The 144,179-nt window shown below is 42.9% G+C and overlaps 1 protein-coding gene across 1 annotated transcript; it reads left to right on the forward strand.

Annotated features, from left to right (window-relative positions):
• The first annotated feature begins 16,038 nt into the window (after positions 1–16,038).
• On the forward strand, positions 16,039–102,529 carry WNT10B (Wnt family member 10B). The gene is made up of 5 exons (XM_077483330.1): positions 16,039–16,329; positions 57,097–57,257; positions 77,944–78,206; positions 92,078–92,454; positions 101,499–102,529. The coding sequence occupies exons 2-5, from the start codon at positions 57,175–57,177 to the stop codon at positions 101,955–101,957; spliced, it is 1,182 nt and encodes a 393-aa protein (XP_077339456.1). The 5' UTR covers positions 16,039–16,329; positions 57,097–57,174; the 3' UTR covers positions 101,958–102,529.
• The last annotated feature ends 41,650 nt before the right edge of the window (positions 102,530–144,179 follow it).

A 144,179-nucleotide genomic window follows, 5' to 3' on the forward strand; every position in this document is an offset into this window, starting at 1 on the left:
GATGGTTTGGTGACTGGTATTTGGGTACTCTGAAGGGCGGTGACAGGTACTCATATGGACTGTGACAGGTACTCGGGTACTCAGATGAACTGTGACAGGTACTCGGGTACTCAGATGGACTGTGACAGGTACTCTGGTACACAGATGGACTGTGACAGGTACTCGGGTACCCTGATGGACTGTGACAGCTACTCGGTACTCTAATGGACTGTGACAGGTACTCGGTACTCTAATGGACTGTGACAGGTACTCGGGTACCCTGATGGACTGTGACAGGTACTCGGGTACCCTGATGGACTGTGACAGGTACTCGGGTACTCAGATGGGCTGTGACAGGTACCCGGTACTCTAATGGACTGTGACAGGTACTCGGTACGCTAATGGACTGTGACAGGTACTCGGTACTCTAATGGACTGTGACAGGTACTCGGGTACTCAGATGGGCTGTGACAGATACTCGGGTACCCTGATGGACTGTGACAGGTACTCGGTACTCTAATGGACTGTGACAGGTACTCGGGTACCCTGATGGGCCGTGACAGGTACTCGGGTACCCTGATGGGCCGTGACAGGTACTCGGGTACCCTGATGGGCCGTGACAGGTACTCGGGTACCCTGATGGGCCGTGACAGGTACTCGGGTACCCTGATGGGCCGTGACAGGTACTCGGGTACCCTGATGGGCCGTGACAGGTACTCGGGCACTCTGATGTGCCGTGACAGGTACTCGGGTACTCTGATGGGCCGTGACAGGTACTCGGGTACTCTGATGGGCCGTGACAGGTACTCGGGTACTCTGATGGCCCGGGACAGGTACTCGGGTACTCTGATGGGCCGGGACAGGTACTCGGGTACTCTGATGGGCTGTGACAGGTACTCGGGTACTCTGATGGACTGTGACAGGTACTCTGATGGACTGTGATTGACAGGTACTATGAGGGGTGGTGACAGGTCCTCTTTATTGGGCGGGCAATCAGTATGATTGGTGTACACTGTATGCAGTAACGAGATTTTACCGCAATCTCCTCCTCACACACCGATCGTGTGTGAGGAGGAGATTGCGGTAACATCCGGTACTCGGGTACTCTGATGGGCCGGGACAGGTACTCGGGTACTCTGATGGGCCGGGACAGGTACTCGGGTACTCTGATGGGCTGTGACAGGTACTCGGGTATTCTGATGGACTGTGACAGGTACTCTGATGGACTGTGATTGACAGGTACTATGAGGGGTGGTGACAGGTCCTCTTTATTGGGCGGGCAATCAGTATGATTGGTGTACACTGTATGCAGTAACGAGATGTTACCGCAATCTCCTCCTCACACACGATCGGTGTGTGAGGAGGAGAACCCAGTAACATCCCGTTACCGCGGTTTGTTTACATTTTAGTGATCGGCTGTGAAAGGATCACAGCCGATCACGTGGGTAAACAGCCGACCAATGGCTGTTTACCAGCGTCGGTGACGAGCAGTGTTCCCGGGGAACACGCCGCCACCGACGTGCACGCGCAGCGCGCTCGCGCGCATGCGCCGTGCACGTTCGGGGTGTGACCATCTGTGATCGGCCGTGATGAAGATCACGTAGTAAACAGCTATAAAGAATGGCTGTTCACCCCCTTCGGTGGCGAGCGGTGTCTCCGTGACACGCCGCCACCGAAGAAACAGGGATGCGCGCCCACGATCGCGCGCATTCCCTGTTTAACAGGAGGCCGTCATATGACGGCCTCCCACCACAATAGGTGCGCCGCCTGGCCGTCATTTGACAGCCGGCGGTCGGCATCTAGTTAATGAGATCCTCCAGTTCCTCTATAAATGGGAAGGATAACGGATCTCTTTTTAGGTTTGGAAAATATTTCCGTATTTTCTGAGGTTCCGCCGCATCATCTTGCCAGCTGAATGCTTCTTTAACGCCCTTTGCAAAGGGTCCCACCAGGGAAAAATCAAAGCCCACTGACATCTCCTGACCCTCATCTTCAGAGGAAGATTGTGATGCCTGAGTGAGATGGGGGTCTGCTGAAGACGTACTGGGAGCAGCTCTATCTAATGCTGGTGTTGTTGTTTCCAGTATGGACTCCCACACTGATTCTCTTATGAGGTCTGTAGCAATTCTTGCGTCTGCGACAGGCAAGTTATCTGGCAGTGCCGGAGCGCCGCATACCCAGCAAGCGTTTGCTGCAGGTTGGGTGTGGCGGCTTTGACATTGTGAGGAAGGAGATCTCCTGCGACTTGATCGACTGTGGCGTGAGTAGCTATGTTGTGAGTGGCTGTGTCTTCAGTGCCATGAAGGAGATCTTGAGCGGCTCCTGCGGGACATCCTGCTAGACGTATGGCTAGACCTTCTCCCATGGCTGGAACTTGCGCCTCTTGATCTAGACGGGCTGCCAAAAAAATGCAGCATTTAACGTCTGGCACTCTTTTTTTCTCCCCTTCAATACTTAACTTGCCCGGTAAAGCCTCTTACCTAACTTGCTGATGGTGGTCTGCGTGGGCAGTGGACTCCATAGAAAAAATGGGGTGAAGGACAGTCTGAGATATAGAGAGAAATAATGTGTACATATATATATATATATATATATATATATACACACATATACACATACAATTCACTTATAAATATAAATATATATATTATTTATTAACAAAGTTTATCTGCAAGAAACAATATAATATATATAGGAGTCCCACAGGGACTTACCTGGAGACTGCAGAGTGATCTACATGCAGAGGCAGCAACCTTCCTTAAGTTTTGCAGATTGCACAGCAGAATCACAGAGAAATACAGCTCTGTATTTGAAAATAGCGCCATTGCGGCGGCTAATTGACGCTCTGCGCATGCACAGAAGCGTCCCGAGTGTTCCGGCGCCATTTTGGATAAGGGAACACACATTAAAAACATAGGGGGAAAAAAACACTAGCACTGCACGTGCTCAGAGTGGCCGAACGGCGCCATCTAGGCTGGAATTACAGCATAGAGAAAACACCACTGAAGGAGAAGCAAACGGCGGCCATGACAGGAGACTACAAGAGACAGCAATCCCAAAGGTAGAGAAAAAAAGGGAATATAAACCACCACTTACTATAGGAATAAAAGATGGATATTATTTAAATAAGAGGAATTAATAGGCAAAAGAAGAAGGGGAGTCCACTGCAAAGGTAAAAAAAGCTTCTTTAAAGCTTTGGTAATGCCAGAAATCCAGTAGCCCCTTGAGACCACCAGAGCGGGGGTTCCCTCCATAGAAGCTCCTTTAGAGACTGTACAGGAGGGACTTCCAAACAGGAGAGGCTTAAACCTGCTGGGGTGAATGCGGTAGAGGCTTATTCATCTGTAACAGGAAAACTCCATCCGTCCAACCTGTCAGGTGAGGATAAAAAAGAGAATGCAGCAGGGTGTCTCCCCTTCAAATTTATAGTTAATCCAATCCTGTCAGGTTGTGGGGGCGGAGTCACAACCCAGTGTGTGCTGCCATGAAGGCGTCAGGAAAAACAAAATACTGTGATTATGGCTGATAGCTTCAGTCATAACCCTGGTAAACCACTTGAAAGCCACAACGTATATCTACATATTGTGGTCAGCAAGTGGCTATCCTAATATGTACTACAAAAGTCAGCAAAAGATATCACTAGATTGCATATTTAATTGAACATAAAAGACTAAATATATATATAGTGCATCACAAAAGTGAGTACACCCCTCATATTTTTGAAAATATTTTATTTTATCTTTTCATGTGACAACACTGAAGCAATGACACATTGCTACAATGTAAAGTAGTGAGTGTATAGCTTGTATAATAGTGTAAATTTGCTGCCCCCTTAAAATAACTCAACACACAACCATTAATGTCAAAAACGCTGGCAACAAAACAGAGTACACCCCTAAGTGAAAATGTCCAAATTGGGCCCTATTAGCCATTTTCCCTTCCTGGTTCCATGTGACTCGTTAGTGTTACAAGGTCTCAGGTGTGAATGGGGAGCAGGTGTGTTAAATTTGGTGTTATCACTCTCAATCTCTCATACTGGTCACTGGAAGTTCAACATGGCACCTCATGGCAAATAACTCTCTGAGGATCTGAAAAAAAAGAATGGTTGCTCTACATGAAGATGGCCTAGGCTATAAGGAGATTGACAAGACCCTGAAACTGAGCTGCAGCACGGTGGCCAAGACCATACGGCGGTTTAACAGGACGGGTTCCACTCAGAACAGGCCTCGCCATGGTCAATCAAAGAAGTTGAGTGCACATGTTCAGCTTCATATACAGAGGTTGTCTTTAAGAAATAAATGTTTAAGTGCTGCCAGCATTGCTGCAGAAGTTAAAGGGGTTGGTGTCAGCCTGTCAGTGCTCATCAGACCATAAGCTGAACACTGCATCAAATTGGTCTGCATGGCTGTCATCCCAGAAGGAAGCCTCTTCTAAAGATGATGCACAAGAAAGCCCACAGTTTGCTGAAGACAAGCAGACTAAGGACACGGATTACTGGAACCATGTCCTGTGGTCTGATGAGACAAAGATAAACTTATTTGGTTCAGATGGTGTCAAGTGTATGTGTGGCGGCAAACAGGTAAGAAGTATAAAGACAAGTATGTATTGCCTACAGTTAAGCATGGTGGTGGGAGTGTCATGGTCTGGGGCTGCATGAGTGCTGCCAGCACTGGGGAGCTACAGTTCATTGAGGGAACCATGAATGGCAACATGTACTGTCACATACTGAAGCAGAGCATGATCCCTTCCCTTCGGAGACTGGGCCACAGGGCAATATTCCAACATGATAACGACACCAAACACACCTCCAAGACGACCAATGCCTTGCTAAAAAGCTGAGGGTAAAGGCGATGGACTGGCCAAGCATGTCTCCAGACATAAACCCTATTGAGCATCTGTGGGGCAACCTCAAATGGAAGGTGGAGGAGCACAAGGTCTCTAACATCCACCAGCTCCGTGATGTCATCATGAAGGAGTAGAAGAGGACTCCAGTGGCAACCTGTGAAGCTCTGATGAACTCCATGCCCAAGAGGGTTAAGGCTCTGCTGGAAAATAATGGTGGCCACACAAAATATTGACACTTTGAGCCCAATTTGGAAATTTTTACTTAGGAGTGTACTCACTTTTGTTGCCAGCGGTTTAGACATTGAAGGCTGTGTGTTGAGTTATTTTGAGGGGACAGCAAATTTACACTGTTATACAAGCTGTACACTCAGTAATTTCAATGTAGCAAAGTGCAATTTCTTCAGTGTTGTCAGATGAAAAGATATAATAAAATATTTACAAAAATGTGAGGGGTGTACTCACTTTTGTGAGATACTGCATATATATAATTTATAGATAAATATAAATGTATCTTTTGGGTTTGCATTGTTGTCATTTTAAAGCTCTATTTTTAGTTGCCATTTCATTTATCTGTCCTTTTTCAGACTGGAAAAGTAGACAGAAATAAGTAGAGATAAGGTACAGTGGAAAAACATATTTATATAAATTTCCACACTGATTATGTTTGCATCTGGAATGCCTGGTGATTGGCATAGGTTCAAATCTCTTTATAGTGCAAATTTGATCATAGATGTGTTTGGGCAAAATGTTAGTATATGTTTAACATAGCCAGTGCTGGGTCATCCAGTGCCAAGGGTGGAGATGGTAACCTGGGCCCCCCAAACCCAAGCCCCCCCCCCCCACCTAAGGACACAGCAAAATGTATGTAATGTTTGTGGCACAAACTGAAATAGTGCCAATAGTTGTGGTGTACTGCAGGGGACTGAAGAGTTTAAAATAGGTGCAGCTAACAGATGTGAAACAAAAAATGTCCCTGCGTCAGTGGTGTCACTAAAGGGAAAAAAGTCCCAGCATTGGTGATGTCAGTAGAAGGAAAAAATGTTGCTGTGTTGGTGGTATCACTGAAAGAAAAGAATTTCCCTGTCTCGTGGTATCACTGGAAGAAAAAAATGCCCCTGTGTTGGTGGTATCAGTGGAAGAGAAAATGCCCCTGTGTTGGTGGTATCACTGGAAGAGAAAATGCCCCTGTGTTGGTGGTATCACTGGAAGAGAAAATGCCCCTGTGTTGGTGGTATCACTGGAAGAGAAAATGCCCCTGTGTTGGTAGTATCACTGGAAGAAAAAATGCCCATGTGTCGGTGGTGTCACCGGAAGGAAAAAATGTTTCTGCATCACCATAGCTATTGGAGCAAGGAGAGATCAGCTATAAATGTCAAAACTTTTTTCTGAAAGGAGTAATGCTGCAGTCACTCCTGTCAGTGAGGCGCAAGAGAATTAAGTGGCTGAAGTTCCGAGTGCCCACCCTCATCCACATATCAACACTTTGCCCAGAGCACATATTCCTCCTGCTCACCCTTTGTCCTGTCCCTGAACATATCAGTAACATAATTTTTTTTAATTACTTATTTATTTTTCTAAAATAATGTTTCATGTTGCTAGATGAAGCGTAAAAGCCTGCAGATAACAAAAGGTTTTTAGTATGTAATTCAACTTAAAGCGGAACTAAACCCTCCTATCCTTTTCAGCCAAGAAAGCTACCATCTCAGCTTCAGTTTGACCTACAACTGCCATGGTGCTTGCACATGTGATCAGTTAGGCCGCAAGCTATTTAATGGTTTGACAGTTTGGTTGCGGAAACTTTGCCATTTCTTCATCAATTTTTAATATGATAGCTCTAGCCTCTAAATTGCTTCAAAATAATCAGTGCAAGCTAGGATTCCTTTAAAAAATGTAATTACATTTTTTAAAAGTGTAAGTAAACCGGAGCAGAAAGTTTCTGAACTTTGAAACCATTAAAGACATTTTGTTATATCTCTCTGATAAGTGCAAAAAAATTGTGTTGATCATGTCAGAAATTCATAATTGTACTGTACAAATTACTTTGTTATCACAAGTACGGGGGTCACAGGAGTCACCATGTGGGCCCTGTATGCTAGAGGTGAGGATTTTTGTAATGCAGGTAAATTTAGGCAGGCCTAGCTGGAAGCTAGGCCTGTTTGTTTTGATCTGTGTAGGCTGGGATTGGTTTAGAGCAGCAGCTGTGACTCACAGACAGCATCACTCCACGGTTACCTCCCTCTTGCTTCTAGAGGATTCTAGAAGAAGAGGAGGGGAAGAGAAGTGGAACTGTCTGGGGTTTCTCGGGGAGCCCTTACAAATCCCCAACTAGTATTTGCAGGGAACAGGCCTCCTTGAAATAACCAGAGTCAGCCCACCTGTTTGTTCATAGTACTATCAAAAAAAATTTGTTCTTCTGAAAAGTGATCCATGCTCAGATCACTTTTCAGAGGCATCTGACAGCCTGTAAAGACTGCCTGTTTTAACCCTCTAAATGCATCATCACTATGCTGCAACTACATGCAATGCACACAGTTGTGGAGTAGCTGCAGTGCAGCCCCATTCACTTAGGGGCATACTTCAAGGGTGTCCTGACTGTAAAAAGATTGAGAAACACTGGCAAAGAGGAACCCATCTCTCCATTTTTCTCCTCCAGCCACTGAATGCCTGTGGGAGAAAGAGAAGGAGAAACACGGGAAATAGACAAATAAGTTCCTTTACATGCAGCCACTCACTTGCGATCAGGCCCTGGCGTTCCTCCACTGGGCTTGGAGGAAAGGGCACTGTTCAGGGGTCAGGGGGGCCCTTTATGGTTTCTTGCATCGGAGCACTGAAGGTTCTAGTTATGTCACTGTCACAAGGCATCTGATTAGCCCTCTTACTTCATATTTTAGAACTACAGAACGATTAGTGATTATTTTGTAAAGATGGAAGAATGGGGGAGGAGTTAAATAGTTTAGCAAACGATAACTAGGTTGTGTTGTCAGCCTATAATAGTAGGACTGAGTGCATTTCTGGCAGATCAACAGATATTTTTCTGTTCTTACAAGGTCTTTAACCACTTCAATACCAGACACTTTCACCCCCTTCTTACCCAGGTAAATTTTCAACTTCCAGAGCTGTCACTTTGAATGACAATTGCGCGGTCATGCAACACTGTACCCATATGACATTTTTATTATTTTTTTGAGACAAATAGAGCATTCTTTTGGTGATATTTAATCACCACTGGGTTTTTTATTTTTTGGTAAACAAACGAAAAGTTTGAAAAAAAAAGTTTTTCTTTGTTTCTGTTATAAACTTTTGTAATTAAGTAATTTTTCTCCTTCACTGATATGCGCTGAAGAGGCTGCACTGATGAACACTGATAGGCTGCATTGATGAGGCGGCAATGATGAGGTGGCACTGATGGGCACTGATGAGGAGGCACTAATATGCAGCACTGATTATCAGTGTAGATGTCCCCACTGAGAAATGTCACTTATCAGCTGTCCTCGCATGCTGTCAGCGTGGGGACTGGGTCAATCGGGTCTCAGGACCCGCTTCCTGATTGGCCAGGAGGAGAATCAAAAAGACAATAGCGAATATTAAATTGCTATAGTCACATAACTGGGTGGGCTCAGGGTGCAGTGCTCTCGTCATGTCTAATCTGTGATGCAAACAGACTTCTAACTACCAGAAGTGGCTGTCATATGCCTCAGCTGGCTCCAGCCTATACTGGTTATTAAGCCCTGAGCTAAAACTAGCTAAAGAATCCCAGACCAGAAGGGGCAGGGTTAAGTAGACTAACAGGAGCTGCATATAAACTCTGTTGCTATAAACAGGTTCACTTACTAACATACAGAAAGGTGACCACTACACATACATACTGTGTTACAGACCGACCAAGCCACCAGTCATTAAATATATAAATATATACACCCAGAATCTAAGGACAACAATAGTAAACTGTTAACATTGTACATCTTGGCTAATGACCTCTGCTTCTGATCTGGAATAGCAGTTCTTGCATGGGGACATGTGGTCTCTTTCACACACATACAGCACTGTGCAAAGTTTTAGGCAGGTGTGAAGAAATGCTGTAAAGTACAAATGCTTTCAAAATTATATATTTTAATTGTTTATTTTTATTAATTTACAAAATGCAAAATTAGAAGAAAAATCTAAATCAAATTATTATTTGGTGTGACTACTCTTTGGTAACCAGCATCAATTCTTCTATGTACATTTGCGCACAGTTTTTGAAGGAACTTGTCAGGTAGGTAGCTCCAAACATCTTGGAGAACTAACCACAGAATCATTTTTGGATGTAGGCTGCCTCAAATCCTTCTGTCTATTCATGTAATTCCAGACGGACATGATGATGTTGAGATCAGGACTCTATGGGGGCCAAACCAACACTTTCAGGACTCCTTATTTACATATTTATTTACACTGAAGATAGTTCTTAATGACAGAACAGAAATGCCTAGGTACAGGAAGTGCAGTGTTATCGCTCAAGAGGAATTCAAGACAAAAAAGAAGATCTTTCAGAGTACTAATAGGCACAATTGTAATTTCTTTGTGTTTCCTTCAAGATAACGCATTTTGCATTTTGAGTTCAGATCCACTTTAAGTTTAACCAGTTCCCAAACCAGCTCACGCAGATACACTGTGGCACAATGGCTCTCCTGGGCGAAACCTCGTATGGATACGTACTTCCCTTTTAGCGCCACCAGAGGGTGCACACCTGCTGCACTGCGGGGGACCCGCTGCACGTGGCAGGCAGGCGCAAATGCTGCCAGCCACGCATGATCGCATGTACGAGCGCCAGCACGTGGGTTTGTGTGTGTAAATACACAAATCCCTGTTCTGTCAGGGGAGAGGACACATACTGTTTGTTCCTACTAAGTAGGAACAACGATATGTCTCCTCCCCCAGTCAGTCCTATCCCCATACAGTTAGAACACATTGAGGGAAAATCTTGATCGCCCCCTAGTGTTAACCCCTTCCCTACCAGTGACATTTACACAGTAATCAGTGTATATTTATAGCACTGATCGCTGTATAAATGTCAATGGTCCCCAAAATGTGTCAAAAGTGTCGGATCTGTCCGTCGCAATGTTGCAGTACCGCTAAAAGTCACAGATCACTGCCATTGCTTGTAAAAAAAAATAATAAAATGCCATAAATCTTTTCCATAGATTGTAGACGCTATAACTTTGGCGCAAACCAATCAATATACGCTTATTGTGATTTTTTTTACCAAAAATATGTAGAAGAATATATTTTGGCCCAATAATGATGAAAAAATGTGTTATTGTTTTTTTTAAATTGGGGGAAATTTATTATAGCAAACAGTAAAAAATATTGTTTTTTTTTCCTCAAAATTGTTGCTCTTTTTTTGTTTATAGCGCAAAAAAATAAAAACCGTAGAGGTAATCAAATACCATCAAAAGAAAGCTCTATTTGTGGGAAAAAAAGGACACAAATTTGGTTTGGCTACAGCATTACATGATCGCGCAATTGTCTTGTTTTTTGGCAACTGACCATCTTGACTATATACAAGGGTTGATTTACTAAAACTGGAATCTGATGCAGCTGTGCATGGTAGCCAATCATCTTCTAATTTCTGCTTGTACAATTAAGCTTTGAAAAAAAATAAAAACTGGAAGCCGATTGGTTACTGTGCACAACTGCACCAGGTTTTGCTCTCTCCAATTTTAGTACATTTTAGTAAATCAACCCAACAGAGTTTCTTTTACATAACTGTCTGTTTGATTATTTGTGCTTAAAAGCATTATTAGCTAATGGATTTGTCTATGAGTTTATGAAATTGGCCTTAGCTACCTCTGAATTCTAGGGGTTGAATCCTTCAGTAAAACTGAATGGAAGTTACAGAGATAGCCAAAGTGAATCATAGATCTTGCTGTAACTCAAGATATATGCAGGTATGTGCTTTGCATCTACAGTCTGATGACTGCGGACTGTACAGTCATCTTTGCATCCAAATTAGATTGTATGCAGTCTGCATAAGTAATTTTTTTATTTTTTTTTAATACTTTTTGTTTTCGAAATCCATGTTAACATACATATTATCATTTTAATGACGCCCTTATCATTAAGCAGTAGGAGCTCAAAAATACAGATCAGCACATTTCTTTTTTACCATGATTAGACCAACAAGTACAACATTTTTTTTTTTTTTCATTTTATATTTCTGTTATATTAATTTTAAACTGCTGTGTGTAGCCGTTTTAATTATTTGATTCTTTTGTATTATTTTTGCAGATTTTTCTGATTTGTATAATTTTACGTGTGTTTTTTTATGTGTGTGTATGTTTTTAGTGTTATGGTTCTAGCCCTGTGTTCTTAAATTTTAAACTCATAGCGCTGAGATGGGAGGAAGTAGGTGAGCGGTGTGCAAAGGTGGTGTCTTCCCCTGAGTATTTAATATTAATATTTCTGTTATATGACTGTAGCACAAACCTGGACATAGACATTAGTCAATGGTCAGATGATGAAAGAAACTACTTTGAGTGTCGTTTATATAAACATGCTGTGTATACCACCACCAGCACTAATCCAAGTTAAGAGCTACAGTAGGAAATCTTTAAACAGCCGAAGACCAGGAATCTGACACTACCAGAAGTGTCAGATTCTGAAGACTTTTTCTTTTTAGCTAAAGGTTTCTCCTAACTACAGCAAAAATCGGCTGCACTGGCAGCACAAGACATGAGTATTCATTTTTTTACTTGCAGAGAACATTTTATTGAATTTATTTTAATTCATGTAAAAAAAAATGTCCCTTTTAAGTTTTAGCTTTGCAAAGTGATCAATGTTTGATTTTTGTTTCCTTACCTGATATATTGTTTATTTATTTTTTCTATGTTATATCGCTCTGTCTGTTTCTTTCAGGTAGATAGGAAGGTGACTTTCCATACACAAGGACAATGAATGTGAATTATGGCTACAGCCAATGTACATACTGTTGGATATAAACAAAGTGATTTCTACTGTTTATACTGATGTCTGTATAAACACATATACTATCATTAGACATATTAGCGTGCCTAGGGTTGTGCAAAGACAGCCCCAAATGACAGTTTTGCTTTTACGGCATAGCACATTTTAAAGAGATGAACCTTTAGAACATAAACCCTGTGATAGCTGACACGTTTACAGCCTATTGATAAAGAGCACAAAAGCTAATGATCGCCAATGGCCTTTTTTTCCTGAGGCAATACATAAGTCAGTTTTTTTTTTTTTAAATGTCTAACAGACTTTTTCACCAAAGTCTGTGTTATGCAAATCCAAAGAAACAAATTACATTTATTATGATGTAAAGAAAAAGGAAATGTGATTTTATAAAAAAAGAAAAGTAATAAAACAAATGTGTTTTTTTTTTTTTACAGCTTTTTTACAAAGGGGGCAATTCTCCAGAAGATAGTGTCAGAAAGATACAGCCAATCATACATCCTGAATGATCACATGGGTGACTAGTATCTATGACTTCCCAAAGTAATAAAACTGCAGTCTATACAAACAGGGCAATTTTGTGTTGAATGTGTGTTCATCTAAGATAAACTGTTCATATCATATGAAATATCTTTTGTGGATTAAATTAGATCCAACGAGATGACATTTTGGGGGCATTTTTAAAAAAATTTTAAGAACTTTTCACATTTTTGATTTTCTATGTTACTTTAAAATATTAAGCGCAATATACATACACATCTTCTTCTACCTGAAAGCATCTTTCTAATTTTGTCAGGCATCTTCTCAAGTGTATAAAATAGATCTTTCATACAAAGATCTGGTGAGCAGTGTTTTTTGTCTATGGCTGGTAAGAACTTCATCATAAGAGATCACAGGTTGAACACACTGGCCTGTTTTTTATACTGATAACACACTTAAACTGTGATGACAGATTGACTAGCATGCACTGAATATGAAATGTCTATTTGTAAAAGGATAAAGTCTGCTTGTGGTGACCAGAAGTGTTTGATCACCTTTAAAACACCTTTTAACCGTTTAAAGTGTATTTATACATTTTTGTATCGTTTTAGGTAGGGTAGAAAAGAGTTAAAACCCCTGGCAGGTTATTTTTTGGCTGTATACTATTGGGGAAATTTTCATTCACTTCCTGCACTGGTGGTGTAAGGGAAAGTAAAGCCTCCTAAAACCACGTTTGGATTTTCAGACGTGAATTGTGTGATGACAGGCCGTTGGCTGAAAATCCAACCGTTTGTATGCTCCATCAGACAATTGTTGGCCAACTTTCCGTGGACAAATGTTGGATGGCAGGTATATAAATTTTCCACGGACAGCAGTCTGTTGTCAGATTTTCCCTGCGTGTTTACACAAGTCCGTCGGAAAAAAGTCCAAAGTACAAACATGCATACTCGGAAGCAAGGACGATCCAGAAGCGGTCGGTCTTGTAAACTAGCGTTCGTAATGGAGAACTAACATTTGTGAATTCTCAAAATTCTCTGAAATCTCGAAATGCAGCGCACATTCTCTTCACCTATAATGGGATAATAATGAAGCTGCTTTGCTGGTGATACTGATGGAGTTCTGCCAAACGTATTTTAAAAGGCTTTTATTTTCTAATGATATCAGGAATAATAATATATATATTTTTTTTTTTTTGGGCAAGTTACCACAACACCATTATCCCATCGTTTTTTAAGATCAAAGATACAGTTATTTTGGTGTCCCTTGTTAATTTTACATTGTATTTTTTTTTAATTTAACTGCCTACTCTCAAACTGTCATTTGAAGTAAAACACATAGCCAAGTATTATTCTACACATTTTTTTTATTGTGCATTAAAAAAAGAAAACAAATAAAATTAGACCTGCTATCTGCCAATAGTACTTAACCAAAAAGTGCATTCTATGCATCCAAAAATATAGAAAATATACCAACTAAAATCATTATTCAACCAAAAAATAAAATAAAAGCCTCACGCATGTGTCCTGCTTCTTAATATAGGGGGTCAACAATGCCAAGAGTTGATGAAAGCAGGAGTCTGTCATCCGGAAATAATTCCGAAAATCATTCGGATTATTCTCCTGGAGCTCCTGCAGAAATAGCATATGACATAATTGGTCACGATTAATAAAGCAACCAATTTTTGGTCCAAGATCTCGTCCTCCTCCTGTTCCTGGACTGGACTTGGGTCAAAGCAATAACTCCAAGGCCAATAATAAATAACACGTTATCTCCTCCGATTCCGCAACATGTCTGGTTGAGGAACGGCCGTTCAGAAACTAACTGAAAAGCATGAAATGAAAAATGTGAAATTAAAAGTGCCAAATCAAAAGCGCAAAATGAAAAGCGTGAATCAACACTCACCAAACTTCTACTAACACAAAATTAGCAGAAGGAGTCCAAAGGGTGGTGAGTGACAAGTGAACTTCCTCTTTATTGGCTCGTAGTACGTCTAGTACGTCACTACGTTTGAGTTTGTTGGCAAGACATGTTTTTGGCCAATGCCCTTCGGACAAAAGTCTAAGGCTTTGTCTGCGGAAAATCCGATCGTGTGTACGAGGCTTTAACGGAAATCTCCAATAGTAAGGGGAGCTCACCCCTTAGATGAGCCTCTCTCATCCAGGCTTCCCCCATGTGGTTACTTTATGTTCCTTGTACAGTAAGCAGCTGTAAGTAAGCATCTCCCCCTCCACTGACCACCAATGCAAAGTTGCAATTTTCAGCTAACCCCCAAAGTAGAGGTTGCTTCTACACTGACCATAAGTGTTAGAGCACACCACAATGTTTACTGTGATCCTTGCTATATGCTATATTTCATTTCATTTTAAAATTATTACTGAAAATACATTTTATTGCATAGAAAAGAGGATGTTAAATGATCTGTCGTGGGTGTCAAATACTCTAGGTATGCCAAATTTTGTTATTTAAACCTACTATGTATTGTTTATGCTAATGTTCCATGGGCTATAATTATAATTATTTTTAGCAGGGCTTCCCCCAAAGGAAAAAGGTTGAGAAAGGATACCTAAAGGTGACTATACATTTTACAATTTTCTTGTTCGATTTCCTTGAGATTTACCTTCAACTATGTAGTGCAATTGCCTGCCTGATGGCATACAAATTGAAAGTGTTTATGTTTATCCTCATATTATATGGTTTTGGTAAATCTACAAAAAATCTGTACAATGTATGGCCAGCCTTATATTGTTGTCCCTGGAATAGCTGTCCCCATTGAAAGATTTCCCTTAACGATTGTTAAAAGTTTGGGTTTCCCCTCACTTCTAGATGACAATGATCACCAGTACAAATAGGGAGGGTGAAACTTCCCAATGGGGACATAGACTGCAATAAAAAAAAACTTGACAGAGGATTCAACCTTTTCCTACTCTTTCCAAAACTAAAAAAAAGGTTTTGTCTAGAGATACACTTTAATGCACTGAGACTGAAAAAATGCTAAATCCAGATGGTTTGAGATGTATAATGCAATTATAGCCCAATGTTCTTTCTATATGTTGTAATGTAAAACATTTTTAGAAAAGCAGCCTTACCTCTAACAAATTGTTCTCTTTTTACTTTTTCAAAATAAGAAAATGTATATATATAAAAAATAAAAAAAAGATGCTGTGTAATAATTGCCTACCATACAAAGACACGGTTCACTGTATTACTGAATTCTACGTTTTGGTTTTTGAGATTGCGTTGTAAAATTGAAGCGCCAGTTATTAAATAGCAACTGTTTATACCAAAAGGCTTAGACACCCCTTAATTAGTAGCATTTAGTAATTCATTATAATAAGGTAATAACTAGGCTGGAAAACATTTTCAGAAATGAAGAAAGAAAAATGTTTAGGATCTGTATAAGTACCTGTATGTTAGTTGATTATATTACAGTATACATTATTATATTAAAGATTTTGTTATATTATTATTATTACTTGATTATATTGACAAAGAAAAATGATTAACTATTTTTAAGTGTGATATTCGGTATACCAATCATGTACTTTACACATATCACGTTTGTACTTTTTTTAAGATAGTAGTTGCCACCTACAGCTTAGCAAATTGATGTTGAACTTTGACCTGTGATCCCTTACTCACTTATCCCCCAAAGCAGCAAGCTTAAGGTAGCATTGTGTTTGAAGCCAGTGCACCTTACACAGGGAAATCCTGAAGAAGACAGAGCGGAATAGATGATAGGAAAGTTGAGTGAAAGAGGTGAATCCTGTGGATGGATAGAGGGGGGAGTGGAAAGTGACTTCAGGGAGTGGCTGTGCATGCACTATCCAGATCAACTACAGACACAGAGGAGAGATTCTGCCAGAGACATCTCTGAACAATCTGCTACAGACTTGTCAGCACATCCTAGACTTGTTGTGACCAGGTGACCAAGGACAGTGTCACAGAGACATGCACTGGCAGAACAGACGAGGATAGCTGGATCTAAAGGATTCCACTCATCATGGGGCACAGTGATGAGCTCAGAGGAAGCATCTATTGCACATAAGCAAGAAACAAACACTGGAGAGAAAGGTAGGACAATAAAGGGCACATCAGGGCATCCCTGAGCAAGCCGAGGTCAAAATTGCAATGTAAAAACCCTAAAGAAAGTACAGACGAATCTTTACAAATTCACTGCTGATTTCTAATAATGCTGTCTAATAATACATTGTTGTAACATTATGTAATATATAGTGTTTTGCCATTACAAAGACATGTCTCAACATTTCATACACATCTGGTCACCATTTTAAAATAATTTCAAGGGACGTTGTTTCTGAGCCAAAAAAAAGCCAAAAAGCTTGTTTGTCTTCATTCTATCCTAATCAAGCTCAGTTATTTGGACAGCTACCATGGTATTGTTAATAATGTAATAACAATGGCACAATGACTGCTTGAATGGGATGCTGGCAACTGCTGAACTGCAGCACTCACAATTATCATCTTTTTTTTATATATAATTTCCTGGGACACTTTTTGCTAAAGCTCAACCTATAGCATCCTAAATACCATGGCAAAGCACAGCGTGAGACTACAGCACCAAGTTTTGTATGTTTAATAAATTGAATTGTATTCTTCCTAAATCCTAATGTTGCTCTTTACTAAACATAAATTGTAAAAAAAAAAAAAAAAAAAAAAACAGACAACGTTAATATGTGATAGTCTAGTACTTTGTTAAAAACAGCATTTGTAGAGGGCAATTGATAATTTTTTTTGTTCAGTTGGTCAGATTTGACATTTCCAGGGGCAATCACATCCAAGCCAAGGCAGGAACTCTTTGTGCAAATCAGAAACAGTTGGGAGATGTGTCTAAAGGAGATCTGAATCAGTATTAGATGTAAATAAATTGAGTTACAATGTATGCAGAGATGATGGAATGTTTAAAAAAAAAGGTATCTAGGTGTGGAGATCAATGTGAAATATAAATGGGATATAAGAATTGATTCATTGATATTGCTCCATAGATTAGGCTTGTGATTTATCGGGATGGTAGTTGTAGTGAAGACAGTTCATGTTCAGTTGAGGTAATGCTGGTGAGAATATCAGCATGTAGTAAAAAGATCCCAGTAGACGTAGCCAATGTATACCCTCTATCATTATAATATAAGCTGCCAATGATGTGTCAATAAAAAGTGTCATGTCACAATAGCAAATATATTATGGAGTTTTATTCAACTTTTAATAGAAATTTCCCTGCTTACATACCATGACAAGAGCTGTGCCATGTGATGGTTAACCCTGTAAGAAAATCACAAAACTGTTTATTTGTTTACCAAGGGCAAATAATTAACCCATCTAATGAATCGGTTGACCTGTTCTTAGTGATCTATCTATCTATCTATCTATCTATCTATCTATCTATCTATCTATCTATCTATCTATCTATCTATATATCTATCTGTCTATCTTCTATCAAGCTATCAGTCTATCTATCAGCAAGCATGCTTTCAAAGTAATTATAAATGATTGCCAAGATCATATTATGAAACTCATATCATAGATATAGACTAGCAATTTAATAAGGAAATACACCCCATGATACAGGCACACCTTAAAGCCTCCCAGTCCCATGGCCCTGGCAAGTTGGCACACACAGGGGCAAATAGGTGTGAGCAGTATAATGGTTTCTGATTCATTAATTATCTCAGAGATTACCGTGACAGATACAGATTTCTTGGCTGTAACACAATGAATCAGCCAAATAAACTTGTTATTAAATCTACTTTGAGATTTTTGTATTTTATTTACTAATTCAGTCTCTAAAAGTCATACATACATCTAAGGTTTAATTAACTTAAAACTATTTACCATTTTGTAATACATGATATCTAGTTATCAGTCAATACGGAATTAGTAGGCATTTCATCATGACATATAACGCACTATATTCTTATGAATTACTCTTCTTCACCATAAATGCTTTACTGTCCCATTGCAACAGATAGATGATTCAGTACAGAGCTACGAGGGACATAACAGAAGTTTCATTGATCCCTTGATTAGGTAAGATATGTAGGTGACATTGTGACATTTAACATTTAGGCTATGGAGCATGTCAAAGCTCAATTTCATATTATAGTACAGTAATTCTGATAGATATGTTTTTCGTCAGCAGAATACTGAAGTATCTGCACGTTTTCAGGATGGAGCATGTACTTCTATACCGCCGCTGTCACCATCTAGTTTCTGGTGACTAATAAGCGTTATTGCAACATATAGCTCCCACAGTCTGTTAGCATGTATCATTATGCTATATTCTACAACTGATTTAGGAGATGTCTGTCTACTGACAACAATATTATTATTATCAGTATAATGGAAACTCTGGTGTTTGTGGGTTAATCATCAATATCAGCCATGTGTATGTTACATATTACACAGGGTGTAACCAAAAGTTAGTTTCAAACTATGCTGTGTAATAGAACTTCAACAAGGCTGGTTATCCTGTGCATCCAAACGCTAAACTTTATAATAGCTCGGGCATATATTTAATTAGGAAACAAAATTCAAATTCAAGAAACTTGAATATGTACATGACAGTATTGCCATTGTGTAGACGAGCATAGGAAGTCTACATACTTGTGTCTAACAAGTGAGCTTGATACTATATGCACACAGTTGTGAGCAATACCCCTTGAAGGACCGTGGCACCATGATATTTGCTTTCTATTGGAACTGTAAGGTATTAACACCCCCAGAACATTAATAAGACAGTAGGCTCAAATCAGAATGATAAAACCCCAGGATAAACATCCAAACCTTCCCAAAAGTGTGTTATTTTTAGCCAGTAAACTTAGATTTTAAAATTACTATCTGTATCCTTGTGTTAAAGCTTTGTGAACTGAGGCATAGGTATGCTCTGGGGTGATAGGACTCCATAAAAATGTACACACACAAGTAAGGCCTGTTTTATTGTTATTCTTTGCACCTGTCATTATCTCGTTTGACCACTGATCAGTCTTTTCCCCTTGAAATGGGCCAACTATGGGTGTCTGCAGAAATTATTATATTAATTCATGGAAAGATATTTCATAAGAAAATTCTTTCAGTGGTCAGAACTTTTGCCGCTATATCGTGGCTATGGTTACCCTTTGCTGGCCACTTAGCAGTTTGATTTTGCATAAGTGTGATCTGTTAGATCAGCAAATTTTACCAGCTACTATGTAGATCAGTGACTTGTCTGGTTGAATATAAATGGAATGGATTGTTTAGTTATTGGTAAATGTTCCTGACCTAACATATCAAATCTAAATACAACCTAAATGGGCAGTTTTAGATCTTCTGATTGCATAATTAGCTCATTATTTTACATTTACATAACTACATTTACACATACTTATTATTTGCATTGATCATGGCACAAGTATTTCAGTCAGTATTCTCTCTTTACTGGTTTGACCACAGTGAAAACATGTGGGCCCATTCCCGCCAGCTAGGTGGCTATATAATTAGTTGCATTTTCAGTGTACAGTAAAAGCTAGGATTGCAAGCATAATTCATTCCAGAAACATGCTTGTAATCCAAAACACTTGTATATCAAAGCAAATTTCCCCATAAGAAATAATGGATTCATCCCACAACCATTTATTCATAGGTCCTTCAGTTTATAGTCCATATAAAAAGATTATAGCAATGTGATCAGGTTGTGTAACCATAAAATGTCCAACCACAAATGGAAGCCTCCACAAGGGGATTAGAAGCAAAATCCAGCAGGAGCTACTGAGTATTTAAGAAAAGAGAGGCGCCTCTAAGTTTAGTAACATGTTGCTAAATGTTGTACCTTCATTAAATATAACCATATTGTTCCACTCATGCCTCGTACACACGACCGGACTTTCCGGCAGAAAAGGTCTGACGGAATCATTTCATCGGATATTCCGATCGTGTGCGGGCTTCAGCTGACTTTCTTTTTCAAAAAGTCTGACAGACCTAGAGATAGAACATGTTTTAAATCTTTCCGACGGAATGAATTCCTATTGGGAAAACCATTTGTCTATATGCTAGTCAAGCGGACCAAATATGATGCAAGGGCAGCTATTGGCTACTGGCTATTGAACTTTCTTTTCTAGTTCCATTGTACATCATCGTGTTTGAAATGAACGGACTTTGGTGTAATCATCTGTAGGCAAGTCCGCTCGGTCGGAACTCCGTTGGAAAGACCGTCAGAGTTTAATCTGATGGAAAGTCCGGTTGTGTGTACGCAGCATTAGAGGCGCCTCTCCTCTCTTTTATACTCAGTTGTCACATGACGCCAGTTGTATATCAAGACATCACTTGTATATCAAGTAAAACTTTATTTAAAAATTTTGCTTGTCTTGCAAAATGCTCTCAAACCAAGTTACTCTCAAACCAAGGTTTTACTGTATTAAAAATGCATTAAAGCCCAACTCCAGTAAAATGAAAACTTCTCCTTTCAGTGTATGTGTGTGTTAGTTACCTGATCCTTTGCTCCCCCCAGCAGAGGGTGCTCCCCCATGCTCCGATGGAGGACTGTTCCTCGTTATCCTCATGTCCAATGCAGGGCTATGGACTCTGTGTCAGTCCTGATGACATCAGAGGACCCTAGACTGCTGGAGTGAAAGGGAGAGACACCAGATCCCATAGACCTAAACAAGCTGTTTACCCTTGTAGTTCTGGTGCAGCTCCAAATGCATAGGAGGAGATTTAGTTGTCCTGGAGTTCAGCTTTAAGAAATCCATTGTCTTCAATAGGGCCTCATGCACTCTGGACATTTTCACAGCTGCTGTTTTTGATTTTAGGTGTTTTTTTCTGCAGCGAGTAAACTTCTCAGCATGTTATCCTATGTGTCCATGCATTCATAGGCTTTTATCAGCGTTTTTTGGCAGGGGCATTTTCTGGCTGGAAAAAACCCCAGAACTAGTGGGTTTTAAGAACAGTTTTTTAGCTGTAAATACGCTCTAACTCTGAAAAATGCTAAAAACGCTGATAAACGCTAAAAAAGTGGCTATTCTGTGTTTAAGAGCCATACGCTTTTGTGTATAGTTCTGCTATAAAAAAAAGCTAAAAAATGCAAACGCTAAGAAAAACACTGAAAAACACTTCTGCAAAAATGCTGCAAAACTCATTCTACAGCTACAGCCTTCTACAGCGTTTTTATAATGTCCAGTGTGCATAAGACATTAATCACAACTGGTTGTTTTGAGGTGTGTTGGAGGAGAGTCTCTTATCTAGTGTTTAAATTGCTTTGACTCCCTTTCATGTTACCAAATAATTCAACAGAATTAGGTCCTCTAACCACTTGCCGACCAGTCGCAGCAGTTATACTTATATATAGATCTTTGGGTGCACGTGCACTCCACTGGGCCAACAGGGGGGCCAATCAGAGGGTTCAGCAGACTCCATGTCCACCGATCACCCGCGATCTTTCCTTGCAGTGGCAGAACAGTAAACAAGGCAAATTTCTGTTCTGACAGGGAAGATCACACAGATCCTGTCTTTCTGATCTGCGTGTTGTACCAGTGAGCCCTTCCCCCACACAGTTAGAACACACAGTGAGGGAACACAGTTAACCTCTTGAGCGCTCCTGATGTTAACCCCTTCCTTGCCAGTGTCATTAGTACAATAACAGTGCGTATTTTTAGCACTGATTAGAGTAGTAATGTCACTGGTTCCCAAAAAAGTGTCAAAAATGTCCGTTAGTTGATTGATCTGTCCACCGCAATGTTGCAGTCCCTCTAAAAATCACAGAACACCGCCATTACAAAAGAAATAAATAATAAAAATGCCATAAATCTACCTATTTTGTTGATGTGGTAACTTTAGCGCAAACCAATCAATATATCCTTATTGGGATTTTTTTTAACAAAAATACGTAGCAGAATACAAATTGGCCTAAATTGATGAATAAATTTGTTTTTTTACATTTTTTTGGGGAAATGTTTTATAGCAGAAAGTAAAATCTTAAAATTGTCGCTCTTTTTTTGTTTATAGTGTAAAAAATAAAAAATATAGAGGTTATCAAATACCACCAAAAGAAAGCTCTATTTGAGGGACAAAAAAAAGACATCAATTTTGTTTGGGTACAGCGTCGCATGACTGCGCAATTGTCAGTTAAAGCAACGCAGTGCAATTTTGCAAAAAATGGCCTGGTCATTAAGGGAGTGAATCCTCCCGGGGCTGAAGTGCTTAAACTTGCCTTTTAAAGCATCTGAAAGTCATGACAACTAGCAGTTAAGTGTATGTAAACCTTACATAAGTGGAAGTCCATGCTTTTCTTAACTATGCTTAAACCTGCTCCCACCCCCATTCTAACTCCTATTCTAACTACCCTGTGAAAGGAAGATGTGTATACATATCTACTCTACTCCGCTCCAGTCCAGTCACATGTTTGACTTCGAGCAATGTCTTTAGGGGAGAGGAGGGACAGCTGACAACAGATGTCCTTTAGTAGGCCTATGGGCGATGTCACCGTCACATTTCAGTCATTGTCAGCGATTTCTCCTCTCCCCTGAAGCAGGCCGATGTGACTGGACCAGAGAGCTGCCAGAATAGATAAAGATAAGCATCTTCCTTATACAGGCTAATTAGAATAGGCTAGAATAGGGCGAGGTTTAAGCTTTGATAGGAAAAACCTAGCCTTCCACTTAAAAATAACTTGGTTAAATTTAATTCCTCAGCTGCAGTTAACATTTATTTTGCAGTCTTTTTTTGTTTATAACTAATAATATAGACAAAACACCTGGTGATCCTGCCAGTGTCTCCTGCATTACCAGGCTTCCTGTGTTGTCCTGACCACACTAAGCCCCTGTACACACGGTCAGAGATTCTGCCAACCAAATCCGTTGGATTTTGTCCGTCGGATTTAGTCCGACGGATTGTGTCCGAAACTGTTGCATGCACACGGTCGGACTAAGTTGTCGAAAAATCCGATCTTTCAGAACATGATGACGTAATTTCGTTACGATGGGACTACATTCAGGCTAGTAGCCAATAGCTTTGATGTAGGAATTTGATCTGAGCATGCGTGGCACTTGGTCTGATCAAAATTCGCTACACATCATCAGAGTATGTCTGATCTAACCAGTTGGTCGGGAAATATTTCCAACATGTTGGAAAATTGGGTCCGACGGATATTCAGACGGAATCAGTCCGATGCATACCACACACAGTCGGATTATCCGACGACACGGTCCGATAGGACACATACCAACGGATTCTCCGACCGTGTGTACAAGGGCTAACCATGGCTGCAAACCCATGGTAGTGTGGTCAATTTACTGCTTAGTTCAACCAACCCTGCACACAGTAGAGAGAAGATCTTATGCAGAAAAGGATCCATGCTTCCCAGGTTGCTGAAGGTAGAGTGTGATAGGTGAAATCACACTGTAACCAATCACAAGGGAGGGTCTCATTCTTCATAAAAGACTAGGCCCTTCCGTCCTTCTCAACAATGATGAGTTTGATGATTGTGGCCATGTGACCGCATGAAAAAAGACTCATGAAAGGTATTTACAGCGTTTATATTGGTTTGCCTTGCATTTGTATGTTTATATTACCCCATGCCCCCAATTCGCTGTACATATGATTTAATATATATATTTTTGAAGTGCAATTATTATTATTTTACCAGATATATTTTAACTAGGCTTAGCTAGGCTCACTTGCAAGTGCTCCCATTTTGAGTTAATTTAAAAAATCTTATATTACCACTCCCTGAGCAGCTCACACTTTTTGGGGACACAAACTTTATCTGAACACCTTGTGAGGATTTAGTCAGTTTTAGAACACAACTGAAATCTCTACACACCCTCCCTTGTGTACACTTGGAAGCTTAATGAGATCAGAAGACCACAGTATGCAGTACGTCTCAAAGAAGAACTATCAAAATGTTTTCATGTCTTGCGTGCCTTTGATATCTGTGATGTAATTATCCAACCCAAAAATTGCTCCACTTTTGCTTTAATTCATAATAGTAAATGAGCATGTCCTATTATAAAGAACACATAACAAGATTAAACCTGCTCTAATGATACCTGCAAAGGATTACCCAAACCTCCAACTAACCAGACAAGCAGAGACACCTACGGAGGGTACTGTTCAGCCCTAGTACATTAGCTGTTCAGTAACCACATGCAGAGTGTCTCTAGAGAAGCATGCAGGGTACAGTTTACTATTAAGTCTTTCATAGGCTTACTCAGTGGTTTAGTATTACTTAACTTTATAGTCATGCTGAGCCCTATTTACTTTAACCAATGGACCCCACAGAGCATTGTTTAATTATATCAGCGTGTAAGTGTTTCTCACATCTAGTCTGCCACCATGGAAATGCAAGTTTACATCCTTGGCTTCACTTTTTTCACACTACTTGTAATAAAAATAGTTGACGCATACACAGAATTTCCCATCAAGAAATCACAAAGGTTGAAGAAAAGACTACCGAACGCCAACAGAATAAGTCACATCATAAACATGAGATCATTTTTCAGTTATAAAGTATATCTGATGCTAAATATCAATACTCTATTGATAATCAGGTCGCTTGATGGAGAAGTTATTTCATAGGATCGTAAACATACCATTGTATACCCCTTACATGTCCCCCTTCCAGTCTTCACAAAAATTCTACCGAGCAACGGTATGACCAACAACCAATGTGCTAGATGTTTATTTTTGCTGGGCACAAGAGCAGAAATATTACCTCTCATTCCATCCATCATTTAAGGGTCCATACACACTGGCTTAAAAAGACCCTCAGCTCAATATTATCCTATGTGTCCATGCATATTAAGATGTTTAGAGGCATATTTTAAGCTCAGCGTCTGGAGGCAGAAAAAAAAAGCTTCTGTTTTGCGTTTTTGAGAGCAGTGTTCTGGCAGAAAAAAAATGCTAAACATGCTTAAACGCTCATACAAGAAGTGCTCAAAATAAGCATTTTTTTCTGCAAGGGAACGTGCGCTTTTATTTTTAAGCCAGTGTGCATGTAAAACTAAGACTGAAAAATCAGAAATAATATTCACGATTTCTGTGTCTGATTGCTTTACTTAATTAAGCAGTGGAGAGACGTCCTTGTAAGTAGCATTGAGATAGTAAAGCTAATGGAAATGTAAAATTCAGAGTAATCATTTAAACATCTTTCCCTTTTCTCTATTTAAAAGGTAATGATTCTGTAAGTGTGAATATGATGAAATGTAAAAGTCACGAGATCAAGTTTAACAAGTCATATGGGATCTAGTGGAGCAGCTGTAGTGACTAAAACAGGCATGTACAGTTCCTTGAAAAAGTATTCACACCCCTCGAAATTTTCCACATTTTGTCATGTTACAACCAAAACCGTAAATGGATTTTATTGGGATTTTATGTGATAGACCAACACAAAGTGGCACATAATTGTGAAGTTGAAGGAAAATGTTAAAAGGCTTTCAATTTTTTTACAAATGAATATCTGAAAAGTGTAGCGTGCATTTGTATTCAACCCCCTTTACTTTGATACCCCTAACTAAAATCTAGTGGAACCAACCGCCTTCAGAAGTCACCTAATTAGTTAATAGAGTTCACCTGTGTGTAATTTTTCTTTTTTTTTTTTGCAAAATCTTTTTCATTACATTTTTCATTAGACTACAAAATTAGCCCACACAGGGGCCAAACCTTTGCCCATGTAGGGGCAGTTCTTCTAATGTGGCAACATACCGCAAAAGGGCACAACATAAAAAAACTAACTTATATTATAACCCCAATGTGGGGAGATGTTCAATTCAGGAGAATCTGTGCTCAAATTGGTACCAACAGAATAATGCAACATGAGTAGTTGGGTCAATATACTAACAGACTAGAGATATAGTGTTAATCAAGGAATTGGTTACTGCATCAGTTGCCGTGGTATTATCATCTAGCCAACAGGTCCATACCTTTTCAAATTTTTGTGGACAACCCCTGCCCGAGTAGGTGGCTTTATACAGGGGTAAACTGGCATTCACTAGGCTTTTCCAGAATCTGACAGGGGGGGAGACGATTGTTTCCAGTTCATCATATTGGCCTTACGAGCATAGTACAATAGCAGGGATATGAGTATTTTCCTGGCTCTGAGCATTGACAGTTGTTCCACCAGCCCAGCAGACAATATTTAGGATCATAAGGTACACAAGTCTTAGTGACCTTAGCAATCACCTGGAGTACTTCTTTCCAATAATGTTCAATTGCTGGGCAAACCCCAAAAATGTGCAAAAAGTCACCCGGTTGGTAGGAGCAATGCCAGAATGCCAGAGAATGCGCCGGTGACATCTGATGCAGCCTGTGAGGTGTGTAGTGAGCTCTATGCACAATTGTATTGGACCAGTTTGTCCCTAGCTGAGACCAGAGGGGAGAAGGGAAAGTCCCAAATCTCCCTCCAGTCATCCTCGTCCAGTTCCGATATGTCCTCCACCAATTTCCTGCGGATGGGGGACAACTTGGGCCAGCAGCAACCAGCAGGGACTCGTAGAGCTGAGACATGGGTTTCTCCAAGTCTTTTACCTGAAGGGTGGATTCGAGCTCTGCGTATGCCAATTCAACTGGTTGGCCTAAAAACTGACAACTGTAGGCACGAGCAATTTGAAGATACCTAAAATAGGCCCGTGCAGGCACATTAAATGTGGTGCGTAAAATGTGAAAGGGGGTCAGCTCTCTGTTGGTGATAACATGCTCAAGGGTCAGTATTTTGTATTTGGCCCAGGCCTGTGGATCCAGGATGGTATTGAACTGTGATAGGTTAGGGTTCAGCCACAGGGGGGCTGTGAGGAGACCAGAAGTTCGGCTGGGGTGCCCTCAGCGTCTCACCCACATTCCATGCCCGCATACTGGTACGCATAGAAGGGGTGAGATGGTGAGGGATTTTAGGCCCCCTGAATAGCAACCCCTTCAAGGCCTCCAGAGACCCCACTATAGCCGCCTCCAGCACCACTGCAGAGTTGGTCAGGTCTGGCTGCAACCACCAATGGGCGGTCACAAGCTGAGTGGCCAAGAAATACTTGTGGCAATCAGGGAGAGCCAAGCCCCCACTGTCCACAGGCCTGGTCAGAGTGGTGTATTTGAATCTAGGCGGTTTAGGCCCCCAAATAAATGAGAGGAAGAGTTGCTTAAGAGAATTAAAGAAAGTTTTGGTCACCTGTGTGTAATTTAATCTCAGTATAAATACAGCTGTTCTGTGAAGCTCTCAGAGGATTGTTAGAGAACCTTAGTGAACAAACAGCATCATGAAGGCCAAGGAACACACTATACAGGTCAGGGATAAAGTTGTGGAGAAGTTTAAAGGAGAGTTAGGCTATAAAAAAATATCTCACGTAGCACTGTTCAATACACCATCCGAAAATGGAAAGAGTATGGCAAACCTACCAAGACATGGTCGTCCACCTAAACTGACAGGCTGGGCAAAGATAGCATTAATCAGAGAAGCAGCCAAGAGGCCTATGTTAACTCTGGAGGAGCTGCAGAGATCCACGGCTCAGGTGGGAGAATCACCACAGGACACAGGACAACTATTAGTCGTGCACTCCACAAATCTGGCCTTTATGGAAAAGTGGCAAGAAGAAAGCCATTGTTGAAAAAAGGCCATAAGAAGTCTTGTTTGCATTTTGCGAAAAGTAATGTGGGGGACACAGCAAACATGTGGAAGAAGGTGCTCTGGTCAGATAAGACCAAAATTTAACTTTTTGTCCTAAAAGCAAACCTCTATGTGTAGCAGTAAACTAACACTGCTCTTCATCCTGAACACGCCATCCTCACCATGAAACATGGTGGTGGCAGCATCATGTTGTGGGGATGCTTATTTTCAGCAGGGACAGGGAAGCTGATCAGAGTTGATGGGAAGATGGATGGAGCCAAATACAGGGCAATCTTAGAAGAAAACCTTTTAGAGTCGGCAAAAGACTTAACTTGAGACTGGGGTGGAGGTTCACCTTCCAGCAGGACAACGACCCTAAACATACAGCCAAAGCTACAATGGAATGGTTTAGATCAAAGCATATTCATGTGTTAGAATGGCCCACCCCAAAGTCCAGACTTAAAACCAATTGAGAATCTGTGGCAAGACTTGAAAATTGCTGTTCACAGATGCTCTCCATCCAATCTGATATTTTACAAAGAAAAATGGGCAAAAATATCACTCTCTAGACATGCAAAGCTGGTAGAGACATTCCCAAAAAGACTTGTAGCTGTGTTGACTCAAGGGGGCTGAATACAAATGCACTTCACACTTTTCACATATTTATTTGTAAACAATTTTGAAAAACATTTAGAATTTTCCTACCACTTCACAATTATGTGCCACTTTGTGTTGGTTTATCACATAAAATCCCAATAAAATACATTTACTTTTTGGTTATAACATGACAAAATGTGAAAAATGTCAAGGGGTATGAATACTTTTTCAAGGCACTGTATGTTATATTTCATTGCCATTATTGTAAAATCTGTGTTCACCCTGTTTAAAAATCTAAAGAAATTTTAGAAAACTTGATTTTCTCAGATAATCTTGATTTTCTCAGATAATCTCAGATAACTGTTCATGCGCTTGAAACGTATAACTGCTATACAATGCATGTAAGGTGATCTCCCCAATTACTGTCATTACTGCACCTTGCAGCCTCGGATTACTTCTGATTTATCAGCTGGGTTTTTGGGTTGAACAAGTGTGCTGGATTTCCTGTACTGTGGTCACCGGTCTCTTGAGGTCTGCTGATATACATTAATTGTTTTTGAAAGGTTGTCCCAAACTGCTCTAATAATCATCCTTATGCCGCGTACACACGGGCGGACTGTATGGCGTACTTAGTCCGTCGTACAATCTGACGGACAGTCCGTCATACTTTCGACTGAAAGGACTTGACCACACACGGATACCCAAACAGTCCGTCGAAAGCTTGCGCGATGACGTGTACAGCACGTATGACGGGACTAGAAATAGGAAGTCCAATACACAGCAAAGCACCCTTCCGCCGTGTAAATCCTTTCTGGGCATGCGCCATTCTTAGTCCGTCGAACTAGCCTACTGACGAGCGGATTGTCCGCTGAAACCAAAGTACGACGGACAGAATTTCGAAAAATCCGAAATACTTAGTACGCCAGACTGCACGCTGAAAAAGTCCGCTGAAGCCCACACACGAGCGGACTGTCCGCTGAAATGTGTTTCGACGGACTAAGTACGCCATACAGTCCGCCCGTGTGTACGCGGTATTAGACTAAATGCATGCTAACTAGATTACATTTCTGTGCAAGGAGGTCGACCCAAAGCTCCTACCAAATATTCCCTTCTCAAAGGCCCCCCTCTAACTTTTCCTGTGATCCCAAACTTCATGTTAACCATCCCAGATCCCTCTTTGCCAAAGATTAATCTTCCTGTGCCAAAGAATACATAGATGCCGTGGAATCTGCACCCTGAAAAAAAAACTGAATTTTGGCTAAAAACTTAGATCCAATTTTCCACCACCTTCACCAATACAATATTATTTACAGAAGGACATATAATCACAGGTAATATTATCCAAGTTACTTATTTAGGATTTTAGCATCCTTGTCAACTACATATTTAGACGTCACATCCTCTACATTTTAAATATGTGTATTTATTCCAGTACACGAATACAACCTCAATTTCGAAAAAGTTAGGATGCTTTGTAAAATCTACATAAAAACAGAATGCAAGGATTTACAAATCTCATAAATCCCTATTTTATTCACAATCAAAAATAGAAAACATATCAAATGTTTAAACTGAGAAAATGTACCATTCAAGAAAAAAATAAGGTCATTTTGAAATTGATGGCAGCAACACGTCTCAGAGAAGTTGGGACAGGGCAACAAAAATTTAATTAAATTAACCATGAACCCATAACCCATAACACGATTGGGTATAAAATGTCAGCGTCAGAGTGTCTCAGAAGTAAAGATGGGCAGAGGTTCGTCAGCCTGTGAGCTGTGTCTAAAAAATGTCGAACAATTTCAGCATAATGTTCCGCAATGTAAAACTGCAAAGATCTGAAATCTATCATCATCTACAGTACATATCATCAAAAGATTATGAGAATCTGGCGCAATCTCTGTGTGCAAGGGACAAGGCTGAAACGCAATATTGGATGCCTTCTTCTTCTTCTGGCCCACAGACGGCACTGTATTAAAAACAGGCATGATTCTGTGATAGACATCACTGCATGGGTTCAGTTATACTTCCAAAAATCTGTGAAGACCGTTTGCTGTGACATCCAAAAATGCAAGTTAAAGCTCTGTCATGAAAAGAAGAAGCCTCTCTGGGCCAAAGCTCATTTAAAATAATCTGTTGCAAAGTGGAAAACTTCTCTGGTCAGAGAAATCTGAAATTTGACATTATTTTTGGCAACCATGGGCACCGCGTCCTCCGGACTAAAGTCAAAGGACCTTCCAACTTGTTATCAGCATTCAGTTCAAAAGCCTACATCTCTGATGGTATGGGAGTGCATTCGTGTGTATAGAATGGGCAGCTTGCACAACTGAAAAGGCACCATCAATGCTGAAAGATATATCCAGGTTTTAGAGCAACATATGCTCCCATCCAGACTACATCTTTTTCTTTAGAGAAGGCCGGACATATTTCAGCAGGACAGCGCAACAGCATGGCTTTGTGGTAGAAGAGCCCGGGTGCTTACCTGGTGTGACTGCAGTCCAGACCTTTCACCAATAGGAAATATTTAGTGCATCTTGAAACGAAAAATATGGCAAAGAACCAGGATTGTTAAGCAGTTGTAGACAAGAATGGGACAACATTCCTCTCCCATAACTCCAGCAACTGATTTCCTTAGTTCAGTTCACAGTGTTAAAAGAAGAGGGGATGCTACACAGTGGTAAACATGGCCCTGTCCCAACTTTATTTTAAATGTGTGGCTGTTATCAACTTCAAACGTGCCTTATTTTTATTTATTTTTTTCTTAAAATGGTCAGTTTAAACACTTGTGTTCTTTTTTGCTTTCTATTATGTATAAAATATAGGTTTTACGAGTTTTGAAAATTATTGTATACTGTTTTTATGTAGATTTTACACCATGTCCCAACTTTTTTGGAATTTGATTTATACTTCTTCTGTCCAGCCCTTCTTATTTGTGGCATTGCAGCTGCCCTGATGTTCCCCTTTGGTTGTATCTCGGCACAGGTTGCAGGAATAGTTCACTTTTTCACCTTTCTCAACCATATGTTAAGATCTTAAAACACAAATAAAGGCACAGACACCTACCTCTGTTTCAATGGTCTGACTCCCACAAGGTCCCTCGCTGGCATCAGCATCTTGTCCCTGGTCCCTGGTTTACTCCAGGTGCCAATCTTTGGCTATCTTGATTAGCCAATGCGGGATGATGTCAGTCCCATGCATACACAGGAGTATAGTCACCTTAACACAGTGAAGGTGCCAGAATGTAACTGGGCTGTGCAAGGGCAGCCCAATGTACATTCTGCAGGAGATTGTGAACAGGCAGATAAGTGTGTTTTATTGCAGAAGGGACATTGTATATCTCTTCTGCAATAAAAAGCCTGTCTGTTTGCAATTTTTTTATTTTTTGGCTTTAATTCCTTTGCAAATTTTCCTCCCATTGTGATATTGTTCTAGATTCTTTATATCCTGAGAATCTGCCCTGCTTCTGTCTCCTAGTTACACCTCTCTAATGAACATAGTGAATATTCAAATGCTTTAGAAAATATGTTTTAATTTATATACAGTACCTCAAGCAGTGTGAAAAATAGAAATATCCATTCTTTGTATACACTAAAATATAAAAGTATTGAGATGCCTGCCTTTACACACACATGAACTTTAATGGCATCCCAATGGTATTGAGTTGGCACACCCTTTACAGCTATAACAGCTTCAACTACGGGAATGTTTGGCCATTCTTCCAGAAGCACATTTGTGAGGTCAGGCACTGATGTTGGACAAGAAGGCCTGGCTCACAATCTTTGCTCTAATTCTTTCCAAAGGTGTTCTATCGGGTTGAAATCAGGACTCTGTGCAGGCCAGTTAAGTTCCTCCACCCCAAACTCGCTCATCCGTGTCTTTATGGACTTTGCTTTGTGCACTGGTCCAAATCATTTGGTGGAGGGGGGGATTATGGTGTGGGATTGTTTTTCAGGGGTTGGGCTTGGCCCTTTAGTTCCAGTGAAGGGAACTCTTAAGGCGTCAGCATACCAAGATATTTTGGACAATTTCATGCTTCCAACTTTGTGTGAAACGTTTGAGGATGGCCCTTCCTGTTCCAACATGACTGTGCACCAGTGCACAAAGCAAGGTCCATAAAGACATGGATGCGTGAGTTTGAGGTGAAGGATTTTGACTGGCCTGCACAGAGTCCTGACCTCAACCTGACAGAACACCTTTGGGATGAGTTAGAGCAGAGACTGCGAGCTAAGCCTTCTCGTCCACATCAGTGCATGACCTCACAAATGCACTTCTGGAAGAATGGTTAACCACTTCCCGCCTGGCCTATTACAAAATAACGGCCGGACGCTGGTTTAGTTATCCTGATGGGCGTTATATAACATCCTTCAGGATAAAAGCCTCCACGCTCCCCTGGGTCTGACACACCGATACGCCAATCTCAGTAAAAAGCCTCTGACAGAGGCTCTTTACCACGTGACCAGCCGTGTCCAATCATGGCTGATCACGATGTAAATAGGAAAAGCCGTTGATCAGCTTTTCCTCACTCGTATCTGACAGACACAAGTAGAGGATAGCCAATCAGTGGCTCTAATGACAATCAGTGCAGCCCCTCCTCTGATGCCCACACTGGACCACCAGGGAATCCGCCAGGACCACCAGGGAGGCCCCCAACATGTGGCCATCAACATGTGCCCAATGTGCCCAATCTGTGCCAATCAGTGCCCACAAATGGACACTAACTGGCACCATAGAGTAATAGATGAATTGAGTAATGCCCAGCAATGCCACCCATCAGTGTCATCAGTGCCACCCATCAGTGTCCATCAGTGCCACCTATCAGTGCCCATCAAACTGAGGAACAACCCAGCTATTCGAGGAATATAATGCGGAGATAGGGAACACAAATGTGCTCTGTCCACCAATGATCTCTTAATGCTACTGACATCTCCGAACACTTCCATACCCAACCTGTATAGCGAGCTGTCGTATTTCACGACAATCTCAGGACTGAAGGTTATTCATGCTGAATCTCAAGTTCTCAATTTTAGATGACTTCCCATTTAAATGGCAGGCAGCTGCACTAGCCTACTTGGGTATCAATTTAACCGCCTTCATAGACACCTTATACAGTAAGAACTACCCCCCCCCCCCCCCCCCATATAGGAAACTACAGGACAATCTTACCAGATAGACATATAGCCCACCCTCGTAGTTCGGCAGCCTGTACTTAGTAAAATAAATATTTTGACTAGAATTGTATACTTGTTCTGCACCCTACAAATAACAATTAATATGTGTGACTTTATTTGTGGGGATGAGAGACCCAGGGTGAACAGATTTGTGCTTTTCACACCAAAGTTAAAGGAAAGCATAATTCATCCGTTTTCACTCAAAACAGGCTAGCCCCTCATAGAATCTTCCCATTTCCATCCTCTCCAATTAGTCACTTGATGTGGCTGAATGCCAGAGATAGACTTGGTATATTATGCCCGACCCTATCTTTTTCCCTTGGGTTGTGGGACAGATTGGTGATAAGTCATGAATTTAAATCCCACACACCCCAATGGCACCTTTGTCAGGCAACCCAATGCCCCCCCCCCCCCCCGGTCTCTGTTCCCAAACTTTACAGTCATGGACAAACTAAGGTTTTCTTCATCTTGCAGACCTATGCGACCATACAGGTTTTCTATCAAAAGGTGCATTACAGGAAAAGCCCCAACTGTCCGCAAGGGAGCTATTTAGACATTCTCAGATATCGCGTCTCCTGAACACCCTCATGTGCACTAGTGATCTGACTTCCTTGACCTCTATGGAGTATCTATGTAGAATTGTAGATAAGCATACTGGGCACATATGAATGATATACATAATATTACATGAAGATTCTGTTAAACTGCCTTATATGGCAAAATGGGAACAGGACTTGGGGGAAGAGTTGGAAGTAGCGGAATGGGGGAAACTTAAATTTGAAATCTTATATCAATACGTCCCTGATCGAGGCAAATTATGATGTTTTCCTGCGATGGTACTTAGTACCAAAACGTTTGGCGTCCTCTGTCATGGGGGCCTCCTCCAGATGTTTTTGTGGCTGCAGTCAGGAGGGAACAGTTCTCTATACCTGGGGGACATGCAGCAAAGTAAGGCGGTTTTTCATCCGCACATTAACTTTATCTATTCCCTCACTCAAGTGAATCTAACCAAGACCCCACAGCAGGCCCTTCTGGGGAAGCTGTTGAAGAGCATACTGGGACATGTGAGATGCCTAATCGCATTTATATTTACTGCAGCTAGGAATTCTATTTCACAATCCTGGAAGTCCCCCATGATTCCCTTTGACCTTTTAAAGGCTAAATTGGCGTGGATAATGATCAATGAATGAATGGTGGCTATTCTATTGGATAAGCTGGCCTACTTTGAGAAAACATGGGATCCTTGGAAAAAATACCTTCCAGGACCCTCCTGATCTAGACAGAGGGATCTTTTTGTACCAGGCATAATGGGTGCACGCCTTGTACTTATTTCTTTTCTCCTGCTTTGTTCTTTCTTCCTCTCCACTAGATTCTTCCTCTTTACTTTTTACTTTCTATACTTCCTTCTCAGATGCTGGTATAACTTCTAAGCCATTGTTGGTCTGGAGAGACTTCTTCATCAGATAAATTGGTGAAGGGTTTAAAGAAGTCCAAGGAGTCAAATAGACTGCTGTTAATTACCTGTTAATACATACAGGGACATGGTTTTCTCCTTATTTGATTTTTCTACGGAGTTCCATTTTTTTCTCTTTGGGGCATGTGTTCAAGTTATTCATGCCCTGTTTAAGACTCATGTAACTTATGGCTTGGCTACCTGACAACATAATAGGTTACTCATAGGCAATATGCTACTGCCTGAAAATGTTCCCTCTTTTGTAACCAGAATTGTATGCTGAGATGGACCAAAGAAAATCGTTGTACTGTTTTATATTTTTATGTTCTTTTCTCTTGTGTGAAAACTTTAATAAAAACGACTGGAAAGAAGAAATAAGGTCATTTGTCTACATTGTGTTCCACCCAGTAGCCAGGAGCTCCATTCATAAAAATGGCATCCTGTCTGCTGACGCTTTGTCCTTGTTCAGACCTGTGCATCTCTGTTTTGTAAGTAGAGCAACCCATGCATTTTAACAGGCTGCCCCACCCCCGGAAACATGGGGAAAGTAGCTCACAACCCTTTTTTAAATTATATTTTGCTGATGCGTGAGGGTGCCATTAAGAGTTCATGGCACCCTGCGCATTTGCTAAAGAGCAGCGTATTTCTCTCTCACATGACTGTGCATGTGTTCCCAACACGTAATAGTGTGAACCTGGCCTTAGTGCATACCTCTCAACTTTTCAACTTGACATAGAGGGACACCTTGAAAGAGGGATAACAGCAGCAACCATACTGCCAGAAAAGTATCACAAATTCTTTATTAAATTTCTCCATAAAGTTTATTTATGGCAAAGTCATTAATATTAATTGTATGAACTAAAATTTGTTTAAAATGTATTTCTGCAATAAACATGATATTTTAAAGATTCAAAAAGGGGAGAGAAGTTGGGAGGGGATTACCACGGTGCTTGCAAATAATAAAACCATATATATAAAAAGTTATAGTTTTATAAAGACAAGATTGAAATCCAATCAAAGCCGTTTATTGAGTAATGTTTAACATTTCATTGTGAAAGTTCATGTTGAACAGGGATCTCATATATACATATATATATATATATATATATATATATATATATATATATATATATATATATATATATATATATATATATATATATATATATATATATATATATATATATATATATATATATAGATAGATATATATATATAGATATATAGATATCTATATAGATATATATATAGATATATATAGATATATCAACCAATAACTATGCAAGACTATCCAAAAAATAGAAAATATAACATAAGCAAATTATATAAAATACAGACATATATCAATGCATATAACAAACAAATTTACATCAGTTGCCAATGTCCACCCAAAAAAGGGAGCTTACCACCTCAAAATTCCCAGAGAGGGCCACCGCCAAGAGAGGGACCACCACGAGGGGGAGGCACTATGCAGCCACAGAGGACATACAATGACCAGGCTAAAAAACAGAAAAGAAAGAGAAAGTCGCACCAAAATGCAAATCGCAAGAAAGTGTATAAAGATTGAATCTGTGGTAAATAAAGATTTTTCCAGACAAATTACTTACTTTAAAGAGAATAAACTCAGAGCATATGGTGGAGGGCGCCTAAGATATAATACAACTCATGTCCAAAAAAGATGGAATGAATAGCTCTGAAATGGAAAAAGAAAAAAATAACAAATAAGAAGAAAAATGCGAATGGAAGAGGAAAAATATGAAAAGAACGTCTTAAAACAAAATATGAAATTAACTGAGGATTTACTGGTAGTAATAATTGAATGAGTAGAGGAGCCCGGGAATTACATTTTTACAGGGCCCATACAGTGAAGTATTTGGGAATAATAGTACATGAACCAGGATGAACAGAGTTAATTATAATGATATCCATTTAAAAGTTAAGTTTCATAAAACGGTACCACAAGGTACACTGGACTACTGTCTCAATATTGAAAAACATATTTTTTAAATCACAGATATCTAAATAAAGAAAAGATATGGTGATAACTAAATACAGAGTTGGGATTAATAAAAGGTACAATGTATAGGAAGGGTTATATAAGGACAGTAGGTATAAAGCCCACAATAAGGACACCTAGTTAGCCAGCAATAACTAAAAGGCATCTATAGGGCTAATTGAATAGTGGTGTATATAAAACAGTAGTGTCCAAAACAATCTGATCTCAAATGACCATGAAATTAGTACAGGAGAACATGTACAGTGGTGTGAAAAAGTGTTTGCCCCCTTCCTCATTTCCTGTTCCTTTGCATGTTTGTCACACTTAAGTGTTTCGGAACATCAAACCAATTTAAACAATAGTCAAGGACAACACAAGTAAACACAAAATGCAGTTTGTAAATGAAGGTGTTTATTATTAAAGGTGAAAAAAAATCCAAACCATCATGGCCCTGTGTGAAAAAGTGATTGCCCCCCTTGTTAAAACATACTATAACTGTGGTTGTCCACACCTGAGTTCAATTTCTATAGCCACACCCAGGCCTGATTATTGCCACACCTGTTCACAATCAAGGCATCACTTAAATAGGAGCTGCTTGACACAGTAAGGTCCACCAGAAGATCCTTAAAAGCTACACATCATGCCGAGACCCAAAGAAATTCAGGAACAATTGAGAAAGAAAGTAATTGAGATCTATCAGTCTGGAAAGGGTTATAAAGCCATTTCCAAAGCTTTGGGAATCCAGCGAACCACAGTGAGAGCCATTATCCACAAATGGCGAAGACATGGAACAGTGGTGAACCTTCCCAGGAGGGGCTGGCCGCCCAAAATTACCCCAAGAGCGCAGCGACGACTCATCCAAGAGGTCACAAAAGACCCCACAACAACGTCCAAGGAACTGCAGGCCTCACTTGCCTCAGTTAAGGTCAGCGTTCATGCCTCCACCATCAGGAAAAGACTGGGCAAAAATGGCCTGCATGGCAGAGTTCCAAGGAGAAAACCACTGCTGAGCAAAGAGAACATCAAAGCTCGTCTCAATTTCTCCACAACACATCTTGATGATCCCCAAGACTTTTGGGACAACATTCTGTGGACCGATGAGACAAAAGTGGAACTCTTTGGAAGGTGTGTGTCCAAGTATATCTGGCGTAGAAGGAACACTGCATTTCATAAAAAGAACATTATACCAACAGTAAAATATGGTGGTGGTAGTGTGATGGTCTGGGGCTGTTTTGCTGCTTCAGGACCTGGAAGACTTGCCGTGATAAAAGGAACTATGAATTCTGCTGTCTACCAAGAGATCCTGAAGGAGAATGTCCGACCATCTGTTCGTGTACTCAAGCTGAAACGAACTTGGGTTCTGCAGCAGGACAATGATCCTAAACACACCAGCAAGTCCACCACCGAATGGCTGAAGAAAAACAAAATGAAGACTTTGGAGTGGCCTAGCCAAAGTCCTGACCTGAATCCTATTGAGATGTTGTGGTATGACCTTAAAAAGGCCGTTCATGCTCGAAAACCCTCTAATGTAACTGAATTAGGACAATTCTGCAAAGATGAGTGGGCCAAAATTCCTCCAGGACGCTGTAAAAGCCTCATTGCACGTTATCGCAAACGCTTGGTTGCAGTTGTTGCTGCTAAGGGTGGCCCAACCAGTTATTCGGTTTAGGGGGCAATCACTTTTTCACACAGGGCCATGATGGTTTGGTTTTTTTTTCACCTTTAATAATAAACACCTTCATTTACAAATTGCATTTTGTGTTTACTTGTGTTGTCCTTGACTATTGTTTAAATTGGTTTGATGTTCCGAAACACTTAAGTGTGACAAACATGCAAAGGAACAGGAAATGAGGAAGGGGGCAAACACTTTTTCACACCACTGTATAAAGCAGCAAGAGTTTTACCTTGTGAACACAAAGGAGTAGTTTGTAGGTCACCCTCCATCTCTGGCAATGGTGCTGCCTGAGAAGCCAGCTTAAATGTGTCTTCCATTTGCTTAGCATCTGACATCATAGACCAAATGCCGACGTGATGGTACCACCACGCATGCACGAAAACTCCAAGTAGTCTCCCAAAATACAATGACCAGACAGCCTAGTGGTGGGCGGCGTAAGGCACGGTCAGAGGCAACCACATGGAGAGGGAAATAACCAACCAGTCATTACATCAGGGGACAGCCCTCCCCAGCAAAATAAACCCCGCAGCAGACCAGATGGTCAGAGGGAAAAAGAAACACTGCACTAATAGGTGGAATTAGTGTGCTGAGAAAAAGAGATGGACACCATGAGATAAGATAACTCTGGGAATGGAAAGTAAACGCGCAGCATCGCGGGACAGGCACTGACTGGGGAAGCCACTCAACGCCCTGGGCATCCATATGGTCGTAAATGTGCCTGACACCCCAGAGGGGGGCCCATATAGTAGCAGCCCCATAGGGGCCAGAGTCAGCAAGATCCCAAAAAAGGGGTATGTGGGACTGATGACCACATATCAGTGACCCACAAAAAGAAAGGTGGGCAAGACAAATGTATAAATAATTCAATAAAGAGTTGTTATTGCAGTTTCGTATATTTAACATACAGTGCAATATTTACAGTCAAAAATGTAGATCTGGTACAAAAGAACATACAGTAATCACAGCAATTTAATCAATTTACATAGTAAACAAAAAAAAAGGGGGTGGGGGACTTTATGCTTCCTGCTGGCCTTACCCATTCTAGTAAAAACACAAAGCCACCTGCCAAATGTTGGGGGTGGTCTACCTAGCTAGATGCCTGTGTGGGGGATTCTATACAGGGAAAACTAAGCGCCCGTTCTTTAAGTTCATTAGAGACCACATTAAACCCATTCGTAAGTGTAAGATGGAGACAGCCATCGGCATTCGCATTTTTCTTCTTATTTTTTATTTTTTCCTTTTTCCATTTCAGAGCTATTCATTCCATCGTTTTTGGATGATTTTTTTTATATCTTAGGCACCCTCCACCATGTGCTCTGAGTTTACACTCTTTTAAGTAAGTCATTTGTCTTGAGGCGGTAAGCTCCCTTTTTGGGTGGACACAATGATGTGAATTTGTTTGTTATATGCATTGATGTATGTCTATATTTGATATAATTTGCTTATGTTATATTTTCTATTTTTTGTACAATCTCACATAGTCATTGGTTGATTCGTATATCTCCCGATGAAGCCATAAGGCAAAACATGTCGGATTAATATATGAACATGAGATCCCTGTTAAATATGAACTTTGGCCATGTTAGTACCATCACAATGAAATGTTAAACATTACTTAACAAATGGCTTTGTGTGGTTTTTTATATATATGGTTTCTATTATTATGTGCAAGCACCATGATAATCCCCTCCCATCTTCTCTCCCCTTTTTAAATATTTGACTATTTGGGATGAGGTGCTTTACCTTAGTTGGACGCAAAACTCTACAAATTATATTTTAAAGGTTCACACACAAAAGTTAAAAAAATACAGCATTCGTAGTACAATGGTAACATATGATACTACAGAAAGGCAACTGCCACAGAATCAAGTCTGTCAATAATCTTTATAAAGTGTATGAGAGATGAAGGGTTTGTTATATAGAGGTATGTAAGAGGAGGTGTCTGTTTTAGGAAGGTCTCTGCCTTACATCCAGCCAGTCTGGTCTGGACTTCAACTTGCCTTAACTTGCCCTAGCTTAGCAATGTTAGGATATAGACTGTGTACAGACTCAGAACACTGGCAATCAGTCTTTTTTTAATGTTGTGCTATCAGTTGTTATTAGGTAAAGCATTCAGAAAAGTAAGTTCCCTGACTGAACATTTTGTTAGTGAGTGAGCTGGGATGTATGTTATGCCAAGCATGGCATGGAGGGTTATCACAACCTGGTGGTCCTGTGACATAGAAAGGGCAAATATCCAATAACTATTCTTGTGGCCCCCTGGGAGAAAAACCCAGAGCAATATGCCCTTTAAATCTTTGTGTGATCTGGTTTAACCACCCATGGACTGCGAGGTTGCATACTATGGGCCATATAGCAATGCACAACTTGGTAGGATCTGTGGTTGCAAGGTGGCAATGAGCCTCCCAATGGTACAAGAGTAGCGATAGCTCAACCTCGGTCCCACAATTTATAGTAGGCTCTCTAGCGCAGGAACTGGCTTACCAAGCACAGATAGTGGGCACTACAGGAACTAGGAGTTCTGTTGATCCCATTTTCAGCAGCTGCCTCCAATAAATCCATATGGCAGCTGTAGAAAACCTACTTTCTCCCATGTCTTTGCTGTCTCATCTCCTCTACTTATGCCTAACACACATGGACCAAATGTTGAGCGACATTGGCTAGTTTAATAAAAACCAGCCGACATTCGGCCTGTGTGTATGGCAGCCAGTCTGACAGAAGCCTGCCAATGGATGAGAGTGCTGACCAGAGTGTTCTGCCGGGGGGGGGGGGGGGGGGCATTCCCGGGAGCTCTGACCAGAGCTGTCAGTTAAAAACAAGTGGTTTGTACTAGGCTTTAGTAGATAATTCCCCCACCACTACAGGTTGTAACTTCAAACTTTGAACAGAATCAGCACAGACCGTCACACTACTGTGACCTGCCACTGTTCTTCGTTCTGCAGCTTAGTGTTTCTGTCCTGTCCCAAGACCACCCTTCTCTTCAGTACTGCCTTATTTAACCTCCTCTGCCACAGCAAAGACAAAGAAATACAGAAAACTCCACCTAATAAGGTGGGCAGGGTTTAGAAGGCAGGGTTGTCCTACTGTTCAGGAAAATAGCAACAAGGGCAGTGGTATTAAGTGGGGTATAGTGGAACAATGCTCAGATCTACAGGACCATGGGATCTGGGTCAAAATCTGCGACAATTCTGTCACCTAGTCCTAGTGACACTAAACATTTTACTCTTGGCTCTACTTGTGATTAAAATGTGAATCCCAGGAAGCTTGACTCCATTGAAAACCTATGCTTACCATCCCTTAACTCTTCACTCCATACTCCGTAACATACAGGCTGGGTCCCTAGAATGCTCCATACTACAAGTTGGACCCAAGACTGGGGTGCCCATTGCAAGGGAAGGAGACTAAGCACACATGCTCCTTCACTAACGGAACTTTCCACCAGCTATGACAAGTCACCTCAGCTTCCGACCAGCTGGTTGCTATATGCACAAAGACTATAGTCATTGGCAATGGCAATATAGCTTTCTGTGTCCGACACTCAGACACTGGCATTTATTCTTGTACCATCTTGTCTCCTAATGTTAACCAAAGTTTGATATGCCTTGCATGCACCCCTTTGTGTGTATCCTCAAGTAACTTCAGACCGGGCCAAGTTACATTAACAATAAAGTCATCTTTACTGAAAGTTTTTTTTAAATATCATAGAATGTTAGAGTCAGCTCTTTACATCCATTCTATTTCTCCCGCAAAGTGCTAATATAATGTCTCCTGGTGCCCCTGCCCATTGAGGTAGTCACACCTTTCAAATCGAATATGTCCTTAAAGTTCTTCCTCGAACGTTGACTGGGTTCCCACCAAGGGGGTGAACACAAAGGCAAAAGAAAACATGGCCGGATTTTCCGATGGAAAATGTTTGATGGGAGCCTTTTGTCGGAAATTCCGACCATGTGTAGGCTCCATCGGACAGTTTCCATTGGAATTTCCATTGCACAAAATTTGAGATCTGGTTCTCAAAATTTCCGACAACAAAATCTGTTTGCGCAAATTCCAATCGTGTGTAGACAATTCCGACGCACAAAGTGCGACGCATGCTCAGAATCAAGCAGAAGAGCAGCACTGCCAATTGAACTTCATTTTTCTTGGCTCTTTATACGTGTTGTACATCACCGCGTTCTTGACGTTCAGCATTTCCGACCAACTTTGTGAAACTGTGTGTATGCAGACAAGTTTGAGCCAACATCCGTCGGGAAAAAAAACATGGGATTTTGTTGTCGGAATGCACGATCGTGTGTACGTGGCATAATAGTTGCATAGAGCAGCAATCTCCTGTTCTCTTCCCACACATACAACAATGACCCAATCTGGAGATGGTTCCCTCCTTTTATCCGTTTGCCCCAACAGAGAATGGTACCATTAAAATGCCTGGGAAAACCTGACCAGCATAATTAACCCCTGACTTCCAAGAGGCACCAGCTTAGCAACATCTATAATTAGTTTAACGGTTAGTACAGTCAAAACATAATAGAAACAACGACTCTTAGTAAGTACTTGCTTACAAGATAAAGTCCCACTCTAGCCAAAGTTAGATTTTTTTTTAGATTTAAATGGATTAGGAAAGGGTGAGAAGCTCTGCTTTTTTTTTTTTTTTTATATATTTTGTGATTATTAGGGCAGACAGCAATAAAATCCATAAACTTTAAAAAAAATAAACATTTTGGCTGAAGTTGGGCTTTACATTATAATCCATGGGAAAAATAAATACTTGCCTGATCTTGAACCATCTGGGCCCCAATGTGATAAATATGTTTAGGGGTGCCAGGTAGGTATGAATGAAGCCCAGTAAAGGACTGATATGTCCTCTGCACTGGACTTTGGTGGTCATCTTGGGCAAGTTATTGCCTACTATTTGCACTGGAATCCCACGAGATTTGGGTGCTATATTGATGTGGCTGTAATATACACTATATGACCAAAAATATTGGGATGCCTGCCTTTACACACAAATGAACTTTAATGGCGTCCCAGTCAGTCTGTAGGGTTCAATATTGAGTTGGCCCACCCTTTGCAGCTATAAGGACATAGAAGGACTGGCTCACAAACTACACTCTAATTCATCCCAATGCAATATTGAACCCTACAGATTAAGATTGGGACGCCATTAAAATTCATGTGCGGGTAAAGGCAGGTGTACCAATACTTTTGGTAATAGTGTGTATATACATTACATGCTATGGGATTCCAGTCCTTCATTGGAGAAAGAAGGGGCAGCATAAATGGCAACCTGCAGTTTTAAGTAGGCCCCAGGTAGTCATTGCTCTGCCACTTACCTTCAGTAGGCATGGGAATGAAGCAGCCTTGTAGATGGAATATGTGAGTTTGCTCTTGACTGGACCTTTTCCCTTTGCAGGTTTTTCCTGCTATTGGTTGGAAGCATCATTAGGACTTTGTTTTCTGGACTTCAAAAGCAGATAACAGAGGAGTGTCTCTTTCTCAGGGAAATCATTTATAGCACTGCAGCACCCCCTCTTGTGTAGCTGAGGAAGTAAGCAAATAGTAGCATGGGACTGAACTGTGCTATGTGAAACTGTTTATGAATACCAGTATGTGGAACTGTTATCACCATTATTTGAAGCTTCAGTAAAGGAACCTTCTACGATAATTTGTCTTGTCTAGTGATATGGAGGTGGGCCTCTGTAGGCCATAGCACAGTATTATCAGGAGGATTGAAAATGACAAACAATTAGTATAAGATAGGTAGTGGTCAGTTAAAGGTGGGTCCTAGTGGTGGAGTAGTCAGAGAAGGTATGTGATGACAGGCCTGCTGCAATGCAGTCTTTTGTGATAGTGAAGGAGCACACCCAAGGACCAGGCCTGAGACCATGTAAGTGGATATAGATGTAAATGTAGTGGCACCAGTTCTTGCTTAAAGGTGCAAGAGTAATAAGAGTCTTATGTTGTTCAAAGGAGTGTAGGTGTGCTTGAGACTCTGCTATTTCTCTCCTAAAGTGCATAGGGGCATATGGGCTTGACCTCAGCAACCCGGCCCCAGTGTCACTGATGTACCCTGTTCAGGCCCCTAGCTACATGTATTGGCCATGATGCCACCCAGCATGTGCAGAATTTGTTAATGGGTAAATATGTCACATGCATTGTTTACAATTCCTTCCCTTTTCCATACAAAAGATAAAAGGTCTGCATCAGCTTTCTCAGTGATATCTCAACAAGTGTTTGAGATAACATGAGCACGTGAAATTGTCAGAAGCACTCCTAAAAATAATTTACAGGTTACTTTAGACAACAACTTCAAACAAGCTATTCACCAATAATATTCACTAGTAACACTGAGGACCACAAAAGAGATCTGTGTTTACAAACCAGTTTTTTTTTTCCATTAGACTCTTTTCACAGCCAAGTCTATTGAGGGAAACTAACCTCTCTTAGGCCATCACAAGGACATTTCCACATTAATGCATGGCTTGTCATTGGCTGAGAAGAGATCCCTTAGTCCTTTTACTGTTAGAGCTTGTATCTTGACTGTGGGTTCTTTTTGTTTGAATTATCTGACCTCATAATACTAACCTTGCTTTTTTCTTTTCTAGTCCAATTGCTGACTGCACTGACCACTGCTCTGCTCCAGACCTCAACCTTATCTCCAATTTGGTTCCTAATTTCTAGTATCTAATGACCTGGTAATGGACTTTTGACTTTTCCCCTCAAAATCCTATCCTATCATTCTGCACTCCACCTGGCTTATCGGGTCTGTTGGTTGCAACCAACAGGCCATGCCAGGGTTTGCTTACAGAGGGTACTTGCCACATAGGGTCCAACCACACCACTGGTGTCTTTGGTGAAGGCCAAGGACCCCTGGAGTAAATGTCCTTAGTAAGAACATTTTCCCATCCTGCTGTCAGCCTGAGACCACCATTCTTTTCTATCTGACTAAACCCTTATCCTTACATTTGTGATAACAATTACCATAGCTGCAGGGTACTGCTACATCTGTATTGTTAAGAAGGCATTCATATACATGTCTGTCTTTAGGTCATACATGTAGCTGACCTTTGGCAGTATCAAGCTAATGCTTTTCCCTGCTCTCCTGACCTGTGATGTTTTAAGGTTTTTTTAGGTAGTCGCGGTTCCTCTGCACCTGAGGATTATTCCTCTCATTACAAATTCCTAATCCATCTTGTACCTTGAGCTTTTCAAATCAGAATAAAGCTTTCCCTTCTTATCTTATGTTCTGATTGGTCACTTACTCTGTTCTCACCGCTGCAGAATTAGTTATAGCAACCACCTGGAAAATCCCAACTGCCCTGAGGCTGTCTGGCCTGTGAATACAATAACTAGAATCCATGGAAAAGGAATATATAACTTTTACTGATAAGTATATTGGTTTTAGCATCACTAGACTCTAGGACATACTTACTTTTTAAATAAAAAGTATTTAAAATACATTAAAAAATTAGCAATGTAAATATTTTTCTATATTGTCTTCTTAATTTTGGTTCCCTCTTTATTCATATCATCAGCTGCTTTTGTTCATTTTTTTTTTTTTTTTTTTATTTGACAGCTCTCAAATTTCTTATAGGCCACATAACAGGCTGGCTACCAATTACACAAATAAAACAGGACAGTTATTAAGAAAAAAGTATACATTATTACATTTCAGAGGAACACCCTGAACCCTGAAATTGTATGTTCTGGGTAGAAGATGTCACATCGACTAACAAAAAAAGTTTTGATATAGTAATTTTGATTATTTTGCATCAGACCAGACCAAAGCTGTATATTGTATATTTATTTGTTCACTGATATCTACATTTTAAAAAAGCAGGCTCCCCACGTAAAGCCAAACCAAACTCTCAATGCTGAAGCAAAGGCTGAGCTATCTAGGTTCTATTTTTGACCATCCTTCTAGCTAGCATTTGTTCTATAGTGTTAATTGTTTTTTTCTCCTTTTATAAGGTAACACTGGCCTAAAGCTGGTTGTACACCAATAGAATTTTGTTTGGGAATTTTTGTTTTTGGAATGTTCATTCAATTTTTTTTACGAGGTCAAATCAAACTTTGTTTTCTTTGACCATAGTGACATGAGCGTTCAAAGGAGCAGGATAAAAATGTATTCTCGAACAAATGGAAATCTAACTGTGAATGTGGTTTTCACTCGGGAAAAATTAAACAAATTGTAGGAAATATTGTGACAAAAAAATGCTGTACCACTATTTAAATGAAAATCTAAAATGCTTGTTTTTTCTTCTTACCGAACAATCATTAGAGAGCAGATAACTGTATAAATTAGTTCAACAAACCTGGCCAGTAAATCAAACAGAGAGGATGATTAAAAAAGTAAAACTCGCACCAATTAAAGATGCCTTACACATTAAAAGACCAATAGGCCACCTCAGAAGTTGGAGGGGACAGAGCCCCACTCAAATATTGTGGGGTACATTAGGATTTGCAAAGATCTGTAGTTGCCTATCACTCTGTAACTACTGATGTTTTTGACATGTGGTTTTCACTGAAGGTAACCTTTACTTATGCATTTATTCACTATATAGTCAAGGTTTTGCAGAATTGTTTCAACTATTAAAGTGGTAGTAAACTCCCTTATCGTTTTCAGCCAAGGAAGCTGCCATCTTTGCCTCTGTTTAATCTTCAACTGCTATGGTTCTGCACATGTGATTCATTATGACACCAGCCATTGGATGGTTTGATAGTTTGGCTGAGAGCACAGCCAATGTGCAGTTAGCATTCCCGGCATGCCTTTCTTTTTTAACTGTTTAAATCCATGGGTTTACTTCCACTTTATTATCTTATGACAAACATCTGCAATTATACTTATGTTATTTTGTAAATAAGCATACTTTTAAGGTCTCTTACACACAGCTGCAAAGTACAACATATGGGGGGTACAATGTAAAATATGTCTGTGGTTGTAATGTCCAGGAGCTATAGCTACAGTGCATTATTGACCATAAGAATGCTTTACAGAAAATGCAGTGCGCAAGTGCACTCGATGGTGCGTAAATGTGAGTCCTGCCCCACAACATTCCCCAGTCTCAGCAACCTGGTTCTAGGGCAACAGGAACCAGAGGTGATACCCCAATATCTGCATCAGTTGCCATTGGCCCCCAGGACATCATCTCCATGCTGCTTGGAATTTCCAGAAAGATTTTGGGCAATAAGCTCAAACATTACGTAATATCAGGATAACCTTTCAGCTTAATTGCCCGTGAAGATGAGATGGGAGGACAGTCATTCTCAGAGACAAGAGAGCTTTCTAGATATCTCAAGCAACTGGATCTTGCAGACACTGACATACCAGACTGGAGGGTGGTGGAAGACATTCTGGTCCCTGAGCACTCCAAACCCTGGCAGACGGTCAACAATTGCACTAAACAAAGACAGAATCACATAGTTCTCTGGAGATTTGGGCAGCCATCTTTGAGACAATTAAAATAAAAACTATACATGTATTTGTGCTGCTTATACCAAAAAGGTCAATCAAACTCAAAAAGTAAATACAATAAATCAATATTTTATAATAATGAACTATCCACCAACCAGAAGATAATATGTGAATATTCTAATAGTAGAACAATATTCATTTTATCTTTTTAGAAAAATAAACATGTAATGCAAAACGATAAAACTATATATAACATAAATCTCCAATATAGGAATAGGTGAAAATGTGATACCATGTTCCCTTTAAAAAAGATGTGGTAATAACACCAATAATCAATAGTAAAAAGTCCCCCAAAAAAGTTCAATAATAGTGATTAAAAGCGTGTCTACTGTGTTTGATTCTCTCTACACCAATACACTCCATGCTCCACCACAAATAAATTAGTGTGCCACCACCAGCTGAATGGCACGCTTACCTTGTTAGTGGACCCATATAGATATACAGGTCTACAGTGCAAACATCAATAGGTCTTCAGTAAGGTCTCCCATCCCCTGGAACAGTAGCATCGGGGCGGGGGGCTGAGGGGGGATGGAGCCCCGAGTGGTTCCCTAAAAAGCCCCGGGTCTAAGGCATTCACAATTCTATTATTAGCCCGAGCCCGAGGAGGGAACGATCTGACCCCAAGCACAGCCGAGTGACATAGCAGGTCCCACCTTCTGAAGTCGGCAGTGCCTGTGATGGACATCCCACTGGTCCAATGCCAGGACCACGGGACATGTGACATCCATCATAGGCACTGCAGGCTCCAGAAGGCGGGAATTACAATGTGGCCGCCGCGTCACTGTGAGAAGATCCTCGCTCAGCACTCGGGCGGGAGGCTCTCCTCTCCTGTCATGGCTCTGGCTGCCTGGAGTGCCTGCTGCTGTCTACTCTACTGTGATAGGCGCGCCACACACTATGGCTGAGTGGCAGGAGGAGGTCACGTCACCTGAAGTCTGGTCAGGTAGGTCAGTGTGTGTCAGTGTATGTCAGATAGGTAGGTCAGTGTGTGTCAGGTAGGTCAGTACATGTCAAGTAGGTCACTGCGTGTCAGGTAGGTCACTGCGTGTCAGGTAGGGCAGTGTATGTCAGATAGGTAGGTCAGTGTGTGTCAGGTAGGTCAGTGTATGTCAGGTAGGTCAGTGTATATCAGCCAGGTAGGGCAGTGTATGTCAGCCAGGTTGGTCAGTGCATGTCAGATAGGTCCGTCCATGTCAGGTAGGTCAGTGTGTGTCAGGTAGGTAAATTTATGTCAGGTAGGTCAGTGTATGTCAGCCAGGTAGGTCAGAGTTTGTCATGTAGGTCAGTGTATGTCAGCCAGGTAGGTCAGTGTGTGTCAGGTAGGTCAGTGTATGTCAGGTAGGTCAGTCAGTGTATGTCAGCCAGGTAGGTCAGTCTATGTCATGTAGGTCAGTGTATGTCAGCCAGGTAGGTCAGTGTATGTCAGATAGGTCAGTGTGTGTCAGGTAGGGCAGTGTGTGTCAGGTAGGGCAGTTCGTGTCGGGTAGGTCAGTGTATGTCATGTAGGTCAGTGTGTGTCAGGTAGGGCAGTTCGTGTCGGGTAGGTCAGTGTATGTCATGTAGGTCAGTGTGTGTCAGATAGGTAGGTCAGTGTGTGTCAGGTAGGTCAGTGTATGTCAGCCAGGTAGGTGAGTGTATGTCAACCAGGTAGGTCAGTGTATGTCAGATAGGTCAGTGCGTGTCAAGTAGGTCGGTGCGTGTCAAGTAGGTCAGTGTATGTCATGTAGGTCAGTGTATGTCAGATAGGTAGGTCAGTGTGTGTCAGGTAGGTCAGTGTATGTCAGATAGGTAGGTCAGTGTGTGTCAGGTAGGTCAGTGTATGTCAGCCAGGTAGGTCAGTGTATGCAAGCCAGGTAGATCAGTGTATGTCAGATAGGCCAGTATGAGTCAAGTAGGTCAGTGTTTGTCATGTAGGGCAGTGCATGTCAGATAGGTAGGTCAGTATGTGTCAGGTAGATCAATGTATGTCAGGTGGGTCAGTGTATGTCAGCCAGGTAGGTCAGTGTATGTCATGTAGGTCAGTGTATGTCAGCCAGGTAGGTCAGTGTATGCCATGTAGGTCAGTGTATGTCAGCCAGGTAGGTCAGTGTGTGTCAGGTAGGTCAGTGTGTGTCAGGTAGGTCAGTGTGTGTCATGTAGGTCAGTGTATGTCAGCTAAGTCAGTGTATGTCAGGTAGGTCAGTGTGTGTCAGGTAGGTCAGTGAATGTCGGGTAGGTCAGTGTATGTCAGGTAGGTCAGTGTGTGTCAGGTAGGTAAGGTAAGAATTGTTCCCTGTTGCTCACAGCCAACACATGCCCATATTTTCACTGGAAAATGTCAGATGAAGATCTGAATAGTATCAGTAGGACAATGCAGACCAAATTTATGAAGAGGGACTCCTGCACAAAGCAGTTCTTCCCTGACAGGTCTTTCACATATTAGTTTCAGACCAATGACGCACTGAGGCTGAATTACTAGAGGAATAGACAATATTCACATTCAACTTAATAATGTAAAGTTGTGGTAACTTTGAACATTTAATATGTTTAGGGGAATAAATATAAAAAAGTATTTACTTTTTCACATTATTGGATGAATAAAGTGATCACAGTTTCACCTTGTTTACTAACTGAATTAGAGCCCCTTTCATAAGGGCACCGCCATGCAACGGATTTCTGCTTGCTCAGCGGGGGATCGATCCGCTGATTCCGCTAATTGCAGCTGAGCAGGCGGATTACAGGTCTGTCTCCGCTCCGCTGTGCAGAGCAGACACTGACACAGTCCCGCTCACCTCTGTTATGAATATAAGCCATTCATGACATTTCAGAACTTTGCTGGTACAGTTTTCATTGCATACGAGTACGTCACTGGTCTTGAAGTGGTTAAGGGAATTTAGCATTTTTGACTTTAAGCATTAATAAAAGACCTTCCCTCTGCCGAATAGAATTATTTTATCTTTTCATTTGCATTGGAACATGTCCCCAGAGCAGTGCCCAGCTCCTCATGCCCTTCGTTTTGACAATTCCTTACCTATTAGCCTTAAAAGTAACTAGAATTTATTTTAAAGATTCAGCTCCTACTGACTTTAATGGGGTATAGTGTTACATTTGGACTTATGCCGCGTACACACGACCGGACTTTCCAGCAGACTATGCCCGACGGTCTTCCCAAGGGACTTTCGGCGGACGCCCAAATGAACGGACTTGGCCACACACAATCACACGTAAGTCCGACGGATTTGACCGTGATGATGTATGACCAGACTAGAATAAGGAAGTTCATAGCCAGTAGCCAATAGCTGCTCTAGCGTTGGTTTGCGTCCGTTGGACTAGCATACACATGAACTGATTTTTTGACTGGACTCGAGTCCTTCGGAAAGATTTGAAACATGGTCTAAATCTAATGTCCGTCTTATTTTTCGAATGAAAGGTCCAATTAAGCCCACACACGGTTGATTTGTCCAACGGATTTGTTCCGTCGGACCTTTGCTGTCGAAAAGTCTGGCCGTGTGTACACAACGCATTAGAAGAAGTTTGGCAAACATCCTGTGAATCGAACCCAGGCACATTCAGTTCATCACTACCTGTAAGTGAATGTTAAATTGCAGCAGAAAAGGGGTTAGGTCTGCTCCCTTGCTAGACAGGGGTGTGAGGCGCAGAGCTGTGTAAATCTCATGGCCAGGTGAATAAAATGCCTTATACTGTATGTATTTCAGCTGTGTTTTTTCCTATTTGCCTGGAGTTCAGCTTTAAGGCCCCTTTCACAGGGGCTGTCCGATCAGGTCCACCAGTCAGTTTTTCAGGTGGACCTGATTGGACTCTCCAGTCTCCCCTATGGAGCAGCGGATGTCAGCGGTGATTTGTCGGCCGACATCTGCTTCTATCCGATCTGATCCCGACCGCCAAATCCAGACATCTGTCTGGTGGACTGGGTAAGGTAAGAACAGACAGGCGGCCTGTTTTCACCCGATTTTCTCATAGAGGAAAGCACGACTGTCATCCACCTGCTCAGCGGAGAACAGAGACGGACCTGTCACCTACCTGCTCAGCAGGGAACAGAGACGGACCTGTCACCTGCCTGCTCAGCAGGGAACAGAGACGGACCTGTAACCTGCCTACTCAGCTGGGAGCAGTGGAGCGACCCCCCATTGAGCAAGCGGATTTCGTTCCACAGAGGGATCCGTGTGAAAGGGGCCTTATGTAAATTATTAGATATGCTTCCTCTTTCACAATTGTCTTTAAGCTCATATGGTAAAGTGTCTTATAATCATAAAAGTAAAGTTTCCACCTTGTATGAAGCAATTGTTCAGCAATATTAAAAGTAATATTCTTAAATGAAATCCCGTTCAATCCTCATTTTTTTAGTTTTGGGTGAAGTGAAGAAATCATTTGATCCAACAATGAATCTTCATTGCAATCTGTGAATTCAAAATGAAGTGTTATGAACTAGTGATAAGCAAATTGGTTTAAAAATAAGCCAAAATTAGCAAATCATCTTTTCTGCAGACAATCATATAATTCATGAATCAAAATGCATCCTACCTGAATTGCATGATTTTCAACTGATCTGACAGGTTAAAATTTAAGAGTAATAAAAAATGAATCAATTGACCCTAATTGCTTAATGCCAGTAAACTGTGGAATATATACTCTACTTTACACTGAATGTGTCAAATGTAGACAGTAGTTTTGTTACTCCCATAATAACATATAGATTTGAGTGTGGATACATGGATATGTATAAATATATATCATCATTATTATAGGTGAGCATGTTCGGTAGGAGTGGAATGTCATCTAACATAGTGTTACTACTACCGCTATTATACATGACAACTTTCTGCTGCCAATGGATGTTGAGGATGCTGGCGGGTGCAGGCTCTGTCGAGTCAATAACAAACAGTGACTTCAACACCCCCATTCACTTACATTCACATCCAAGTAAGTAAGGGGGCAGACATGGCTTTAAAAAAAAAGTGTGAGGTCCTCCCACACCAGACCCTTATCTGAGCATACAACCTAGCAGGACAGGAAAAGGGGGGGTGGCCATGCCCCCCCCCCCCACCGAATTATACCAGGCCACATGCTCTCAATATGGGAGTACCCTGCCCAGGAGTAACTCATTGGCAAAGCACATTGTCCTCATGTTGATGAAGACAAGGGCCTCTTTGCCACAACCCTGGTCTGGCGGATGTGGGAGTCTGCAGGCAGGGGCTCATTGGAATTTGGAGGCCCCTAATCACAATAAGGGGTACCCAGATACCAGTCTCCCCATGTGACTGGTACATAAAAAAGTAAAGTGTAAACAAAGACAGAGAGTTTTTGACAAGTCCGTTAAAAAAAATGTACATTCATCGTCAATCACATTGTCCAGCAATGAAGATCCATGCCAAACATGATGCTAGATGCATGCCAAAAAAAAAACGCTGAACAAGCATATCTAAACATTTACATAAGGCCCCTTTCACACGGATGCCTCCATGGAACGGAATCCGCTTGCTCAATGGGGGATCGCTCCACTGCTCCCCGCTGAGGAGGTGGATGACAGGTACATCTCTGCTCACTGCACAGAGCGGAGATGGACATAGTCCCGCTCTCCTCTATGGGGAAATCGGGTGAAAACGGACCGCCTGTCCATTCTTATCCAACAATGTCTATAGTCATCACTTCACCCCTGCCAATTTACATGGATATATATTTCTGGACCTACATCGCTGGAAAATGCGGTTGAAAGTGGATTTACACTGTGGGACATTTTTTTTTCAGTAAATGACTTGTCAAAAACTGTGTATGTGTGTTTATTTACACTTTACTTTTTTATTTTTTATTTTTTTTTAATGAGTAGTACACTAATTAGTACTATGTTACCCTTACTAATTCAGAAAGACAAAGCAGTGTCTGAGTGTCCTTTTATTGTTAAGGAGGGCTTCCAGATTATGATAAGCCCCCCCCGCCTGCAGACCCCCAGAACCACTAGGCCAGGGTTGTGGGTAAGAGGCCCTTGTCTTGTGGGTAAGAGGCTGTTTTTCAATGAAGGACTTGTCAAAAACTGTGAGTGTTTATTTACATTTTTTTGTGAATGAGATGAGCAAGGGTACTATGTTTTTAACATTCAGCTCCTATTGACTTCAATGAGGTTCAGATTAAGCATCAAAACTTTAGTCATGTTTGCTGAACCTGCTCTAAACCAAATTTGTGTTCAATTTACCAACTAATCATCATCTACATTTCCTACATTTCATGAGTATTTTAGCATGCAGGCATATTACACTACCCAGGGATATACTAATATTTTGGCCATAGAAAAAGCATGCATCCCTATAAGCCCATTAGGACAGCGTGCAGAAAAGGAAAATAATTCAATGCTATCAAATGAAAAAGTGGATTTGTGTACTTACCATGAAATCCTTTTCTTGGAGCTCATTAAGGGACACAGGATTCAGAGTCTATTGGGTTATACTGCTGCCTACAGGAAGATTTAGACACTGGTCAGAAAGAAAACAGGGCCCAGCCTGGAATCTTGCACTTGCATGATGCTTCAGTTTTGTAGCAGAGAAGTGCCAAGAGTAATATCATAGTCACAGAGTGATGGGACCTGTGTCACTCAGTGAACTCCATTGAGGAACCATTCAGAATAACAAAGAAGGAGTCAGTCTTTCTAATACAAGCACTGGCTGCAAGGTAAACATGCATAGCATGAAGTACACCCAGGCAATTAAGGGAAATCTCCTACAGATGTACTGGAGCTTCACAAAGGGATAGAAGCACAATGTCCTGGATGGGATGAAAGGCCGAAACAACCTTGGGTAGAAACGCCTCAACACCACCTTGTCTTTTGGTAAGACCAGAAGAGAGTCTACAGCACAAAGCCACCATCTTAAACACCTTCCTCACACAGTAAGTGCTGAGAGAACTAACTTGAACACCCACAGAGGGTCAGATAAGCACACACTGTACAAAGCTCTTACTTAAAGAATGGGAAGCTTATGGTCTCTGGAACAAGATTGCAAGTGTCAGAATTATCCCCTTAATGTTGTACAAGGAAAATGCTGATTCAGGCCTAACTGAAAAAAAAAAAGTTAGGATTTGTCCCACAAAGTATTTTCTGGGATTGAAGTTTCCTTTCTTGCCCCAGCAAAGTATGTCTTCCATGCTTGTTGGCAGAATTTGAGGACTGTAAAGTGGCTTTTCTAATATTTTTTGTCTCAGTGATAATGGTCAAGAGGACATGTAGATGTTGTGAATGTCCACAATGGGGACATCGACAACAATATGAGCCCATAGGGGTTTATTTATTAAAGTAATTTATATAGCACACAACCAGTTATATTCTGTACATTCATATCAGTCCCTGTCCTTAGGAGCTTACAGTCTAAGATTCCTATCCCACATACACACTACAAGAGCTAAATAATCTACCAGCATGTCTTTAGAGCGTGGGAGGAAACCACACACATGTAAAACATGCAATCTCCATGTAGATAGTGTCCTGGCTGGGATTCAAACCAATGACCCCAGTGCTGGAAGGCAGAAGTGCTAACCACTAATCCACTGTGCATAACCTATCTCATCCTCACTCTATCCAAAACAAAGAAAAATATTTTGGCTATACATGCACGTCTGTCTGACGTGTATACTGTATGTATTAATCCAGAGTCATGCATTGTGTGGGTATGTTGTCATATGTAAATTAGGCAAATGGATCTCTGTACTTCTCTGTACTTCTCTTATGTTGGAAAGGTTGTCAGCAATTGTACATTTTAAGAATTTGGGTCATTTGGGGCTAGGGAGGAGGACTATATAAAAATATGTAAATATCAATAATAATAGGTAGAAATATTATCATTATAATCAAGGCACAACAAATGTACATATTGCATACCAACTAGTGATTGACAGTTCTAAACTCATGATAACTGAAGTATGGTTGGTTGTAGCAAGTTACTAAACAGTATTTCTCATTAGATTATCATAATAAAGTGTATGTATAGTGTTTTGGTTACATAGTGGAAGAGTTAGAACCTCTGCCAAGTTTTTATTACTGTCTCCGTCCCCATTGGAGGGATTTGCCTTCTCTATAGGTCCTGGTTCTCTGATACACAAAGTGATGGGAAGGCCAACATTTTTGATTTCCCATTTTCCAAGGTGTAATGCCGCGTACACACGACCAGACTTTTTGACAGCAAAGGTCCGACGTAACGAGTCCGTCGGACAATTCGATCTTGTGTGGGCTCCATCGGACCTTTGCTTGCCAAAAATCCGGCGGACTTTAGAAATAGAACATGTTTTAAATTTTTCCACCGGAACTCGGCCGGACCGAGAAATCCGTTCGTGTGTATGCTAGTCCGACGGACAAAAACCGACGCTAGGGCAGATATTGGCTACTGGCTATGAACTTCCTTATTCTAGTCCAGTCGTACGTCATCACGTTCGAATCCGTCGGACTTTGGTGTGATTGTGTGTGGCCAAGTCCGTTCATTTGGAAAGTCCGTCGGAACTCAGCCGAAACTCCGTCGGAAAGACCGCCGGACCTAGTCCCTCGAAAAGTCCGGTCGTGTGTACACGGCATTAGCCTATTCTGGTGAAAGCTATCTATGTGAGAATATCCCTTGTTCTTTGAGAAGAAGAGAAAGTTTTTGACTTTTTTATACACCTTAATGTTTATATAGTTTGTTTGGCAAAAGCTAACTCAATTTGTCGTGAAAATGTTTAACTTCAAAGAAAAGCCCATGAGATTTAAAATGATAAGTTGTCAGTGTCCTATTTATATAAATAAAAAATGTTGCTTTGCCAATGGCATTTCCCACAGCTAGTTCTTCTAGAATTTGAATGATTTCTCAGCAATACAAATGAATCACATATGTAAAGTTAACTCTGGAATGTCCAGGCAAAGCTCCATATGTTTTATTTTGTATTCTTGTCTTCAACAGACTCAACAAGGCTACGAAAGAGGGAGCTCCTGGGCCAGGAGATGAAGAAGGAGCCTTACCATCTGACACAGCTGTCCAATGAAAGGTCAGAAGATGGCCTGGGACACACACACAGAAACCTGGCCCTGGATTCTTACCATCGCCATATGGCTCTGCAGCCGGTAAAATAATCACCAATTTTATGTGACATAAAAGTCATGCACCTTTATTAGTGTAGTCACACAGCTCCCAATTGTTCCTGGTTTGAACCCAAATCTATCTGTTTAGAGGCGTAACTAGAACCTTCAGGGCCCCGATGCAAGAAACCATGAAGGGGTCCCTGATGCCCTTACAGTCCTACAGTGGACCACCTTACTGCTGTCTTGGGGTCCCCCCACGGTGGTGGAACGCCAGAGCCCAGCTGCAAGTGCGACCTATGTGACCCCGGTAGTTCCACCACTGGTGTCAGTAGTTTTTTTTTTTTTTTTTATCATTGAGGGCCTTGGTGAAATATCAGGGTTCTAAACAGACACTGATGTCTCACTTTTGAGTCAGAGAAAGGGACTGAGAACAGATTCATCAGTCCCTTTCTCTGCAGCCTCAGCTGCACAGAATGAATGAACAGGAATAGCTCTCTCAGGGGTGGCTGGTGCTCCATTTCTTGGGGGAGAGGGGGTGGCAAACACTGATAGGGAGCCCCTGGTGTGGTTGGGAAGCAGGGAAGCTACTCACTGTGCCCTGTGGCAATGTCAGCTGGCACATCTCCTCCATGTCAGGTCCTGGGCTGAGACGAAGAGCAATGTGAACGGCTAGAGCAGGCATGGAGACATGCTGCTCCATGTTGAGTAAGTCCTCTTCCATGTAAGGGGAGTCAGTCAGTGACCTAGGGAGGCAGGGAGAGAGATCACTCAGTGGTGAGAAGGGTGGTAGTGTGAACTCATCTGCCGATGTGAGAAGGCCGTTGGGTCCTTTAATAAGCTCCTCTGTCTCAGGAGTTGCATTGTGACCCGGCGCCATCTTGTGAGTGGCCGGCGTGGAGGCCGATGGTGGCCGCGGTTTCAAGAAGCGATCCATGGTGCGATGGAAGGCTGCAGATGGTGGACTGTGCTGGGTTCCAGAGGGACTAGCAGGTATCGGGATCTTTTGGGTAGCTGTAGTAGTATTGCTGCAGTAGAGCCGCGGACTTGAAGCTCTGAAAAAAAGCCTCCTAACGCCACTTTGCCGAGACCACGTCCCCAATACAGTTGCTTCCCCAATTGCTGAGTTGCTGATGGCACAGTGCTGGCAATTTATGGGTACAGTGGTGGCAATTTATGGGTACAGTGGCTGCGTTTGATGGTACAGTGGCTGCATTTGATGGTACAATGGCTGCATTTGATGGCACAGTGGCTGTGTTTGATGGTCACAGTGGCAGTGTTTAATGGGCACAGTGGTGGCAATTTATGGGTACAGTGGCGGCATTTGATGGTACAGCAGCTGTGTTTGATGGCACAATGGCTGCGTTTGATGGCACAGTGGCTGCGTTTGATGGGCACAGTGGCGGCAATTGATGGGCACAGTGAGGCTGCAATTGATGTTTTTTTTTTTCAGTTTGCGCCCCCCTAAAAAGTTTGAGCTCCAGCCGCCACTGGTCCAAATATATATGGACCTAACTGTCTCCCAAAACCCTTCTGCTTCTCTCCTGGAGAAAATTTTAAGAAGCATGAGATTTACCCATATACAGCAACACAAGTTTATCAAGTGACCCAGATAGCTGAACTCTGGGATAAGCAAACCTTGTCTACATACAGGATGGATATGTATTGCTAGAATCCTGGTGCGCTCTGGCATTTCTTTCCAGTCTGTGCAGTAAACCAGTATGAAGTGGCTGGTCTATTCAATGGTAGCCCACATGTAGGTAGATTGTGTTATTTTATAATAAACAATTAAGAGGACGATACAGCATTGTTCTTCCAGTGTTTTAGTTTAAAGAGAACTTCTTTAGTTCTTATAAAGTATTTTTTGGGGAGGTAATTGTAATCTGTAAACTATTTTAGGGTCCAGATTTTCCAAGTAGATATCTTCACCACTATGTGTCTATGGTGAAAAGGTCATGCATGTGCAGTATGCCTGCTTATTGAGGAAGAAAGGAGAGCCTCCAAGTCACTGCAGGCTGCAACCTGTGGATGTGGTCACCTGCTTATCTGAGGGAGGTAGTTTTAAGCTACTTGGGATTGTAAACATAAGGAGACAGTTAAGCCTCATACACATGATGAGAATATCAGATGAATGATCGTCCATTTGTTTTTTTGCATGTTAGTCTCATATCGAAAATGAAGAGGTTACTAAAATGACGAAAGTTCTTGTAAGCCCTTGTACACACGATCGGAGATTCCGACGGAATGTGTCCGATCGGAGCGTTTTGTCGGATATTCCGACTGTGTGTGGTCTGCATCGGACTGTTTCCGTCTGAATATCCGTCGGACCAAATTTTCCAACTTGCCGGAAATATTTTCCAACAAAATGCTCCGATCAGACGTACTCCGATCATGTGTAGAGAATTCCGATCGGACAAAGGGCCACGCATGCTCAGATCAAATTCCTACATCAAAGCTATTGGCTACTAGCCTGAACGTAGTCCCATCGTAACAAAATTACGTCATCACGTTCTGAAAGATCGGATTTTCCGACAACTTTGTCCGACCGTGTGTATGCAACAGTTTCACAAGATTCGTCGGACAAAATCCGACAGATTTGGTTGTCGGAATCTCCGACCGTGTGTACAAGGACTTAGACAGAATACAGCTTTGGAATGATGCAATGTATTGTATTGTAATGTATTATTTTTTTTCCTGGGCGTTCATGGTCTTGGTCTTCAAATTTTTTTTCGGATGAATACTGTTCCAATTAAACAAAAATCGTTCATTCTGGTATTGTCTGAGAAATATTTTTGTGTGTGTCCCTTCAGATAATTTTGCTTGAATTGTCCTGATCTGCTCTGGAAAGCGTACTAACGATCAGATTACGCATGATTGTTTTGAAAGTGGTATTTTTCGTCTAGTTTTCGTATTATGTGTACTAGGCTATTCAAAGTATTGTTATCCTTTAAGTGCAAGTTAATATATTTACCTTGCTAAATGCTTCTATTTAATGCTGTAAAGTTCTTAGTTAAAGAGGAACTCCAATCTTCCTCCAAAACATTTAGAGTCAGCAAGTCACAAATACCATAGCTGCTGACTTTTAACCACTTTCAGACCGGACCATTTTGCTGGCTTAAGACCAGATCACTTTTTGCGATTCGGCACTGCGTCGCTTTAACTGACAATTGCGCGGTCATGCGATGTGGCTCCCAAACAAAATTGACGTCCTTTTTTCCCACAAATAGAGCTTTGTTTTGGTGGTATTTGATCACCTCTGCGTTTTTTATTTTTTGCGCTATAAACAAAAATAGAGCGACAATTTTGAAAAAAAACGTATTATTTTTTACTTTTTGTTATAATAAATGTCCCTCAAAAATATATAAAAAAAATGTTTTCCCTCAGTTTAGGCCGATACATATTCTTCTACATATTTTTGGTAAAAAAATCGCAATAAGCGATTATTGATTGGTTTGCGCAAAAGTTATAGCGTTTACAAAATAGGGGATAGTTTTATGGCATTTTTTTTTTTTTACTAGTAATGGCAGTGATCAGTGATTTTTATTGTGACTGCGACATTATGGCGGGCACATCGGACATTTTTGACACATTTTTGGGACCATTGTCATTTATACATCAATCACTGCTATACAAATGCAGTGATTCCTGTGTAAATGACACTGGCAGTGAAGGGGTTAACCAGTGGGTGGCAGTGTAGGGTTTAAGTGTTCCTAGGGGTGTGTTACTAACTGTGGGGGGCTGGGCTTTGTTTTAGTGAACACTGATCTCTGCTCCAATCACATGGAGCAGAGATCAGCATCACTTGTTGCTAGGCAGAACGGGGAGATGCTGTTTACAATGGCATCTCCTCGTTCAGCCGCCCTGTGAGACGATCGCGGGTATGCCCGCAGTGATCCAGTCCGCAGGAGCCGTGACCGGACTCACGGGGGTCCCGACCAGCGCGCGGCATGCTCGCAATGGCAGGGCGGCATTTAAAACTGGATGTACCTGTACGCGAATATGCCTGCCCATGCCATTCTGCAGTGCGCCGGTCGGGAAGTGGTTAATATAAGGACACTTACCTGCAGCCTTCTGGAACCTGTGATGTGTCGCAGGGGGCTGCAGAGGAAGGAGGGGGCAGAACTTCTGGAAGAAGGGTAACCAGGTACCCCCCCAAAAAAAAGATGTGTTAAGGAGGAGAGAGGGAGGAAGAGAGTAACTTCCCATTTTGGGTGAAGTTCCGCTTTAGTTAACTAGTTAGTCAGGTTTAAAGGAGACGCATGTCCATCTAGTTCAACCAAAAAATAAATAAATACAATCCCATATATACAATCCTTTACCCACAGTTGATCCAGAGGAAGGCGAAAAACCTTCAGGAAAGCATGCTCCAATTTGCTATAGCAGGGGAAAAAATTCCTTCCTGTTCCCCCGAGAGGCAATCAGATTTTCCCTGGATCAACTTTACCTATAAATGTTAGTACCCAGTTATATTCTGTACATTTAGCTTGCCAGAACCACCTCTGGAGAGAGTATATTCCACATTTTCACTGCTCTTACTGTGAAGAAACGTTTCTGTATTTGGAGATTAAATCTTTTTTCCTCTAGACGTAAAGAGTGCCCCCTTATCCTCTGTGATAACCTTAAAGTGAATAACTCAAAACGAAGTTCCCTATATGGACCACTTATGTATTTGTTCATGTTGCTCATATCCCCCTTGATCTCCTCTTCTCAAGAGAGAATAAATTCAGTTCCTCTAATATTTCCTCATAGCTGAATTCCTCCATGCCTCTTTTGGTTTGATTTAATTGCCCTTCTCTGCACTTTCTCCAGTTCCCTGATATCCTTTTTTGAGAACTCGTGCCCAATGCTGAACTGCATATTCCAGATGAGGTCTTACTAATGATTTGTACAGGGGCAAAATGATATCTTGCTCTCTGGTGTCCATACCTCTCTAAATGCAAGAAAGGACTTTGCTCGCTTTGGAAACTGCAGCTTGGCATTGCATGCTATTATTAAACTTATGATCTACCACCTCTAAATTAAGCTTCACTAGCAATTGCCTTTGGCTGGGTTTTTGTCAGATATATTGTAAAGCTTGTGATAACTTACTACCTTAATAGACAATAGCAATTAAATTCTGACACTTATGGTGATAACATATATACATACATAAATCACAGCCTGTTAACCTTTAGCAGGTGTCTACTTTCTGACTTTGGGCTGTTGTTGGGCATGTCAACCACTGGTCCCTGTGGCAATGAAATGCTTAAGCACCTGAAAGTTCAGGCATGTTGTCAAGGTGGGATTTATGAAAGTTTTTCACCTCAGCCTCAGCGTGTTAAAAATATTTACCTTCCATCAGTCAAAGAAACATGGTGATATATGGGTAAGGGAGGGATAGAAATAGGTAGTAAATATTTCATAAATTATAGTGCAAATATACATGAAGACAGAAAATCAGTTAGAAGAAAAGAAAAAAGCAGAACTAGTTACAAAAATGTGAAAGCCAAGTTGTAGGGGAGGAGGTGTACATCAATGATTTTATTACAGCATAAGTGATTGTTATCATGGTCATGCTATAATGACATCATAGTGTACCTGAAGATTGTTATACATTTTGTGGGGGCAAGAGATAACCCTGCTCAAACAGGGACACTTAGCAAAAGGTCTGGTTGACAGAAAATAAATATTTTTAACTGCAATGTCTGCACAATGCCAACAGGCAAAGAAGACACTTATTTATACAAGTATGTACATGTGCTCTTGAATATTTTGGTAATCCTATGAAGCCCTTTACTTTGACCTTTAAATTTTTGCCTTAAAAAAAAAAAAAGGAGAAAGTAACGCACTTACATATTAGGGGTTATTTATGAAAGGCAAATCCACTTTGCACTGCAAGTGCACTTGGAAGTGCAGTCGCTCTCAATCTAAGAGGTAGATCTGAAATGAGTGGAAGCTCTGCTGATTTTATCATTCAATCATGTGCAAACTAAAATGCTGTTTTTTATTTTCCTTGCGTGTCCCCCTCCGATCTACAGCAACTTTACTTCCAAGTGCACTTGCAGTGTAAAGTGGATTTTTCTTTAGTAAATAACTCCTGTTGCTTGGTAAGAATGAAGCATTGCGTGTTCTGTTTATAGTAAGGTATATTATTTCATAGCAATATCTTAAATCTGAGATTCACAAAGAACATGTTTTAACAGAGCAAGCGTTTTACACAGATCTGAAGATAAAAATCTCCTATGTGTTGGCACCTGTTAAAAATACATTAAATGTGTGTGTCTGCCAGTAAATGCAGATATCTCTTCATTAAACTTAGGTTCATTACACTTATGTACTATACAAAACAATCCAAAATGTATGCATAGAAGTATCCGCACTCTAATAAATTAAGGTCAAAGTCTAGAGCAGCCAGCATAAATTTGTTAATAACATAAAAGTCTATATGTAGAGCTAAACCCAAATAAAAAATATTGTCCATAGCAATCTCTGGTAACGAGATTGGATTAACACTGTGGTGTGATGTGCTGTCATTACACAAGTTGGTGCGGGGTGCCATCTCTTCCTTTCAACACATGCTATGGTAACTTATGTACTGTATATACAACTTGCTGAGAAAACCATATACATACTGTAATGCCGCGTACACACAATCGGAAATTCGGCCAGCAAAAGACAGATGAGAGCTTTTGGTCGGAAAATGCGACCGCGTGTATACTCCATCGGACTTTTGCTGGCCGAATTCCCACCAGCAAAAGATTGAAAGCAGGTTCTCAATTTTTCGGTCAGAAAAAGTTTTGGAAATTCCGATCGTCTGTAGCAATTCCGACGTGCAAAATTCCTACGCATGCTAGGAAACAATTTGACGCATGCTCGGAAGCAGTGAACTTCATTTTCTCGGCTCGTCATAGTGTTGTATGTCACCGCTTTCTTGAGGGTCGAAAGTTCAGCAAACTTTTGTGTGACCATGTGTATGCAAGCCAAGCTTGAGCGGAAAATCCGCTCGTGTGTACGGGGCATAAGCCATATACAGTGGTGTGAAAAAGTGTTTGCCCCCTTCCTCATTTCCTGTTCCTTTGCATGTTTGTCACACTTAAGTGTTTCGGAACATCAAACCAATTTAAACAATAGTCAAGGACAACACAAGTAAACACAAAATGCAATTTGTAAATGAAGGTGTTTATTATTAAAGCGGAGGTCCACCCTAAAGTGGACCTTCCGCTCATCGGAACCCTCCCCCCCTCCGGTGCCACAATCGGCACCTTTCAGGGGGGAGGGGGGTGCAGTTACCTGGATAATCCAGGTAACTGCACCCACTTCCGGGATAGCTCTCTGCGGAAAGGGGCGTAACTTACGCCCCTTTCCGCAAGTGCCCGCCCCTTCCCGCAAGTGCCCCGCTGCCTGCTGGGAAACGCACAGATCCCAGAGGCAGCGGGGACCATCCTCATTGCGCAGCGTGGCTCGCGCATGCGCAGTAGGGAACCGGGAAATATAGCCGAAAGGCTCCATTTCCTGATTCCCATACCCAAGATGGCGGCGGCAGCACTCGAGTGTCGATCTAGAGATCGGCTTCGGGTGCCAACATCGCGGGCGCGCTGGACAGGTAAGTGTCACTATTTTAAAAGTCAGCAGCTGCAGTATTTGTAGCTGCTGGCTTTTAAAAAAAAAAAAAAAAGCGCGGAGTCCTAGTGGACTCCCGCTTTAAAGGTGAAAAAAAATCCAAACCATCATGGCCCTGTGTGAAAAAGTGATTGCCCCCTAAACCTAATAACTGGTTGGGCCACCCTTAGCAGCAACAACTGCAACCAAGCGTTTGCGATAACGTGCAATGAGGTACAGCGTCCTGGAGGAATTTTGGCCCACTCATCTTTGCAGAATTGTCCTAATTCAGTTACATTAGAGGGTTTTCGAGCATGAACAGCCTTTTTAAGGTCATACCACAACATCTCAATAGGATTCAGGTCAGGACTTTGGCTAGGCCACTCCAAAGTCTTCATTTTGTTTTTCTTCAGCCATTCGGTGGTGGACTTGCTGGTGTGTTTAGGATCATTGTCCTGCTGCAGAACCCAAGTTCGTTTCAGCTTGAGTACACGAACAGATGGTCGGACATTCTCCTTCAGGATCTCTTGGTAGACAGCAGAATTCATAGTTCCTTTTATCACGGCCAGTCTTCCAGGTCCTGAAGCAGCAAAACAGCCCCAGACCATCACACTACCACCACCATATTTTACTGTTGGTATAATGTTCTTTTTATGAAATGCAGTGTTCCTTCTACGCCAGATATACTTGGACACACACCTTCCAAAGAGTTCCACTTTTGTCTCATCGGTCCACAGAATGTTGTCCCAAAAGTCTTGGGGATCATCAAGATGTGTTGTGGCGAAATTGAGACGAGCTTTGATGTTCTTTTTGCTCAGCAGTGGTTTTCTCCTTGGAACTCTGCCATGCAGGCCATTTTTGCCCAGTCTTTTCCTGATGGTGGAGGCATGAACGCTGACCTTAACTGAGGCAAGTGAAGCCTGCAGTTCCTTGGACGTTGTTGTGGGGTCTTTTGTGACCTCTTGGATGAGTCGTCGCTGCGCTCTTGGGGTAATTTTGGGCGGCCGGCCACTCCTGGGAAGGTTCACCACTGTTCCATGTCTTCGCCATTTGTGGATAATGGCTCTCACTGTGGTTCGCTGGATTCCCAAAGCTTTGGAAATGGCTTTATAACCCTTTCCAGACTGATAGATCTCAATTACTTTCTTTCTCAATTGTTCCTGAATTTCTTTGGGTCTCGGAATGATGTGTAGCTTTTAAGGATCTTCTGGTGGACCTTACTGTGTCAAGCAGCTTCTATTTAAGTGATGCCTTGATTGTGAACAGGTGTGGCAATAATCAGGCCTGGGTGTGGCTAGAGAAATTGAACTCAGGTGTGGACAACCACAGTTATAGTATGTTTTAACAAGGGGGGCAATCACTTTTTCACACAGGGCCATGATGGTTTGGATTTTTTTTTCACCTTTAATAATAAACACCTTCATTTACAAATTGCATTTTGTGTTTACTTGTGTTGTCCTTGACTATTGTTTAAATTGGTTTGATGTTCCGAAACACTTAAGTGTGACAAACATGCAAAGGAACAGGAAATGAGGAAGGGGGCAAACACTTTTTCACACCACTGTAGATGGTCATGCACAGAAACATCTGTTTCACTGACTATGAGTAGCCCATGAGTCTCTTTACTTTAAAGGTATAACCCAATTGAAATCTAAGTTTGACAATGCATGTAGGGTGCACAGTCTGCCAGCTGAGTAGTTCAGGTTTCCATCCAGACATTTCTGTACTACATCATTCTATGTATAGTCCATTTTGTCTGTCTAGTGATCTTGGAAAGCACCCGCTGGCCATGCTGGGACACAGGTGGCCTAACAGACACTGATGTACATATGCCACTAATAAGAAGTTGCTCACAGTCAACTTCTGCCAGCCTGAAATCTCATTCAAAATATATCATTCAAAATAATAAGATTCTGTATACCATGGGTATAGATGCAAATATGTTCATTTTACCCCTATACTGTGATTCTGAGTTTTACAGCATGTGTGGGAAGTCCTGCTCTCCCATCAGGCAACACTGAGCATCAGGAGGTGCTGTTAAGAGCTAATTTAGGAAGGCCATGTAGCAGAGCCATAATTAGAATCTTTAGGACCCCAATGCAAGAAACCACGAAGGGTCCCCCTGACCTGAGCGTAGGGTCATTCCCACTGATCCTGAGGTCCTTTACAGAGTTCCCCCTTACATTAGAGTCCCCTTACATCATAGTTCCCAGTTTCCCCAGAGCCCCCTTTACATCAGAGCTCCCCTTTACAGTACATCAGATTCCACAGGGTTCCCTTTTACAGTGCAAGGTGGAATTCTGTGGACCCTGGTATAAGGTGGAACTCTGTGGACCCTGATGTAAAAGGGAATTCTGCGGACCACCCTGATGTAGTGTTACTCTAATGTGAGAAGGTCTCCAGAGCACCCCCCCCCCCTTTACAACAGAGTTTGCAGAGTTCCTCTTTACTTCAGAGTCTGCAAAATTTCTCCTTGCACTGTAATGATTAACAATGCTGACTCTGATTTAAAGGGAAACGCCAGGGACCCCCATCTATCAGATTTTGCCTTTACACCAGAGTTTGCAGAGTGAATACACTAAGCTAAAGGGGTTCACTGATGTAAGAGGGGAGTTAGCACACTGATATAATGGGGGACCCTTATATCAGGGTCCCACCTTACCTTAGGGTCTCAACTCCCATTATATCAGTAACCCCCCCCCACAGAGTGACTGACTACCTCACAGATTCTGTGTGGTCTGGAGCTGTTACACATTGACCTCCTGTAAGTCTTTTGGTCCACCTCTTCCCCCTCCTTACAGTCACTCTCAAATTTACCTGACCAGCAGTCTGAGCCCAGGCCAGTTAGCAATTGTCTGGCTCCAGGACTAAGCATGCGCAGTATGGGGCCAGCTGTGGTGGGGAGGGAGATGGGGGGGTCCACTTGTTAGATGAATTTGAAAGCGACTGCAAGGAAGGGGGAGGAGAGGAGGCCTGCAGCCACCCACAGTCCCGAAACACCAGGACCCGGTCACAAGCGCGATCTTTACAACCCTGATAGTTCTGCCACTGCTATGTAAAGTAGTGGCCAGGAGAATTAAGGCATATGCTCTGTGAGAGCTAAACACAGTAGGAAGCAGCATACAGGTAGTCCATCTGTTTGAGTCTTTTGGTAGTAGAACATCTCAAACCAAGCGGAAATTGCACTGCATATGAGTACCACAACCTAAAATTGATATTCAATTAATTTTAATATTTAAAGCAAACTCATCCACCCATGTCTCCATGCTTTATTTTGCTGAAAAATCATTTTGAAAAACACCCCTAGCATTTCTGGCCATGGCCGACTTGAGTAAGGGCAGATAATTCATGTAGCATGTATCTCCTGGAATTCATCTGCCCTTAGCTCAGGTATGCAGGCAGGGAGGGGAGAAAGTAAATATAGTATAAAACTAAGTAAATATAATATCGTTTCCTATTTATCTACTGCTGTTAGCAACATAAGAAATACAAATAGCCAATGTTGATTGAGAGAGTAAAAATCCACTTTAATTTGCGTATGTAGATTTATAGCAGTGCCAGAGTTCTTTCCCACACCATGGTAACACTCAGAACTGATACTGATTTGCTACTTTGTAACATACTTAACTTGCCTAAAGCCTATGATCGATCACCTGTGTGTAACATCTGCATTAATTTGATCGCTGTGAAGTAGCATTCTACAACAGTAAAGATCCACATGTAGGAACTGATACATTATTTTACAAAGAGGGCAATATTACAGGTACTGAGTTTGGTAGTACTGTAGGGATGTTCAAAGTTTGGGAACTTGGTCAACACACAATTTCCATATACAAAAATTTTAGTTAGTAGTTGTTACGATGAATTTTAGAATTCTGACATTTTTGTAGTGTGACCGCCTATAAAGTTTATTTTCTTTTGTTTTTTTTATCCTTAAATCAGCACAAGGAATCGTACTTACATTCAATCAGAAGTGCTCCTTGTGCTGGTGGCTTCCAGCAATAAAAAGAACGAAGAAAGCAGACCTTTCATTCATCCGCCTGTCCTCCAAACATAGAGCTGGAAGCTATAGTACAGCTTCTATGAACAGAAGAGGAAGGTGGAAAGGACAAATATTGTTGTCACTCTTGACCGGGGCCTATGACAGGTCCAGCAGCTGTATTAACCCCAGCAGCAATGGAAAATTACCACTTCAACTTTCAACTAAGGCAGCAGCCACCAGCACAAGGGACACATCAATTGTAAGTAGCATCCCTTGTGCTGAAAAAACAAAACAAAAAAAAACTTAACTTAGGCTTTGAATTAAATCAACTAGGGTATCAGTTCTACTATGACTTATGGAGTCCCTTCTTGTGCCATACATATGTTTGGTCTTTATTTGATTACACATTTGCTCATAATGTATAGCCGTGTATGTTTTATTACCTTCCTGTTTGCCGTTTTGGAAAAGCTTCCTTTTATTGCTGAGGTTATAAAACATGAATTATTTTCCCTTCAGCATGGGCATGTTTTGATCTGTTGTTTGGTCCCTTGGCTCGGAGTTCTGTTTTCCTGCCCCTCCTACAGCTAAAGAGAAATTGCTGAGCCCTAGCTCCAAAGTGAAGACAAATATATTCCCACCCTGCAGGGAGCGTCCCACAGAGTTTCTGACAGCGGCCGAGTCTTCTGTCCCCACCCTGGGCAAGATGAACAGACCCTAGTTTAACTCTTTAACTCTGAAACAGTCACCACTGTGGGAGAGATGGGTCACCCCCACCCCTCCCTTTTATGTTCCCATTCTAGACAGAATGTTATGCTGTAATTTGCAATGCCAGTCATTCCTCATATCTTTCTTCAAATGCATGTTGCTGGGATCAGACAGTAGCAAATAAAACAAGTTGCCTAGAGTTATAGAGGAAAGCATACACTGGAATGTAAAAATGTCTTCAGGCCTTGCATTTTTATTGATTACCAATGTATTTGACAGGTCCTATCCTGTCCTTAATGGTTTTTATCTACATCTGCTAAACAAGTGTAGCCATACCCCCGTAGCGGTTGCTGAATGTTGTGGTTCACCTGTCACCCTGCCCAGCCAGACTTCCACCTCTCAGTGACATAGACCCGTCCATAGCTTTGTTTTGTTTTTGTTTGAGGGGATTAAATTGGGAATTATGAGCTGCCCAGGAATATTCAGTGCAAACTTGCTTGGGACTTCTATGTACACTCTAGTATATATACTCCAATTTTCTCTCCAGCACAAACAGTCCTCTATTCAGCTACCACTCTCAGATAGCTCTCTTCAGGCTCTGCCAATCAGCCTGGCTGCAGAGGCCTCCTTCCACTGCCCTTCCCACAGTCCTCTCTTCTGCTTCTACACCCATCTCAAACTGCAATCTCCCAGTTCTCTCAGTGTGCCTCCCCAGTCCTCCTGACTGTGCTCACCCACCAGCGCTCCCAGCTACAACCAGTACTCCTCCCTGAAGACCCTTATGCCCTGTACACACGGTCGGAGAATCTGTCGGAATGCGTCTTATCGGACCGTGTCGTCAGATGATCCGACTGTGTGTGGTATGCATTGGACTGATTCCATCCGAATCTCCGTCCGACCCAATTTTCCAACATGTTGGAAATATTTCCCGACCAACTGGGCCGGTCGGACCTAATCCGATCATGTGTAGAGCATTTTCATCGGACCAAGTGACACGCATGCTCACATTCAAAGCGGAAGCGCTCGTTCAGGTAAAACTACTGCTCGTAAGCGATATAGCACATTCGTCACGCTGCAATGTTATAAAATCATTCATCAAGCGCATTCTCTTGTTCTTTACAATGCTGCAAGAACGAACTTCTTTTGATGCTCATAGTCACACACACTTCTCCCGAACGGATTTCATTACTCTTTTTTAACCATTTCAGCAATACAATTTTAGTTTGCGTCACATCTACACAATGTTTGATTTGTTTTTTTATTTTTTTGATGTTTTTTTTTTTGGGGGGGGGGGAGGATTCCCTAAAAATCTCCTTTAAAGACACTGCTCATTTCTCCTTATTTAAAATTTTTTATTTTTGGGTGTAAACTTACAACAACAACATTATTGTATTTTAGATTTTCTTTTTCTTTTTTAATCTACAGGAGGTTGTTTAGTGTTGGTACCCCTTGTTCTTTAGTTCACTTTGTATTTTGGAAATGTACCTGCCTGCTCACAAATAAACTGTACTTTTTGAATGAAAACACACTACACAAGTATTTCATCAAACAAAAATAAAATGTATTTTGTTTGCTCGAAAATAAAACTAGGAACGCAGCACTGGAGAAACTTCTTAACTTTGGTGCAGCCTTTGGCCCCCAGGGCAGACATGACTAAATAAAAAAAGGAGTAGATATCTCAGGGAGAGAAGTCTGCTCCTGAAGTCCTAGAGAGCAGGAAATTCAGATGCCATTTCTGTCCCCAGGATGGTGATCTTCAAGAGGCTGAATCTTCTGGCACACCAGACTCAACCCAGGCCATCACTCTCTGGTCTTCCTTTGTGACTTCCCACCAGGCATCCTTCCAGGCTGTGGCTGGGCTCCTGTAGCTGGGGCAGGAGAAGGAGGGCTTTGGTGGACCTCCTGGCTGCCACTTGCCACAGCCTCCCCCCGACTGAGGTCTTCCTGTGTATGAAAAGTGGACATAGTTTTAGTTTTTTGATCATCAATCACAACATTTTGTGCTCCTGGCTTTTGCTATTTGAATGTTACCAAATAGAACAGACTATCATTCTGACACCAGCATTTTTCTTTCTCGCCCCAATCATTTTTGGTCACTACTGTCTATTGAGATGTAAACCACTTGGAGAAATCTCAACTTACTGATCAATAAGAACATCTAGTTAACATCATTAAATGTAACACAAGAAATATGTTCAACAATGCAATACCTGTCTCAAGCTGGGCCCCACCACATGGTGCTGCCTGGAAGGCCCAGGTTTTACATCAGAAGCCTCAGCTGGGGGTGAAGGATGCCTTGGAGGAAGCCTGGAGAGTGGTGGCCTGAGTGGTGGCCTGGGTACCCCTTGGTCTACCAGAAAATGCAGCCTGTCAAAGTGCACCATCCTGGGGTAATAAACAGCATCTGTATCTCCTGCTCTCAAGGACTCCATGTGCTTCTTTCTCTCCCTGAAATATGTAAGCTTCATGGCCACAATTTTGCGATTCAGACAGGTCATGTCTGCCGTGGGGACCCTGATCTGCACCAAAGCAAGCAGTTTCTCCAGTGCTGCGTTCCTCTTTGATCTGTCATTATAAAACTTGTTGTGGAACTGCCACAGACAGGGCATCTCCATGTAGAGCTCGAGGAATAGCCCCATAAAGTTGGCATTGTTGAATGGGTCCATTTTGTCTGCAAGACACAACACAAGACAAACCCTCAAATACTAATAATGCAATTAAAATCCCTCCTAATCTTGTCCCAACATTGGCCTAGATACAAGCAGTCTAGTCTAGTGAAGCACAAAGTTAAAAATGTTACCTTCGTTTCCACGTTCGCCGCGTCCGTGACTCACACTCTCCTCCCAGATCGTACGGACGATACACATGTGTGGCATTTTATATACAGTGCGCATGCGTGAAACTCCGCCCGCCCCTGGCGTTCTTTCCAGACTATTCCTCGCCCCTTCGCTTCCCACGCAGTGGGGAGAGCACATGGCGGAGAGAACGCAGGTGCGCACTAATAGTTCCACTAACGTGGAGGAGGGTGAGGAAAGCCCTGAGCCTGAAACGTCCCGATCCAGGAAGACAAGATTTAAGGCCTCAAATATGTATTTTGGAGAGATGTTGGAGATGGCTGACATATTGAACAGGACCGACTATGATGGGAAGTATGGACCTTACCCAAACCCAAATATCAGAAAGGCCAAGATCATGAATAAAGTTGTGAAGAGTCTTCTGAAGAATTTTGGGGTACGCCGATCCAAGGATCAACTGAGAAAACGCTGGTCAGACCTGAAACTGAGGGAGCACGAGCAGTACCTAAGGATCAAGCGTGTTCTTAAAAAAAGTAAGTAGTTGTCGTGTGTTCATATGATTATTCTTGCTTGCATACATGCTCCATGTGCTTTGATTTCATGTTGTGCATTTTAAAATGGCCACTTTCAAGGTCATGGTTTCGTTCGTTCGTATGAAACATCATTCTGCAGGGAAGTATTCCAGCTTAACAAAGTGTCCCCAATAATGTTCTCACCTTGTAACTCGGCCCAAAAACACAATTGTACCACACTTCCAAGCAATGTTTCAGATTCCTATTTCTGCCCTCTGTGTGCTAATTAATCTTTGTTTACATTCTCATAGGGGAGAGAAGACTCGGCAAGTATGAGGACACCAGGGACCACACCCCTCCCAAAGAAGGGCAACTTCCAAAAGAAGAAACAGAGGAGCAGGAGCAGGAGCAGGAGGAGGAGAAGGAAGGAGAGATTGTGGAGGTTGGACAAATTGTCACCACAACAGGTGAGTGTCGGAGAACACAGCTTCTGGTAAGCTCATCAATGTATATCACCATATTTGGATTACATGGTGTGTTTGTTTTGTTTTTTCTAGGTGATGTGGAGGAAGATTCCCGTTTTACCAGTGAAAGGACCCAGATCTTGATCGGGGAGATAATGGGGTGCAATAGGGATTTGGAAATTGTACAACAAAACATCAATGATGTTAAAAATAAAATGAAGAACATTGATGTTTTGGGGAGAGTGTGAAAACGAAAAAACTAGATAGGGTTTTATTTTTGCTTTTTAACATAAAAATGTTGTATTTTGCATAATTAAAAATTTGGAAGATGCACAGAGTGTGTAAACATGCTCTATCTCCCATCATGGGGGATCAATGTACGTGTTTTGTGTAAAGTGTCTGAGATGAAGTGGTTGCAGCCCCAAAGCATGTACATTGATCCCCCATGATGGGAGATAGTACATGTTGACACACTGTGTGCATCTTCCAAATTTGGAATTTTCAGGGGTGACACACCATGTGATGAAGGCAATATCAGCCCAGTTTGTACATACTCATGTCTGATATTGTCTTCACTTTTCCAAGTTGAACTTTGTACGTTCCTGTGTTCTGTATTTTACGGTTTGATACATGCCTGTTTACACAAAAAAACAAGTAAAAAAAAAAATATGATTAAACTCTGTTTTGGATACCCAAAATATCTTGGTTTGTTGTAAAAACCTTTAATAAACGCACATGTGAATGTGCTTGTATTAAAAAGTTGAATTCTCAACAATGTGTGGCTTCCTTTTTCATTGGGCTTAAAATGTATTTGTAGTCAAATTTGAGTTTGTGCTGAGAAGGAGTGCGATTTACTAAAGGCAACTCCGCTTTGCACTCCAAGTGCAGTTTCAGGTGTACTTTTGCAGTGCACTTGTAGTGCATAATGGATGTGCCTTTAGTAAAAAGCACCCACAGTGATGTGTAAATTTGGACAATCATGCCATTTTCCTGCCATGGTGCTGAAAATGAGCATGTTTTTGATCAGTAATGCACTACATACATTAGTTAACAAAAAGAAGGTGTGTGTGTAGCAGACCCACAACATAATAAGATTATCTGAATAAGAGACTGTCCCCTCATCTCGCTCTGAACTTGGGTTTGCACTGTTGGTGAAAAAGGCACAACTTTAATAAAAATAGCAAAGTGGGAGGCCACAGTCTGCCATTCCTGCGGCATTGAAGGACACTGTGTAGTGACACAAAAAAAACAAAAACGAGTAATTTGACAAATCAACATTGCATGCAGATTAGACACCCACTTTTTTGGGCAAAATTAGTATAACATTCTTAGAAATGAGTATTTAAAGCCTAAAGTATAAGGTCCCCTTATGAGAGTCATACCCCCCCCCCCCCCCCCATCTGATGGGCCCTTGCTAAAAAATGAGGGGGGGATGTTTAGGACAGGTAACCCTCTCCACTTGATTGAGAGCTGAATGCCTAAATAATGTGTGATACTTTGTGAAGCCCCTCCTTAGTTACACTATTGGCAGCCCACCGGACAGGTAAGAAGTGTCATAATATCAAAATGGAAGGACATTTTGACATTCTGCTATTACAAAGCAAGAAAATTAATGTGTTTAAAAAAAAAAAAAACTAGCATTTGAAAGTAATGAGGCAGGCCCTTACACTACATGCTTTGGTGAATTTGTCCATAAATGTGATCATGAAAAAGGTATTTAGAGTGTGTATTGGGTTGGGTCAAGTCATCAGATAGAAGATTGCTATCAGCTGAGGTTGGGGAGAGGGGGGTTCCTAATGAGTTTGGCCCAACTCCAAAAAACCCAAAAAAGGTCACTTTGTAGGAATTGAAGCACACACATCACATTTGTAGAGATTTTAGGGGGTGTTTAGGGGAAAGCAATACTATGGAGCTGCCAAAAGACATTGTTAAGTGACTAGACTATAGTTTTATGGGCCAAGAAGAGCATGGTGGGGAAGTTAGTGAGGCAAATCTGCATGAGGACAAAGGGGCAGAGCATATGAATTAGAGCATATTGCAATGATGGTAATTAGGGAATGAGGAAAGAAATGCAAGACATTAGCAATCATGAAATACATAGAATGTGATGTTTAAGGATAAAACTTAGCATAATATAGTCCTTCAGCAGGAGCTGAATGATGGCAGAACAGGTCTCTGGAATAATGATCCCCAGAGTCTGGGGGGAGATGCCTGTAGAGAACTTGAGGTCCTGAAGGCTTCTCCCTGTCGCCAAGTAGCGCAACGTGGCGATGAGCCTCTGCTCCGGAGTGATGGCTTGCCGCATGCAGGTATCCCGCCTGGTGATATAAGGGGTGAGCAAGGCCAGCAGACAGTGGAAAACGGGGTCCATCATCCTGAGAATAATTCAGAAATTATCAGGATTATTCTCGCGGATCTCACGGTGCAAAGGCATGTGGGAGAACTGGTGACGCTGGCGCAACCAATTCTTGGTCCACAAACGCCTCCCCTCCCTGTTCATGGACTGGGCTTGTGTCAAAGTCAAAGTAAGAACCCCCGCACAGCACAAACTGTACGATGAGTACGTAGACAAAACATGTTTGGAGAACGGTCGGCTGGTCAGAACGGACACCAGAAAGCACCGATAAACAGCAAGGCCTGAAAGGACGACCCGAATAGCAGAAGCAAGCAGACAATAAAAAATGCCTTTCAAAGCGTACTATACCAAGATATAGTCCACAATGAGAAGCAAATACTTAATGACTGCACGCACTGATTATCAGATACGCAAAGACAAGCACAAACTGAAGAGCGGTAGCGATCTGAATCACTAATCTGAAAAGCGCGAATCGTCTCTCACTAAACTTCTACTAAAACACGAGATCAGCAGAAGGAGCCCAAAGGGTGCCGGACGTGGTGCTGAACTTCCTTTTTCTAGTCCCGCCGTACACGGCTTATGTCACCGTGTTCTTGGCAACCGCAAAATCAGACAACTTGGCCCGACCGTGTGTATGCAAGTTTCGGACACAATCCGTCGGACTAAATCCGACGGGCAAAATCCGACGGATTTGGTTGTCAAAATCTCCGACCGTGTGTACATGGGCTTAGAAGTGTTCTCTCCTGCAGTCCTCTACTTGCTCTCTCATGTGCCTCTCCTTCCAGGATCTCGTCACTCCTCCTTGATGCACTCGAGCCCCAGCCCAGGGTCACCCCCCCAGACTGGGTAGCTCCCCGTGGGCCTCAACAGCCTCCACACTCTCTTACACCAGCTCTTCCACTCGACAACTCCCCCCCAGCTGGGCTGACCCTAGATATTTAAAGCGGGAGTCCCGCAAAAAAAGTTTTTTTAAAAGTCAGCAGCTACAAATACTGCAGCTGCTGACTTTTAAAATAAGGACACTTACCTGTCCCAGGATCCAACGATGTCGGCACCCGAGGCCGAACCGCCCCTCGGTCCTCGAATGCTGGCACCGCCATCTTTGGTAAGGGAATCAGGAAAGGAAGCCTTGCGGCTTCACTTCCCGGTTCCCTACTGCGCATGCTGTACACTCACTACTTTACATTGTAGCAATGTGTAATTTCTTCAGTGTTGTCACATGAAAAGATATAATAAAATATTTGCAAAAATGTGAGGGTGTACTTACTTTTGTGAGATACTGTATATAGTCTTTTGGTGGCAATGGTCATCAGGACAAATAGAAAGGGTAAATCTGCCCAGCAGGTACACAGAGGGCGATCAAAGCCTGTGTCTGTGCAGCCACTGTGTCCCAAATGGGACTACCTACACATTGATGCACAGAACATCCGTGCATCCTGTGCAGGCGAAGACAAACCTTCACACAGGTGTACGCATAGATACCCCCATGAGAATCAGGCCTTATAGTTAAAATTCAAAGTGAATTCCGTGAATATTATATAAGCACTCTAGTACTCCATTGTTTACAGAATCACATCTATCTAACATGATCTTTTCATATATCGTATTTATCGGGGTATAACACTCGCCGGCCTATAACACACACCCCAAGTTTAGGAGGGAATTTTAAGGAAAAAAAACTTAAATTTAAATGCCCATCAATGCAGCCTTATCAGTGTCATTTGCAGCCTTGTCATGCAGCCTGTCCATCATTGCAGCCTTGTCATGGAGCCTGTCCATCATTGCAGCCTTGTCATGGAGCCTGTCCATCATTGCAGCCTTGTCATGCAGCCTGTCCATCATGCAGCCTGTCCATCATTGCAGCCTTTCCATCATGCAGCCTGTCCATCATTGCAGCCTTGTGCATCGTTGTCAGCTTTTATTTGTAAAAATGGCGCCGCCGAGATGTCCTGTGTATCTCGGCAGCGCCCGGTAGTATTCGGCCGCCTTCGGCCATACTGAGCAGCTTTCGGCGGCCTTCGGCCATACTCGTCGGCTTTCGGCTGCCCTCGGCCCTTCTCGCGGTCTTCGGCCGCCGAGAAGGGCCGAAAGCTGCTCAGAAATCGCGGAGGATCAGCGTATAACACGCACCCGCGATTTCCCCCTGATTTTAAGGGGAAAAACGTGCGTGTTATACGCCGATAAATACGGTAATCATATTTATTTCAACAAGGTTAAATAAGGCCATGAATCCAGAAAATTATAGGATCTATTGCTCTTTGGAGTTTAAACACATATTGCTGACATATTTATGTTCTTGCTTGTTTTCTGTACTCATTACTCTTTCTTTTCTTCTCTAGAGTTCTGTGCAACGATATCTTGGGACTAAAGTTACCCAATGACCCCATCCTAACTCCCAACACCGTCTGCCTGACATTACCAGGCTTAAGTAAGCGCCAGATGGGGCTCTGTGTGCGGAACCCTGATGTGACAGCGTCAGCCCTCCAGGGCATTCAAATTGCCATCCATGAATGTCAACATCAATTGAAAGGCCAGCGTTGGAACTGTTCCACTTTGGAGACCAGTGGGAAAGTTCCACATGACAGTGTCATCTTAAAGAGAGGTACAGTCAGGGTAACCGATCTAAACTATCTATATATATGCAGTTTTAAAACATTTCATAAATACAATGAGCAAAATATAATGCTTTAGCATTAATCAATGCGATCTTGCAGCTCTACAATACTGGGTTGAATCCTGACAAACTATTTTACGCTAGTGAAAGACGGCAACATATATGACAAACTGTTTGATGTAGTCTTTCACTATTTTTTCGGAACACACCATCTAACATAGTTTTATCACCTACTGATCGTGGCAGTACACATATTATTTTTTGATTGCGTGTAACAGGATGCCAACGCTGTTTGTCAGTGGCGGCTGCTCATATGTGGCGGAGGGGCGCCGCCGACCTAATCCATGCGTTCGGCCCCTAAACTACATGCAGGGTGGTGCCAGACCCATGGATTTCAATGGGGTTGTTTTTTTGAAGAAGAAGAACATGATTAGAGTCTGAGGCTCTAATTGGCTTCAAAAAGAGTGGGTTCAGGGTGCAGGGTACTGTGATTTCAGCAAATTAATATATGCTAATGTCTTCCTGTTACTCCTCCCGGGACAATCAGGAAGCAGGTCCTGAGACCTGATTGGCCCAGAGTCTTAAAACCCAATTGGCTGGGAGTCCTAAGTCCTGAGGAGAAGCGACCTCCGGGACTTGAGAGGAAATGCAGGGGGGGAAGCTGCCAAAGCCATGACCTGGATTGGGTAAGTGCGGGGCTGGCAGGGGGCCTGGCGAGTGACGACGAATGATTGAGCGACGGGGGTGGGGGTGGTTGGCTGGCTGGCTGGGTGGGGGTCACGGGCCGCTTCCCCTCAAGAAAATTAAGCACCAGTCACCACTGCTGTTCATTCTACTCTGAAATGCAGAGCAGTGTTTTCACTCAGTGGACAAGGTAGTCTTAAGCAGGGTATATACTTTATACCCCTAAGCCCTTGTACACACGGTCGGAGATTCTGACGGAATGTGTCCGATCGGACCGTTTTGTCGGATATTCCGACTGTGTGTGGTCTACATCGGACTGTTTCCATCGGAGTATCCGACGGACCAAGTTTTCCAACTTGTTGGTAACATTTTCCGACAAAATGCTACGATCGGACATAATCCAATCATGTGTAGAGAATTCCGATCGGACAAAGTGTCACGCATGCTCAGATCAATTTCCTACACCAAAGCTATTGGCTACTAGCTTGAACGTAGTCCCGTCGTAACAAAATAACGTAATCAGGTCGGATTTTCCGACAACTTTGTCCGACCGTGTGTATGCAACAGTTTCGGACAAAATCCGTCGGACAAAATCCGACGGATTTGGTTGTCAGAATCTCCGACCGTGTGTACAAAGGTTTAGACCGGCCTCTGATGAACAGACAGCAGTATACACATACCAAAAGTTGTGCAGTTCCTGCTGAAAAATGGCGAACTTTGGTACGTGTATACCCAGCTTTAGGTTCACTTTTATTTTTTTTATTTGAAGCAAAAGACAAACAAATTAAAGGCTAACTCCAGTTAAAACTTTTTTAAAGTGTATTTCCGCTTTTGCAGCCAAATTTGTATAACACCTACTTTCAATTTTTACATGTTCTTATTCTTTAGCATAACAAATTATGAAACCTCCAAAGCGTAACATTTTTTCTGCTATGGAGAGGGGGCTGGGGAATTATGTTTATCACAAGTAACCCTGTCTGTATTGTGCTGGCAGATCGCATTATAAGTTGTAAACTAGCTTTGAACACTGTCTGTCCTAACAAAGAACTAGAAGTTGTGCTTTTTAATTGTACGTGAAGAAACTCTGTGGGGTTATTTTACTAAAACTGGAGAGTGCAAAATATGGTGCAGCTGTGCATGGTGGCAAATCAGCTTCTAACCTCAGCTTGTTCAATTAAGCGTTGACAATAAAACCTGGCTGCATTCTTTGCAGAGCTGCACCAGATTTTGCACTCACCAGTTTTAGTAACGCAACTCCAGCGTGTCCCTCTTGGCCAGTGGGGACAGAGTGAGTAGCCTCTCATTCAAAATTGTGCACAGTAGCTTGCAGTCTGCCTGAGACCAAACATACACACAGAAAGGTAAGAAATATTTATTTTTTATTATTTTTATGTATGCAGTTTGAATGGGAATACATAACAAATATGTAGTGAGGTTTTCTCAAATTTTACTGCAAAATTGGAAATACACATTAAAGTATGGCTATGTGCTGGTCCAAGGTTTCTATATAGCGAAAGATCATGTACTACTGAGAAAATTAGATCAGAGGAGTACAAACACCCATCTCTCTATATAATGACATTATGAATACACTTACATATAAATCCACATAATAATAAAGTGCTGAGTGTATAAATAAAAGATTGATAATAAGATGCACTGTTAAATGCAATACATTCATTTCATACTTTAAAAAATTGTATAATGAAAATCATGCTCCAACAAATATAAAAGAACATATATTCCAAAGTCCATGTGAAAAAATTCCCACAGTTCATAAATTCTCTCTGCTGGGTATGAATCTATGATTCTAAATGTCCCACATGCAAAAAGATATATAGGAAATTGTCCTTGTGCAAAAATAAAGCAAATCAAAAAGTGTTTAAGCTTCACCACCGTATTCCAAATCAAAACAATTGGCTGCTTACCAGACCAATTGATCCCAATTAAAAGCTCATATGCGCTTTGTAAGGAATCACATCTGAGGGTTGATTGCTTGTCTGTCGACCTCAAAGGATTGGAACCACGTCTTTTCTTATAATGTAAGCAATGGAGAAGGATCTTAGTGCACAGAACAGTCAGTGCGTGCTGACGTCATGCTGCTGGCTCCTACCCGACGCGTTTCCTCTCAGAAGGCATCGACTGGGAATGGAGCACCCATCTTGCAGACGGCCATGCACCATCGATGTATATCGGCCTTATACAAGCTACTGTTTTGTAAGTGCATTTCTATTTTTAATAAATGATAATATATGCGTTAATGCACTGGGCCTTCTCCATTGCTTCTATTATAACACAAGAGAGACGTAAGCCTGCATCTATTCTAATTCTTTGAGGCTGACTGGCAACCATGTGATTCCTTACAAAGCGCATATGATCTCTTAATTGGGATCAATCGGTCTGGTAAGCGGCCACTTGTTTTTGTTTGGAATACGGTGGTGAAGCACAAACACTTTTTGATTTGCTTTATTTTTCATTTCTTATTTTTTATTTTTGCATGTGGGACATTTAGAATCATAGACCCATACTTAGCAGAGCGATTTTATGAACTGTGTGAATTTCATCACATGGACTTTGGAATATAAGTTCTTTTATGTTTGTTGGAGCACAATTTTCATTAAACTAATCTTTTAAGTATGAAATGAATGTATTGCATTTAACAGTGCATAGTATTAGCAATCTTTGATTTATACTCTCAGCACTTTATTATTATTATGTGTATTTATAGTTTTTAAGTGGATTCATAATGACATTATATAGAGAGATGGGTGTTTGTACTCCTCTGACTTAATTGTCTCAATAGTACATGATCTTTCACTATATAGAAACAGCGCACCAGTACATAGCCATGCATATTTTTAAAATGTCCTCAATAATTAAGGGAATTTATTCAGTGCAGCAGTTTCGAACATTTTTTATAAATCGTGGCCAAGCGCAACCTTTTTTGGAATCCTTACACATTAAAGTATCACTAAAGGCAAAACTATGTTTTAGCTTTAGATAGAGTGGAGAGAGATTAGAACAACTGTGAGTTTTAATTGCTGCCTGTGCCCCCGTTAGGGAGGTTCACCCTCTCAATTTGTCCTGTTATCCATTATCATTGAAAGTAAAAATAAAAATAAAAATCCCCAATGGGTTGTCTCCAGAAAAGTAATAGAGGGGAAATCTTCCAGTGGGGACACTAATTCTGTTGACCTGAGGGTCACCAAGGAATTTTAAAAAATTTGCAGAGATTTCCTCTCACTTCCGGTTATGGGACAGGGAAAGGGAAATCTCCACAATGAGAAATAGTTGGCAAAAAAAAATCTGACAGGAGTTATAACCCTTCCTTACCCAAAATGGAAAAAAAAAGGTTTGCCCATAGTTTTACTTTAAGCATTTACAGCTTTGTTTAAATGTTAACCAATTCCCCTGTGACATGTTGACTCCTTAATGGTCAATTGCTACGCAATGGTGCTGTCAAGTGGAAAAATAATGAGTGACTCACATGCTTGCCATATCTGTATGTACAATGCATTTCTCTTTGTTCCTGGTTGCGAAGGAAATGGTGGTCAAGCAAAGAGAAGGTCATGATATGCAGGAGAGATGTTAAATGTTAAAGATGTTAAATAAATCCCCAAATATTTAAACTATAACTATAGGAAAAAGTTTTATTTTTACTTTTGGATAGAGTGTAGAGGGATTAAAACGATTGTCAGTTTTATTGCTGTCCCCATTAAGAAGATTCACCCTCTCCATTTGTCCTGTATACCATTATCATTGAAAGTGAAAGTAAAAGAAAAACACATTTTGGGTTGTCCTCAGAAAAGTAATTTAGAGGATATCTTCCACTAGTTAGAGGTGTCCAAGGAATTCCTTTAATTTGCAGGGATTTCCTCTATCATTCCTGTTTGGCTATAGGACAAGAAGTGAAGGGAAATCTCACCACAGGTTGCAGGAAAGAAATTTGCACGATTCCCCCATCAACACAGACATTGTTGACAGGGAAATCCCTCCTGCCGAGCCATTGTCTTCGCTCCGGAGAAGGCAACGAAGAAGGCAGCGATTAGCCCTTGTGGCTATAGCAGCCGATTGGGATAATCTGAAGCGAATCCGGCAGGCTGGTTGTACCCAAATTGATCGGTCGATCAACTTGGTACATTTAGCCTGCCAATTAATTGTTCGAATTGTGTATGGCTGGCCTTACACTACCCTCTCCACATGTTGACAATGCTACTGTCCAAGGGTGGTTACGATGTTCCATTATAGATACAGTGGAGGCGTGAGTGTGGCCTCCCAAAGGCAGGAAGTGTGTTACCAAACAAAGGGTTGTAAGGGTTCTTTTTGTTTTTTAAATAACAAACATATCATACTTGTCTCCACTGTGCAGCTCGTTTTGCACAGAGTAGCCCCGAAAGTCCTCTTCTGGGGTCCCCCAGCATCTCCTTCGGCTCCTCCCCCACATCAGATAAACCCCTAGGAGAAGCGCTCTCCTGAGGGGGTAACCTTGCGGGTGCACTCCCGAGTCCAGCATTCGGTGGCCACCGAATGTATAACTCAGCCCTGCCCCCACGTCAATGGATTTGATTGATAGCAGCGGGAGCCAATGGCTGCGCTGTTATCAATCTATCAAATCGAGAGCCGAGAACCCCAGGCAGAGAGATGGCGTGTCCCTGCTGGATCAAGTTCCAGGGCTCAGGTAAGTAGAACGGGGGGGTTGTGGAGAGTCACTGCCATGTGTTTTTTCACCTTAATGCATGCTAAAAGGAGTTTACAACCCCTTTAAATAAAACAAAAATTTAATCAGAAAGCACAGTGGCTGTAAACGTGTGAACAAACTTCCCAACATTAAAGGTAACTTTATCCCTTTAGCTTTGGAGAAGTGCCACGCTTTTCCATCATCATAGGCAGCCTGAAAGCATACTGAACCCAGGCCAATGAGGACGGAGCTAGGAAGGTAAAGTGTATAAAACAATATTGAAGCTCACTATTACAGCTGTTTCTCCTGGGAAATTCCCCAGTACAAGTAGTAACTTCATAAACTATAAAGTTCTGGCTCCCTGGATGACATACTTGAGAGCATGTGTTGCTTTTAGTAAAACAGGCAGAACTAATCTCTTTAACGCTTTCTAGTATTCCATAAATGTGCTCTGTGAAATTATAAAACTATGTTGGAGAACCCAAGAGAAAGAGTGTCCAGGGTGTTTCTCTGCCACTTCTCCCTCCACCCCTGCAAGCCATTGTATGCCCATTGCAAACTCTCCTGATAGTTAGAGAACTCTTGATTAGTGATGGCCGAACGGTTCGCCCGGTGGTCGTTTCGCGGCGAATTTCGGCTGTTCGCGGTCCGCCCGTTCGGCGGACTATTGGCGCAGTTCGCCCAGCGGACTTCCGTGTTTACTGTGTAAAAGAACTTTGACCTATGATGACACATCCATCATGGGGTACAGGACAGCCAATTGAGACATTACAGCACATGGAAACTTGGACATTCCCCCTAACTTATAAATAGACCCGATCCGGTGGCCATTTTACATTCTTTCTTCTGTCACTATAGGGAGAGGTTGCTGTGTGGAGCAGGGAGAGATTGCAGTGACCCAAATCGCTAGCTATTTGGTACACAAAAGTTCTTTTCAGGACTGGTATAAGTGTATAGGTGTATATAGGTTCGCTATGCTACTGATAGTTGCAGCAGTCTGAGTGTCTTTTGTCAGTTTAGAGAAAGGGACAGGACGGTGTGTCTGCTGTAGGGACAGTCAGTTTAGTCATTAGCTGTTACTATCAGGTCCACAAAAGTGCTATTCCAGTTATTGTTCCAGTAGCCTCTGTTTTGTCAGTTTATATAGGGACAGGCAGGAAGCAGTGTGTGAGGCAGTGAGGGTCAGTTTAATCAGTAGCTGTTACTATATTAGGTCCACAAAGGTTCTTTTCAGGACTGGTATCAGTGCTATGGTAATAGGCTTGTACACGTATAATATTCTTTCTTACAAATATAGAAAGAATATTATACTTGACTGCTGCCCTTCTGCTGCAGTCTGCTAATCATTCACAACCTACTTGTTCCACAAAGCTCCTTATAAGGACTGTTAATAACCTGGTGTAGGGTGCTATAGTACATAGGGTTGAGTGAGGTACAGTCTGCCATTCTATAAGGACTGGTATAGGTCCACAATACATAGGGTTGAGGTGCACTACTGCTGACCGCTGCCCTATACTGCAGCAGTCCTTCATCGGTATAGGGACTGACGTACAGTCTGCTAATCACTCACACACAACCTACTTGTTCCACAAAGGTCCTTATAAGGACTGGTAAGGTATAGGATACTACAATACATAGGGTTGAGTGAGGTACAGTCTGCCATTCTATAAGGACTGGTATAGGTCCACAATACATAGGGTTGAGGTGCACTACTGCTGACCGCTGCCCTATACTGCAGCAGTCCTTCATCGGTATAGGGACTGAGAGTTTTGTCACAGGGTCATTTAAAAAATGACAGGCAGAGGAAGAGGCAGGCCCTTCCGCAGGGGTGGTAGGGGTAGGGCAGGAGCAACAGGCTTGAGCCAAAGTGGGAAGTTGCAGAAGGTGCGTTCAATTACTTTAAAGGACGCACCAGACTTGGTTGAGTGGCTCACTCAGCCTTACTCTTCTGCACCCTCCTCATCCTCTAGATCTGCACCCTCTTCTTCACTCTCTGCTATGTGCACCCCCAAAGACACTACCACCAACAACACCACCACCACCACATACCTTCTGCTTGAGTCACAGGAATTATTTTCCGATCCATATCAAGACATTTCTGATGAGCAGCCACTCTTGGTATTGGATCAGAAAGAGGAGGTAGCAACAACCGCTACTCAGCAGTCTTACTACAGTACCCAGATCAGCCCAAGGAGGAGGTTGTTGCTGCCTACTCCAAGATCTCTACTTATAGCGGTGGAGAAGGTGACGTCGACGATGACGTGTCTAGTGATGTCACGTGGGTGCCCACAAGAGAGGAAGAGGAGGGGAGTTCAGAGGGAGATATGGACCAGCAGATAGGGAGGAGAAGCAGGAATAACTTACATTGCACAGGAGGGACAAAGCAGACTGCTAATGTATCAGGAGCGAGTCATTGACCATGTACGGTCACATCTGGCGCTCCCAGGACACCGGCACATGGCTCCGCAGTGTGGGCTTTTTTAAACGTGTCCGCTGCTGACAATAGCGTTGCCATCTGCAATCTTTGCAGTCAACGCATTAGTCGCGGTAAGCCCAACACTCACCTAGGGATGACCGCCTTAAGAAGGCACATGAGTAGCCATCACCGAGCCGAGTGGGAGCAGCGGAACACACAAAGCCACACTCCAGGCTCTCACCGTCCAGCCTCGTCTTCTACTTCTCCTTCTCCTCTCTCCTCACAATTGTCCTCCACTCCACCTTCCATCACGCCAAGCTCACGTTTTTCTGCAAAAAGGCAGGCTTCCGTGGGCCTAATGTTCGAGCGTAAAAAAATGATGACACCGGATAACCCTCTTGCCCAACGGTTGACGGCTGGCTTGTCAGAACTCATAGCCCGCCAACTACTGCCATATAAACTGGTGGACTCGGAGGCCTTTCGCAAATTTGTGGCCATTGGAACACCACAATGGAAGGTCCCAGGAAGGAAGTATTTCTCAGAGAAGGGCATCCCAGAGCTATATGGCCATGTTCAGCGGCAAGTGAATGTATCTCTGGCACACAGTGTCGGTGCCAAGATACATCTGACCAGACACGTGGTCTAGCAAACACGGGCAGGGAAGGTATATCACTTTTACTGCCCACTGGGTGAACCTTTTGACGGCCGTCAAGCATGTAACCCGTGGCACCCGTGTAGATTTGGTTTTACCGCCACGGATTGCATGCAAGCCTGACTCTTCTTCTCCTCCTCCTCCTCCTCCTACTCCATCCTCCTCCCTCTCCTCCTCGGCTGACTCCTCCTTTTCCGCTGCTAGCGTCTCTTCCGCTGCGCTGCCCAAGCTCCCCAGAACCTATTCGACATGCCAGGTGAGACGTTGCCATGCCGTGCTGTGTCTGTTGTGCCTGGAAGCCAAGAGCCACACTGGCCCGGCACTCCTTTAAGCTTTGCGTTCACAGGCAGATCAGTGGCTAACACCGCTCAATTTGACAGTTGGTAAAGTGGTGTGTGACAACGGTGCCAATCTGCTTAGCACATTGAAACAGGGCAAAATCACGCACGTGCCATGCATGGCACACATCTTAAACTTGGTCGTGCAGCGATTAGTTGTCAAATACCCTGGGGTCCAGGACATCTTGCGGCAGGCAAGGAAAATCTCGGCCCATTTCAGAAGATCTTACACGGCCATGGCTCGCCTTGCTGACATTCAGCGGCGACACAATCTGCCGGTCAGACGTCTTATTTGCGATTGCCCGACGCGATGGAACTCAACCTTCTATATGCTTGACAGGCTGCTCCAGCAGAAACGTGCAGATAACGTCTACCTGTATGAACTCTGTGGCAGAACAGGTTCTGGGGAGCTTGGGTTTTTTTCACCGCGCCAGTGGCTGCTCATGCGCGACGCATGCAGACTTCTGCACCCATTTGAGGAGATCACCAAATTGGTCAGTCGCAGCCATGTCGCCATCAGTGACATGGTACCTTATGCCTTCTTTATGGAGCGTGCATTGCGTTGTGTCATTGATCAAGCTGTGGAGGAGCAGGAGCGGGAAGATGAGGAAGTCGCAATGCTGGATGAATTCCCAGGGGGGGCTACTGTATCTGAGACAAGTCAACAACATTAGTCTGAAGAGGAATCAGAGGAGGATGGTGCCGGGGCGGATGAGGAGGAGCAAGAAGAGCATGCTTTAAACCTTTCTGGAATCCCTGTTGTGCGTGGATGGGGAGAGGAGAATGAAGAGGACGACATTATCCTGGATGATGAGCAGGAGCCAGGCCACCACACTGCTTCCACTTTAGTGCAAATGGGGGCCTTCATGCTCCAGTGTTTTAATAGGGACCCCCGTATAAAAAGCATAAGGGTCAAGGACCAGTACTGGGTGGCAACGTACTTAGACCCCCGGTACAAACACAAAATGGCAGAAATGTTACCGCCGTCACAGAGGGCTGGCAGAATGGAGCACTTCCAGGCCTTGCTTCGAGAAATGCTGCATTCTGCCTTTGCGTGCGCTGGCAGAGGAGGCCGGTTTGAAGATGTGTTGGTGACTTCGGATATGAGGTCATTCTTTCAGCCGACCCATCGACAGGTGTCATCCGGATCCAGCATCAGGGAACGCCTAGACCGTCAGGTGTCCGACTACATCGGGTTAACGGCCGATGTGGACGCTCTGAGGAGTGATGAACCCCTGGACTACTGGGTGGGCAGGCTTGACCTCTGGCCAGAGCTTGCCCAATTTGCAATCGAACTGTTGGCTTGCCCCTCATCCAGTGTCCTGTCCGAAAGGACGTTCAGCGCAGCAGGGGGGATCGTGACCGATAAGCGTACTCGCCTAGCTCACGACAGTGTTAACTACCTCACATTTCTAAAAATGAATGAGGCATGGATCTCGGAGGAATTCAACACATGTGACCAGTAGACCATGTATATGTCTATAAACAATTTTTTTAATCGAGCACAGAGACCTTCTTTCTTCATTTGGCTCACTTCCTTGTCCAAAAAAAGCACACCGTACTATATGCCCGTACCCTCCTCTTTGAAGAGGTTGAGCGGTGTCATATTTCTACTGGGGCTGCTTATTATGAGGGGCTCCCACCATCCCTGTGCTGTGCTGACATCCTCCTGGGGCTGTACCTCTGCTGTGCATATTATGAGGGGCTCCCATCATCCCTGTGCTGTGCTGACTTCCTCCTGGGGCTGTACCTCTGCTGTGCATATTTTGAGGTGCTCCCACCATCCCTGTGCTATGCTCATTATGAGGGGCTCCCACCATCCCTGTGCTGTGCTGACTTCCTCCTGGGGCTGCTTATTATGAGGGGCTCCCACCATCCCTGTGCTATGCTGACATCCTCCTGGGGCTGCTCATTGTGAGGGGCTCCCACAATCCCTGTGCTGTGCTGACTTCCTCCTGGGGCTGCTTATTATGAGGGGCTCCCACCATCCCTGTGCTATGCTGACATCCTCCTGGGGCTGCTTATTATGAGGGGCTCCCACCATCCCTGTGCTATGCTGACATCCTCCTGGGGCTGCTTATTATGAGGGGCTCCCACCATCCCTGTGCTATGCTGACATCCTCCTGGGGCTGCTTATTATGAGGGGCTCCCACCATCCCTGTGCTATGCTGACATCCTTCTGGGGCTGCTTATTATGAGGGGCTCCCACCATCCCTGTGCTATGCTCATTATGAGGGGCTCCCACCATCCCTGTGCTATGCTCATTATGAGGGGCTCCCACCATCCCTGTGCTATGCTCATTATGTGGGGCTCCCACCATCCCTGTGCTATGCTGACTTCCTCCTGGGGCTGCTTACGGTGCAGGTGTCAGTGCTGTATATCACGGTGCTGATGTCAGTACTCTCTATCACGGTGCTGCTGTCAGTGCTGTATATCACGGTGCTGGTGTTAGTGCTTTATGTCACGCTGCTGATGTCAGTGCTCTCTATCACAGTGCTGTTGTCAGATGACTCTATCACGGTGCAGGTGTCATTGCTGTATGTCACGCTGCTGATGTCAGTGCTCTCTATCACGGTGCTGCTGTCAGTGCTGCATTTCACGGTGCTGGTGTTATTGCTTTATGTCACGCTGCTGATGTCAATGCTCTCTATCACGGTGCTGTTGTCAGATGACTCTATTACGGTGCAGGTGTCATTGCTGTATGTCACGGTGCTGCTGTCAGTGCTCTCTATCACGGTGCTGCTGTCAGTGCTGTATATCACGGTGCTGGTGTTAGTGCTTTATGTCACGCTGCTGATGTCAGTGCTCTCTATCACGGTGCTGCTGTCAGTGCTGTATATCACGGTGCTGGTGTTAGTGCTTTATGTCACGCTGCTGATGTCAGTGCTCTCTATCACGGTGCTGCTGTCAGTGCTGTATATCACGGTGCTGGTGTTAGTGCTTTATGTCACGCTGCTGATGTCAGTGCTCTCTATCATGGTGCTGTTGTTAGATGACTCTATCATGGTGCAGGTGTCATTGCTGTATGTCACGCTGCTGGTGATCATCTCCTGCACCCTCTTTGCCCTACCCTGACCTTCCCTCTCCTCCATTGCCTTCATGCGCTCCACAGTCCTGAATTGTCACAACAATTTCCCATATAAAAAAAGAATGCTTGTAGTTGTCGATCCCAGATTCACCTCATACATGTGTTATGTCATTGGCCATGTGGTGGGACTATGTTTGCACAGCTATTAATTATTTTGTGGCTGCAAATTTGACCTGTAGGTTTGCGAAGTTCGCCTCCCATTGAAGTCAATGGGGCCCGCCGCGAACGTTCCGGTTCGCGAACTATCGGCCGCGTTCGCGATCCGCGTTCGCGAAACGTCCCGTCAGAAGTTTGTCCATCACTACTCTTGATTTATGGGTGGAGATATGACAAGCAATCAGGAAGCAAAATGCATGGCAAAGGGGCTAAACAAGCGACACCCGAAATGGACAGTAATAACGTGCACCTGCAACCTTTGTTTCTACACAACAGAACAGTGCCCCATACCTCATGTCGCAGCGTGTAAGTACTTAGACCTATAAAATATATGATATGTGCTGTACTTGTTGAAATATTCATTTTAAGTGCGGTTATTAATCTGTTCCTGGAGTGCCTTTAGTTAAACTGTTGTCTTTAAAGAGGAAGTAAACTCTCCCACTCTGATGCTTCTTTTCATTTAGTCCATTATAATAAGTCATTATCAGACTATAGCCACTGTAATCCAGCCCAAATCGCATATTACTTACTGTTTAAAGAAACTTTAAAAAACTTGTTTCCAGGGGTTAGGCAGCACCATCTTAAGTATTGTTTTCTGAGTCCACAGTGGAGTGTATTTCCGCCCTTACATTGAGCACTTCCTGTACTGTTAACCAAGCCTCCTTCTCAATCCAACGCTTCTATGGCAACCCTGCTTCCCTGTTCATAGCTTACTTGTTTATTTCATAGTATTTACTTGTGCCGATGTCTAATGTTTCCCTTTGTCAGACTTATCAGCTTCAGCTGATAAGACTGCAGTAATGTCCAAGTTTAGACTGTATGTGAGGTGACAGGGTCACATGGTGTGTAGGAGGAAGATCTGAGTGATTAGTAGAGTTCAGTGTTGTGCCGTAGGAAGTCCTGATAACAGATAGATAAGACATAGAGAGTGTGTCTTAAATCAGGGGAGATCTGAGCATGCTCAGTGACTTCATTCTACAGAACAGCAAGGATTACAACAATACTAAGCAAGTAAGGAGATGTCTACAAGCCGTGTTCATTAGGGTTTTTTATGCTGATTTACATGGGACAAAGTTGTGGGGGAGGGTTTACAACCACTTTAAACCCCATTTCCAGTGTTTTTCCTTTGCACTTAATAATCAGAATCTAAATAATCAGAATCTAAATTCACATGAGATCCTGTAAGTCCAGTGTAAGGAATCGGATGCTGCAAACAATCTATAGAGAGACAAAAAATGGAAAAGAACATGAAGATATTTACCTACATTTCCTTTCCCAGAAACACACCAGGAAATAACAGGAAATTCTTCCAAAGCAAGGAAGTATTCCCTCTTTGACAGTTGTTACCAGAACAGGTTTCCAAATTGGAAACTTTCCCCTCACTCCCTGTGCCTGTGACAATACAACATTTTGGATATCCTATCACTTTCTGTACTGGGGACATGGACAAACAGAGCAAATACGGAAGGTGAATTTCCCTTGTGGGGGACACAGACAGCAATTAAAACCTATCCAAAACAAAATACACATTTTGACTTCACATACATATTTAAATTGCAGAGTGGCTATGTTAATATTATTATGCTGAATAAAATTGTGTAGTAAAAACTCTTGCTTTTATCTGAGATATGGTATGTCTGAAGGTGGACAATCCTACAAGTGGAGAAACTACCATAGTGGATGAATCTAGATAAAAAATATCACAAAGTCAATGCCCTAGTATAGACAAATCCAACTGTTTATTCTTTTGCCAATCTTACAAAATTAAATAATAAGGAAGCCAATTTACCAAGAAATATTTTCTTTAATTAAATTTGATTTTAAATCTTGTTTTTCATGTCCAACAGGTTTTCGTGAGAGCGCATTTGCCTTTTCATTGCTGGCTGCCGGTGTCATGCATTCAGTTGCTACAGCTTGTAGTCTAGGCAAGTTACAAGGATGTGGATGTGAGTGGAAACGCCGGGGAACTGAAGAGAAAATTCGTCTGAAGCTAAACCAGTTGCAGCTCCAAGCTTTATCTAAAGTGAAGGGCCTCCCAAGAGACTTGACTCCACTGCTCCGGGAGACCCCAGAGCCCAGTCCTCAGGACACATGGGAATGGGGAGGCTGCAAGCATGAACTGGAATTTGGAGAAAAATTCTCCAAAGATTTTCTGGACTCCAGGGAGTCACCAAGGGACATTCAAGCAAGAATGAGGATACATAACAATCGTGTGGGGAGGCAGGTACTGAATGATCAAAAGTATGAATCAAATGAGCATTTAAAGCTAAACTCCAGGCAGATATTACAAAATACAATTTTCCAAGAGTTTACCGTATGCCAGAAGAACCATTTTGAAATATATAGTAAGTTGGGCTTTGTTAGAACAGAGTGAAATTGATATTTTAACTTGCATAACAACTTTATGTATCTTTATAATGTTGCTGCAAGTAACTCTTGTAGATATTTTGCAAAAAGGTTAATCTAGCATATAAAAAAAATTTCACTTGCTTTTATGGCTATAAATTTGTCGCTGACGAAATAACGCTAGGTTCATGTTTGGAACCTGTTACTCCTGTATTTAGGATGTAACATGCCCCATTACCTCCAAGGTAAGAACACAGGGAAATCAGCTATTTTCAATGCTTATTTGCAGTTTCCATATATGGTTTTTATTTGACTTGCAATGTGCCTTTGCTAGAAAAAGTTTACTACAGCAGTAAGAGTCAATTCCTTGGCACCAGTGGCATACGTAGCCTACCTGACATCCATGGTCATATTAAGTTTTAACACCCCCCACCCCCGCATTTGCATACATACACTCACACCTCTCTATACATCAAAATTATTTTCAGTAATCGTGAAATGAATTACATTTATTAATAATTGGCAGAGAAGAAATAGGAGACTATTATTACACTGCAGCAAAACATGCTGATGATAACAGTGCTAAAAAACAAACAAAAAAACAACAAAAAAAAAAACCATTAGCTGCGGAATACAGAAATAATAGTGGTATGCTTTGATGAAGACAGGGGTCTAAATTCTCGTAATATGCAGTGATGCACTCGGGACTTTGTAGCATATAGAGTGCAACAGCCAGGACTATGTTGGTGTTGCACCTTGTGGTCCGTGTACCCTTTCATGGTGGTCTGTGGGTTCCCAGTATATGGTGGCCAATCTGCCCTCTATATGTTGGTCAGTGCTGCCCTTTTTATGGTGGCCAGCATGTGCCCTCTTTATTATGGTCAGTCCTATGTGGCCTGTTTATGGTGGTCAGTGTGTGTCCCTTTTAATGCGGTGTGTCTGTGCCCCATCTGTTTTGGTCAGTGTGTGCCTTATATTATATTGGTGGTCAGTGGTTTTTGCTCCCCCCTTTTATTGGTGGTCAGTGGGAGCAGAGTACAAACATGTACACTTACCTGAGTAGCAGTGGCGGGGGTGGGAGTGGAAAACAATCCTGCTGCTCTGTCCCCCGAGCCCACTCTTTTTTTAAGCCAAATAGAGCCTTAGGCTCTAATCACATGCTTCCTTCTATCTCCCGGGTTTCCTGCAGAATAATGTCAGGGATAGGGATTGGCGAACTTCCGTTTGTTCGCCCCCCAAATCGATCACAATGCATTACGGCGCTGAACAGTGCATTCCAAGCCCCGATTGGCTGAAGCAGTGAATGCTTCAGCCAATCAGGGCACAGAGCACTGTCAGAGTCATGATTGGACACTGTCATCATGACTTTATCCAATCATGGCTCATTCCCGCCCCACAGTATAAAGGTATTCTTTCGGTGGCAGCCATTTTCAGTGTGGTTTTGCCATGGAAAGTGATAGAACTGGGCTCTGTTCAGTGCTATTAGTTAGTTTGTGTGCTATACTGTTCTATTTGGCTTCAATTGTCAATGTAGAATATTAGTTTAGTGTCAGTCTAGGGATAGTGTGAGTGTAGTAAGGAATACCATCATTCAGCTTTGCATAGTGTGCAGCTAGAGTAGGGACAGCTCAGATAGTTTTACTATAGTGTAGTGAGACCGTGTCATTCATACATACATTAGTGTAGAGTAGGGACACCTCATATAGTTTCAGTGTAGTGAGACTGTGTCAGTAATCCTTACACTAGTTTATAGCCAGAGTAGGGACAGTTCAGATAGCGTCAGTGTAGCGATTGAACACCGTCTATTTGATTGAGTTACTGCCAGTTTAACACCATTTATTTCCCTGTGTGTTACTGCCAGTTTAACACCATTTATTTCCACGTGTGTTACTGCCAGTTTAACGCCATATAGTTCTGTGTGTGTTACTACCAGTTTAACGCCATATAGTTCTGTGTGCGCTACTGACAGTTTAACGTCATTTACTTCTGTGTGCGCTACTGACAGTTTAACGCCATATAGGTTTGTGCCCCGTTACTGCCAGTTTAATGCCATATAGTTTTTGTGTGCATTACTGCCAGTTTAACGTCATATAGTTTTGTGTGCGTTACTGCCAGTTTAACGCCATATCGTTTTGTGTGCGTTACTGCCAGTTTAACGCCATATAATTATGTGTGCGTTACTGCCAGTTTAACGCCATATAGTTCTGTGCATCACCGTACATTTGACGCATTATATTGCAGTATATTATAGTGTATCCAAGGATTGTGTCTGTCTAGCGTGAGTACTCAAATTAAAGTGCACCAAACACCTCTTTACATTGATTAAAGTGCATCTACGTACAGATTTCAACTTCTTTACATTTGCTTATAAGCACCGCCCCCTACCTCCGAATAATGTCTAGGAGGACAACAAGGAGAGGCAGACGTTCCCTTAGCACTGTAATGGGGCTAGCAACAAATGGGTCCACAGGCAAAGGTGGAAATGGTGGTCAGTCCTCAGGCAGGACATCATTTCCTCTGTTTAGTGAGTTTGCCCATGCTATCCAGTCACAGCATGCAGAGGAGCTGGTGGACTGGCTTACTAAATCTTCCTCATCCTCCTCATCCTCTGTCACGCAAGCAGAGACAAGTGTGCAGTACCCTGTAGTTCCCAGAGTGGATAAGCCTGCCTCCTTGTCCACATCTATTCCTGCCATAGCCCCAACATCAGCCATTGAGGAGTCAGCTGCGTTATTTGACCACAGCATCAGCCACATGCTCCTTGATGATGCCCAGCCATTACTGGATTCAGATGTTGGTTCTGAGGTTGAGGATCACAGGAACATACCTAGAGAGAGGGAGAAACACTGGTAGACAAATTGGCATTCATGTTCTCCAAGCCGCAGCGTATTTCCAAGTTGTCTCCAGTGGTAATGATGGAGATGGAGGGGATGGAGATGATGATGATATCACTGATGCAACTTGGTGCCAGAGCAGAGGAGGAAAATGAAGGTGAGGCGGCACAACCCCAAGGAGGCCAATATCAACAAAGAGTAGAGAGCAGCCACTCTATTCCATCACATTCTGCAGCTGTTATCTCCTGAACCCACTCCCCAAAGCTCAGCTGTCTGGGCCTTTTTCATTACATCTGCAGCAGATCGCACTGTTGCTATCTGCAAACTGTATCTCAGGCACATCAAACGTGGCAAAAACACCAACCAATTGGGTACCACATGCTTAACAAGGCATTTAATGTCCAACCACTCAGCCCATTGGCAAGAGCACCTAAAAGCCACACAAAAGGGGCGCCACTTTGTCCTTCCTCCTCCTCGCCCACTTCAGTCTGGCCCTATCCTCCTTTTCCTCCCTTCCCCTTTTTCCTTTCCCCCTCCTTTTATACTCCCTCTTTTCTTCCCTTGCCCCCCCTCCTTTTCCTCTCCTTTCCCTCCCCCTCTCCTTTTTTCTTCCCCCCTCCCCCCTTTTTTTCTCTCCCCCCCCTTCTCCCCTCCCCTCTTCCTTACTTTCCTTATGACTTCCCCTCCCCCTTTCCCGAGCCGTCATAGCTCATCGGCTCTTTAAGACGCTGTAGCACTAAGTAGGAACAAGGATCTCTCTCCTGCTCTAGTCAGCCACATTCCCCCCACAATTAGAAACACACATAAGGAACACAGTTAGCCCCTTGATCACCCTTGATCACCCCCTAGTGTTAACCCCTTCCCTGCCAGTGACATTTATACAGTAATCAGTGGCTCTGATCGCTGTATAAATGTCACTGGTCCCAAAAAAGTGTCAAAAGTGTCCAATCTGTCTGCTGCAATGTCGCAGTCCCAATAAAAATCGCTGATGCCATCATTATTAGTAAAAAAAAAAAAAATAATAAAAATGCCATAAGTCTATGCTTTATTTTGTAGACGCTATAACTTTTGCGCAATATATGCTTGTTGCATTTTTTTTTTTTTTTAACAAAAATATATAGAAGAATACATATAGGCCTAAACTGATGAAGAAATAATAAAAAAAATGGGATATTTATTATAGCAAAAAGTACAAAATACTATGTTTTCTTTCAAAATTGTCGCTCTTTTTTTGTTTATAGCGCAAAAAAATAAAAACACAGAGGTGATCAAATACCACCAAAAAAAAGGTGATAAATTTTGTTTGGGTATAACATCGCACAACCGCGCAATTGTCAGTTAAAGTGTCGCAGTGCTGTATTTTAAAAAATGGCTTGGTCAGGAAGGGGGCAAATCTTTTCCGGGGCTAAAGTGGTTAACTAATCCTTTTTTTGTTTAATCCTCCTTTAAGGGGACGGGGCAAGAGGTGTGCACTATGCCTACATACTTTTGCTAATAGGGGCCCTCATTCTCAGGTATGGAACCACCCTTATCCTAAAATTGGAGTGAAAAACTGGCTATGGACTTTCTAGGTACAGTTACAAAAACTTTAGTTTTTTTTAAAACAATATAAATTTTTATTTACATAAATCACAAAAACAATAATTACATAAACAATCATACACAGTCAGGAATTCATACCAAAGGATGTTACCGCTGTTATACTATATTCAAAATGTACTTAATAATAAAGAACAATAATATCTCTTATGAATATAGCACTCCCAAATACAGTGTACAAAGCTCGACATGTTTCGCGTGTCTTCACGCTTCTTCACGCTTCTTCCGGAGCTTATCATGACTGACTAACAAAATAGAGAAAATATAATAGTGGAGATAACAAAACATTTTTCAATATAAATTATTAAACACACAAAATAACAGGATGTGATCCGTGCAGTCTGGTAACAAATAAAAACACTGGTGCAAAAAGGGGTGGTGGACAGTTTTTTGAGGGGCACCATGGGGGCGTGTATAACATAGTAAAAAGGAATAGAACAAGGAGGGGAGGAGGGGGAGAGGAGAAGGGATAAGGAAAAGGAGGGGGGGGGCATGCACATCGGCTCTGGTGTCGCGCTCCCTAGAGCTCCTAAAGCGGCCGACGTACACCTACGGCCATTCAAGAAGGGGATTCATGCAGTATAATGACAGCGGCTGGTTGGCAAATGGTTAATATGCTTATGCATGTGTGGAAATGTAAATTCATATTGCAACATCATTGGATACTATCAAATTCAAATATTATACATTATTGGTGACCTACAAATATTTGCTTTGCTTCCACATTATTTGGTTATAGGTTTACTTAAAAGTAAAGAAAGATCGGACACTTTTGACACTTTTTTGGGACCAGTTACATTTATACAGTGAACAGAGCTAAAATAGTCGCTGATTACTGTATAAATGTCACTGGCAAGGAAGGGGTTAACACTAGGGGGTGATCAAGGGGTTAACTGTGTTCCTTATGTGTGTTTCTAACTATGGGGGGGGGGAATGTGGCTGACTAGAGGAGGAGAGAGATCCTTGTTCCTACTTAGTGCTACAGCGTCTTAAAGAGCCGACGTACAGCTACAACTGCTCACGCAGCTGTGCCAACTTGCCGCAGTATAACTGTGGCGGCTGGTTGGGAAGTGGTTAAAGGAGTTGTAAAGGCAAAGGGGTTTTTGATCTTAATGCATTCTATATGTTGTGATCACAAATTTAGATGTTTGTTGTGTGATGTGGTACATCATTTATGTTGAATGTGTTCTTTTTCATGCACATCTTTAATGTGCACTTTTGTGTGCAATTTGGCCACACCCATGCGGTGCACTGTAATTAGCCTGGCTCACCACTTCCTTTATTCCGCTGCCATTCTCTGGAAGTACAATTTTCAGAAGTCTCCAGGGTTGATCTGCAGTCCCTATGCACGCACTGTGGTTTATCATCAGTCCCAATATCTGCAGTCACATTGCATCACAATTATTACGCAGTCACAATGCACAGCGGTTTATCAGCAGTCACAGTGGCTTACTATCAGTAACAGTAAACGATGGCTTATTGCCATTCACAGAACACAGGCGCTCATTCATGGCAACACAATGTGCAGTGGCTCATTGCCAGTTAGAATACACAGTGGCTTACTGCCAACAACAATATACAATGGATTATTACCAATAAGTGTACTGTGGTTTAGTAGACAGTTGCCAGTTACATCACAGAAAAATGTCACATCACATTATATAAGAACGCCATTAGTGGTGATAATGCTGATAAACCCATTTGTCAGCCAGCATAAATAGGGGCCAAGTTGGCAATCACAATGTTCAAAAATCCACTGCCTTGTACTGCCCTACCTATCAGTATCCTCATCCTCAACCGTCAAAGGTGGGATTTTTGCCTCACATTCAAGCCGTATCTTTGTATTTCCTGTCTTGTTTTCAGGATCACCAATAGGGACACATATGTCTGAAAGTACTGGATAGAGGTTCCAATCTCTGAGTTTAGGAAATAATAGAAAATATCATCAGTGGAGATGCAGACTGCAGCAAAACTTTTTTTTCAGTGAACCAATGAAAGGTTAGGCCTGTCAGTTTATTACTATCTGTGTCTTCCTCTCCTGGTGACAATTGTTTGCCTCATGTCTTGCCCTACAGTAACAGGAACAGGAGGAAAGATTAATTATCCCCAGAGAGGGCACAGACAGCAAAAAAAAAATACAAAAAAAAAATGTATTTTTTTCTTGCCTATCCAAAATTAATAAAAAAAAGTTTGGGCTGGATTTGGGCTTTAAATGCACCAAAAAGAGGCTGTTCACTGTATGAAAGCAACTATCTCCATAACCTCATCAAGAGCTGTGTGAAGTTTTAATCCCTAGTCAAAGTTAGCTATGCACAGACAGACATGCAATGGAATTGATTTTTTTTGGGCTGCACCCATTCAGCTAAGAGTCTGTTTCTAGGGTGTTGCTAGGATTGTGAGGACCCAGGGCACCCTGAGGAAAGGAATGCTGCAGCCTGCTATATGCACTAAAACATATGCCATAGTCCTTATGCCCACAAAACAGGTCTTAATTACTATGTCACAAACAAAGTTCACACAGACACATATAAACCTCAGCACAATCATTTTTTGAATGAGACTATTCTATTACATATGCTTGCAGGAGTCAGGAGTATGTAGTGCACAGTGTGCAGAAGTCAAGGGTATGTTGCGCACATAGTGCAGAGGTCAGGAGAATATATAGCTTGGAGCGCAGCGGTCAAGGGTGTGTGTAATGCACAAAGTCAGGGGTTAGAAGTGTGCAGAGTGCAGGGGTCAAAGGCATCTGCAGCACACAGAGTGCAGGGGCAGGAGAATGTAACGCACAAAGTGTCAGGGGTGTGTAAGCCACAGCGTTCAGGGGTTCGGGGCTTGTGTAACACACATAGTTGATGGGTCAAGGGTATGTGTAACATACAGACTATAGAAATGTTGGGTGTGTGAAGTGCAAAGGGTGCATGACGTCAAGAGAATGTAACACACAGAGTCCAGGGGTCAGGGCTGTGTGTAAAGCACAGCGTGCGGGGGCCAATGATGTGTGTAAAGTCCAGAGCACGGGGTTCTAAGGCGTGTAATCCACAGAATGCCAGGGTCTGGTTTGTGTGTAATCCATAGAATGCCAGGGTCTGGGGTATGTGTATTAATGCACAGAATGCCAGAGTCAGGCGTATTTATCGTACACAGTGCAGGGGTCAGAAGAATGTAATGCAAGGAGTGCAGGGGTTTGTGTAAAACACAAAGTCTGGGAGGCAAGAGTCAAGAGAATTAAACGCACAGCGAATGGGGGTCAGAAGAATGTAACACAAAAGTCCAGTGGTCAGGTGAATGTAACGTGCAGAGTGTATGGGCCAGGAGTGTGTGTATTACATAAAGTGCAGGGTTCTGGGGCTTCTGTAACACACATAGGGGTTGATTTACTAAAGGCAAATCCCCTGTGCACTACAAGTACACTTGGAAGGGCAGTCACCGTATATCTGAGGGGAAGATCTGAAAGGAGGGGAAGCTCTGCTGGATTTCTATCATCAAATCATGTGCAAGTAAAAATGCTGTTTTTTATTTTCCTTGCCTCTTCCCCTCAGATCTACAGCACCTGCAGTGCACTTAAAGCGCGCGGTGGATTTGCCTTTGGTAAATAAACCCCATAGTGTAGGGATCGGGGGGAGGGGTGATATGTAACGCATATAGTGCATTGGTCAGGAGAATGTAGCACACAGAGCACAAGCAAAAATCTCACTCCAGAACCCCCTGCATCAGCAAAAGGTCAATGTTCAAGACTAAATCCTCTCCAAGCACAAATTCACCCCTTTCAGTAAAATCTGCTCCAGAACAATTTTCTCCCCAATCAAAATGTCTCCCAGCACAAATTTCCACCTCTCTTTGTGACTCATCAGGGCTCGAATACGTTGGGGCTCCACCACAATATCTGAACTCTTCCAGGATTTCCATCGGCTGTGTCACAGCAGAGTCAAGGATGAGCTTAGCAAGCCTTCCCTCTTCTCTTGCATTATGCCGCACTGTAGTGACACTACCAAGTTTCACTCCAAATTTCATGAGACTAGCAGTCCTCAGAGGCACAGTGGGATGTGATCTCTGACTGCAAACATAGACTACTGTAGGCTAATGAACAGAAGTACCTAGGTAAAATAACATGTCAGGAGGTGCACTGCTAATTTGTAAGAGAAATGTATAAGTAGCTCTTTGAGGCTACATTAACACTTCTATATATTTCCTATAAGATAGCAAGTCTATACTTTTAAGCAGGGGTCTACTTCAAGACCAGACCAGTAAAGTTTGCCCATTCTTCTGAGTCTCATGTTTATTGCATATGTATTTGAACTATGTGTCATAATAGTTGTATGTAGTAATGTTGTGCATTGAGTATTCAATATTCTCAGACATAAATCATCAAGAATACCAACATTTTTATCATTTTTATTGAAAAATGTCATGTATTCTAAAACGGCTATTTTAATGATATGTTTTAAATAAGCTCTTACATAATGTTGACTATTTCTTGCTGTCTGCCCAGGCGGTGACTGAAAACATGAAGCGCAGATGCAAATGCCATGGGACATCTGGAAGCTGCCAGTTCAAGACTTGTTGGCATGTGACTCCTGATTTTCGAGCAGTTAGCACGCTTCTAAGGGAAAAGCTACAGCGTGCTGTATTTGTGAACTCCCGTAATAAGAACAGCGGAGCCTTCCATCCACGTCTCAACAAGAAGAGATTGGCTCATGAGCTTGTCTACTTTGAGAAATCTCCAGACTTTTGTGAAAGGGATCCTCTTGTAGACTCCCCAGGCACTCAAGGGCGGGTATGCAACAAGACAAGCCACCAAATGGACAGCTGTGCCAGCCTTTGCTGTGGGCGAGGACATAATATCCTCATGCAGACCCGTCGGGAACGTTGCAACTGCCGCTTTCACTGGTGCTGCTATGTTATGTGTGAGGAGTGCCGCATCACACAGTGGGTCAATGTGTGCAAGTGAAGAAACTTAAAAATATCTAATTTTTTTTGTTAGCAATTAATTTATTCTTTCTTAGCACTGAAAATATATGTATTACTTGGTAGGAGCCGCATCTGTCCAAAAGTAGCAAAGAACTTAAGCTATTGGAATCCTGAAACAAGAAGACCACTAAAACAATGCCTATATCAAATTCTGTTACCAACATTACTGGACTCTCTTGATCTGCTGAACAAAGAACACATATCCCTGCTTATTTATATAGTAGCTAAAGAGAAGGGATTATAACCCTTGGATGGGACACTGGCATCTCATGACTTTATGGAATTACAGTACATAGTCGTATGATGAGTATATTTCCTGTGAAAGGATGGGATTTTTCTTACTGAACTTTCCTTTTCAAAAATATTTGGAATTTGTACATGTGGAAATAATTCTAACCTTGGTGTACAGGTACTCTGTTTAACTCCAGTACCTCTGCTTTCTAATACCTACTGACCTAAGGACAGATTTAGCCCAGCAGGTCCAAAAGAATAAAAACAGGAGGCTAATTTATTGGAGTTTGTATACATAAATAAAAACATATTTTAGATGAATTTTCCTGTAGTATTTTCATCCTTCAGAGAGTCTGTATAGTTATGCTGATTCCGCTAAGAAAAGGGTACCGACCTGTCGTGGATATTCCACTACACTCTTACGCTAATAAGCGCTCTTCCACCATAATAGTATAATGCAGCTTTTTGATCCCATGTCTCCCCTGGTTCCCCATTCCCCAGTAAACAGACATTACCACATTCTTACATCCTCATCTCAGCATGACTGCCTTTCTTAGCAGTCCCCCTTGCTTTTATTTCCAACATCACAAAAGCTATGACAAACTGAAAGCAATGATTACAACAGCCAATCACTCCCTCAATACATAATGACATCACAGGAAATGACCATATAAGGACATGACCAAATAAAGACATGATTTTCAACACAGGAAATACAACAACCAATTAAAAATGACTATAGAAGTTTTATGGGCGTGTCTGGGTGGGGGAAGCATGCACAATCTCCAACCCCCTGTCTCTGATCACAGGAAGCCCAAGACTATGAACACCTCCCCCGACCACAACGATTCACCAGAATCCCGTTCTTATCATTTGTTTGTGAATCCTTATGCCGCGTACACACGAGCGGACTGTATGGCGTACTTAGTCCGTCGAAACACATTTCAGCGGACAGTCCGCTCGTGTGTGGGCTTCAGCAGACTTTTTCAGCGTGCAGTCCGGCGTACTAAGAATTTCGTTTTTTTCGAAATTCTGTCCGTCGTACTAGCATTTCGGCGGACAATCCGTCCGGCCGTGTGTATGCCAGTCCGCCGTACTTTTGAAATGAGCGGACTTTTCCCGCCCGGAGAAAAGTCCGCTCATTTCCAGCGGGTATCCAGGTAGGCGGGGCCCGCGAAGGAGATGTCGCTGGCCCCGCCGCCTGGTATGGACTTAAAGGGGAACCCCAACGCCGGAAAAAAACGGCGTGGGGGTCCCCCCCAAGTCCACAGCAGACCCTTGTCCGAGCACGCTACCCGGCCGGCCAGGAAAGGGGGGCGAGCGAGCGCCCCCCCCTCCAGAGCCGTACCAGGCCGCGTGCCCTCAACATGGGGGGGTGCCTTGGGGAAGGGGGGGCCGCGCGGCCCCCCCACCCCAAAGCACCTTGTCCCCATGTTGATGAGGACAAGGGCCTCTTCCCGACAACCCTGGCCGTTGGTTGTCGGGGTCTGCGGGCGGGGGGCTTATCGGAATCCGGGAGCCCCCTTTAATAAGGGGGCCCCCGGATACCGGCCCCCCACCCTATGTGAATGAGTATGGGGTACAATGTACCCCTACCCATTCACCTGTAAAATAAAAGTACAAAAAAAAACACAACACACGAGATAAAATACTTTATTGCACAGCTCCGGGGGTCTTCCGTCTTCGGGGGTCTTCTCGCCGGACTCCTCCGCTATCTTCTTGTAGCTCTTTTGCTAGCAAAGGAGTCTGGCTTTCTTCCTCGCCGCTGGCCTCTTCTCCCGACTTCGGGGGTCTTGTCTCCCTCTTCGGTTCTTCTGCCGGGCCACCACACCTTCTTATAGCTCTTTTACAGGCGGTGGCCCGGTCTTCTGTCGCCGCCTCCGCCGCCTTCCGTTCTTCTTCTTCTTCTCCAGGAGATGTTGACTCGACGATCTCTCCGGCGTTGGGGTTCCCCTTTAAGTCCATACCAGGCAGCGGGGCCAGCGACGTCTCCTTTGCGGGCCCCGCCTACCTGGATACCCGCTCGAAATGAGCGGACTTTCCTCCGCGTGTGTGGGCGAGTCCGTTCATTTCAAAAGTAGGGCGGATAGTACGGCGGACTTAGTACGCCGTATTAGTCCGCTGAAAAAGTGGTGTGTGTGGGCAAGTAGCCCGTTCGGAAAGTCCGACGGACAGTCTGGCGGAAAGTACGCCAGACTAAGTACGTCATACAGTTCGACCGTGTGTACGCGGCATTATTCTACGTTGTTCCAGAGAACAATGCATTACTGGACTATTCTACTGACCTTGTGGACGAGAGATTATTGGCAGGTGTACACTCATGGGGCCAAAAATATGTTGATCAGGCATATTAGGGCGACACAAGCTCACACTCGTTAAACCGATAATGTCTTTGCAGAGCGAACAAACCCCCACCAGACGATCGTTCTGTGCATCGCACAGGGGCCCTTAGCTGGCGGACATGTCCCCACTCCGCAAACACTTCTCTACAGCCCCAAGGAGCTTTTCACTACCAAACAGATCTCAGCCAGTGTCAGTCTGCCCCAGTCAGCTCTTTAGAGCGGGCTGCAGGAGCGCTAACACTGGGAGACTCTTATGACAATACATTAACCACCTCAATACTGGCCACTTAAAAACCTTCCTGCCCAGACCAATTTTGAGCTTTCAGCGCTGTCGCAATTTGAATGACAATTGCTACACTGTACCCAAATTAGATTTTTATCATTTTTTTCCCACAAATAGAGCTTTCTTTTGGTGGTATTTGATCACCTCTACGGTTTTTATTTTTTGCTAAACAAATAAAAAAAAGACCGAAAATTTAAAAAAAAAAATGTTTTTTTTTTCGTTTCAGTTTCAAAACTTTGTAAATAAGTACGTTTTCTCCTTCACTGATGGGCACTGATGGGGCTGCACTCACGGGCACTGATAAGGCAGCACTGATGGGCACTTATGAGGTGGCACCAACGAAGGGGCACTGATGAGGTGGCATTGATGGGCACTGATATGTGGCACTGATAGGCGGCACTGATGGGCACTGATAGGTGGCACTGATGGGCGACACGGATGTACACTGATAGGTGGCACAAATTGGCACTGATAGGTGGCACGGGTGGGCACTGATAGGCAGCATTGTATTGTACAGATGGATGCCAATCAGTGCCAAACAATAATTCATGCCAATCAGTGATTCCCATTGTGGGCACTGATTGGCATCCATTGTGGGCACTGGCATCCATTGTGGGCACTGACTGGCATCCCTGGTGGTCTAGGGTGGCATACCTGGTGCTGGGCATCCTCGGGGGGGGGGCTGCGCTGATAATCGATCAGCACAGATCCCCCCTGTCAGAGGAGCAGCCGATCGGCTCTCCTCTACTCACGTCTGACAGACGCGAGTGAGGAAAAGCCGAACACCGGCTCTTCCTATTTACACTGTGATCAGCGGTGATTGGACACTGCTGATCATGTGGTAAAGAGTCTCCGTCGGAGACTCTTTACCGAGATCGTTGTTGCGGGCAGACTGACACCCCACAACAACGATCGCCGCAAGGGATTGTCCGCTGAAAGCCAAGTCCGGCGGACAAATTTTGAGTCAAAACTACTTTCTAAGTCCGCCGGACTTTAGGATGAAAAAGCCCGCTGGAGCCCCCACATGATCGAATTGTCCGGCGTAATGCGATCGTGTGTACGCGGCATTAGTAACAAAGAAAAAAACAGCAGACAAGAGCACAGAAGAGAATATGTAGGCTGATAAAGGTAATTGCAGAGGGATTGTGAACTCTGTTCTTAGACAGAACCTCTTTCAAACCAGGCTAATGCCGCGTACACACGACCGAACTTAAGTCCGGCAGACTTTCGACGGAGTTCTGACGAAGTTCTGACAGAGTTCTGACGGACTTTCCGAATGAACAGACTTGGCCACACACAATCACACCAAAGTCCGACGGATTCGAATGTGATGACGTACGACCGGACTAGAATAAGGAAGTTCATAGCCAGTAGCCAATAGCTGCCCTCGCATCGTTTTTTGTCCGTCGGACTAGCACACACACGAGCGGATTTCTCGGTAGGAACTGGGTCCGGCGGAGTTCTGGCAGAAAAATTTGAAACCTGTTCCATTTCTAAAGTCTGTCAGACTTTTGCAAATCAAAAGTCCGCTGCAGCCCACACACGATCGAATGGTCTGCCGGAATCATTCCGTCAGACTTTTGATGTTGAAAAGTCTGGTCGTGTGTACGCGGGATAACAGGTCAAAATTCAATATAACATGTTCAAAATACAGATAATTCTTCATTATCGGAAAAAATAGCTAAAGCAATCCCCTGTTCTTTACTCTTCCATCACATCATTATTTTGTTTACAGTAGATGTTTATTATTGAAGTAACAATGAAACTTTGGTAGATACCTTCCTACATCACAGTTCAGTCTAATTGTCTACAGTACAACCACCACGAGCCCCAGTGAGTCAGCAAGTGACCTGGAGAAATACTATTAAAGGAAATAAAATCGTGGTTTTAGAGGTTTTGTACCTTTTCTTTATTATGATTTTGACTAAAAAGTAATATTGAAATATATATACACTATATTGTCAAAAGTGTTAAGCCCCGTACACACGAGCGGACTTTTCAACATCCAAAGTCCGACGGACTGATTCCGTCAGACTATTCGATCGTGTGTGGGCTGCAATGGACTTTTGATTCACCAAAGTCTGACGGACTTTAGAATATGGAACATGCTTAAAATTTTTCCGATGGAACTCCGCCGGACCCGGTCCCTTCGAAAAATTCGCTCGTGTGTATGCTATTCCGACGGACTAAAACCGACGCTAGGGCAGCTATTGGCTACTGGCTATGAACTTCCTTATTCGAGTCCAGTCGTACGTCATCACGTTCGAATCCGTCGGAGTTTAGTGTGATTGTGTGTGGCCAAGTCCGCTCAGCCAAAAAGTCCGTCAGAACTCTGTCGGAACTCCGGCAGAACTCCTTCGGAAGTCTGTCGGACATAAGTCCTCTCGTGTGTACGGGGCTTTAGGACGCCTGCCTTTACATGCACATTAACTTTAATGGCATCCCAGCCTTAGTCCGTAGGGCCGTAGGGTTCAATATTGAGTTGGCCCACCCTTTGCAGCTATAACAGCTTCAACTCTTCTGGGAAGGCTGTCCACAAGGTTTAGGAGTGTGTCTATGGGAATGTTTGACCATTCTTCCAGAAGTGCATTTGTGAGGTCAGACACTGATGTGGGCGAGAAGGCCTGGCTCGCAATCTCTGCTCTAATTTATCGCAAAGGTGTTCTATCGGGTTGAGGTCAGGAGTCTGTGCAGGCCAGTCAAGTTCCTCCACCAAAAAACTCTCTCATCTATATCTTTATGGACCTTGCTTTGTGCACTGGTGCGCAGTTATGTTGGAACAAGAAGGGGGCATTCCCAAACTGTTCCCACAAAGTTGGGAGCATGAAATTGTCCAAAATGTCTTGGTGCACTGATGCTTTAAAAGTTTCCTTTACCGGAACTAAGAGGCCAAGCCCAATCCTTGAAAAACAATCTCCACACCATAATCCCACCTCCACCAAATGATTTGGACCAGTGCTCAAAGCAAGGTCCATAAAGACATGGATGAGCGTGTTTGGGGTGGAGGAACTTGACCGGCCTGCACAGTCCTGATCTCAACCCGATAGAACAGCTTTGGGATGAATTAGAGCAGAGACTGCAAGCCAGGCCTTCTCATCCAACATCAGTGCCTGACTTCATAAATGTGCTTCTGGGAGAATGGTCAAACATTCCCATAGACACACTCCTAAACCTTGTGGAAAGGCTTCCCAGAAGAGTTGAAGCTTTTATAGCTGCAAAGGGTGGGCCAACTCAATATTGAAACCTATGGACTAAGGCTGGGATGCCATGTGATTACACCTTAAGTATCTTATGTGTGGTATATAGGAAGCCATGTAGGACCTAAAGACAGACATACTGTATTTTCATTGCTACTACATACAGTGCCTTGCGAAAGTATTCGGCCCCCTTGAACTTTTCAACCTTTTGCCACATTTCAGGCTTAAAACATAAAGATATAAATTTTTTATTTTTTGTGAAGAATCACCAACAAGTGGGGCACAATTGTAAAAGTGGAACGAAATCTATTGGATATTTTAAACTTTTTTAGCAAATAAAAAACTGAAAAGTGGTGCGTGCAAAATGATTCGGCCCCTTTACTTTCAGTGCAGCAAACTCACTCCAGAAGTTCAGCGAGGATCTCTGAATGATCCAATGTTGTCCTAAATGACTGATGGTGATAAATAGAATCCACCTGTGTGTAGGTACACTGCACAAATCTGGCCTTTATGGAAGAGTGGCAAGAAGAAAGCCATTTCTCAAAGATATCCATAAAAAGTCTCGTCTAAAGTTTGCCACAAGCCACCTGGGAGGCACACCAAACATGTGGAAGAAGGTGTTCTGGTCAGATGAAACCAAAATCAAACTTTTTGCCCACAATGCAAAACGATATGTTTGGCGTAAAAGCAACACAGCTCATCACCCTCAACACACCATCTCCACTGTCAAACATAGTGGTGGCAGCATCATGGTTTGGGCCTGCTTTTCTTCAGCAGGGACAGGGAAGATGGGTAAAATTGAGGGTAAGATGGATGCAGCCAAATACAGGACCATTCTGGATGAAAACCTGTTGGAGTCTGCAAAAGACCTGAAACTGGGACAGAAATTTATCTTCCAACAAGACAATGATCCCAAACATACAGCAAAATCTACAAAGGAATGGTTCACAAATAAACGTATCCAGGTGTTAGAATGGCCAAGTCAAAGTCCAGACCTGAATCCAATCGAGAATCTGTGGAAAGAGCTGAAAACTGCTGTTCACAAACGCTCTCCATCCAACCTCACTGAGCTCGAGCTGTTTTGCAAGGAAGAATGGGCAAGAATTTCAGTCTCTCGATGTGCAAAACTGATAGAGACATACCCCAAGCGACTTGCAGCTGTAATCGCAGAAAAAGGTGGCTCTACAAAGTATTAACGCAAGGGAGCCGAATAATTTTGCACGCCCCACTTTTCATTTTTTTATTAGTTAAAAAAGTTTCAAAAATCCAATAGATTTCGTTCCACTTCACAATTGTGTCCCACTTGTTGGTGATTCGTCACAAAAAATAAAAATTTTATATCTTTATGTTTGAAGCCTGAAATGTGGCAAAAGGTTGAAAAGTTCAAGGGGGCCAAATACTTTCGCAAGGCACTGTAGTTCAGGTCAGTATTTAAAAAGTCAAGGAAGCCTGAAGTTGCTGGGTTATGCTTTATTTGAGCAATAATTGATGCTGTCTATGCTGCAACCCCCTTGTGTTTTTCTAAAAGTATTATATATATTAAAATGTTGTTAGTCAGGTAAATAAATAAAAATATTATTCATCAGGTTAAAAGCTTTCAAAGACAAAAATGTAAATAAAATGAACTGGAAAACCATTACATTTTTCTGCTAAGCAAGAAGATTACTGTTGCTGGTCCCATTAAACAGGTGTGAAGAGACATATTTTGTTGTCTGTATATGACCAATAACTGGTGTTTTTTGTTTCAAATGGTGGACTTTGAGCAACGAATGCTGATAGGCTGCTTTAAATAAATGAAATTTGAATTTAGCTCTTTGCCTTTTCAAATAGTGCTGTATGCATAATGGAGACAGTAATGCTATACAGAGAAACTTGTAAACTTGTTATTACCAGGGCTTTTTTTCTGGTGTAGGAACTCACCCTCCTCTCCTAGATCATGCCCATCTCCACCCCTAGAACTGCCACGCTCACCCATTGTCGGTCTCCACCCCTCCACACCAAGCACCCCCTACTTTAGAGATCAGGGAATCAAGTATGTCTGAAATTTGTTAATAACAAAGCAAAGAAGTAAAATGTACAAATCCATTAGAAATATCCAGTAACCAAAGTAATCTCAGAGGCACTTTCATTTATCCCCATATTCAGCAAGAGACAGCCCGCATATATACACACAGCAAGAGACAGCCCACATATATACACACAGCAAGAGACAGTCCACATAAATACACACACAGCAGGAGACAGCCCACACACACACACATATATATATATATATATATATATATATATATATATATATATATATTTATGGTTCAGAGCCCTATGTCCGATACGTATAACGATGACAAACAGGGTTAACATAACTCACCACTTGACATAGACCTGAAGGTGTGCCCTGGTCTACCGTACGGTATACCAAAATAAGGGGGCATACCCTAGATAAGAAATGAGGATTAAATGAAATGAACATGAAATGAAGTGAAATGAGTACTCTGTGAGGAGTATGATGCCTTGAGAAATGCCCTAAAAAGGGGATGGGAGGGTGGGTATTGCACACAGGAACCGACAAGGAACACAGCAGAATGAGCTGATTAAATACCCCTCCGGGCTCCTCCCAAATTCCGGCCACCGTGCTGGCTGATAAGGAACACAGCTGAACGGGCTGATCAATTACTCCTCCGGGCTCCTCCCATAAATACAGGCCACCATACTGGCCTTTCAACTTATGGTTCAGAGCCCTATGTCCGATACGTATAACGATGACAAACAGGGTTAACATAACTCACCACTTGACATAGACCTGAAGGTGTGCCCTGGTCTACCGTACGGTATACCAAAATAAGGGGGCAAAAACATACTGGTAGGGAATTGTTCTTTATCGATTGAGTTAGATCACTGAGTGAGTTAACAGATGCCTGAGCTATTACCACCTGAGGATTGTGGCTGTACTGGGTGAAGCAGGCAGACTCCTACCTGCCTAGCTATTCAATGACATGTCTAGGGACCCGCTGTTACCGATTATGTAAAAGTGGATGTCTACGCTGGAGCTTACTTGCTGCTCTTTGAAACCGCTAGGGGAAGTACGAAGTGATCTTTGTATCAGGCTAAGTAGCGTCTACATAGCTCTCGGCCTGCTGGATTACCGCAGGTGAACTTTCCAGGTCACAGGTATCTGTAGTAGGCCAACACCTGGCTGCTTGTAGGACCATGCTAGGGGAGAGAACAAACGAGGGGATAGTCAGGATGGTCGGAATACCCTTAAGGATGTCACCCGTTCAGGTAAGCATTTGTCACCGACCATCGGTTGGATTTCCTGGACTTCACGAAGCATGGTTCAACCAGCGTGGGACATGAATAAAGAAGGTTTGCGGGGTCCGGTAAGGACAAGAAATGTTGCCTGCCGGCTAGGTATCGCCGAACAGTGTTATGGGATAGGCAGCTAGGTATGACAATATGACGAAAGGCCAGTAACCGCCTGATGTTGGAGGTTTCATAGGAGTGGTGTATCCGGAATTTCTGAAGGCCCTCCAGGCTGTCTGGTAGTTTGAGCATGTTGCGAGAAAGTGAGACGTTTACGAGTCTGGTCGCTGTTTGTAGATATTGTACTAAACCGGGGTTTAGGTGAGACCGACCAAGGACAATGGCTGACACTGGATTGGTTCCAGTCAAATACGACAGCGCATCTTCTACGAGATTGCTCTAGGCCAGGAACAACGTATAGTCAACTTTAAACTGAATTATAATGACAGCTGTACCAGCCTGCCCAGGCAGGACATGACTGCTAGGGATTTAGACCTATCTTACAATAATCACTGCTGGTTGCCTGATGGTGGCCAAAAATTGCAGCGAAGCCTGTGATGGTCGCTACATCTGTCACTAGCTGGGGTGATAGGGGCGAGATAGACGATATAGACATGATATACCGATCTACGTAGTACGGAACCTCTGATATTGAAAGATCCGTGGCATCCAGATTAAGGGTCTGACAGGGGCCCTGAATCTGGGAGGGAAAGACGAGGATGCATGACATAAAGACCAACCCTGGGGAATGACCATATTACAGAACTGAGCATACCCGAAACAGACTGAAGCTGCTTCTAGGTATACCCCTGTGTGTGGGTGAAGTGTTTGAAAAACTGACCTGATAGGGACAGCTTGTCAAGGGGGAAACTGGCGTGCGAGGATGTTCTACATGTCCCTAAAGATGGCAGTTGTGATGAGCAAGCGTCTAGCGTTGGCTACGGGCAGATGTTTCTGGATACCCGTTAGAGGGGATCTTACTGTATGGGCCATCACAGACGGCTCACCGGGGTCCTGTAAGGATATAAATGTCGGGTGCTGGCTAGATACAGCCTGACCGTGTTACGAGAAGAAGCCAGCTGCGTGTGGCAACTCGACCTCTGGTGTAGGACGGAAGCTGAACTCAACTGCCCAACGGGAGAAATGAGCGTCAGGGATGGCGAGTGGCGTAGTCATCGGGGCTAAGTGGCCAAATGAGTACCGCTGAAAATGATGTGTGGCTGAGTGCCAACAAAATGCTTGCAACGATCACAAGTTATGCTAAGTTGCACGCCTAGCCGTGATAGCAAGTGTTGCGCTTAAATGTGTGCTCACAATGATAGCAAGGGAGTTTACGTCACTGGAGATGTGTTTGTGGTGGCTGGACTCGGTGGTGTCGCAGACGTCCGGACACAGGGCTATGAGCAGTATGACCTGAAAAGGCTGAATAAGTTATGCCAAGATGCGTGCTTGCTACGAATGCAAGAAGTTATGCTAGGATGCGTAGTTAGCTAGGTTGAAAAGACAAAGTCCACCCAGCCCACGACAAAATCAACAATTTAGACGAACAACATTGCACAACCCAACACACCCAATGCTATCCCCACAGCTGATCCAGAGGAAGGCAAAAAACCCCCGCAGAGCATGCTCTAATTAGCTACAGCAGGGGAAAAAATTCCTTCCTGACCCCTCGAGCGGCGATCAGATTTCTCCCTGGATCAACCTACCTACAATATAGCACCCCGTTAAACTACGTACGTTAGGAAGATATCCAGGCCTTACCCAGAAACGCACTGAGCCAGCCAGAACTGCCTGCCAGCAAGGATAGTACTAGGTTCGTGCCTGGGGCTTGCTAGCGACAACTGCAAAGTTTATGCTAGGACGTGTGCTAGCAACTATTGCAAGAAGTCTATGCTTGGATGCGTGTTTGCAACGATTGCAAGAAGTTTATGCTTGGATGTGAGTCTGCCATGATTGCAGGGAGTTATGCCTGGGTGTGCTTGTGGTGACTGCAGGATGTTTGTGATTGGATGCGGTGAGCTTTGAAATGAAATGAAATGACATAAAAATGAAATGAGACAAACAAACACAATGAAATGTTTTTTTTTTTTTTTTTTTTTAGATATATATTTTTTTTATTTTTTCCCTTTTTTTTTTTCCATTATTATTATTTCTTCCCTTTTCCCCCCCCTTTTTTTTTTCCTTTTTTGAAATGAAATGAAATGAAATGAGATGAACAAACATAAATGAAATGTTGCCTTTGATGAGAACCTGCCATGGCAGAAGCGCAGCTCGGTCGTGTCACAGACGCCACTGACAGCGAGCCGGACTCTGGAGCATGTACTGAAATGAGGCAATTAGTGAAATGAGGCCAAATGAGCATGGCCCCCCGTCCAGAACCCGAATTTGTAAAACAACTGGGTTTGAACCGAGGTGCAGGAGGTGACAGTGAAATGAGTGAAATGAGTGAATCCGCCATGACAGAGGCCCGAATCGCCATGCCGTAACTTTGCGACTGAGCACGAAACGGACTCTGGAGCATGTACTGAAATGAGGCCAGTCCTGGGGCACGCCGAGACGAATTAGAACATAGGTGTGACTATTCGTGTCGGAGCGTGATAGGTGAAACGAAATGATACCCATGACAAAGACAGGGATCAACGACTGCGCTCAAGAATCAACGGTGAACCCTGTCTCTGGAGCATGTACTGAAATGAGGCCAGTCCTGGGGCACGCCGAGACGAATTAGTGCACAGGTGTGACTATTCGTGTCGGAGCGTGATAGGTGAAACGAAATGATACCCATGACAAAGACAGGGATCAACGACTGCGCTCAAGAATCAACGGTGAACCCTGTCTCTGGAGCATGTACTGAAATGAGGCCAGTCCTGGGGCACGCCGAGACGAATTAGTGCACAGGTGTGACTATTCGTGTCGGAGCGTGATAGGTGAAACGAAATGATATGCCATGACAAAGACAAGAATCGAAAACCGTGGCTGAACCTGCGAATGATTCTGTCCCTGGAGCATGTATTGAAATGAGGCCGACAACTGGGGCACACCGGAGCGAATCGGTGCATCGGAGATGCGACTAGATTCGAATCGGAGCGCGACTCGTGACTGAAATGAAATGAAATGATAGAAATGATCGAAATGATTGAAATGATTGAAACTCTCCGGTTAGTTTAGAATTTAGGACGTCTGTATGGGAATTTTCGAAATGATCCGAACGATTCGGACGTAGGGACCCGTGATTTGGTTGGTATGCGGAAGGTTTGAAAAATGAAACGCTCGATGTGGTGTCATGAATGAGTGACCACGACTTCTTTCGAGAAGAATGAAATGAAATGCAATGATTAAAATGAGCCGGTTAATTAAAATTTAGAACCTCTGATTGGGAATTTCGAAATGAACCGAACGATTCGGACGTTTCAGTAGAGACCAGTGATTTGGTCGGTATATCGGGTTTGTGAAATGAAATGCTCGATATGGTGTCACGAACGGATGACCACGACTTCTTTCGAGAAGCGAGGAGCACAAATGTTTAGAGGTAACAAACGCGTGAACGATATCGGTAAAAATACGAAGGTGATATTTCAGTGAGTGGTTCGTGAGAACAACAGATCACAGTTTAGTGACATGAATAACATGAAATGAGAAATGGGAGCCGAAGCCCTACCCGTGACCGCCGAACCAGATGCGTTGCACGATACCGACAAGTTTCCGAGTGTCACGCCTCAGACAATACACGAACGCTCACGACGGCAAAACCGACTGTAACACGAGGATGAAGACAGGACTTCAATGAAGACAGAACTCACGAACACTGCACTCATTCTATCGAACGGTCTCGAATAGTCGGCCCTAGATCTGTGGCGTAGCTAGTATTGCACACAGGAACCGACAAGGAACACAGCAGAATGAGCTGATTAAATACCCCTCCGGGCTCCTCCCAAATTCCGGCCACCGTGCTGGCTGATAAGGAACACAGCTGAACGGGCTGATCAATTACTCCTCCGGGCTCCTCCCATAAATACAGGCCACCATACTGGCCTTTCAACATATATTTATATATATATAGATAGATAGATATATATATATATATATATACACAGCAAGAGACAGCCCACATATATACACACACACACAGCAAGAGACAGCCCACATATATACACACACGGCAAGAGACAGCCCCCATATATACACACAGCAGGAGACATCCCACATGTATACACACACAGCAAGAGAGAGCCCACATGTACAGTATACACACACAGCAAGAGACAGCCCATATATATATTCACACACAGCAAGAGACAGTCCACATGTATACACACAGCAAGAGACAGCCCACATGTATATCCATCAAGAGACAGCCCACATATATATATATATATATATACACACAGCAAGAGACAGCCCACATATATATATACACACACAGCAAGAGACAGCCCACATGTATACACACACACACACACAACAAGAGACAGCCCACATATATACACACACACACAGCAAGAGACAGCCTACATATATATACACACACACACACACAGCAAGAGACAGCCCACATATATACACACACACACACACACACACAGCAAGAGACAGCCCACATATATATACACACACAGCAAGAGACAGCCCACATATATATATAGAAAAGAAGGAGGGGGCGCCTCTGGGTGTAGATTTTTTTAAAAAGCAATTTATTCACAGGTAAAACAAAGAGATTATGCACTCACATTTTCCAAGGCATAAAAAGGCATGTAGAATAAAAAGGGGGGGTTTTTTCATCTGATTCGTCCGTCACTTGAGATCCGGTCCGCAGGTGTCATGTTGTCTTCTCCTGGCGTTACCACAAGTTTGTTGTTTTAAAAAAGCCAGCTTGGTGGACGCAGAGGATGTATTGGATGTATTTCCAAAGCGAGGCTTGGTTAGCTGTGACACGCGGGTCGCGGGGTTGTGACGTCACGGCGGGCGACGCGTTTCCTGAGCGTTCGGGTCGAGGTGGAGAGACGACCGCGCTCTTTCATCAGGCCAATCACTGATATATATATATATATATATATATATATATACATACACACAGCAAGAGACAGCCCACACACACACACATATATATATATATATATATATATATATATATACACACAGCAAGAGACAGCCCACATATATATACACACACACAGCAAGAGACAGCCCACATATATACACACACAGCAAGAGACAGCCCACATATATATACACACAGCAAGAGACAGCCCACATGTATACATCCAGCAAGAGACAGCCCACATGTATATCCAGGAAGAGACAGCCCACATGTATATCCAGGAAGAGATAGCCCACATGTATATCCAGGAAGCGATAGCCCACATGTATATCCAGGAAGAGACAGCCCACTTGCCAATATCCAGCAAGAGACAGCCCACATGTATATATCCTGGCAGCAGCATTAATAAACACATATGTAAAAAGAAAGACAACAATGACAATTAAACAATTACCGAAAGCAATCTTGGTCTGGCAGACAGGAATCTCAGGACAGGGCAGGGCAGGGCAGGGCAGGACACCACACCACATGGCAACGCTTCCTCACAAAATAATGTAGCAGAGCAAGGGAGTGGTGGAGTGCAGTTGATATCACTCTGCCCTCCCCTCTCTTAAGGCTGCAGTCGCAACTATAGGAGCTGTGTCGGCTTATGCGACTGTCAGCTCATTCCATCGGCGGCAGAGGTGCCGGAACGCAGTTCCGCCAAGTTCCAGCAGAAAAAAAGTTCCGGCAAAAAAAAAAAGCCCTCGTCATTACTGTATAAAAGTCAAACACTCCTGACAAATCATGTACTTAACCCAACTAGAAATTGTATATATACAGTACTTAAGTGAACCTCACCTAACCAAAAACAGACCTTAGGTAAAAAAAATAATAATAATATAATAATAATCTCATTGGCAGGAGAGGCCAGTACCTACCCTGTAGTCTATACAGCCTAGGATCTGAGGGGCATAGAGATTGATCTAAAGACTAAAGCTAACTGTACACCAGTTCGATTTTCGTAGACTGTCAGAAACCATGAAACAGATTGAGACAGAAGTACAATCAAATCACACTTGTTTATTAATAAAAATAAAAAGGTAAATAGAAAAAAGCATAGTCAAGCATAACCAGAGTCCTGTAGCCAGATCGGGTAGTCAGCCAGTCCAAAGTTCATTAACCTGATCGGGTAATCAGCCAGGCCAGAATTCAGGGATCCAAGGAGAGCAACCGCAAGCAGGATAAGAAGCCAGGTGGGATGTCAGCAAGCCAGTCTTGAAACAAACAGCAGGAGATGGTTCCCTGTGATGTGACCAACGCAAAGGCAAATGAAAAAGTGAGCAGGAATGCTTTAAATAGGCAGGTCAGACGAGCTTCATTGGGAAAAGCTGGTAACTATGGAAAGAGAAGAGAGCTGGCAATTAGCCAACAGCTGAGCGGCCAGCCCAGAGGAGAAAGGGCTAAGCCAGCCCTGACATAGACACTCAGACTACAGCTCTGGACAACTTAATAGAGGTACTTGTGCCAGAAGGTGCCTGTGCTTCAATACAGTTGTGTTAGGCACTTTTTAGGCCAGATCAAAAATGTATATATACAGTACTGTGCATAAGTTTTAGACAGGTGTGAATACATGCTGTAAAGTAAGAATGCTTTCAAAAATATATATTTTAAAGAGGAAGTAAACCCTGATGGGTTTACTTCCTCTTTGATTCCCTGCAAAGGTAAAGCATAATGGACTACTATGTATCGCATAGTAGTCCATTATGTGTCACTTACCTGACACAGGAGCCAGCAAAGTCACTGCTGTCCCCTGTAGTTCTGAGTGTCCATCTTCTTGTTGGGTCTTGCTGCTGCCGACACTCATGCCGCTGTCTATGGCGCATGCGCATGCGCCGTAGACAGCGGTGGCTGTCTTCAGGTAAATATCTCCTAAACCGTATAGGTTTAGGAGATATTTCTTGGACCTACAGGTAAGCCTTAATCTAGGCTTACCTGTAGGTCAAAGTGGTTTGTAAGGGTTTACAACCACTTAAATTTTTTCTTTTTATTCATTTACAAAATGCACAGTGAACAAACAGAACAAAAATCCTAATCAAATCAATATTTGATGGGACTGACATTTTAAAACCAGCATCAATTCTTACACTTCCAGACTTTCTATGCTTGCACAAAGTCAGGGATTTTGTAGGATTAGAGTCAGGTGTATGATTAATCAATTATACCAAGCAGGTGCTAAGGATCCTCATTTTCATACATAGGTTGAAACACAGTATCTAACTGAAACAGAAACAGCCGTGTAGGAGGCTTAAAACTGAGTGAGAAACAGCCAAACTCTGCTACTAAGGTGAGGTTGTGGAAAACAATTTCATGTCACAGGTCATACACCATGGCAAGACTGAACCCAGCAACAAGACACATGGTATACTGCATCAGCAAGATCTCTCCCAGGCAAAGATTTCAAATCAGACTGGAGTTTCAAGATGTACTGTTCAAACTCTTGTGAAGAATCACACAGAAACTGGCAACATTGAGGACCGTAGACGCAGTGGTTGGCCAAGGAAACCTAATGCCGCAGATGAAAAACACAGAATGCTTACTTCCCTTCGAAATGCAAAGATGTCCAGCAGTGCCATCAGCACAGAACTGGCAGAAACCAGAGAGAATCAGGTATACCTATCTATGGCCAGAGAAGTCTGGCCATAAGTGGTCTTTTTGGAAGAATTGCAGCCAAAATGCAATACCGCCGACATGGAAACAGGGCTAATCAACTCAACTATACACAAAAACATAGGAACTGGGGTGCAGAAAATTTTGAAATAATTAGCTGTAGCAGGGGCAGTTTCTTCACTGAAGGGATGGAGAGGGGTATAAAAATGAGTGTCTGCAGTCAACAGTGAAGCATTGTGAGGGTTCCTTACAGATTTAGGGCTGCATTTCTTCAAACAGAGTTGTAGATTCGGTCCGGATCAATGGTACCCTCAATGCTAAGTAATACAGGCAGATATTTATCCATCATGCCATACCATCACAGAGGCATGTGATTGGCCCCAAATTTATTCTGCATCAAGACAATGACCCCAAACATACAGCCAATGTCAATAAGAACTATCTTACGTATAAAAAGAATGAAGAGTCCTGGAAGTAATGGTATGGCCCCATAGAGCCCTGATCTCAACATCATTGAGTCTGTCTGGGATTACATACAGAGACAGGATTTGAGACAGCCTATATTGTTGTAACAACCTACCTGCCGAGTTCCTCCAAAAACTGTGTGTAAATTTTACCTAGAAAAATTGATGCTGTTTTGAAAGCAAAGGGTGGTCACACCAAATATTTATCTATTTTAGATTTCTCTTCTGAGAGTATGTAGTCCATGAATCTGTCAAACTGCTCTTTTACTTGTAAATCCAAGTGCAGATATACAAATCACATTTTATCAGTAGGCAACTGTTTCGAACCACCACTTTCTTTGTCGAGTTAAACGTGAACAAAACAGATGTAATCCATCAAGACAAACCCACTTTCCTACTACTACAATTGTATCCCAGCAACCATTATATACATATATACATATACATATATCTATCTTTCCCTAAAAACCAAATTAACCTTTGCATATATGAGTCCTTGTTTAATTCTTCTGATTCACACACTGGGAGTCAGCAACCAGTAGATCGCGATCTACCAGTAGATTGCGGACAGGTGACTGGTAGATTGCGGTCTGGGTTTGCTAATCCGCCATTCAAGAGCATCAAACAGGGTACAATGCAGAGCAGGGGCGGACTGACAACTCATGGGGCCCCCGGGCAATAGGAGATTATGGGGCCCCCAGGCAATCAGAGATTATGGGGCCACACAGTATACAAAAACACACACACACACAGTATACAATCACACAGGTTACACATACATGTACACACAGTATACACAGATATGGTTCTATTGGCTGATAAGGTACTGGAGAGGTGGGGCAGCTATAATCTCTGGATTTTTAGACCAAAAGGATGTCAGTAAGGGACATTTCAGAGGCAGATGTAAAAACAACACAGATTTTTTACATACTGTCCCTGGTTTTACTGAGGCTGGCAACCATGATGGGGCCCCCTAGTGGCCTGGGGCCCTCGGGCAGTGCAGAGTGGCTCAATGGTCAGTCCGCCCCTGATGCAGAGGGACTACTTGTAAAGTTGGAACTGTAGTAGGGAGCAAGAGCCACATAAGCTGATGCCTCTTCTGTAGTGCTGGCTCCTATCCCATGCAGAGTGACACCAACTGCACTCCACCTCTTATCCCAGTTAGCAGTCCCCAGAGTGGTGCCAGCAGCAGGAAAGAAGAGATCTTCAGGTCAGTGTGAAGCAATACACTGGGCATAATAGTATAGGGCTGTTTTCACACTGATGCACTGTGGTTTATCTACACCACAGATGCAGCACAGTGTACGGGTTTGCTGTGCTTAACCATCGCCAAGTCCAACCACCAAGTCTATGGCAAAGCGCAGCTAACCCAGGAAAGTTGCAGATGCACTGTGCTGCATCCACAGTGCAGGTAAACAGCAGCACATTAGTGTGAAAGCAGCCTTATAGGGGGCTCACAACAGTAAGGGTTCATTTACATTTATAGTTTGCGGTGGTGGTAAAACCCCATAGTTCAGATGTGTTTTTATCACCTCCGCCCCAACTGCACCCACTTTAGCTGCAGTGTCGCAGCTGCAGTAGGAGTTATATGTCCTTTCATGGTTGGTGGGTGTAGCACCTACCAAGCATGATCCATTCAAGTGAATGAAGGCACTTGCAGAGTTTCCCCATTTACTTGAATTGGTTGTGATTGGCAGGCGATAGCACACACCAAAAGCAACAGGGGGCTTAATTCCTGCTGCAGCAGGTGTACACCTTTGTCTGCTGCCTTAGCAGCTAAAGGGGAGGTAGGGACTTTTTGTGTGAATGAGACCTAAGAATGCCACTGCAGAATGCAACTAAAGGTGCATTCACAAATGCAGCAGGCCCTGCTGCTCCCCTTAAAAGTGACCCAAACGTGTTTGACAGGTGCAGAGGAGGCAATATGTTGCCTCCTCACCACCTGATTTAAACCCATGATTGTAGTGCAATACATGCAATTGTGACAGGGTAGAACAGCAAAAAGGGGTTTAAATCAGGTGTGAGGAGGTGACACTGGGCAACACTGTGTCCAGTGATCTTTTACTTCTCCCATGTTGTTCAGGTAGATCTCCACCACTTTAAGGTTGCCTTCCCCAGACTGACAAGGTCCCAACACTGCATCAGTTCAAAGTAGTGAATGAATGAATTAAATACTTGTATAGCGCACAATGGGAACTGAATTTCCTCTAGGTGCTGTGGCGAGCTTTGATCATCTGCTAAAAGAGGAAGATCTTGAGTTTTTTCCTAAAAGCCAGGTGATTTTCTTCCAGGCGGATGTTGATTGGTAGAGCATTCCATAACCGAGGCCCTTGGACAGCGAATCTCCGATCCCCCTTGGATTTATACCGGGCTTTGGGCACGAGGAGGAGGTTTTTGTTGGCTGATCAAAGACTGCGGTTTGGTGTGTAATGATTTATTTTCTCCATTAGGTATTGCGGAGCTTCTCTATGCACGCATTTGTGGGTGAGGCAAAGGGTCTTGAACGTGATCCGATTTTTTATGGTTAGCCAATGTAAGCTCCTCAGCAAAGGAGAGATGGATTCCCAGGGTTTTTTTCTTGTTATCAGCCTTGCCGCCGTGTTTTGGATCAGTTGTAATCGCGCAAGTTGATATTCTGGTAATCCTTTGTAAAGCGAATTTGCATAGTCCAGTCGTGAATTAATGATTGTTCCAACTACCACTGCTTTGTCATTCTTTGGGATAAAAGGGATGAGTCTGCGAAGCATGCACAGCAGATGGTGAGATCCACTGACTACTGGTCCTATTTGAGCATCCATTGATATTTGTGCGTCTAAAATAACCCCGAGACTCTTCGCTTTGGTCTTTGGGGAGATAGTCTGCCCAAAGACGGTTGGTGGAGACCAGGAGGTTTTGGTTGCGGGCTTATGATTTGGGTGAAGGATAAGAAGCTCTGTCTTTGATTCGTTCAGCTGGAGGGAGTTAGTGGTCATCCAGTCCTCTATTGATTTGAGGCAGTTTTCAAGTTGTTGTTGGTGATCTTTTTTTCCATTGATCCGGAAATAAAGTTGCGTGTCATCAGCTTAAGAGTGGAAGCAGAGATCTGAGCATCTGATGATTTGAAGGAGTGGGCGAATGTAAATGTTGAAGAGAACGGGTGACAAAGGAGAGCCTTGAGGGACTCCGCAGGTGACTGCCCGAGTTTCGGAGAGGAATTTTCCTAGTTTCACTGTCTGTGACCGATTTCCTAGGAAGGACGTGAACCATTGGAGATCTATGTCTTGGACTCCGTCTACTTCTGTCAGGCGGATGAGTAGAGTAGTGGGATTGATGACAACTCCCCTGCTTATCTAAAAAGAAAAAGTGAAAATGTAACAATAATTAACTACATAGTTACAATGTACAAAAAAAAAAGGGGGGGGGGGCAAGCAGCACGGATCTATAATCCCATACCCCACTTCCTCAAACAAACAATCTCTGTGAAACAATAAAGTGCAAAAATGCAAAAAAAGTGCAAAACAGTACGTGTTATCACTATGAAAAAAAAGTGCAAAATCAATGCCTTCTTATTTATTACTCAAGTTCATGAGGTGATCCAGAAAAAATCAGACATGATCAAAAAAATGTAAGCGCTCTATGTTAAACATCAGACAGAAAGACTCTCCATGCTTCTGCTCCTGATGTTCCTCTCGTCAATCACCCTTTCAAGCCAGACATGGAATTACATGAGGTTTCCAAAAGAGGAAGGAAGAATCTCCATAGAGTAAAACCATTTAAAATCACTGGTTTATTAAAATCATTAAGAACACTCACATTTTTCAAGTGTCATTCCGACACTAGGGAACAAAAGCCTTGACGTCAGCTTCCTAAGCCCTGCCCTACTAGTTTCCTCATTCAATGTCCTCATGGAGCTCAGAGCGCTACTGCTGGTTTATAACTTGACCACTCATTTCTTCTGGTGAGTCAGTTTGGGGGCGAGTGGAGCACACCGTTTTTTTTCTACACAATTAGGGCCGGTTCACACTGCAGGCGAGGCGACACCGACTTGCTTTGCCGCGACCTCAGCGGCAACTTGCAGATGACTTCTGTATAGAAGTCAATGCAAGTCGCCCCGAGGTCGCCCAGAAGTAGTACAGGAACCTTTTTTCTGAGTCGGAGCGACTCGAGTCGCTCCTCTCAGAACGGTTCCATTGTACAGAACGGGGGCGACTTGCGAGAGCGCGGCGCGGCGAGTCATGTCGCCTCGCATCGCCCGCAGTGTGAACCGGCTCTTAGGATTTCCAGTGCTTGGATCTCTGATCGCCTCCTTTGGACTTTGTGTTGTGAGATTTTATATGAACTTAAATTTTTTTGAATCACATATGATTTTTTTCTGGATCAAGTCTTGAGCTTGATTAATAAATAAGAAGGCATTTATTTTGCACTTAGCACTTTTTTTCTATAGTGGTAATACATACTGTTTTGCACTTTGTTTAGCATTTTTTCACTTTATTGTTTCACAGAGACTGTTTAACCACTAGCTGACCAGCTGCCTCAGTTATACTGCAGCAGGTTGGCTCGGCTGGGCAAATCGCTGTAGCTGTACATCGCTTCTTTAGGACCTGACAGCAGGTGTGTGTCCCCGGAGCCAATGTGCGTGCCCGGACGCAATGAGCGCTGGCAGCTGCGATCGCTCGTGACAGTGAGAAAACACACACACATCCCAGTTCTCTCAGGGGAGAGGAGACAGATTGTGTGTTCATACTAAGTATGAACACCGATCTCTCTCCTCCCCTAGTCAGTCCCATCCTACCTACATTTAGAACACACCCAGGGAACACAGTTAACTCCTTGATCCCCCAAAGTGTTAACCTCTTCCCTGTCAATGTCATTTATACAGTAAACAATAGCTAATTTTAGCTATATCAAGCACTATATAAATGTCAATGGTCCCAAAATAGTGTCAAAAGTGTCCGATCTGACTGCCGCAATATCGTAGTCCCAATAAAAATCACAGATCACTGCCATTACTAGTAAAAAAAAAAATAATAATAATAATAATGATAAAAATTACATAAATCTATCCACTATTTTGTAGACGCTAAAACTTTTGCACAAACCAATCAATATACCGTATTTATCGGCGTATAACACACGCCGGCGTATAACACACGCCGGCGTATAACACGCACCCCAAGTTTAGGAGGGAATTTTAAGGAAAAAAACTTTTAGGAGGGAAATTTAAGGAAAAAAAACTTTAAAATTAAAAAAAAAACATTTAAATGCCCATCAATGCAGCCTTTTCAGTGTCATTTGCAGCCTTGTCATGCAGCCTGTCCATCATTGCAGCCTTGTCATGCAGCCTGTCCATCATTGCAGCCTTGTCATGCAGCCTGTCCATCATTGCAGCCTTGTCATGCAGCCTGTCCATCATTGCAGCTTTGTCATTGCAGCCTTGTCATGCAGCCTGTCTGTCATGCAGCCTGTCCGTCATGCAGCCTGTCCGTCATGCAGCCTGTCCGTCATTACAGCCTAGTCCCGCAGCCTGTCCATAATTAAAGCCTTGTCATGCAGCCTGTCCGTCATGCAGCCTGTCTGTCATTGCAGCCTTGTGCATCGTTGTCCCCTCAGTGATAATGTCAGCTTTTATTTTTAAAAATGGCGCCGCCGAGATGTCCTGTGTATCTCGGCGGCGCCTGCTAGTTCTCGGCGGCTTTTGCCCGCCTTCGGCCATACTCGGCGGCTTTTGACTGCCTTCGGCCATACTCGGCTTTCGGCCGCCTTCGGTCATACTCGGCTGTGCTTGGTGGCTTTTGCCCGCCTTCAGCCGTACTCGGTGGCTTTTGGCCACCTTCAGCCATACTCAGCGGCTTTTGGCCGCTCTGGGCCCTTCTCGGCGGTTTTCTGAAAGCCACCGAGAAGGGCCAAAGGGGGCTCAAAGCCGCGAGAAGGGTTGAAGGCGGCTGAAAGCCACCCAGAGCCCAAAAATTGCGCAGAAATCGCAGAGGATAGGCGTATTAACACGCACCCACGATTTTCCCCTGATTTTAAGGCGAAAAAGTGCGTGTCATACGCCGATAATTACGGTAAATTGATTGTGATTTTCTTTACCAAAAATAGGTAGAAGAATATATATCAGCCAAAACTGAGGAAAAATATTTTTTTTTACATTTGGGGATATTTATTATAGCAAAAACTACAAAATATTGTGTTTTTTTCAAAATTGTCGCATTTTTGTTTATAGTGCAAAAAATAGAAACCACAGAGGTGATCAAATAGCACCAAAAGAAAGCTCTATTTGTGGGGAAAAGGGGACATAAATTTTGTTTGGGTACAATTTTGTACGACTGCGTAATTGTCAGTTAAAGCGACGCAGTGTGGAATCGCAAAAAATGGCCTGGTCAAGAAGGGGGCAAATCCTTCTGGGGCTGAAGTGGTTAACAATATGTAGCACTTTTTTTAATACATATTAATTGACACGTTTTTGATATATATTGCATACAATTGTACATAATTGTTGGGTGTACAATACTGCCCATAGTATAGCGATAGACCATTTTATGAGGGAGCAGGGTATATCATTAGGTTGTGGGATTATAGATTTGCGCTGCTTGTCACCTCTTATTTTTTTTTCACAATTGTTTTGTATTTCACCCGAATCCAGATGGCAAAAACAAATAGAGATCATAAGCCTTATTCAGACCATTGGGTTGTAGTGTCCCCAGCCTGCTAATCCATCAGACTTCCCACTTTTTTAAAATCTCTTCTAATATCATGAACCGCTAATCAGTTTCCGTATGATCAAGTTCACTAACACGCCTTGCAATTGGGAGTCCTGGCTGTTTATTCCCGATTAAACACCTATGTTAAGCTAGGCACTCTTTCATTTTCTGTGTAGTTTCGCCTACATATAATAAATTACAGGGACACATTAAACATACTGTATATTACATTTGTAGATTGTCAGGTGTAATGCCCTCTAATTTTTAATTCCTGTCCATTACCTGGATGAATGAATGATTCACCCTTCCTCTTCAATCTAAATTGGGTGCAACTTAGACATGGAAAAGTTCCACATCTTCTTGAACCCAACATGTTTTTTTGTACCATATTTTTGCTTTTCTAAAAATCAGCTTTTATTAACATGTCATGCAAACTGTGGTTTCTATGGAAATCCCGCAATGGAGCTGTTTGAAATTCACCTATCTCAGGGTGTTTGTGTATTGTGCATATCTCTATTGTTCAGTGGCGTGATGTACTGTCACTTTATTTTGTTTTTGCTAATTAATACTTTTAAGACAAGCTTCTGTCTTCTGTAAAAACATCTCAGTGAATATATGCTATATTATGAGAGAGTAGGGGTTGAGCAGATTCCTTAGTGACATTATAGGAAAAAAGTGAAATTATTCTGCTTGACACATATTATCATATTACACATGCGTAGGCCTCTTTGGGGAAGGTTATGAGATATGGCTTTCCCCAAACAGGATATTGCACTAAACCTATAGGTAAATAAGAGAAGCAGAACCTTTGTTAAGTGGAAGAGTGGTTTGATAATAAAGTTGGCAGTGCTTCCAGCCAGGACAGGCTCCTTGGGAACAGAGGGGATTCCCTTCCTGGGAAATTAACCAATAATCGAATCTAAGTAATTGGGAGCAGAAGAACTACTGCAGCTTTATATGGGATATACACCCAATGTACAAACAGGCATTATCTGCAAAGGGCACAACAAGAGTCTCGGTGGAACTATATATACCTGGGTATATATAGTTAATAAAGATACCTCCAGATGAATTTTACAGCAAAGCTCACTAGCAAAAAAATGTGGTATGGCACTGGAACTCAGAGTCAGTCTATCTACTCTGCATGTTACTCCCTAGTATCTTTTAATCTTAGTCCCTAGTATCTTCTAATCTGTCATGTAATCGGACCGCTATCTACCAGGTGGCTATCAGATGCCTAATCTGACTCTAGCCTATGCTGGTTTTCGAGCCCTGAGCTAAAACTAGCTATAGAATCTCAGACCAGAAGGGACAGGGTTAGCTAAAATGTCAAGAGCTGCATATAAACTCTATTGCAATAAACAGGTGACCACTATGCACACAGCAAACTTAGTTATCTAGTATACTACATGTAAGATAACAAAGAAGGACAGATTTGACTTCTGTCACCAGTTTGTATATATATATATATATCTATATCTATATATATATATATATATATATATATATATATATATATATATATATATATATATATATATCATCAGAACTAGTTACTGAATTAAGCAGGTCTCTTTCTCTTCCACAAGATGGCAATAGTGGATATGTTTATTATTGGGTTTGAACTTAGAATTCTGAGAAATGTAGTTTGGACAGAAAGCCATTATTATTGCTGGGTGAAAGAATTACTAGACCCAACAGTACCTAGGAGCAGGAGGAGCAAACCGGTGAGGTAAATGGAAAGCCTGAGAGAAAAGAGCAGGGTGGTTTTTGGAGATTGCTGCCAACCAGAGAGGAGAGCTGCAGAGCAGTGGGCAGTGCTGTTCGTGGTTCACTGCTGGTAATAGCTGGCGGACTGATACTTCACTGAGAGCCATTGGTTCCCTTCACAGACTGGTGGACTGAGCGTGGAGTTCTGCACTGTCAGTTGCTCCGGTGATAATCTGAACTCGCTTCTGTGGGATTCTTCCTGTAGCGCAATGCATAGTGATCCAGATCTCAGCTGTAGGAAAGAATGAGGCATCCCACAGCTACAGCCTGTACCCTCCTTCCTGACAGACAACTGAAGGACATTGAAGAGGGGCCCCTCCAATGTCTTGGCCGGTTGCTGAGGAGAGCCTAAGAGAGAGTTCTGAGAGGGTCTTAGACCCAAGTTATTCTGGATATTGACATTGTTTAAACTGTTTTTCATTCAAGAAATATGTGCTTCATATTCAGTACACACTTGCCCTAACACTCTGCTGTTCTGCTGGACTAGGTCCAAACTGGCCTCTCCTTTCTGCTTCTGTGTCTTAAAGATATCTTCCAGCTCATCCCACTGGGTGCAGGACTATAACTATTTACCCCATAGACGTATCCTATTCATGCATGTCAACATCTTCTACCAGCAACTTAGCCAGCAGAAAATTAACTCTAAGGACTGTATTCAGGTTATTTGATCTTGATGCCAGATCTGCATATGAACGTAAGTCTTAACGACAGGCCTATTTTTAGCCCCTCATTTGCAAGAGCTCCCGAGTGACTTAGCGGCGATCCAAAATTGTTATCCACCTGTATCACTTGCTGTTCCTCATCATATGAGTAGAACTATAGTTTATGCTCTTGGGACTAGCGTGCATGCTTGTTGATAAGGTATATCTGGTCATGTCAGTGAAGGCTTCAAATAGGGTTGAGACAGGAGCCAAAGGACCCGCTTTAAACATCGGCTCCTTCATGGGTTGCTCTACATGTATCTGCTTGTCCTGGATCCCTGAGCTGTTGAATGGTGCCATGAACAAACTGGCCAACAGGAACTGTGTGTAGAGATTGGCATACCTGGGGGAAAATGGTAGTATTAGTCCTTGGCCATCGGTTGTTCATCATTGATGTGAAGATAAATCCAGATACCCTTCACACCTATGTTCTGACAGAATGGAAGAAAGGAATGCCTTCTGTGTTACAAAGGGACAATCTCCAACTGGCTAACTCAGTTGAAGCCCAACTACTCCAACGGGGCAGGCTGAGTCTTAATCCAGGAAGCCCTGGGTGAGCTACTACAGACACAAAGGTAGGCACCTCAGCATCTAAAGGACTTTCTGTTTCTCAGTTGGCTGAACTTGGAAGCCGGTAGAAAATCTTCTAATGAATCCCCACCAAGCCAACCGGCTATGGCTACCACAAGCTAAGATTCTTTTCAGGCCTTTTGGGAAGGATGACTTTGACACCTGTATCAATCAGGCAATCCAAGCCATTGAGGAGTCAGAAGTAGCTGATGTTGTCAGAAGACAGAGTGATCGGAGCATATAGGCTCCTCATCTGCCCTCAGAGACACATTGACCCAAGCCATAGTACAGATGTCCCAGACCCAATCCACCTTGCAGCAGACCTTCTGTGAAGTCCAAAAGACAGTAAGACAAGTAATGGAAGCTCATGCTAATATGCAGAAGTAAAAATAACATATGCTGTGCTAGATAGGTCCTATACCTAATAATCCGTGTCTTGATCTATAATTATAGATGCACAGGTGAGTAATAAAGTGCATAAATAATAAACACACAGCTGGTATAAAGTGCAGGTGCAATCTGTGGCAAGCAAATAATGGGCACACAAATGTAAAACTGGAAAAAAAAGTGCACAAGTGCAAATAGTGCCAGAGCCACACTAAAGTCACATAAATTTGATTAAAACATATAAACCTAACCATTACGTGGTGCCATCATATACATATAACGCAAATTAAAATAAAAACAGATAGTGCTTAATGCATACCAATGTGACAACAAAATTGCAAAAAGTAAATAAAAAAATAAAAAATAAAAATATATATATATATATATATATATATGTATATATATAAGAAGTGCAAGTGCATACACCATATGATTGTCCCTATATGATAAACATTAAACAGTCTTTTGTAGCATTGTAGCAGCCTGTGTTAGGCTGTGATGAGAAACAAAGTACTGATGGTGGTGAGATAGATGCAAAATTACGTAATCTCCAGTGATCAAATTAACAACATCCTGGAGAACTGGGCCAACTTCTCAGTCGGTTACCAGCTCTTTAGCAGGGATGAACTGCACTTAAATGGGGAAGATGCAGATCGGTTGGGAGAGAAGATGGCTGACAAATTAGAGGGGCTTTTAACCTAGGCAACGGAGGGAGGGTCCAGAGGTAGGCATAGTCAGCATGGAACAAATTCCAGAGGGTAGAATTGGGGGCATTAGTGGTAGGTTGACTAAAGCACCTAAACCCGAGGTAAGTACAGTAACAAGTCCTATGTGCAACCCCAGAACACCCAATAAGGAGACTACGTGGCATGTTCACCAATGCCAGGAGTCTGGCGGACAAGATGGGAGAATTAGAGCTACTGTTGTACGAGGAGGATTTCGATTTTGTGGGAATTTTAGAGACTTGGTTCAACAGCTCTCATGATTGGCTGGCAACCAATCAATCAAGAGTATTCCCTATATTGCTGGGATAGGGAGGGTAAAAAAGGGTGAGGGGTATGCCCGTATATCAAAAATTATGTACAAGTGAATGTGAGGAACAACATCACTAATGGAGCAAGGGAGGAGGTGGAATCCTTATGGGTAGAGCTATAAAGGGAGGAAACTAAGGGGAAAGTAATACTGTGAGTATACTATAGGCCCCCCAACCAAAGGGAGGAGGGGGCGGTGGACCTCTAATCACAGCTTGGATTAGCGGCAAGGATGAGAAGTGTCATTATAATGGGGGAACTTAATTCCCCATTCCTCTTTTTCTCCCTCCCTTGAGAAGACCTGAATACTGGAAAAATCAACTATTTATGTGAGATCATCCACTGCTTTTGGTTTTAAAAAATAAGAACCAAGGATACATCTAATTGTTTTCACAAGCTCTATGAGTACCATCTGTAATTTTTCTTGCAATTTATTTGTCATGCTTTATTATATGCCTGTTTGATTGTCTTTATGTCCTAACATTCTGCCATCTGTCATTCAATAGTTTCCTTGTACAGTGGTGTGAAAAAGTGTTTGCCCCCTTCCTCATTTCCTGTTCCTTTGCATGTTTGTCACACTTAAGTGTTTCGGAACATCAAACCAATTTAAACAATAGTCAAGGACAACACAAGTAAACACAAAATGCAATTTGTAAATGAAGGTGTTTATTATTAAAGGTGAAAAAAAATCCAAACCATCATGGCCCTGTGTGAAAAAGTGATTGCCCCCCTTGTTAAAACATACTATAACTGTGGTTGTCCACACCTGAGTTCAATTTCTCTAGCCACACTCAGGCCTGATTATTGCCACACCTGTTCACAATCAAGGCATCACTTAAATAGGAGCTGCTTGACACAGTAAGGTCCACCAGAAGATCCTTAAAAGCTACACGTCATGCCGAGACCCAAAGAAATTCAGGAACAATTGAGAAAGAAAGTAATTGAGATCTATCAGTCTGGAAAGGGTTATAAAGCCATTTCCAAAGCTTTGGGAATCCAGCGAACCACAGTGAGAGCCATTATCCACAAATGGTGAAGACATGGAACAGTGGTGAACCTTCCCAGGAGTGACCGGCCGCCCAAAATTACCCCAAGAGCGCAGCGACGACTCATCCAAGAGGTCACAAAAGACCCCACAACAACGTCCAAGGAACTGCAGGCCTCACTTGCCTCAGTTAAGGTCAGCATTCATGCCTCCACCATCAGGAAAAGACTGGGCAAAAATGGCCTGCATGGCAGAGTTCCAAGGAGAAAACCACTGCTGAGCAAAAAGAACATCAAAGCTCATCTCAATTTCTCCACAACACATCTTGATGATCCCCAAGACTTTTGGGACAACATTCTGTGGATCGATGAGACAAAAGTGGAACTCTTTGGAAAGTGTGTGTCCAAGTATATCTGGCGTTGAAGGAACACTGCATTTCATAAAAAGAACATTATACCAACAGTAAAATATGGTGGTGGTAGTGTGATGGTCTGGGGCTGTTTTGCTGCTTCAGGACCTGGAAGACTTGCCATGATAAAAGGAACTATTAATTCTGCTGTCTACCAAGAGATCCTGAAGGAGAATGTCCGACCATCTGTTCGTGTACTCAAGCTGAAACGAACTTGGGTTCTGCAGCAGGACAATGATCCTAAACACACCAGCAAGTCCACCACCGAATGGCTGAAGAAAAACAAAATGAAGACTTTGGAGTGGCCTAGCCAAAGTCCTGACCTGAATCCTATTGAGATGTTGTGGTATGACCTTAAAAAGGCCGTTCATGCTCGAAAACCCTCTAATGTAACTGAATTAGGACAATTCTGCAAAGATTAGTGGGCCAAAATTCCTCCAGGACGCTGTAAAAGCCTCATTGCACGTTATCGCAAACGCTTGGTTGCAGTTGTTGCTGCTAAGGGTGGCCCAACCAGTTATTAGGTTTAGGGGGCAATCACTTTTTCACACAGGGCCATGATGGTTTGGATTTTTTTTCACCTTTAATAATAAACACCTTCATTTACAAATTGCATTTTGTGTTTACTTGTGTTGTCCTTGACTATTGTTTAAATTGGTTTGATGTTCCGAAACACTTAAGTGTGACAAACATGCAAAGGAACAGGAAATGAGGAAGGGGGCAAACACTTTTTCACACCACTGTATATATGTTGTATCTACACCCCTGAAGAAGTAGACTTTGTACTAGCTCTGAAATGTGTAGGGTGATTATACCTACATTGATCATGTATAGACTTGTGCTTTCTTCATTGTTATAAGTATCTCGTCAATTTTTGTATCCAGATATTATATGCATACTGTACATTATCTTTTATATTTAATAAAGTAAATTAATTGTTTTTGAATTTAGTTGTACTTGCCATTAAAATCCACCCCTAGGGGGTTCCTGTTTTATGAATTTAATTATCCAGACATATACAGGGCTGAAGTAACCATGCTTTCATCTAATGCTCGTCATTTCCTAAATGTCTTACAGGACAATTTCATGGGTCAGATGGTAATGGCACCAACAAGGAACAATGCGTTACTAGACCTACTGATTACTAACAATACAGACCTGCTCGGGGATGTGGAAATACGGTGCAATTTAGGAAACAGCGATCACAGGTCAATTAGTTTCAGTATAAATCACACAAATAGGAAACATAAGGGCAATACAAAAACTTAATTTCAAAAGAGCCAACTTCCCTAAACTACAAACCTTGCTAGAAGATACTAAATGGGATAAAATATTAGAAACAAAGAACACAGATATAAAATGGGAATGCATTAAGAGCCTATTAAATAAGGGTATTAGCCAGTGCATCCCAATTGGAAATACATTTAAAAGATCTAATAAAAGTCCAGGGTGGCTTAACTCCAATGAAAAAAATGCATATAAAAGGAAAGAAGGCCTTCAGAAAATACAAGGCTGAGGGATCATCATCAGCTTTCCAACTTTACAAAGAATGTTTTAAGAAATGTAAGGGTGCAATCGGGCCAGCTAAGATAGAACACAAAAGGTACATAGCGGAGGAGAGTAAAAAAAAATCCCCCAAAATTTTTTTAAGTATATAAATAGTAAGAAAGGGAGGTCAGATTATATTGGCCCCATAAAGAATGATTAAGGTAATCTGGTTAGTAAGGATGGAGAGATCTTGAGTCTTCAAGAGGGAAATGGGGGCTTTAGTAACCAACACTGCAATGTTTATCCTCATGATACGTCACAAGAAGCACCCTCGTGGCTAACGGAGGATAGACCTAGAAATAGACTTGAAAAACTTAACATTAATAAGATTAAAAAGGACCAGATGGCTTGCACCCGAGGGTCCTCCATTGTTCCTAATTTTTATGAACAGTCTACTCACTGGAATGTTACCAGCAGATTGGAGAAAAGCCAATGTAGAACTAATATTTAAAAAAGGGCCAAGATACATCCCTGGGAATTACAGACTAGTTAGCCTAACATCAATAGTATGCAAGCTCTTGGAGATGATGATGAGGGACTACATACAAGATTTTAGTAATGAAAACAGTATCATTAGCAGTAATCAGCATGGATTCATGAATAATTGTTTGTGCCAAACCCATCTATTAATCTATAGGTAAGCTGTTAGATAAAGGAAGGCCCGTGGATGTGGTGTATCTGGATTTTGTAAAGGTATTTGATACAGTTCCCCATAAACATTTACTGTACAAACTAAGGTCTGTCAGCATGAACCAAAGGGGGAGTACATGGATTAAAGACTGGCTACAGGGGCGACTTCAGAGGGTTGTGATAAATGGGGAGTACTTGGAATAGTCCAGTGTGGAAAGTGGGGTCCCCACGAGTTCTGTCCTGGGACCAATATTTAATTTATTCATAAACGACCTGGTGTCAGTACTAGAATCCCTTTAGGACCCAGCACAACTCACCTGACACAGCCTGTGTCTGGGAAACAACAGTGATTGGCCAGCTCACGTTTAAATCACCTGTATCAGCATTCAGTCAGTGCTCGTGTTAGAGTTCACTCGTGTTTGATCCAGCTGATATTTGCTCTGTGACTTTCGTGTTTGACCCGGCTTGTTTGACCCTCCTTACTTGCTTCTGATTCTGTACCGTTTGGATTCTGATCTACCTGTGTATGACCCAGCTTGCCTAGACTACGCTTTTCCTGATTCTACTAGTACCCTCATCTGCAGCAGTGAACCACAAGGTCCAGCAATCATCTATCCTCATCTACAGCAGTGAACTACAAGGTCCAGCAATCATCTATCCTCACCTACAGCAGTGAACTACAAGGTCCAGCAATCATCTACCTTTGTCTGCAGCGGTGTACTACAAGTCCCAGCTGACCTGCTCTGCTTAGACCTGCTCATGGTATGTGCTTTGAACTCTTTGTATAATCAGCACACCTGAACTGTTACTTGTTATCTGCACCTAGCCTGACATTAACACGAGCCAATACATAAAGGGAAACCTATCATGAATCCTGAACAGGCTCAGTTGTTTACACAAGAACTTTGCCGTTTATCACATCAAGTTCAGGAAATGGCCACAGAGCACACCAAGGTGCAATCTCCTTCTACTATCACCATTACTAAAACTCCATCTGAACCAAAAATTCCTTTGCCCGACCGGTTTTCTGGTGACCATAAAGCGTTTTGCAACTTTAAAAACAGCTGCAAATTATATTTCAAGTTGAGGCCATCCTCGTCTGGCCCTGAAACTCAGAGGGTTCAAATCATTATATCTCTACTACAAGGTGACCCCCAGGCTTGGGCCTTTAACCTGGAACCTAACCATCCAGCCTTACTAACAGTAGATGCCTTCTTTGAAGCCCTTGGGTTGCTATATGATGATCCAGATCGTGCTGCTACTGCAGAATCGACCCTGCGTAACTTAAAACAAGGAACTACCACAGCTGAAATGTATTGCTCAGAGTTTCGCAGGTGGGCCCCGGAATCTGGCTGGAATGATGCAGCTCTCCGCAGCCAGTTTAGAATTGGCCTTTCAGATGCTATTAAAGACGCTCTGGTCAACTTCTGCTACCCAGCCTCACTGGAGGAGGCTATGTGTCTAGCTATTAGAATTGACCGCCGCCAGCGAGAGAGAAGGCGAGAACAAACAATGGCTGTGGCAAACTGTATACCTTCCTTACCACCTGATTATTCCATCTCCAGTGCCAAATCTGAGGAAGAACCTATGCAGTTAGGCTCCACCCGGTTATCTGCCCAGGAACACACAAACGCAGGCGTAATATGGGACTCTGCTTATACTGTGGCCTCAAGGGTCATATGCTCCGTTCGTGCCCTACACGTCCGGGAAACGCCAGGACCTAGGTGATTGGGGGGAGGTCACCTTAGGTCTACTCTCATCTCCCCAGGGGGAGAATCGTATACTTTTACCCGCTGTCATTCACTTTGGGACAGGGGCTCATGAACTGCTGGCCTTGGTGGATTCTGGAGCAGCTGAGAATTTTATTGATAAAACTCTGATCACCTCTTTGTCCCTGGAAACTCATGCTCTAGATTGTCCAGTCCGCCTGATCTCCGTGGATAATCGGCCTCTCTCACAAGACCTAGTGCTCGAATCCACCAACCCTTTCCAGTTACAATTAGGGGCTTTGCATTGGGAGAAGATTTCTTGTCTTGTCATTGACTCTCCATCCACTCCTTTGATCCTAGGCCTTCCTTGGCTTCAGAAGCACAATCCTGTAATTGACTGGCCAACAGGAGATATTCTGGCTTGGTCCAATCAGTGTAAAAAGAGCTGCATCCAACACCTTGTTCGACTTGATACCTGTCAAGTGGGAATAGAACAGATTCCACTTTGTTATAAGGACTTTCGGGATGTGTTTTCTAAAGGAATTGCTGACACCTTACCTCCTCATCGCAGTTATGATTGTCCCATTGACCTCTTGCCTGACACTACACCTCCTCGAGGGAGAGTCTTTCCACTGTCTGAACCAGAGAATCTTGCTTTGCAAGAATACATCCAGGAAAACCTAGCTAAGGGTTTCATCCGTCCCTCCACTTCTCCCGCAGGAGCAGGATGCTTCTTTGTCCCGAAGAAGGATGGAGGACTGCGACTTTGTGTTGATTACAGAGGTCTAAATAAAATAACCGTTCCCAATCGGTATCCTCTCCCTCTCATCACAGAGTTGTTCTCTCAAATCCAGGGAGCCAAAATCTTCTCCAAACTGGATTTAAGGGGAGCCTATAATCTGGTGCGAATCCGTGCAGGCGATGAATGGAAGACGGCCTTTAACACCAAGGATGGTCATTACGAATGTCTTGTCATGCCTTTCGGCCTCAGGAATGCACCAGCCGTCTTTCAGAACTTCATGAATGACATTTTCCGTGACATGATGGGTCGCTTCATGCTTGTTTATTTAGACGATATTTTGATTTACTCTCCCAATCTTGAAACGCATCAGAAGCATGTCTGCTCGGTATTAGCCCGACTAAAGACTCACTCCCTTTTTGTAAAGCCTGAAAAATGTATTTTCCATGTTAAACAAGTACCTTTCCTGGGTTACCTAATTTCTGACACAGGCCTCACCATGGACCCAGCCAAGGTTCAAGCCATTTTAGATTGGGCACCACCTTCAGACCTGAAGGCAGTTCAACGCTTCCTGGGCTTTGCAAATTTCTATCGAAAATTCATTAAGAACTTTGCCACCATTGCACATCCCATCACCTCTCTCACCAGGAAGACCCAGCTTGCCTAGACTACGCTTTTCCTGATTCTACTAGTACCCTCATCTGCAGCAGTGAACCACAAGGTCCAGCAATCATCTATCCTCATCTACAGCAGTGAACTACAAGGTCCAGCAATCATCTATCCTCACCTACAGCAGTGAACTACAAGGTCCAGCAATCATCTACCTTCGTCTGCAGCGGTGTACTACAAGTCCCAGCTGACCTGCTCTGCTTAGACCTGCTCATGGTATGTGCTTTGAACTCTTTGTATAATCAGCACACCTGAACTGTTACTTGTTATCTGCACCTAGCCTGACACCTGGAGGATGGGATAAATAGCTCAATCTCAGTATTTGCAGATGATACAAAGCTAAGAAGGTTAATAATTTCTCTGCAGCATGTGGAAACCTTGCAAGAAGATCAGAACAAATTAATGGGGTGGGCAACTACATGGCAAATGAGGTTAAATGTAGAAAAATGTAAAATAATGCATTTGGGTGGCAACAAAATGAATTAAATCTACTCACTAGGGGAAGAACATCTGGTAGAATCTAGGATGGGGGTCCCAGTAGATGACAGGCTCAGCAATGGCATGCAGTTAAAAAAGGGATTAACCCCAGAGATAAAACAATAATTCTCCCACTCTACAGGACTCTGGTCTGGCCGCACCTGAAGTATGCCATCCAGTTCTGAGCACCAGTCCTCAGGAAGAATGTACTGGAACTGGAGAGAGTCCAGAGAAGGGCAACAAAGCTAATAAAGGGATTGGAGGACCATAGATATGAGGAAAGATTATGAGCGCTGAACTTGTTCTCTCTGGAGAAGAGACGCTTGAGAGGGGATAGGATTTCAATGTACAAATACGGTACTGATGACCCCACAATAGGGATAAGACTTTTCAGAGAAAGGGAATTTAAAAAGACATGGCCATTCACTAAAATTAGAAGAGAAGCGGTTTAACCTTAAACTGCGTAGAGGGTTCTTTACTGCGGGGAACATCGATAATTTAAAAAAAAACTATTAGATAGGCACCTCAACGACCACAACCTACAAGGATATACAATGTAATACTGACATAAAAGCACACACACTGGTTGGACTTGGATTTGTGTCTTTTTTCAACCTCACCAACTATGTAACTATGTAACTCAATATTGAACTCTACAGACTAAGACTGGGATGCCATTAAAGTTCATGTGCGTGTAAAGGCAGGCATCCAAATACTTTTGTTAATATAGTATATGAATATGTGTAAGAAGTTTTTTTTTATGTGTAGTTTTGTGTTTTTGCATGCATTTTATTACTTTGAATACTGATCTCTATGCTCTATACAGCATCCATTCTGTTCATTATATTGTACATTATACTGCACACCGCTCCACTCTATGCTGTGGTGTATAATCCTCCTATACATTGTACTGTACCTTTTATATTCCACACTACACACTCTACAGTATGTACTATGCTTCACACATCTACTGCTGTTTCGTTTATACTTTGCCACTGTTGTTTGCCCCTCTTTGAACTTACCAGACAGCAGATTGAATTCATTGTCTTGATCCATTCCGTGCCCAAGCAGGCATCATTTTTCTAGATACTAACCAGTGTAATGTCCAGTGGTCCTTCACGAATATTATAGCGCTAGCAAAATGGATGCATGAGTTGTTGATATGACAAGCACTATATGCCCTTGCAGAATATTATACCAAAACCTTTAACTTGGCACGTTGAATCCCAAACGGGTGTGTTGTTGACATACATCTTATTAGGTGACAAACCAAGCAGTATTTCTTAGCAAGAACTGTCCTTAACAGGCTGGAGAGGCTGGAATCCCACAACATTCTCAGTGCTTTTTTGCTGGGATAACCTTCTAGATTTATTACAGTGCTAGCAATGTTTTGGCAGCAAGTACAAGTTACAACGTCACTGTAAATGCAGAAAGACAAAACCCATTTTGCAAAAGTGACCTTTCAGTGTTAGCAGGCATATGGGCAACAATAAAAAATGTTACTGGGGTGGAGTTCACCTGCAGCTCGTAAACATTTCAGTGCTGAAATTTTGCATCAGAATTGCACGTTCTCCCTGTACAGTATTATATACAATGTTTTTCACACATACATTCCCCCCAAGTACATGTTAATCTTTTTTTAACTGATCTTAAAAAAATAAAATTGAAATCCAGCTGTTTCCAATCATTTTTTTCCTTCATAAACAAAGATTGCCCCAAGTTAACATGGCTAACTTACAGTCAAACGATATTTAAACCCCAACAATTGATTTTATTTACTGCACAGTGCCACCAATTTACATACTGTATATTCACATCAGTCTTTAAAGCGGTAGCAAATTCCATGCAGATAAACTATGACTAAGCACCAGGGAAGGTGTGAAATGCGTTAGCTGTGCTGTATTTGAACCCCAGTTGCTGTATGGATTGTCGTTTTTCTATCATGGATCAATAAAGGTGATTTTATGAGCGTGCGGCCATCCAGACTTTTCACTTTATCCATGCAGATAATGTCCTAGCTGGAATTTGAACTGAAGACCCAAGATTTATACCATAGACCTTTGAAAGTGTTTTATTGCATCAGTTTGATAAGTGCAAAAAACACATAATATTCAGGTGCACAGTGCTGTACTGAAGTCTTTAGTACTGTTATCAGTCTTGCCCAGTTCACTTCTGTAAACTACAGAACACCTCCCTCTTTATTGAAATGAGGAGAGGGGAGGTGTTCTAAATTCCTAGCATACTTCCTGTCATAAGGTGGGAGATGGACAGGAGGAGACAGACGGGAAGGCGGTGATCACAGCAAGCACCCCCCACCCCAGTCTCCAAGCGGAGAGTCTGCATGTGACAATGGGGACGAGACATGGGAGGGACCTTGGCTATGATACTGTACCTGATCTCGGTGATGCAGTGGTGAGGGCTGTGAGTCCGAGCATGAAAGAAGAGACCGTGGACACTGGGCAGTGATCCGGCGTCATCTTGGCACCCTTCTTGTGTGGCCTGGGAACGCTGGCAAAGTAAGAGTCCAGGGCTCCTGAGCGGGATGTGACAGCTCGGGCCGGCTGTGAGGAGGCTCTCCGATGGCCGGGCATGCTGTAGCGGTGGCGAAGTCCCTCTGTTAAAGTGGCAAAAGCCTGGGTGAAAACAGGAGCTCACCGGAGATGTGACCTTACGCTTACATGTCCAAGCCACGCCCCATGTAAAATAGTGAATATTAATTTTCTATTGCTACATAAGTGGGTGAGCTCAGGCGCAGTGCTCTGTGCCCCAAGCCCACCCTTTTTTTAAGCAAATTAGAGCCTCAGGCTCTAATCATGTGCTTCAAAAAAAAACATTGAAATCAATGCTTCTGGCTCCTTGCATGTAGATTAGGGGCAAAACGCATGGATTAGGGGGCCATGCCCCTGCACCCTGTATGGATGGGACACCACTGGTTAACACCCTAGTTCAGAAAAAGTGTTAATGACAGGATTGTTATGTGAAAATAAAGAAAGAAAAGCTTTAAGAAGAAAACTAAAGCAGCCACCACATCTAAGGACTGGCAAGTTGATACTATATTATTCTAACATATTGATAATAAAAAATTTTCTTGAGTTAAGATAAACATTAAAGCATGGCAGCACTTTCTCCCTAGGACCTTATGCATACAGATAAAATTAGGCATAAAATATGTCTATCGTCTGCATCAGGGTTAAGCTATGCAGGGCCGGATTAACATAGGGACTATTGGAGCTGCAGCTTCAAGCCCCCTACCTTAAGATAGGTCCATTTACCCCCAAAAAAAAAAAGAATCACAAAAAAGAAAACGATCAGCTTTGAGGGTCGTGGCTCGGCTTCCAGGCGTTACATATTTAGAAGGTAGGTAGCTGAAGACCCCACCATTGGTCTAAATGTGGGGCTCCTATCATCTATAGTTCCGGAGATATGGGGCTCCTTGCGCAGCCTGTCAGAAGCTACTTACAGAGCTGCCAGTTTAAATAATCTGTTTGCAGCAGACTGAGAGAATGAGCTCACAGTGATTCTCCTCACTTCTTGTCAGAGGCACTGAGGTTAATGGACAGCTTGGAGTCTGCAGATTGTGACAGGCAGCACCGCCTGTCAAACTCACCTATTGATATAAATTGGGCCATTCTGCAACTGCAAGCCAAACTCACGCACAGTAGCAGTACAGCATAGTCCAACAATGGAAAAATACCATTCCATTAACAATGTAAAAAAAAAACAAGGAGACGGCAGAGACACCTCATGAACGCCTGTCAGCTGCTGCTATACCACTCATAGAGCAATCCACCGCAGATCACTTTTCAGAGGGCAGTAAGCATTACCGCAAATGTGAAAGAAACACATCATACATTTCACACTCCCCACCAACCAGTTCACTCTCCAGCTACTTCCCATGTTAGCCACCTCCCTTCAACTTATATCACAGGTGACCATTTCCCAGCCTGCAGATGATAAACCCTACTCCAAAAGATATCACTCCCAGTTACTGCTCCCACCCGCTGATCAATATCCCTCCATGACCACCACACATCCCCCAATAGACTGACTTTTTTTATAACCAGCTAGCCCATACAGTCAGAAACCATGAAACAGACTGAGACAGAAGTACAATCAAATCACACTTGTTTATTAATAAAAATAAAAAGGTAAATAGAAAAAGTGTAGTCAAGCATAGCCAGAGTCCGGTAGCCAGATCAGGTAGTCAGCCAGTCCAAAGTTCATTAACCAGATCGGGTAATCAGCCAGGCTGGAAGTCAGGGATACAAGGAGAGCAACCGCAAGCAGGATAAGAAGCCAGGTGGGATGTCAGCAAGCCAGTCTTGAAACAAACAGCAGGAGATGGTTCCCTGTGATGTGACCAGGCAAAGTTAAATGAAAAAGTGAGAAGGAAGCCTTTAAATAGGCAGGTCAGACGAGCATCATCGGGAACAGCTGGTAACTGTGGAAAGAGAAGAGAGCTGGCAATTAGCTGACAGCTGAGTGGCCAGCCCAGAGGAGGAAGGGCTAAGCCAGCCCTGACAGTACCCCCCCCCCCAATGACCCCTCTCCCTCGGAGGGCCACCGGGCTTGAGGGGAAACCATCTATGGCAGTGGTCATCAACCCTGTCCTCAGGGCCCACTAACAGGCCAGGTTTGCAAGATAACTGAAATACATCACAGGTGATATCAATTTCTGCTCAGTGATTGCAGTATTCTAGTCTGCATCTCCCCAAGGTAATACATAAAACCTGGCCTGTTAGTGGGCCCTGAGGACAGGGTTGATGACCCCTGATCTATGGAACTCGCAGAGGAGAACAGGGGCATGTACGTCAGAGGATGAAACCCAGGAGCGTTCCTCCGGACCGTACCCCTTCCAATGCACCAGGTACTGTATGCGCCCACGGAACCTACGGCAGTCAACAATGGATTGTACCTCATACTCCTCATGTTTCTCAACCAGAATAGGGTGAGGACATGGCACCGAGGTGGTAAATCAGTTACAGACCAACAGTTTCAATAAGGAGACATGAAACACATTAGAGATGCGCATACAAGGAGGAAGGTCCAACGCGTAAGCTACTGGATTAATCCTGCGAAGGATACGGAACGGCCCAATAAACCAAGATGCAAACTTCAGTGAGGGAACACGAAGCCGGAGGTTGCGAGATGACAGCCAGACCCTGTCCCCAACCTGGTAGGAAGGCGCAGGCAGGCGTCTGCGGTTAACATGGAGTCTGTACCTATCATTAGCATGACACAAAGCCTCCTGGACTGGTACCCAAGTGGAACCACGGAGATGGTCCTCTAATGCAGGAATACTCTGTGGAACAAACGAGTCAGGCAACATGGAAGGTTGGAAACCATAATTCGCCATAAATGGAGATAATCGGGAGGCAGAATTCAAGGCACTGTTGTGAGCAAACTCTGCCCAAGGTAATAGGTCAGACCAGTTGTTATGATGGTCAGAAATATAGCAACGTAGGAATTCCTCCAAGGACTGATTGGCTCGTGCTGCGGCCCCATTAGACTGCGGGTGATACGCAGAAGAGAACACAAGCTGGATTCCCAACTGTGCACAAAAGGCTCGCCAGAACCGGGAGACAAACTGACTGCCCCTATCCGAGACAATCACCTTGGGTAGCCCATGTAAGCGAAAGATCTCCCAAGCAAAAATGGAAGCCAGTTCCTTAGAGGTGGGCAACTTCTTAAGTGGAATACAATGACACATCTTTGAGAACCGGTCAACCGCCATAAGGATAACAGTGTTGCCTTGGAAGTTGGGCAATTCCACAATGAAATCCATAGACAGGTGAGTCCAGGGCCTCTCTCCATTGGGTATGGGTTGTAGGAGGCCCACTGGAAGGTGTCGTGGAGTCTTACTCCAAGCACACACGGGACAGGCAGCTATGAAGGCAGTAACATCAGCCCGTAGACCAGGCCACCAGAATTGTTGGGAGATGGCCCAAATGAGTTGATTCTTCCCAGGATGGCCAGCTGCCTTGGGAGAATGGTAAGTCTGGAGCACTGCAGTACGGAGACTCTCTGGGACAAAGCAGCGGTCACAAGGTTTATCAGGAGGAGCATGGACCTGAGCAGCAAGAATTTTGTCACCCAAAGGAGAAGTAAGACTGGTGCGAACCGTAGTCAAGATACAATCAGGAGGAATCTTAGGAACCGGAACCGACTCCGACTTGAAAGTGGAGGAAAATTGTCGTGACAAGGCATCAGCCCTTACATTCTTAGTACCGGGTAAGAATGAGACAATGTAATTAAAGCTTGACAAGAAAAGAGCCCAGACAAAAATTTAAGATTCTTATGGTCAGTAAGAATAAGAACGGGCACAGTGGTACCTTTAAGGAGATGTCTCCATTCTTTTTAGGGCTAAAATGATTGCCAACAGCTCTCTGTCAC

The sequence above is a fragment of the Lithobates pipiens genome, unplaced genomic scaffold (genome assembly GCF_037356315.1).
Source record: "Lithobates pipiens isolate NorthernLeopardFrog02 unplaced genomic scaffold, aLitPip1_a1.2 Scaffold_16, whole genome shotgun sequence".
Taxonomy (NCBI): Eukaryota; Metazoa; Chordata; class Amphibia; order Anura; family Ranidae; genus Lithobates; species Lithobates pipiens.

Bases quoted from the DNA above. Each gene is read 5' to 3' on its own strand.
- WNT10B (XM_077483330.1), top strand. From the start codon at position 57,175: ATGAAAGGTCAGAAGATGGCCTGGGACACACACACAGAAACCTGGCCC. The intron at 57,258-77,943 runs GTAAAATAATCA...TTTCTTCTCTAG, and splicing joins GCCATATGGCTCTGCAGCCG to AGTTCTGTGCAACGATATCT. The intron at 78,207-92,077 runs GTACAGTCAGGG...CATGTCCAACAG, and splicing joins CAGTGTCATCTTAAAGAGAG to GTTTTCGTGAGAGCGCATTT.